General features: G+C 33.4%; 17 protein-coding genes, 1 non-coding gene and 3 pseudogenes across 28 annotated transcripts; 14 read left to right on the top strand and 7 right to left on the bottom strand.

The window, feature by feature from the left end:
• Positions 1-5,755: 5,755 nt before the first annotated feature.
• On the bottom strand, positions 5,756-10,265 carry LOC105122721 (protein cornichon homolog 1-like). Of its 4 annotated transcripts, XM_011021991.1 has the most exons (5): positions 9,996-10,258; positions 9,495-9,676; positions 7,921-8,043; positions 6,335-6,428; positions 5,756-5,987 (listed from the first exon to the last, which is right to left on the bottom strand). In XM_011021991.1, exons 1-4 carry the CDS (start codon positions 10,068-10,070, stop codon positions 6,365-6,367), a joined length of 444 nt encoding a protein of 147 aa, XP_011020293.1. In that variant the 5' UTR covers positions 10,071-10,258; the 3' UTR covers positions 5,756-5,987; positions 6,335-6,364. The 4 variants fall into 4 exon arrangements, with proteins under 4 accessions (XP_011020293.1, XP_011020292.1, XP_011020291.1 ...); XM_011021990.1 differs by lacking the exon at positions 5,756-5,987 and having other exon boundaries at positions 6,106-6,428; positions 9,996-10,155; XM_011021989.1 differs by lacking the exons at positions 5,756-5,987; positions 6,335-6,428 and adding an exon at positions 6,435-7,818 and having other exon boundaries at positions 9,996-10,264.
• A 3,852-nt stretch (positions 10,266-14,117) lies between these two features.
• LOC105122720 (OTU domain-containing protein At3g57810-like) lies at positions 14,118-17,799 on the top strand (annotated as a pseudogene).
• A 2,390-nt stretch (positions 17,800-20,189) lies between these two features.
• LOC105122719 (probable inactive leucine-rich repeat receptor-like protein kinase At1g66830) lies at positions 20,190-29,326 on the top strand. Its single transcript, XM_011021986.1, has 2 exons — positions 20,190-21,710; positions 28,457-29,326. Exons 1-2 carry the CDS (start codon positions 20,384-20,386, stop codon positions 29,092-29,094), a joined length of 1,965 nt encoding a protein of 654 aa, XP_011020288.1. The 5' UTR covers positions 20,190-20,383; the 3' UTR covers positions 29,095-29,326.
• LOC105122718 (uncharacterized) lies at positions 22,423-24,138 on the top strand. 2 transcript variants are annotated; one of them, XM_011021985.1, is made up of 3 exons: positions 22,423-22,926; positions 22,999-23,460; positions 23,502-24,138. In XM_011021985.1, the coding sequence occupies exons 1-3, from the start codon at positions 22,425-22,427 to the stop codon at positions 23,822-23,824; spliced, it is 1,287 nt and encodes a 428-aa protein (XP_011020287.1). In that variant the 5' UTR covers positions 22,423-22,424; the 3' UTR covers positions 23,825-24,138. The 2 variants fall into 2 exon arrangements, with proteins under 2 accessions (XP_011020287.1, XP_011020286.1); XM_011021984.1 differs by having other exon boundaries at positions 22,423-23,460.
• A 5,776-nt stretch (positions 29,327-35,102) lies between the features above and the next one.
• LOC105122715 (transcription factor bHLH130-like) lies at positions 35,103-37,935 on the top strand. The gene is made up of 6 exons (XM_011021980.1): positions 35,103-36,010; positions 36,694-36,902; positions 36,982-37,152; positions 37,312-37,377; positions 37,453-37,521; positions 37,602-37,935. Exons 1-6 carry the CDS (start codon positions 35,629-35,631, stop codon positions 37,671-37,673), a joined length of 969 nt encoding a protein of 322 aa, XP_011020282.1. The 5' UTR covers positions 35,103-35,628; the 3' UTR covers positions 37,674-37,935.
• A 6,864-nt stretch (positions 37,936-44,799) lies between these two features.
• Positions 44,800-47,446, top strand: LOC105122716 (ras-related protein RABA4d-like). Its single transcript, XM_011021982.1, has 2 exons — positions 44,800-45,337; positions 46,891-47,446. The coding sequence occupies exons 1-2, from the start codon at positions 45,114-45,116 to the stop codon at positions 47,321-47,323; spliced, it is 657 nt and encodes a 218-aa protein (XP_011020284.1). The 5' UTR covers positions 44,800-45,113; the 3' UTR covers positions 47,324-47,446.
• A 3,207-nt stretch (positions 47,447-50,653) lies between these two features.
• LOC105122717 (protein POLYCHOME-like) lies at positions 50,654-53,534 on the top strand. Its single transcript, XM_011021983.1, has 3 exons — positions 50,654-50,784; positions 51,558-51,923; positions 52,642-53,534. Exons 2-3 carry the CDS (start codon positions 51,564-51,566, stop codon positions 53,026-53,028), a joined length of 747 nt encoding a protein of 248 aa, XP_011020285.1. The 5' UTR covers positions 50,654-50,784; positions 51,558-51,563; the 3' UTR covers positions 53,029-53,534.
• Positions 53,535-54,632: 1,098 nt separating this feature from the next.
• Positions 54,633-56,531, top strand: CYP712A1 (cytochrome P450, family 712, subfamily A, polypeptide 1). Its single transcript, XM_011021979.1, has 2 exons — positions 54,633-55,604; positions 55,708-56,531. Exons 1-2 carry the CDS (start codon positions 54,693-54,695, stop codon positions 56,335-56,337), a joined length of 1,542 nt encoding a protein of 513 aa, XP_011020281.1. The 5' UTR covers positions 54,633-54,692; the 3' UTR covers positions 56,338-56,531.
• A 2,368-nt stretch (positions 56,532-58,899) lies between these two features.
• LOC105122713 (3,9-dihydroxypterocarpan 6A-monooxygenase) lies at positions 58,900-61,175 on the top strand. The gene is made up of 2 exons (XM_011021978.1): positions 58,900-59,832; positions 60,446-61,175. The coding sequence occupies exons 1-2, from the start codon at positions 58,900-58,902 to the stop codon at positions 61,088-61,090; spliced, it is 1,578 nt and encodes a 525-aa protein (XP_011020280.1). The 3' UTR covers positions 61,091-61,175.
• Positions 61,176-63,628: 2,453 nt separating this feature from the next.
• On the top strand, positions 63,629-65,567 carry LOC105122712 (3,9-dihydroxypterocarpan 6A-monooxygenase). Its single transcript, XM_011021977.1, has 2 exons — positions 63,629-64,627; positions 64,822-65,567. Exons 1-2 carry the CDS (start codon positions 63,713-63,715, stop codon positions 65,461-65,463), a joined length of 1,557 nt encoding a protein of 518 aa, XP_011020279.1. The 5' UTR covers positions 63,629-63,712; the 3' UTR covers positions 65,464-65,567.
• A 2,619-nt stretch (positions 65,568-68,186) lies between these two features.
• Positions 68,187-71,109, top strand: LOC105122775 (cytochrome P450 93A3-like; annotated as a pseudogene).
• LOC105122711 (uncharacterized protein C4orf29 homolog) lies at positions 70,796-73,801 on the top strand. The gene is made up of 5 exons (XM_011021976.1): positions 70,796-71,795; positions 72,146-72,230; positions 72,336-72,505; positions 72,685-72,959; positions 73,381-73,801. Exons 1-5 carry the CDS (start codon positions 71,420-71,422, stop codon positions 73,570-73,572), a joined length of 1,098 nt encoding a protein of 365 aa, XP_011020278.1. The 5' UTR covers positions 70,796-71,419; the 3' UTR covers positions 73,573-73,801.
• A 72-nt stretch (positions 73,802-73,873) lies between these two features.
• LOC105122710 (polygalacturonase inhibitor-like) lies at positions 73,874-74,667 on the bottom strand (annotated as a pseudogene).
• A 1,313-nt stretch (positions 74,668-75,980) lies between these two features.
• On the bottom strand, positions 75,981-77,240 carry LOC105122709 (polygalacturonase inhibitor-like). Its single transcript, XM_011021975.1, has one exon. It carries the CDS (start codon positions 77,140-77,142, stop codon positions 76,156-76,158), a length of 987 nt encoding a protein of 328 aa, XP_011020277.1. The 5' UTR covers positions 77,143-77,240; the 3' UTR covers positions 75,981-76,155.
• Positions 77,241-81,638: 4,398 nt separating this feature from the next.
• LOC105122708 (multiple C2 and transmembrane domain-containing protein 1-like) lies at positions 81,639-84,692 on the top strand. The gene is made up of 2 exons (XM_011021973.1): positions 81,639-81,935; positions 82,036-84,692. The coding sequence occupies exon 2, from the start codon at positions 82,202-82,204 to the stop codon at positions 84,590-84,592; it is 2,391 nt and encodes a 796-aa protein (XP_011020275.1). The 5' UTR covers positions 81,639-81,935; positions 82,036-82,201; the 3' UTR covers positions 84,593-84,692.
• Positions 84,693-91,241: 6,549 nt separating this feature from the next.
• On the top strand, positions 91,242-91,313 carry TRNAC-GCA (transfer RNA cysteine (anticodon GCA)). Its single transcript has one exon. It is a non-coding gene; the product is annotated as a tRNA-Cys (tRNA).
• A 758-nt stretch (positions 91,314-92,071) lies between these two features.
• On the bottom strand, positions 92,072-98,053 carry LOC105122707 (transcription factor TGA2-like). Of its 2 annotated transcripts, XM_011021972.1 has the most exons (12): positions 97,894-98,053; positions 97,381-97,729; positions 97,112-97,212; positions 96,408-96,481; positions 96,132-96,266; positions 95,914-95,985; positions 95,750-95,809; positions 95,549-95,626; positions 95,395-95,458; positions 95,032-95,303; positions 94,036-94,275; positions 92,072-92,436 (listed from the first exon to the last, which is right to left on the bottom strand). In XM_011021972.1, the coding sequence occupies exons 2-12, from the start codon at positions 97,686-97,688 to the stop codon at positions 92,287-92,289; spliced, it is 1,554 nt and encodes a 517-aa protein (XP_011020274.1). In that variant the 5' UTR covers positions 97,689-97,729; positions 97,894-98,053; the 3' UTR covers positions 92,072-92,286. The 2 variants fall into 2 exon arrangements, with proteins under 2 accessions (XP_011020274.1, XP_011020273.1); XM_011021971.1 differs by lacking the exon at positions 97,894-98,053 and having other exon boundaries at positions 97,381-97,880.
• Positions 98,054-114,491: 16,438 nt separating this feature from the next.
• LOC105122705 (multiple C2 and transmembrane domain-containing protein 1-like) lies at positions 114,492-119,252 on the bottom strand. Of its 4 annotated transcripts, none has more exons than XR_841737.1 (4): positions 118,997-119,252; positions 118,457-118,493; positions 115,629-118,186; positions 114,492-114,598 (listed from the first exon to the last, which is right to left on the bottom strand). XR_841737.1 is itself a non-coding variant. In XM_011021968.1 (3 exons), exon 3 carries the CDS (start codon positions 118,053-118,055, stop codon positions 115,728-115,730), a length of 2,328 nt encoding a protein of 775 aa, XP_011020270.1. In that variant the 5' UTR covers positions 118,056-118,186; positions 118,457-118,493; positions 118,997-119,252; the 3' UTR covers positions 115,372-115,727. The 4 variants fall into 4 exon arrangements, 2 of the variants coding, with proteins under 2 accessions (XP_011020270.1, XP_011020271.1); XR_841736.1 differs by lacking the exon at positions 114,492-114,598 and adding an exon at positions 115,372-115,520; XM_011021968.1 differs by lacking the exon at positions 114,492-114,598 and having other exon boundaries at positions 115,372-118,186.
• Positions 119,253-123,604: 4,352 nt separating this feature from the next.
• On the top strand, positions 123,605-130,059 carry LOC105122704 (TBCC domain-containing protein 1). Of its 3 annotated transcripts, none has more exons than XM_011021967.1 (10): positions 123,605-124,258; positions 125,091-125,211; positions 125,271-125,296; positions 125,559-125,942; positions 126,487-126,591; positions 127,083-127,223; positions 127,763-127,966; positions 128,359-128,451; positions 128,647-128,758; positions 129,655-130,059. In XM_011021967.1, exons 1-10 carry the CDS (start codon positions 123,755-123,757, stop codon positions 129,696-129,698), a joined length of 1,734 nt encoding a protein of 577 aa, XP_011020269.1. In that variant the 5' UTR covers positions 123,605-123,754; the 3' UTR covers positions 129,699-130,059. The 3 variants fall into 3 exon arrangements, with proteins under 3 accessions (XP_011020269.1, XP_011020268.1, XP_011020267.1); XM_011021966.1 differs by having other exon boundaries at positions 125,265-125,296; XM_011021965.1 differs by having other exon boundaries at positions 123,606-124,258; positions 125,259-125,296.
• Positions 130,060-130,699: 640 nt separating this feature from the next.
• Positions 130,700-133,526, bottom strand: LOC105122703 (Rhodanese/Cell cycle control phosphatase superfamily protein). The gene is made up of 6 exons (XM_011021964.1): positions 133,307-133,526; positions 132,433-132,683; positions 132,204-132,354; positions 131,336-131,421; positions 131,135-131,239; positions 130,700-131,047 (listed from the first exon to the last, which is right to left on the bottom strand). The coding sequence occupies exons 1-6, from the start codon at positions 133,348-133,350 to the stop codon at positions 130,977-130,979; spliced, it is 708 nt and encodes a 235-aa protein (XP_011020266.1). The 5' UTR covers positions 133,351-133,526; the 3' UTR covers positions 130,700-130,976.
• A 2,623-nt stretch (positions 133,527-136,149) lies between these two features.
• On the bottom strand, positions 136,150-140,318 carry OEP16-3 (Mitochondrial import inner membrane translocase subunit Tim17/Tim22/Tim23 family protein). The gene is made up of 3 exons (XM_011021963.1): positions 140,219-140,318; positions 139,582-139,928; positions 136,150-136,604 (listed from the first exon to the last, which is right to left on the bottom strand). The coding sequence occupies exons 2-3, from the start codon at positions 139,910-139,912 to the stop codon at positions 136,456-136,458; spliced, it is 480 nt and encodes a 159-aa protein (XP_011020265.1). The 5' UTR covers positions 139,913-139,928; positions 140,219-140,318; the 3' UTR covers positions 136,150-136,455.
• Between the last annotated feature and the right edge of the window lie 1,039 nt (positions 140,319-141,357).

Raw genomic sequence — 141,357 nt, 5'->3', positions numbered from 1 at the left:
CAAGTAAATTTAATTCACTCTGATATAGTTTTTTGAGAAAAAAAAAATTGTTTACGTGAGGAGAATGAATCTAATTCATTACACTAGTATTTTTTTAAAAAATATTATTCACTTTAAAAAATAAACAGTATAGAGTTTAGATCACTACACAGAAGAAGAAAAGCAGCCGAGATTTGTTTTGATTTTACCTGCATTTTAAATAATAAATGCACTGAGCTCCATAAATTATAAATTGTATTTTTTACTTTACCAAACAATTATTTTTCATGGTTTGCTTTAAAAGCAAAAGCAAAAGCAACCACGTAAATAAACAGCCTCCACACCATCAATAATTGTCCAATTCAGAGTTGATGGCCTACCCTAAAGATGTCATTTTCATCCCTAAGTTGTTGAAGTAACTTCGCCATCAAAAAGCATATTTAAAAGTAAGCAGGGTTGCATAAATAGGTTGCTCATGTATGATTTGTGAGTAATGGTTGTGGCATTTGACGATAAGATTTGCTAATATCATAAATATAACTAATTTATCTTGCTATACTATTTTTATGAGCCCAACAAAATAGAAAAAGATGTGAGAATGTGAGGTTGGTGGTAGTGGTTATAGACCTACAGTGATGCATATGGAGATAAAGGAAAAGATCATGGCAGTGGAAACATTGATGGTAAGAGTAGAAGAAAATAATGTGGCTTTAGCCGTCAATGCTTTATGAGTGTGCTCATAGTTAGTGGTGATTGCCAACTATATATATGTTTTTGGTGTTGATGTATATAGTGTTGCTATTTTAATAATTATTGGATTTATGTGTCAGTTTTCGTATAACAAAACTAAATCCATTCCTAATTAGGTTTTATAAGTTATCAACAACTGAATAAATGCATTCATGATAATTTTCTTCTTCTTACAATCTTCATCTAAAGTTGAAATATAGATAACAACCCACAAGTGAATTCACTTGCTAACTAAGGTAAGTAAACCTCCTAAATTGTTATTAATTAAAGGTGGTAAATGGTAAGCAATGTCTTGACACCATCAATTTAGTTAATAAATGGAAGATTATAAGTGAGCTTTGTTAATAAAGTGAGGTATATATTAGACTAAAGATCACAATTGTTTAATATATATATATAGATAGCATGTAATTTATATAATTAAAGAAACTTGTAATAAGGATAAAAATAGAAACCTAGCATGTATTCAAAGATGTAAAGAACAATACCACAAAATTGGTAAATAAAAAAAGAAATCAATGAAATTTTTTTATTGGCAGATTGTGGTGAGTTTTACCGACATAATATTTCTTCGTTGTATCCATTGGTAAATACCGATGAAAATATTATCTCGATATATACCAAGAAAATTACAGTGAAAATTGAAGGAATTAAAAAAACCAAGAACTTTAATGACGTATTATTTTTACAGATAAAATTACCGATGAAATTAATCAATCAGTAAATCTGTTTATAATATTTAATTTATAACCTGATGAGCAATCCTCCTCTCTCTCCTATTTCTTCTTCTTCCTCTATTTTTCTTTACAATAAACAACAGACACCCCTCCATATTATCATAAATCAACCTCCCATTACAAATATAGTCACTCAAACACTCAATTTGTCAGCATCTATATTCTGATTCAAATTCTATTGAGAATTTTCCACTTCAAGTAAGAAAAACTATCCTTTTTTTATTTGAACTCAATTTAAAATGTTAGTTTTTTTATTATATATTTTTATAGTGTATGTATTTTCGTTAAGTGTTTACTTGTTTTATAGCTTTTTTCTATAAAAATTTATTGTATGGACATAATATTTATACATATTAGTGGAGGGGAAGTCTTTTTGTTTTTTTATTGGATCGGATAAATCAATACCGAATATTTTCTTCTATTTTGCTGTTATTTTCTCTTCCTCCTTTTTTTTTTTTTACTTTTTAGGTTTTGTCTTTTTTTTTTATTATTCTCTCAATGTGTATTCTTCTCTTTTTGTTTTTCTGTTTTACTTTTTAGGTTTTGTCTTTTTTTTTATTCTCTCAGTGTGTATTCTTCTCTTTTTGTTTTTCTAGTTTCTTCAGGTTTGTATTTGGTTGGTTGGATCAACAACCTGCGGTGAAGGGAAGTTGAAGTTCACTTTTGGTGGAGAAAGGTCATAAGTCTCTCTATCTTCTTTGTGGCTATATCCTCCACCAATATATTTGTGTGTTGTGGTCTTTATAAAGCAAGAGAATGCCCTTTCATCTTTCCTCGGATAATGTGGAGATTAGCATGGTTTAATCATGCTTAAGAAAAAAAAAAAAAAAAGGTACCCATTAGTGGACTATTAATGGCACATTGTGGGAAAGAAATATTGGATAAAGACGTGACCATGATTTATTGTCGTTTTTGATGAATCAGTAGGATAAAGGAGATAAATAGTTTGTTTTGAAATGACGTCATTTTCACTTGAAATGGTTATTTCCAATTAATTTGTAATGCTATAAATTATAATGTAATATTTATGTATAAAATAACTTTAATTTAATGACAATTATATTAATTTGTTATTAAATGAAAAGAAAATATTTATTTTATATGATTTATTATTATACACAAAATTGATGTTATTGTACTGAGTGTGCTGCTATAATTTAAAGTATTTATAGAATGGATATATAAGAAATACATATATAATTTGGCAACATAAATTGTTTTACATTGATGAAAACACTAATAGAGTGTAGAATGTAAACAGATACATCGACAGAATAAATCTATCAATATATTCTAGATAAAATTGGAACTATTCCCTTCTCTATGGTACTATTAATTATGTTAAATACAGGAGGTATCACCGATGGAGTAAGTTTACCGTATTTTTCCAAGAGCTTTTGAAATTGTTCACTTCTTAATTGTATTGTTCATGTTGTTCATTACATACAGTATCATAAATGATTAATATATATATCAGTATTTTTCCAAAAGCTTAAGAACCATTCACTTATCAATTGTTCTGTTAATTACTGTTCCTTTCAGATAAAATCATCAATGAATAAAAAAATCATTGGTAGTATTTGGTGGATTTTTGAAAAAAATTTATTAAATTAAAAGTTTCAAATTGATATTACAGACAAAAACACTAATAAAAATATTAATAAATTTAAAAGTCATACTTGTTTCTCTTCTCTCCTCAAATCTTTATAATAAACTCAAATTCAAGTTTAAAATACATTAATAAATTAAAAACTCATACTTATGGCCCAAGCTTGTGCTCGAGCCGAGCACGTATAGCAGTTAAACTCATACTACTTTATTTATGCTCATTTATGCCGAGCACGCATAGTAGTTAAACTCATACTACTTTGTTTATGCTCATTTATGATCCTATAACTTCCTACCATACAAGTTACAAGATAATCTTCTTCTTTTTTCCTATACATGGGATGGTGTTTTGGGTTTAAAAAAAAAATCAAATAAAAGTTTCTTAAAAATAATTTCTTATTTATGCATAATTTATTTTAATCATGTTAACAAACTTACATTAAAGAACATTTGTTTAACAAAGTTAGTTTTAACCTAAAAAAAAATTGGAATCCACTTTAATTTTAATCTCAAGTGGACCGAATGACCATGGTTTTATAGACCTGAATATTTTTCACAATCAAGAGTTAAAAGAGGTGGGAGTGTGAAGTTTATGGTGCGATACAAGAAATCAACATCAAGTGATGAAAGGTTATGTCTCTAATGATAGTAACACCTAATCTTTGGATAGGGTTCCTCCTCATGAATAATGATTAGGACACCGCTGTAAATCTTCACATTTTGCTGGTTGGAACCAGCTAATTATACATTCGTACTTGATATAATCTTGGGGGCAAATAATTGTAATCCGAGCATTTCCATAGGTTTCAACATCAAAGTCCTTGACGAGGTGAAGCAATATCCAACTTCTTCTTCTTCTTCTTTAATTAATAAATCATTGACTCATTGGCAAGTGATTCGCTGAGATATTATTTATGCTCGAATTTCATGAGTAGATCATGAAACTGTGGACAAGGTCAACGCGTTAGCAACACACTGCAATCTTTAAATGAAAGATACCACAATCTTCACGACAAGATGCTGCGGGTGACATATTGAGAGCAGAGCCTGTGGTGAAACCTTGAGCACAGAAGACATTTTCCCAAACAGCAAAAAACAGAAGGAAATTATTGGGCTCCACCCACTGGTTTCCAGTTTCCCACAAAGCCCGAAAAATTAATTATTACAGATAAGGCTGGTACATTGGATGGTCAGATCTTGTTCCCATTATTGGCCCACTTTGAAAGTAACTCATCTGAAATAAGAAGCCAGTGGTTGTAGCTCAAACAGAGCTTAATCATGCTTGGCCCGCATGGAAGACAACGGCATCAAGTCCAGGGCCTGAAAATTACACCACCAAAGGTCACGGACCAGTTGTTCTGTGATGTTTTGGTGTAGGGTCAACCCATCAAGGTGGTTAAAATTTTCGCATCGGGACTGGGACCCGACTGAGAAAGGGCAGAAAATGGGCCCCATGGGCCTCCATAATGCTCTCATATGGGCCCAATCATCAATTATCAGTATCTATTTTGTTGTATAAAGGGCAAGCAGCTGTCAAGCTGCCTACAGTATGTCGGGGATAATACGCTTATGGAAGGAAAGTGGACCCGTGACGCCATGATCAGTTTCAGACCCACCTTACATGCATTTAAAAATTTAGGATTGATTTTTTTTTTTTAATTGGAACAGAAAATTAAAGATATTGACAGAACAGCATAATCAAAAAAACATATAGTTAAATAAAACTATTTAAAACTGTCGCAATTCAAAAATACAATATTTTATAGATGCCATGGTTAAACGTGAAATTTATCTTATCATAATTGTGAAAATTTATCTTATACAACTTACACCGTCATGATTCAAAATTAAACCTCAACCTCCCTTCTCCCTCGACAATTTTCAACCTGTAAGATTCAGAATTGCAATATTTATTTAATAATGCATCTCTCAATCATAACTTTTTTTAGATGTTGCATTCTGCAACCACAAGTACATTTTGCCAAAAGATTTTATGTGACAGCTGTGTTATTTCTTTAAAATTTTAAAATTTTTGTGCTAATAACCAAATTTTACTGCGTTTTTAATAGCCTCTCCAAGGGCCAGCTCACAACATCCTAAGCCTGGGATTGATATATAGATTAGAAAGGAGCTTCAATTACAAAATCAAGACTCCAGTACTAGTCCCTCGAGCTGGGCTCCATACAGTCTGAAAAAAATCCACTCAAACCTGAAGCTCCACTTGGGTTCGACTAGTTTGCTAGCTGGAGCTTTAAGTTCAACTTAGAGTTATAACTATAGGCTCAGCTCAAACTTGTTCAGCAAACAAACTTGTGCTGGCCTAAAGATGACTGTTCCTAAGGAGTAAAGCCCTATTTGTGGTAAGACTTCAGGGAGCAGCTCTAATTTACATATTACTCTTTAGGCATTGAGATCTCGAATCAATTAATGCCCCACCTAAATGTAGAATAAACCATGGAAATAATTACGTGCTTCCTGAGTAAATCTTAGGATCAACACCGTAATTTATTCTCCTGTACGCACCATACCGATATAGGGTAATTTATTCTCCTGCATGCACCATACCGATGTAAAGATGTGTTCTTAAAAAGGTAACTTCCTCTAGATTAACGCATGAGCTAGCCCGAGAATACTCTTTACCTTAAAAAGGAAAAGAAGAAGAAGAAAGAAAGAAAGAATGGCTTCAAACATGCAAGTGAATGATAGGAAAGGTTTTATAGCGTAATCATGATTTTAGGCCTCGCCCCAACAACATATTTCAACATATCATATGTAGCAGAGTTCTGCCAAATTGGTAAAGGCAGTAAAGGCAAATATAATTTAAAATTTTCACCGCCAACCTAATTCATACACATTTGACTCCCACAACGGCAGCAAAGGGACTGCACACTATCTGTATGTTCGTGCAGGTAACTGTGAAAAATCCACACATGTATATTAATCTGATAAAAGACATTTAAAGAAGGTATTCGATCAAGAAAGACAGAGAACTCAAATGCAGGTCATTATATACTTGAAAACTAAGTGACACATCCATCAATGTTGGCTGATGCCTGTTCATTTCTTTTCTTTTTTTCTTTTCTTTTTATGTGATAGGCTGACACCTTCGTGGGAACTACCTAATTGTAAAGCTCAGCTTAAAATGAATCAATAAGCATATTACACGTTAAAACTAACCAAATTGAAAACAGTTAGATGTTCCTTTTAACATGAAGATTTCCTTGTTTTTTGTATGGATCAGAGATGTAAAACCCACTTACAATGTTCAGCTAAAACCCTTCAAGTACTAATCAAAATGAATCAATGTCATCGTCATCATCATTTAGTATATGGTTGACAGCGAACAACACAACCCTGCAAGAAGAATTTATTGTAAGCATAGGGGGGAGAGAGCCCAAGGTCCTTCAGAAAGGCAGAGAACTACAGTCCATGGTTAAATGGACACAAAATAGTACCCCCCACCCCTTCACAAAGGAAAAGCCTTCCCACAGAATCCACGTGAAATTCAAAATAGTCAGCAAATATCTTGGAACCTAAAGCAAGTAAAAGAGAACCTTGCAAACAGGTTTACTAAGAGAAAAAAAAATGGAAACTGTAGTTAAAGAGAGAACACCCTCTTATTCAAACATAACATGCCAGCTCAGATGCACGCTACACCCCCAAGATGGATCCTGGAGGCCGTATCATATCCTGATTGGCCCTGTTGTACTCACCTTTAAATCCTACACCTTGCAAATACCCCCTCCCTCCTAAAACCTCACCAGAACATGAGGCTTACACCCTATTGCTACAAGTTAAGCCACATCAGACACAAGCAATTTTGAGTTCCTTAATATCGAGTATCTGAATCTGAATGTTTTCAATATTCTTAGATATTCTAAAAAGCTTGGTAATAGGTAAGCCTTTCCAATACATAAAACCTTTGAACATGGTCAGATCCACAACACTCATAGCATTTCACAATGACTGATCAGACCCACTCACATGGCTAATCTTGCCAAACGAGGGCACAAAACCACAGCGTGGTTCATAAATGCCACTTGTAATGGTTTTTTAAATATTCTGATGTGAGGTTAAAATACTCCTTTTTAATCATGTCATCTATTAATATACAATCACGGTTATCTAGTGAAAAATCAAAGCCAAAAACAGATTACCATCAAATGCATATTACATGCCCTTAACATGCTTATGTCCTCTACTGCATATGAGATGTTTATCAATGTATCAATTACAAAACCGTTGATATACAATCCTAGCCTCTTACCAAAGCATGACCAAGGAGAGCTCAAAGGGAAAAGTCTACATAGCAGCATCAAGTGCCCTGAACTATTATGTCAATGTTTTAACAATGATAGTAAGTGATTTGGCTAAAGTAGGAACTTAAGATACTTCACAAATGGAACTGCCTTCTTCATTATATATAGTACATGAACTACTTACTGTACAAGAGGAAAGCTATTATCAATTTTATGCACAATTGTATGTAAAGTGTAGAAAAAGAAATGGTACAGAAAAAAAAATAGAATAAAACACTTTATGCCAGCATTACTTTTTTCTGAAAAAAAGCAAAACTACAAAAACATAAACCTGGGAGCACTCATGATTAATTGCTATCCTATTTCAAAGCACTAAAAAGAATTAACCATCCAAGCATATAATGGTAAGTTTCTAGAACTCAAAAAAAGATGAGCGGATATCTAAGTCTTCAGATTTGAATAGTGCTAAGATTCCTGCACCAATTCTATACCCAAACAGAATAAAAAACCTATATCAGACAAAGAAATAAGAGAAATACATACTTGATGAGAAACTAGGATAGTTATGTACTGAGGTCAGAACAAACCTAAATATAAAAATTGTGAAGAAGATCATGTATACACCAAGCTTGATCATCCTACGCTTCTTGTCAGTGTTGAGATTTCGGAAAACTTCAGTGACATCAATAAGATGTTGCCGTCTAATAAACCTGCAGTATTGTGGAAGAATACATATATTTTACACACAAGCATGGAGAGCATATACCAAACACATTTGTAATTAATATGGGTAGGAACCTCAATGGGGACCTTTCACTTTCTTTTTGCCAATCATTGCATTTGAACAGCAAGAATCATAATATTTACAAATTTTGACATGACTAAACAAATATAATTGGCTCCACCAAGGTTGATATATCATTTTTTTTTCAAATGCAAGAGTGGTAACACGTCTTTTTTTTTAATGAACAATATTCCCATTGGTTTATTTTCTAGCAGTAACACATATCATGTTGCTAGATATCTAATGTGCGATCAGAAGACAAAATTGATAATTAAGATTTTTCAAAGCTGCTAATTATTCTTTCAGGAAAAAAAAACACTAGAGAAAGTAAAATGATACGAAAACAACTCTTCTTCTTTTTTACCAATTAATTGATTGCAAATAGGTTGTTCTAATTTTGAAGGAGTCACTATGATGAAATTGGTAGACACACTGCTCTTATAAATCAGTGCTCGAGCACTTCAGGAGGACACATTAAATAAAAGTAGCTGATTCTTTTGAGAGGTTGATGATTCTCTGACGGCAAAGGAGCTTTGCTGTTTTCTCTTAATATTTAAAAAGGTTAAATACAACCATAAAGATTTTGGATAACACGCACTCTGATAGTTGGCAAACAGAAAAGGATTAATAGATTTGGAAGAACCAAAATCTTTGATCCAAAGAGCCAGATCTAAGATAAGGACATTTACGAGGCAGAATCAGATGTGCAGAGCGGGTGCAGGGTACAAGAGGACTATCTTTTAATCATCATTATCAAACAATCAACAAACTCTGTGTGAAACAATAAAAGAAATGTCTTCGGGGTAATGGTTTATGTTAGGCATCTGGTGATCCAGGAACATGAATTCCTACTACTTGAACAGCGCAAAGCAACAATGAAAATATAGTCATTACAAATCGCATATTAAAACTTATGGAAACAGGAAAGGCCTAGCCTTCATTTTACAAGGTTTACTAATTACTAGGAGAAGTCAGGAAAAGAAGTTCAAATGCATTATTAAGGGCAAGATGTTATGCCATAGTTCAAATGGCATTTTCAAGTTACATCCCGGGTATAAAAAAGATTTTAAGCTTTTTACTTTTCATCAATATTTTTGGTTTAGTGCATTTGGTATATGTATTATCTACTTTTAAAATTCACCGGCATATCACAGGGAAGCTGCTGCTTCCATAACATATCCCCAAGCAAAGCAAGAGTACATACCAAATTCTTAGTCAGAACAAAGATGAAGCCGTTTGTTGCAGTTTAACAATGCAAAACAAATGCACGTTGATTGAAACATAGAATTGGATAGAAAGCGACAAACAAATGCTACGGAAGAAAGATCAGCAGCTTGCTAAGGAAACTACAGAGAGTATATTGAGAAGTACACTTACAGCATAGCATGATAGCAGGTAAGAGGAACTGCCAACAAAAACAAGATCCAGTGGCCTGTCAAGAGCAAAAGAAGGCTGAGTACAGCTTGCAAAACAAACTCAGGCAGTATCCACCTGTTGATGTTAGCCGTCGCCACGAACGGATCCATTTGGTCAACCTCCAAGTCCGTTAAGCATAAAAGCTAAAAATCTCAAACACACAAAAAATAAATATAAAAAAAAAATCAAACAAGTTCAATAAATAGTACCATTAGCATCTAAAAAAGGTAATAAATAAATAAATAATATTAGAGAATACTGAAGTATATAATAATAATAATTCAAAATTCAAATTGTGCATAATGTACATGAACTTTAGCATCAATAATAATTACTTTTCGCATGAATTTCTGGCAAGATTAATTATAGCGAACAAATAGAATGGAAAAAAAAAACAGGAAACAAGGAATGAAATGGAGTTAGGGCTTGTTTAGAAGAATAGAAGGAGAGTATAGTGAATACCGCGTAGAAGACGATGGCGAGGAGGCCGAAGTTGATGAGTAAACAGAGGATCCAGAAAATCAAATTCAAAATCATTTTTTGCTTCCTCCTTTCTTCCGCACTTCTTAGTGAGTGAGTGAGAGAGTGGCAAAGAATCCGAGAGAGAGAGAGAGAGCAGCGTGGGGTTTTTCGGTTTGATTTTTATTGTGGGGGACACAAAAAAAAAAAGGCAAGCAAAGGGATGATGGAGGGAGAGTGTAAAGAGAGGGAACTCTGGAGAGCGTTTTTCGGTGCTCTAGTTTGGGCTCGATAGTCAATGGTCAGTGGCCTATAGCGAAAAGGGGGACCCGCTATATGGGCCGTTTTGGGCCCTAGTGAAGTATTTTTCTTGGGGGCAGTTCACTAATATTGAAGTTATGGCGGAGCCCGTTTTAAATAGTGGGATAAAGCTGCCCTTCGGCCGTTGTTGTTACACGTTACGAAATTATTTTTTCTTGATTAATGTTATCTGTGTATTTAATAGATTCGTACCAGTGATGCTTCCCGCAGGTTTTCGCCAGAAGTTTTTTTAAAATATTTTTTTATTTAATTATAGAATAATAAAAAATAATATTTATGGAAAAATAACAGACAAAGTCACGGAGAAGAAATTTTTTTATCAAATTTTTTTTTCTGATTTGTGTAGTTTTTTTAATAACAAGATGATTTTTTTATCATCAGCATAGTACACTGATTGAAAATAAAAGAAATTATAAAAATAATCACAAAATAATATGATAATTTAAAATAAAAAAGGAAAAAACATATATTTTTAATCAAAAATCTGTTTTTTTATTTATGCATTTTTTTACTCTGATAAAAAAAATACTTTCTATGAAAAATATTGTTTCTAAGTAAAGACTTATTATAATAGTAAAAGAAAAATTTGGTTGAAAAATTAAAAAATCATGAATTGATCATTTCTTGGAGCATCTATATGGAAAAAAATATAAAGGATTTAAAAAAATTACCATGGAAATTAAAAATATATACTACAGTCATTAAATATTAATGGGTAAATTAATTTAAAAGCTTTGTATATTAGGCTAATAGATAATAATTTATAAAAATAACCAATAATATAACCATTATAAAACCCTAGAATCCTTAAAAAAAACAATGGCATGATTGATAAATGGCTGGAATATTATTTTAATGAATTGATTTACAAAGATCTTTTTATAAAAATCTAGTATAAAAAATAAATAAAATAAAATTATGAAAAATAAAATTAAAAAATAAAATAAATCAAGAAAGGGATAAAAAAATATAAGTCAAAGGAATGTTTAAATTGAATAGAAAAACCTTGTAGAATATAATGTCAGTAGATAAGATTAAAAAATAAAATCAACTTTAAAAAATACTAAAAGCAAAAAAAAAATAGCAATAAAAAAATTAAAATTAAAATTAATATAAATACATATTGACAAGACATATTTAAATGGTGTTTAAGATTGAGTTTCAACATGTTTTTTTTATCAAATTTTATTTTTTTCTTTATGTTTTTTTAGTATTTTTTTACCATTTTAATATATCGATAACAAAAATAAATTTTAAAAATAAAAAATTTATTTTAATGTATTTTTAAGAGAAAAACACTTTAAAAAATAATTATAATCACACTCCCTTGAAATGTATTTGGTATTATGATAACTAATGTGGTTGTGGCTTGAAAAAAAAAAATTATAAAAAATATTTTTGATCGAGATTGATTTGGTATTTATATATATTTGGTTGAAACTGTGGTTGAAATTGAAGTTGAATAAAAAGTTATTTAATGTGTTTGATTAAATCTGCTTTTCAAATTAAGGTTACAACATAATATATGTATGTATATATGTATGTATGTATGTATATTTTGATGGTTTTTAATTTAAATATTGTAGATTTAACTACCATTATTGCATTATTAAGTAAATAATGTTTTATATTGAATACTTTTTATTATTCCATTAAATTATTTATAATTTTATCACGTAGGAAACTCGTCTAATAAGGACTATAGTTTTCATGATTTTTTGAGTATGTAACAAAATCAGATAAAATATCATCAGGAATAAAATTAGAATTGCAATCAAATTTCACAAATGCTACGTCATCATGCAATGTTCTTCTACTTTATGCAATGTTATTAAATAATATTAAACATTATTTTTTGAATAAAACACAATTTTAATTTTTTTTTTACCAGGTCGGACGCAGTCTAGCAATTTTTACTCAACATGTTTTCATCACATATGAAATTCATCTGATAAGGACTATAGTTCCAATGGTTTTTTGAGTGTGCAACAAAATCAAATAAAATATCATCAGAAACAGAATTGGAATTGCGATCAAATTTCACAAATACTACGTCATCATGCAATATTTTTCTACTTTATATGGTGTTATTAAAAAATATTAAACATTATTTTTTGAATAAAATATAATTTTAAAAAATATTTTTTTACCAGGTTGGACCCGGTCCAATAACTTTTACTCGCGTGAATAATGCCAAAAATTCACCTAGCACTGTTTATGTGAACAATGCCAGGTGAATGCTTCTTACGAATGAATTATAATTCACCCGACATCACTTAGCATGAACACTGTTATGAAACAGTGTCCATGTGAATTACAAGAGAAGCAGTTTCTAGCTGCTTGTGTAAAACGCTGGTTTGATGCAAAAATTTACGAAACCCACCAAACAATAAACTACTATTTACATGTTACCAAATGTGTGATTTACTCGGTTTGCTTTAAAAGTTAAAGCTACCACGTAAACAAACACCCGAGATGAGAAGATAGAGAAAGAGAAAGAGAAAAAGAAGAAAATAGTCTATTTGAGTTGCATTATTGATCTTTCACCAACACACACCCCATAACTTGGAAGAGCTCGATGTGTCACTCCCAACATCATTATGGAATTGAATGTATATTCACAGAGAAATGCTGCATGAAGGTGTGACATATCTCATACTCTATCATGTACCACTTTTAAATTTTAAATGGTATTTTTTATTTTTTAAAATATTAAATTATCTCTTATTCACTTGATTATAATTAAAAAAATAAATTTAAAATACCAATAAAAAACCTAGATCCAGTTCAATCATTTTGCCATATTTCAAAAAGTGATTTTTTTATTAAAAAACCCTAGACATTGTTTTAAGATTGTATTTCTGAGTGTAATTCAATCATTTTTACTATATTTTAAACATATAAAAAGATTGAGCTATCCTAATAAATCCAGCAATTATCAATTGATTACGAGGAAAAAAATATTCTACCCTTAATAGCTAGGCCATTGATTTTTACTCCAAACAAAAAAAATATATCCCAATCCATATTTTTTCGTGTTGGTATTTATAATAAAACCCTAATTCCTTGTTAACATATAAAATGTAATGTACAGATGTTTTCAGGTATTCGAGTTTTAAAACATGTCACGTGATATAATTACACCACCACCGCGATTAAAACTACTATCGTGATTCACAAAAGTAGTCTCTCAATTCAGCTTTAAAGGAAATATACTACCACGCACATTTATAATAATAACAAAATTCATCATATGTTCATCTTATAATTTATTTTTTTCTAGCCTTCTTTATTAAATCATTGAAAAAATGTTGCTGGGTTCTCCTTTTTCTGGTGAACTAGATTCAAACGACACGAGTTGGCTGGTTCTTACTGTCACATATTTTAGAAATGGTCTCTCTGAATTTTTGTTGATAATATAGACTCTACCAGGGCTTATAAAGCCCAGGTTGTGGAGGTAAATAATGGGAAGTGTGGAAGCCTAATCCTATAAGCCCCATAACAGCTGTAATATGCCCATAATATTAAAGCATCGCGGCGGATCCATTCATTTTTTCTTCAGTTTTTTAAGTTGACCCGCGTCAACTTTGCTGACTCGTGACCTGATCAGTGTATCGGGTCGTCTCTTCGTCAAGAGTAAGAAAATAAAAAAGGTGGCCAGCGTCCACATCGCCAGCAGTCATCAAGAAGGAACCTGCAAGCTCCTGAATGAGATACACGTCGTATCAAACACAACCGTACAGCCAGGAAACGGTCACTAAACTTCCAAGTTTCAAACTAAGACAAACGACCTGTCGTTAACCATGTGAACCAGAACGAAAGCAAAGCTGTGGGGCAGCTTGCCTTGTAGTTCACCGAACCAGAAAAAATGGTCAGCCTATTGAACGATACTAAAACCAAACCAAAAACATTGAAGGAACTGCGAAACAGCCACTGGCAAGCTTCTTTTCTGTAGCTTGTTGTTTTCTTGGTTAAAGCAAGTATGCATAATTCTCTGCTCAAAGACCCTTCTCTCCTTACTTTAATGATCCCTTATTTCCTCTAGAATTCACGCCCAAAATATAGCCTTTTTGTTGCTTTCTTTCTGGGTTTTGTTTCATTCGCGAGATACTGTTCTCAATTCCCAAATCCATTCGCTGCTGTTGGATCACTTCTTGAGGTTTTATTTCTTGCCTTTTCTCTTCTACATTTCTCTATAATTGCTTCTAATCATGTTGGTTTTTTCCCTGTTCTGGCAAAATTGACAAAAGGAGCTTTCAACCGTCCAGCAACCCTTTTTTTCTTTTCTTGAAGCGTGAAAATTATAAGAATTTTTACATACTACTATAAAAAAAGAAATGATTTTTATTTTTTCTATTTGGTGCTCATGTTAATTAAAATGGCACGCAAGAATGGTGACCTTTGAGGCTTGTTGACTAGACCGTAGCGTGGTTGATGATCTTGATAGAAAAGAAGGATTCTTGGCAAGACAGAATCTGGGTTTAATTTAGAAGAGAGTGAAGGGAATGTGGAAATTGAGGATTTCTTATTTGTTAATTTGAGCCTGAGCAGTTATATAAACTTTGAGGGAATTGTGAATATCGAGGAAAAATGATCTTACATTAGGCTTTGAAAAGTTAGTTGTTTTATAAAGTTAAATTGTTTGTTGAAATTGAAGTGACTCCAAGAAAGTGAGGGCGAGACCAGATTTTGTTCTTTTTGTTAGTTGTGCAACTTGACATTTGAATGGTTGTTTTGTACTATGAGCTTTGTGTTTCTGCTTCTATATCCTTTACTGAAGTGTTATTATTGATTTGCTTAACTGAAGGGATTGGTTATATTTCTATAGAGTAGATTAAGGAAGAAAACCAGGGCTGTATGATATTACTTGATAATTCAAACTGTCTTGTGTTTTCTTAGTTTCGTCGGTGTAGTCAGGATTTACTTTTCAGGGGCCGGGGCCATAATGAGATTGTAGTGCAAAAAGTCGATAACTCTTAAATCAGTTCAGGTCCAGGCATGAAGTTGAGAACTTGTCGAATCCAAAGCCCCAATCCAATCCATGAGATCTGATAAGTGAACTTTTGAGTATACAGGAATATATAGGCTTGTATTGTGTTATATGTATATTTATTATACGTGTTTTTCGTATGGGAGGGAAACAGTGAGTTATGGTGTATAGCCCTCTAAATAGGTCTTCATTTAGGAGATTCCTATTACTAGTTGGCAACTTATACTATTTGCATTGAGGTGTTTCCAGGCAATGCCAGCATGATTGTTTGCTCTGCTATCAATACATGTGTGAAGAATGTTGTCCACCTTAGTGGCCGTGTTCAACAAATGGGCAGCACTATTTTGAATGTGGTGTCTAGAGGACAATCCACATCCCGCTGTTTTTCTTTGTACCCTAGTCGTTCCAGATCAAATTATTCTCGTTTGTCTGTCTCAAAGACATTCTCTTGTTCATCAATTAGCTTTCACACGTTGCATAGAAACTGTTTTGGATCCAACTCAATCAAGCAAAGGTATAATTTGCTATCATTAACTGTAAAAGGTGTAGTTAAATCTGGAGGTCCTCTGAAGAGACAATTCAATATTTCAACGCCAAGCCAAAACATGGCTCTGAGGTTTTCAGTTTCGAAACGAGGACTGCTCGCCAAAATCAAGGGTAACGTGGGATCTGTTTCTTGGTCACAAAGACATACCACCACCTGTATATTTTTTGTCTTCTGGTTTGTTATTCAAGTTCTGAGCCAACACATGCTGAATCAGCTACTTGGAAGAACAAAGAAGAGGACATTTGCAATTCATCAGATATTAAATTCTCACATGGGAAGAAAGTCTACACTGACTATTCCATTATTGGTGAGCATCAATTTATTGTACAGTTCGTTAGTGGTGCATGCACATTTCATTATTGTCACCAAAATGTATGTATAAAAATTGGTTTCCTGGCAAACCGTTACACTACTTAGTTGTGACTTGAAGTGTCAATGTCCACTCTGTGCAGGAGTACCAGGAGATGGTAGATGTTTGTTCCGTTCCGTGGCTCATGGGGCTTGTTTACGGTCAGGGAAACGAGCTCCAAGCGAAAGCCTTCAGAGAGAATTAGCGGATGACTTGCGTTCTAAAGTATTTTTCTTATGTTTTTTCTTCTTGATAATGGGAAGTGTTACATTTTGTTTCGGCCAAAAGCATAACTTCCTGTTGCCTCATCACCCTATCATTTTATGAATTTGCGTTTTTCTCTCTATCGTCTTTTTGCATATACCGTGCTATTAAGAGAAAAATCAACATTTCTCTTATAAACTGCGAAGTGATAACAATTTGTTTAACAAAAGAAAAATTCCATGATATTGGCCATTACCCTGTCATATTCATAAATTCTCCATCCAGGGCATGTTAATTGCAATATTTTATATTTATACGATTCCTGATTTGTGATGTTTTGTTAAATTGGCCAGGTTGCTGATGAGTTTATCAAGAGAAGGGAAGATACAGAATGGTGAGAATTTTTGGCTATACACCATTTTTTTCACTACATTTATAGCAATAATGGATGCTATATAAGGGGACAAACAATATCCAATTTGTGTGATATTACAGAACCACTGTAATAGAAACTAAAAAAAAGAAAGAAGTTGGGTTCATGTTGGCAAACCATGAGAACTGGTTTCAGATGTATTGATGGAACTTTGCTGCCAATGTTTTCAATGGTTCAATCACGCCCATTAATTTTTCCCACATACTTTTTCAAGCAGTTCATGCCTTTGTAAAGTAAATCGAGTTTACATGGGGATCTGAACTACTTGCACTATTTCTCAGGGCATATGATATCACAGTGAAGAAATATACCTCCAATAATAAAGGTTTATGTATAAATTTGTTTGACAACTCCATGATTCCAACAGGTTTATAGAAGGCAATTTTGACACCTATGTGTCACAAATGAGGAAGCCACATGTGTGGGGTGGTGAGCCTGAGTTGTTAATGGCTTCACATGTTCTCAAGTAAGGACCTCTCTCTCGATGTGTTCATCTCTCATCAGGAAAAACAGAATATGTGCATGGGGCAGTCTTTGAAAATTGTAGTAATTTGCATGCAGCAAACGCGTTTGCGCACATACAACTTAGCATATGATTTTCATTCACTTGTCTTCAACTTTTGAGAAAAAGAGAGAGGAAGATTCATTGAGGGTTAATATTGATGGAAGCCATAAAATAACTGCAGGATGCCAATCACTGTGTACATGTACGACAAGAATGCGAGGGGCTTGATATCCATTGCAGAGTATGGCCAGGATTGTGGGGTGGAAAATCCAATTAGAGTTATATATAATGGATTTGGTCATTATGATGCCTTGCAATTTTCCTGGAACCAGAGGCGGTAAATCAAAACTTTAGCTGTACTTTTTAACTGAAACTGTAAAGAAAATCATGACATATGAATGCAATTGTATCGTTTTATGTTATGTTGCGTACTATAGTAATTTTCTTAATAGATTAAATTCTCTGTTTGATGTTATGATAGTTTTTTAAATTATGATTAAAAAAAATAAGGATTATATATATATATATATTGGAATTGAATATCTAAATTAAGAAGAAATAATTTTTTTATAAAAGAACCAATAACTAAAATTAAAAAAAGAAGAAGTTGAAATAGAAATATAAAAAATCAAGAAGTTTAATCTGTAATTCATAGAAGAAGAGAGAGAAAAATCATTAGGAAGATCGATCAGAGACAAACCAACCATCCATGGGTGGCTCGCATCGATCAGAGACAAACCAACCATCCATGGTTGACTTGTGGCGCAACATGAAAGAAAGGATATAATGGGACATCCAACGACACGATGGAAACAAACTCTACCACTAGAAAGTGTTGCGCACGCCAATCAAAGTGTTTGGGCGCCTTCCATACATGATGCAGGAGCTGAAAACTTATAAAAATTTAATATTAATATGGGTAAAAATACTATAATACCCTCAATAAAACATTAAATAAAAAAATAACTTAAAAGAAAAAAAATAACCCTTCACAGAGAGAAATTTTTTTTGATCTTAAGGCTTTTGATGTAAAAGTGTCCTTTTAAGTTCTGACTGACACTCCCCACAAGGCATCACACTAGCGAGCAATGAATACACTGAAGTACACCTCTTAGCAAATATACTGACATTGATGGCGGTTTAAATAGTATCTTTACTGTAGCATGAACTTATTTTGATGTTAATTAGAATACTACAATCCCTCAGTCAAATAATATTTGGCATGGCTGATGCTGATGGGATGTCTTTTGCTATTTAATAACAATAAAAATATTAAAATACTCTGAAAAATAAAATATATATCTAAGCATCCAGGGGTAGTTGGGTTCTTCAAATTTGAATAAACAATTAGATAAGGGTGTTTGAAATGGTGGTTAACCCAGGGTTTTGTAAGTTTTTAATTTTTTAATTATTTTAATATATTAAATTTATTATATACTCTTTTGTCCACCCAGGCCTGGCCTAGCCTGGCTAGTCGACACCTAAAGAGTTGTACACAAGTCTGGACCCCAAATGGGTGACCACGTAAAACCAGAAAGATGGACTTCCTAGGGCACCTGTCCGTTTCTTCTTTGTTGAAGTCTGGACATTTGTTCCGTGCTCCATTTTCCAGCAGAAACGAGCTCATGCTGGCTTTCAGGCTCGGTTTTTTATTTAATATTAATTAATAATATAAATTATAAAATATAATTTTATTTAATAATTTAAGTTATTAAATTGATATAATTTTTTATATAATATTAAAATTTTAATTGATAAGTAATTATAAATTTGAATTTTATCATCTTATTTATTTAATTAAAACCAAACACAAGGTAATACAGGTGCATATAAATTTTAAATTTAAAATATTTTTATTTTAAAAAATATATTAAAGAATAATATAAATTATATTTTAAAATTATATTTAATTATTTAAGTTATTAAATTAAAATATTGTTTTTTAAAAAATTGGGATAATTAATTTGAAATGTTAGCTGTTAAGTCCGCATCTCGTTCTTGGCCTGTTGTGATCCCTCATGGATTTTTTTTAGCTTCCAGCGGCTAATAATCTATGATTGACGCTCAACTAAGGCTAAGCATGTTCTCTGCAAAGAATCAAAGTAAAGATAAGAGGATTACAAAATTATACTTTTTTCCGATCGTCGTTTCTTATGGAGTTTTTTGAATCTCACAGCCATTGTCGAGTTGACGAGAGTGGTCCTGAGGGGTAGTGGAAACTGAAAAAGGAAGCTCGCCAGCATCGAAGCATGTCTGCAATGTGTCCTTGTTCAAATGATTTTCTGACACCAAACCACAGAGTCTGTAAACAGCACATTTACGATCCCGTCCCTACTTTCCACTTCCAATTTCTGCCCACCTTTTGAGGCTCCGGGTTTAGGCAGCGATGGCACTGTATTGTTTTTTTAAATATTTTTATTTTTTTAAAATTTTTTATGCTATCGAAATCATTAAATAATTTTTTTTATGTTTTTAAATTATTTTAATATGTTAATATAAAAATAAATTAAAAATATTATTTTAATGTATTTTAAATTAAAAACATTTTAAAAACAATAGCAACCTTAATAAAAAAATTACCTTAAAAGTAATTAATTAATTATTAAAAATATATATAATTAATTAATTAAATAAATAAAAAGGCTGTGCATAGACAGTAGAGAAATCAATCATAAACTTTATTATTTATATTTAATATTTATTTTTATATTTTAAAATTGTTTTTTTAATAATTTTTTTATATTGTAAACAAAATTTAAAAATAATAAAATATTATGTCAATTGAATGTATTTTTAAAAATAAAAACACGTTGTGTTAATTCAAATTTGCTTACGTTCCCATGTTGCTCGGTGCTTGCCTGCCTCGGATTTCCCAACTGGAAACCCAATTTCAAGTTCAAAACTTTCAAATCCAAAACCTTCTCCTCTTCTTCTCCCTCACACCTAACCACTATTTCTCTTCAGCAACTCCTCGTTGCAAAATATCCTCTCCAATCTCTTACTCTCCTAAATGGTTGAAACTCAGAGCTCAAACAGCAAAAAATGAAAATGTCACCAATCCCCTTAAAAGTCACAGCCTTTCTCGTTATAATCACCTTAACCAACCTTCGATTTCTCTCCTTGTCTCTTAACACTGATGGTCTCGCTCTCCTAGCCCTCAAAGCCGCAATCACAACTGATCCAACCGACATTCTAGCTTCCTGGACTGAAACTGACCCAACCCCATGTCACTGGCATGGTATCACTTGCATTAACCACAGAGTCACTTCTCTTTCGCTCTCTAACAAAAACCTCACTGGCTACATTCCTTCCGAACTTGGCCTTCTCGACTCACTAACTCGACTCACTCTCTCTCGCAACCACTTCTCTAAACTCATACCTTTACAGCTCTTCAATGCATCAACTCTCCGCTTTCTTGATTTGTCTAACAATTCTCTGTCAGGTCCAATTCCTGCCAAGATTGAATCTTTGCAAGCCTTAACCCACTTGGATTTATCTTCTAATTGTCTTAACGGGTCTCTCCCTGCATCTTTGATTAAGCTAAAAAGCTTAACTGGGACTTTAAATTTGTCTTACAATTCGTTTTCTGGGGAGATTCCAGGGTCTTATGGGTTTTTTCCAGTAATGATGAGTTTAGATTTAAGACACAATAATCTTAGTGGCAAAGTGCCTTTGGTTGGGTCATTAGTGAACCAAGGGCCAACTGCATTTGCTGGAAATCCGAGTCTTTGTGGTTTTCCTCTACGAACTCCATGTCCTGAAGCTGTTACTATCACGATTAGTGATAATCCTGAGAACCCAAAAAACCCAAATCCTGTTTTTATCCCTGGGAGTGTTGAGAACGTGAAAATCAAAACAGAGTCGATAGCAGTTCCCTTAATTTCGGGCGTTTCGGTGGTTATCGGTGTTATTTCGGTATCAGCGTGGCTGTATCGAAAGAAATGGGGGGCTAATGAGGGTAAAGTGGGAAAAGAAAAGATAGAAAAGAGTGGCAATAATGAGGTTACTTTTAAAGAGGAGGGGCAGGACGGTAAATTTATGGTGATCGATGAAGGGTTTAATTTGGAATTAGAGGATTTATTGAGGGCATCTGCTTCTGTGGTGGGGAAAAGTAGGAATGGGATAGTGTACAAGGTGGTCGTGGGTGGTCGTGGGTCTGGTACGGTGGTGCCTATGGTTGTTGCTGTGAGGAGGCTGGGTGAAGATGATGCCACGTGGAAGCTGAAGGAATTTGAGTCCGAGGTTGAAGCAATTGGGAGGGTCCATCATCCTAATATTGTAAGGCTGAGAGCTTATTACTTTGCTCATGATGAGAAGCTGTTGGTCTCTGATTTTATCCGCAATGGAAGTTTATACTCAGCCCTGCATGGTAACATTTCTCTTATTCTCTTAGCCATGTTTATGTCTTTTTGCATCGAATTTAACATCGGTCCCCTTCATTCTTGCAAGTCCAATGTTGCTGTTTTTGTGTCACACAATATTCTAGGAGCATTTATTAGATTTGCTACTCGTTTTAACTTTACAATATACTTAAAGTTTCCACTAACAATACATTCCATGATAAATAATGTCGTTGGTTAAAAAAAACAAAAAACCGATAAATAATGTCTTGATTGCCTTACAATGAAGTGTGGAGTCCAAAGATGGAACCTTTCTGTCCAAAAATAAACCGAGTCTTAAATTCCATGTGATGTTGATCGTTGGCCTTCTTGTCTAATGCTTATTTCCCGAACAAAACAAGTGAATTCAGATCATGTATGAGTAAAATGCTTAGTTGATCATGAAGAGATACAGTTTATCAACCATGATTCTATCCCCATGATTTTATCACTCTGTTTAGTATACGTGATTTCCTTCCATGCACAGCATAATAAGCAGTAATTATGCTTCCATGTATAGCACCATAGACAACCATAATATTCCATGTATAACACAATAGACAGCCATGATATTAGCTATGTATCCGTTACCCATGCCTCTGTAATCTCTATTTAAAAGATGAATAATATCAAAGGAAAGATAAGTTAGTTTTCCTACACAAACCACGGTTTCTTTTCATTATTTATTTTAGGTATCACCAACGATGGAGTCTTCTACCTCTTTGATCCCACCTGTGTCAAATTCTCATTCTTCTGAGTTCTCATCTGTTGTTCCTCATTTGCCTGATATTTCTATTAAGCTAGCTTCGACTAATTATCTTTTGTGGAAAGCACAAGTCATTCCCATTTTGCGTGGCAATGGTCTTCTCAGTTATGTGCAAAATCAGGATTCCTGCCCATCACAAACCATCACTGGTGAAGATGGTGTGTCTCGAACCAATCCAGCAGCAGCTATGTGGCTGCGCACTGATCAATTGATCCTTGGGTGGATCAATAGCTCCTTGTCCGATGGTCCCCTTTCCCAAGTCATCAGTAGTGAAACCTCTCATGATGCTTGGCATGTTTTGCAGACTCTTTATGGTAGTCATACTCGGGATCGCCTTCAACAGATGAAGGGCGAGTTGCAGTCGCTCAACAAAGGCGGTTCTTCTTTAGAAGATTACCTGCACAAGGCCAAATCTCTAGCCTTGTCCCTGAGGGGTGCAGGTAAGCCAATGGATGACGATGAGTTCATCATATGTATTCTTCGAGGCTTAGGATCTGAGTTTGATCCTATAGTGGCAGCCTTAAATGCTAGAGATGTTTTTCCACCTCTTGAAGGAGTCATTGGCAAACTACGTGATTTTGAAATACGTCTTCAAGCAACGCGGGTGACTTCTCCTAATGTTGCATTCTTCACAAACCGTAGCAGAACCAGTACAAAGTTTCGTGGAACTCATGGTTCTCGTGGTCGTAATATTACACACAACCAGACTAATTCTCAATTCCACCAAAAAGATGCTCGTCTTCCACGCTTCACTAAAGGTAATCCTGGAACTCGTACTCAAATATTTACAAATCATGGTGGACACAGCACTGGTCGTGGACGAGGAGGTATAACCTGTTTCAGATGTGGAGGTCCAAATCATAAAGCTGATGGATGTTTTGCCTCTGATGAGGAAGCAGAACAATTTAAAGCTTTTGCTGCACTTCAGGTTGCAGATCCTACAGAAGAAACTTGGTACCCCGACACAGGAGCAATGCACTTTTAAGTACTAATCAGTACCCCGACACAGGAGAAAATAATCATATGACAGCTGATACAAGTGAGGTGCAAGGTATTCATTCTTATCTTGGCAATGATTCTGTTATGGTTGGAAATGGAAATGGATTACAAATATCTGGTATTGGACAAGTCTCACTACCCGCTACTAATATTAAACTCAATAATGTTCTTGTTGTCCCTGACATTAAAAAGAAATTGCTATCTGTCTCTCAACTTACAAAGGAGCATAACTGTTATTTCATATTTTATTCTTGGGGCTTTCTTTTTAAGGACATGAGGACGAAACAAGTGCTACTTAAGGGCTACATGGTTGATGGCTTGTATCCAATCCAGCTATGACAACATACAAAATCTCCAGTTGGCCTATTATCAACAAAAGTATCTAGCAGCTTGTGGCATGCTCGGCTGGGACATCCTCAATCTCGAATTCTTCAGCTTTTATGTTTATCATCTTTGAATAATACTGTTGGTTTTTGTGAAAGTTGTGTCTTGGGTAAATCAACAAAGTTACCATTTTGCTCTCGAAAGACATATGCTACTACTTTTTTGCACACTCTTCATACCGATGTGTGGGGACCTGCCTCAATTCCATCCTATGATGGATTTCGATTTTATTTAATCATCGTCGATGAATATTCTCGATACATATGGCACTTTCCTATGGCTCGTAAATCTGATGTTATTACTATATTTCCAGCATTTCTACAGCAAATGGCTAACCAGTTCAATACTACTGTAAAAATAATTCAAAGTGATGGTGGAGGAGAATTTGTAAACCAACGTTTACAAGACTGTTTTGCTTCCAATGGTATTATTCACAGATTATCTTGTCCTGGCACACCAGAGCAAAATGGATTGGCTGAACGTCGGCATCGGCATATTGTGGACACTGGTTTAACATTAATGGCTCATGCATCCATCCCGCCACGATTCTGGACAGCTGCATTCACAACTGCAGTATTCCTTATCAATCGGCTTCCAACTCCTAATCTTAGAAATAAGTCTCCTTGTGAGCTTGTTTTTGGATCACCACCCTCTTATACTCTTCTACGAGTTTTCGGGTGTGCATGTTATCCATTACTTACCCCTTTTGGGCGATCAAAATTGGACTATAAATCTGTCCGTTGTGTGTTCTTGGGCTACTCTACACATCACAAAGGATATCAATGTTTAGACATGCAAACAGGTCGCATATATATTTCTCGGCATGTAAAATTTGATGAATTAACCTTTCCCTTCAGGTCTACACAAAAATGCACTAAATCTGACTTTCATGAGTTCAAAGTTCGTGCTTTTCCCAGGTCTCTTCAAATTGCTACTATGCAATCAATACCAACGGATTCCTTACCTGCAGTTGTTAATCCTGTTGGCCATGAGCAGTCTTCATCTCCTCCTGTTCAAAACTCTGCATTAATGCCTCAATCTCCTCCATGCCAGGAGCCTTCTCCTCCTCACACTGTTCTTCAAGCTGCACCAGAATTATCTTCTTTGCCAACTGGGATCATCTCACATTCTGCTCCACGTCGCCGTCATTCTATGATCACACGGGCTCAAACAGGTTCACTAAAGCCTAAGACTTTCTTTTCTTCTAGACATCCAATACCTGCATGCTTTCTCGCTGATTTTGAAAATCACCCACAAGAGCCCCAGACGTATAAGCAAGCTCTCATTGATCCAAAGTGGCAGCAAGCCATGCAAGCTGAAATTACTGCCCTTGCCAGCAACAACACGTGGACTTTGGTGCCTCGACGATCAGATATGAACCTCGTCAGCAGCAAATGGGTGTTTAAAATTGAAACACGATCTGATGGCTCAATTGAACGCTATAAAGCCCGACTAGTTGCCCATGGCTTCACACAACTCCCTGGCTTGGACTATGATGAAACCTTTAGTCTAGTGGTTAAACATTGTACCATCAGATTAATTCTCACACTTGGTTTGTCTCACGGCTGGTCCATTAAACAACTTGATGTCAGTAATGCTTTCCTCCATGGTGATCTACAAGAGCAGGTCTATTTATCTCAACCACCTGGCTTTGAAGACTCGTCTCATCCTCATCATGTTTGTCACTTGCATAAAGCTCTTTACGGTTTAAAACAGGCTCCAAGAGCGTGGTACATGAAGTTCAGTGCTTATATTCAGCAAATGGGTTTTCATCGGTGTCCCTATGATCAATCCTTGTTTACTCATCGTCAAGGTTCAGATATCATTATGCTTTTAATTTATGTCGATGACATTCTTATAACCGGGAGCTCTCCTTCCAGCATTAGGAGCTTTATTTCTCATCTATCTGCTGCTTTTCACATGAAGGATCTTGGAGATGCTCATTTTTTTTTAGGACTCCAAATCACACGCAGTGAGTCGACCATCACTGTCACTCAGACTCGCTATCTTCTTTCTCTGCTTCAGAAGTTTGGACTGTCTGGTGCAAAACCAGTCTCCACCCCTATGGCTTCTGGTACGTCGTTGACTGCTGATGAGGGCACTCTCCTATCTGATTCAACTTATTATCGTCGACTTGTTGGATCGCTTCAATATCTCACCTTGACACGCCCCGATATCTCCTATGCGGTCCATAATGTCTGCCAATTTATGCAACATCCTCGTGACTCTCATCTCATTGCTGTTAAGCGTGTATTTCGATACCTCAAAGGTACTCTTAATATTGGTCTTCACTTTGTCAAAACTCCTCAAATTGCTCTTCGTGGTTTTTGTGATGCGGATTGGGCCGGCTCCAGGGATGATCGTCGTTCTACGACTGGTTTTGCTATCTATATGGGTGATAACTTATTGTCCTGGGGAGCTAAAAAGCAAGCTACAATGTCTCGTTCCACAGCTGAGGCTGAATATCGTGCTTTAGCATCCACCACTGCTGAACTTATGTGGTTTATACATCTTTTGAAAAGCATCGGTTATTTACTTCCTGCTCCCATATTATATTGTGACAACCTAAGTGCTATCAACATGGCTAAGAATCCTGTTTTCCATCATCGCACGAAACATATTGAGATTGATGTTCATTTTGTTCGGGAACAAGTTGCTCGTGGTAGTCTTTCTTTGCAACATATCTCTGGTCCAGCTCAAATCGCTGATATCTTTACAAAACCTTTATGCGCTGCCAAATTTGTACCAAATAGAACCAAGCTCTTCATCAGTCCAATACCGCCTTGAGCTTGAGGGGGGATGAAGAGATACAGTTTATCATTCATGATTTTATCCCCATGATTTTATCACTCTGTTTAGTATACGTGATTTCCTTCCATGCACAGCATAATAAGCAGTAATTATGCTTCCATGTATAGCACCATAGACAGCCATAATATTCCATGTATAGCACAATAGACAGCCATGATATTAGCTATGTATCCGTTACCCATGCCTCTGTAATCTTTATTTAAAAGATGAATAATATCAAAGAAAAGATAAGTTAGTTTTCCTACAGATCAACCATAGACGACAAAGAAATTTAAAATTAACAAACCCGAGATGACCGGACCCTGACCCTGACCCTAGCTCTAACCGGTTTTTATTTTGAACCAGTTTGGAGGTATGCTCGGTCATACCAGGGTGAGAGACCCAGCTCGGTCACCTCCAAGGATTTTTCTTTTAATTTTTATTTAAAATGATATCGTTTCATTTTAACAACCAACTCGAAGCTTGATTTGATAACTATGCTTTAAAATGCGAAAATTCAAACTGTTAATTGCATCTGTGAGATGTTTTATGCTTTTATCTGCTGTAACTTCTCGAGATATTGATTTTGCATTCGATTTTTAATGCTATATCTGGATATCATTACTTTGCGTACACACTTCAGAGTCGTAAATCTCCATGAAGAAAATGTTTTTCTTAGTCTTTTAAGTTGGGTGGTGAGATTGGAATAGTGAAGCCTGTTGAAGCTAGTAAATTGTGTCAAATGTTGTTTTCCTCGGTTTTAAGAGATGCTTGATGGATGCTTTAAGAAGAGCACATATTCAACAATGGGTCAAATTCGCTGGCAACTGAAAAGGACCTGCGGCAATGCTTGACCCTAAATATTAGAAATTGAAATACTTAGTTTTTTTTTTTGGGGGGGGGGGGCAATTTGATGTTATGTTCCAGTTGTGGAACGTGTTGATGTCACATTCCCAGTTTTGAATATGTTTCAACCACAAAAATATACTCAGGGATGTACGCTGGAATTATCCTAGCAGTTAGCACTAGCAACTTTGGAATATTTCAAGTTTGCAATGCCTTCCTTTTCTTTGAAGCGGTAAAAACTCCTGCTCTGATGCACCTGGGGCATCATTCTCGTCGTTTTCTTCCCTTCAAATATTCAAATTATTTGTCTTCTTGATTTCCCATAAATGGTAATTGGCTTCTGGACGTATTCTTGATGCTGTGGCCCTCTCAATCTACCACGCTTGCTTATGCTCAGTATTGTGTGGTCCTCACAAACTACCATAGCTTGTGTCTATAAATACAAGATCTAACGTCTTTTAACAGCCCTCAAGGGTGAATGCTGAGGTCGATATCTTTCTCACTATTGATATTTCTCTGTGACATGTATCCAAATCATGGACTGCTGGGCAGGCTTTTTGTTTGTACTGCTGTGATTCATCATGCATCATAGGTGCTATTTGACTTTAAAATATGGAACTTTGTTCTTTTATATATTGGTGTTTGGCGTTTAAGTTATCTGATTTTTCTCAGTACACTGAATAATGTTCTCCTGTTAACTGATACTCTTGACACATGCATGTTAAGTTCCTTTTTGCATCTTAAAATATGAAAGAGAATATGCTCTGCAGCACTGGTATTATCGTGCTTGCAATGATCATTTGTTGCTATTATTTCACTCAGAACCTTATGACAGGCTCTGAATGTTTCAATTAGTGATGTTAATGAGTCTCCATATGGTGTTAAAGACAGCCCCTGAAGGTTTCAATTATCAATGTAATGAATCTCCATATGGTGTTAAAAATTTTGCAGGAGGACCTTCTAATACTTTGCCAGCGCTATCATGGGCGGCTAGGTTGAAAATTGCTCAAGGAACTGCTAGGGGTTTAATGTACATACATGAGCACAGCCCTCGAAAGCATGTTCATGGCAACTTAAAATCTACAAAAATCCTGCTGGACGATGAACTCCAGCCTTACATCTCCAGTTTTGGGCTTGCACGTCTTGCATCGAGTGGCTCAAAATTCACTACTCCAGCATCAAAAAAACAGTATTTGAACCAAACCATTTCCTCTGCTACGGGCTTGAAAATTTCAGCTCCCTCTAATGTTTACTTGGCACCAGAAGCTCGAGTCTCTGGCCGCAAGTTCACTCAGAAATGCGATGTGTACTCTTTTGGAATTGTACTGATGGAGCTTTTAACTGGATGGCTACCAGATTCAAGACCAGAAAATGATGGTAAGGGACTAGATATCCTTGTGAGGAACATGTTTCGAGAGGCGCGCCCCTTGTCTGAGATTATAGACCCTGCATTATTAAGTGAGGTTCACGCAGAGAGACAAGTTGTTGCAGTGTTTCATATCGCACTCAATTGCACCGAACTGGATCCTGAATTGCGTCCTAGGATGAGAACTGTGTCTGAGAATCTTGACTGCATCAAATTGCATTGAAGAGAGGAAGACGGCTGATAGAGTTTTGTTTCCAGTTGCGACTGATGCTGATGCTGAAGCTTGCTTTGCTTCTGAAATCTGTGTACTGTTCTTTGGATGTATTCTGTATGTCTTATGTAATATTCCAATTGTATTTGATGTCCCCTCCAAGCTCTGGAGAGGACTGGATGTCTTGTTAGATAGATTATTCCAGGCAACTTTTCTCTTTGAATGTGATCGCTGTCCATCGTGACCTGCTGTGGTTCTTTTGCATGCAGATATTTGAAACTGCTGAGATGGAAAACTTGATTACGTTTATCAGTAGTCAAATGTCTATAGCAAATCTAGATGAAGCACGAGATTATCAACTTAGAGGGAAAACAAGGAAAAAAATAGGATGAGGGTATTTCCACACTGGTATGTTGTCGTGCAAGTTTACAGCTTGCACCTTCTGTCAAGAGGCAAAAGGTAGGGAAAAAATCTAGTTGCGTTTTATGGTGAAGCTGGCAATTGGCATTGTTCTGCAGGAAGTTGTTGTGTTAGGTTTATTGAATGGCTTCCAGGGATAGCTAATTATGTTGTTAATCTCTTAATTACATGTGGCAATGATTTTACTTATGTATAATGTATTATTATTAATAAAAAATTGTATTTAATTAATGGATATAATGTTTGATGAATGAATTTGAAGTTTACATAACAAAATCTTTTGTATAGAAAATTATATATATATTATTTAAAAAAAAAATTGATATTTTACTATTTATATAGTTTTTAGATTTCTCTTATAAATAAAATATTATACCTTTTATTTTTTAATACAAGATAGTATAACAAATACAATAATAAAATATCTAAATACAAAAGAAAATAGGTAACGTTTAAAGATATAACAATCTTTCTTATAAAAAGATGAATAAAAAGGTGAATGAGATTTTTTATTTGTAATTAATATGGATTATTATTAAAGATCAGATACCTGAACGGTTTATAATTTATAACAACTCAAGTTTGAAGCAATTATTTAAAATTGAGAAGAATATTTGATCTTAAATTGATTTTTATATAAATTCTAAACAACTCTAAATTTATTTAACAAGATATTTAAGATTCTTAAAACATTTTAAATTTATTATTTTTGTTACGTTTATATGAATTGAGAGATTTAATAAGTTAAGCCTTGCAAAATGAGGAGCCTATTAAAACTAAATACTTTAATACAATGAAATTAATGATTTTATTGAAAAATCCCTTATTCAAAAGTTGAAGTCAAGAATGCACAGTAAAGTCTCTATCCTGGATTGCCGATGTTATGGATTGACTGAGATGAACATGACTTTTTTTTTTCTTTGGACTTATTCAGTGAACAAGTTCACTCGTGATAATTCAGTTTAATTTAAACTTTGGGTTAAATAAAGATTTGGTTCAGGATTTTTCAAGTTTGAATTATTATATCAAGTTTAATAATAATACCAAAAAATCTCTAATAATTTGAATATTATTCTTTAAAATTCATAAAAAATTGTAATTAATTAAAGACAGAGCATGATCAAGAAAGTAGTGTATAAATATAGAAATAGATAGTCACTCTATAATTGCCCACCTGAATTTTTGTTGAACATAAAAAAAGAAAGATATCTAGGTGTTGTTGACATGTTTTTCAATAGAAAAAATAATAATTATATAGAGGTTGACTTGATGTAATATATTTGACTTTGCAAATTAAAAAACAATCTAAAATGATCGTTAAAAATATATTTTGAATAGAAAAATTAAGATAACATTCTTTTTAAAATATTGAGAAGACAACTCATTAGATCTATTTAGATTTACTTAGATCAACCCAGATTAACTTTCAGGATCTCTAACTCGGTTCATAAGACTATAATAATTATGTAAAAAGCAAATAAAAAAATATTATTCCATATTCTCAATTGATTTAATATTAAAAGATAAAATTAAAAATATAAATGAAGTTAACTCAAGTTAACCTGTCGTACTTGATTCATGAGATCTAGATAATCATATATAAAGCAAATTAAAATAAATTATGAAACTTAATTTCTAATAAACTTAATATTGGAACATGAAATTGAAGAAAAATAAATTAAAAAAGACATAAAAGAACCATTCGAGTACACCCAAGTTAACCGACCAAACCCATGACTTGAGTCATAAGGCCAAGACATTTTCATAAAAAGTAAATCAAAATAAATTATAAATTTTAATTCACAACCAAACCAATATTGAAGAATAAAATTTAAAAAAAAAGTTAAAAAAAGACAAAAAACTTGAGGCAATTAGGCTAACTCGTAATCCAAGTCATAAAACTGTGATAATTCTAAAGAAATAAGATAAAAAATAAAATACAATCCCCAATCAACCTTGTGTTGAATTATTAAATTAAAAAAATCAATTAAAAACAAAAAAAACCCTGAGTCAACCTTAGTTAATTTATCAAATTCGGATAATGAGACCAAGATAACTTCATGAAAATAAAAAAATAAAGGTAAGTTTTTTATTAATCTAATATTAAAGAATAAATTTTTTTAAAAAATACTCAATTAAAAAAGGCATAAAAAACCCTAGTTAACCAATCAAATTCACTATTCGGGTCATAATACCATGATAACCTTATGAAAAACAAATAAAAAAATTAAAACCAATTTTTCAATCAATCCAATATTAAAGGATACATTTAAAAAAAATAAAAATAAAACAAAAAAAAACCCAATTTAACCTACCAAAACCAAAATCATAAATTCTAAATAACTTTATAAAAATTACATTAAAATAAATTAAAAAAATCCATAACTCAATCATACCAACAACATGGAAGGAAAAAAATCCTTGACGAAAAAATTGAAAAAGTTCAAAGCATTTCACTAAATGCAAATGCTTTCAAGGATATGATAATTAATAGTTAATTTGTCTTTGACACTTGGAATCTTCATTCGTGATATCAATTCCTAACACTTGAAAGACATGTAACTAACAATATAATGGGCCTGTTCTCTTTCGAAAGGAGCACCTAAAATCCAAAACACAGGCTTAGAATTGTTCTAGCCCAGCCAAATCTGTCTAAGATATATAAGACATATGCTAATCAAGGCCGAGCCTATCACAAATGATAATTTTAGCATAAACTCTTAAAAAATCTTCACTGCACTGCACTTAGCTTGCCTCAGAGGAAAAATCAGTATAATCCAACGCGAATTTATTCTTTAGGACCATTGGAATCTGTTTAATGTTTCAGATAAAAACACTTAAATCCTTGAAGAGAGTATAAAATTCTGTATGGCGTTGAAGGGAGTAGCAGCCATTGACATGCAAGTGGTTATTGAGGAAATAGACAAATACAAGGAGGATGTAAAAATTTAAATTCATCATCTATAAAAAATAATTAAAATATATTTACTCGGATTTGTTTTTTCTATACCCGAATTCTAAGAAGCAGCTAATAGAATCACTACAAAATTTATTTAGGTTTTGGGTTATTTTATGTGGATATTTTAGAGTACGGTAACTATTGTGTTTTAAAATATTTTTTTGTTTAGAAATATATTAAAATATTTATGATATTAACACATCAAATCAATTTATAAATATATAAAAAAAGATTTGAAGTGAAAAAATTATTTTTTTTAAAAAAAATACCTTAAGATGTAAAAATAAACAATTTATTATTATTCCCCACATCCAACTCTCTCTCCCCCTCTCAAGAGCAATTGGGATTTATTTAATATTTCAGATAAAAACATTTAAATCCTTGAAAAATAATAGAAAATTCTATAACACTAAAAAAAAAGTAATCAGTGACATATAAGTAATTACCAAATAAATAGAAAAATACAATCAGGATTTACAGATTTATATTTATGATCCATAAAAAATAATAAAAATATATTTACTTAGAATTTTTCTACAATAAGTGAATTTTAAATAAAATTTATCTAGTTTTCAGGTTATTTTATTCCCCACATCGAACTCTTTCTCACCCCCTCTCAAGAACATGGAAAGAGATGTCTAGCACCTTGCCTAAGAGATCCTTATACTAACCTCCTCCTTTATTTTCTTGATTTTTTTTTTTTAAATTTAGATGATGTTTGAAAACATGGTACAAATTATATTTTATTATATTTTAATTTTTTAATATGTAAATATTAAAAATAAATTTTATAAAATAATTTTTTTGATGTATCTTTAAATAAAAAATACTTTAAATTATAACCTTAATTACTTCAATCTCAAATATTCTCAAACTCCTGAAAACCCCAGCAGGACCACTGTTCCATTCATTAACGTAAGCATAGAAGAGAATGCTCTCTCACGTGGACTTGTTACCCACCACACACACACAACCTTACTTTAATATTGTGGTCGCATTGTCTTCTATCCCTCGCTCATTTTGGTTTTGACTTTTTTCTTTCCCCTTTTTGGGTCCTTCCATGGCAGGCACGATGAGCGGAGGACCACAAGGGACAAATGAGGGTCATTGAGTTAAAGGGGATCTCTTCATGTATCTAGCAATTAACAATAAGCTAGTACTAGTACCAACAATATATAAATAAATAAATAAATAAATCATGCACTCTCCGATCCCAGATTCTCCTCTCCTTTGTTTTCCTATTTTTCTTTTTGTTTTTTTTTCTATTCCTGGGATGCGTAAAAACAACTGATTCCCTGGTAAGATGAGGACTTGATTATTTCGAAGAATGAGGAATTATTCCTATTTATTTCTCCCCACACAAAGATTCTCAAGCTTCAATACCAACTTGTTTTTATTTGAAAAATACTTTTAAAAAAATTTAAATTTTTTTATTTAACTTAAATTAATATATTTTTAATGTTTTTAAATTATTTTAATATACTAATATTAAAAATAATTTTTAAAATTAAAAAATAACATTAATATAATAAATTATTTGAAAATCAATCATAACCGCGTTACAACCACCCTCAAAAAATAAAAGCATTCGAGGGGAAGGGGAAAAAAAGAAAAAAAGCATGCGGAAACGGGCTCTCGGAGTCTGTAAATGTGAGGAGCGGTGGTGTAGACGAAATGGAAAGGCGGCGCCTGCGATAGTTATCACAGCCACGCGCGGAGGGAAAGTGACAAGACGGAATGCGCGAATCAGATGCGGCATGAATCTTGTTCTCAAAGGATCTAACAGTGACGACGAGGCATTTAATCAGCCAATAATCTTGTAGCCTCCTGCCCCTTGTGTTTTTTCCTAAGATGCCTTATCCATGGGTATCGGTTCCACTATTCTCGAGGCTTAACGCCGTCAGCGTCCTTTGATCCTCCCCGTCTCTCTCTCACTGTGAAGATCTTCCTTGTCTTTCAATTAATATGGAACAGTAAAATTAATTCATGGACGAGATGATGGTAATAACATTATCTTAATTAAAAAAAATATTGATCTCGACTGACCTGACAGCTCGTAAATTAATTAATTCAATTATTCAATTATTCAAAACCTTTTCAAATCAGTTTTCAAGCGGTATCTTTAAACTATGATGATTTCTTTACTTTACTATTAGTTTTATTTTTTTTTATTTTACAATTGGATATTATTTTCTCAAACAAATTTTATGTATTGAAATTAATTCAATATGTTATAATTAACTATAATATAAAATAAAGTAGACATGAATCTCAACAGCATGGGTTAAAAATAATAATGTTGGTTCTTCTCTGTGTGGTACGCCTGTCATTCTTGCAGTGATTTATTTGTTTACTGGGCTTGCAGGATGATCAGTAAACCGTAAGATTAGTCGTGGTGCGCGTAAACTGACTCGGACATCCATGTTAATAAAAAAAAAATAATAATGCTGGATACTCTCGAACTTTGTTGTCTCATGATTACCGTATATATGGGAAGTTCGAAATGTACCTTTACCATTTTACCATAATTTTAAAAAACAATTTTAAATATGTATTTGTATTATTTTGGGAAACAGCAAGGGCATTTTGGTAAGGTAGGAAAAGAAACAAAAGCATGGTAGAGAAATTAGATCGATCGCTTTCCGTACTTCATGGCCTTTTCTCGCAAACAAAGAAGAAAGATAAGCCTTTGCCTCTCTCTTGCCCTTTTCGGTCTTCTCTCTCGACTGCTCTCATCATTAAGCTCAAGATCTTCCTTGCTTTCGGTGCTTTCACTTCTTTCACAAAAACTCACCTTCCCTTCTCTCTCTCTCTCTCTCTCGCTTTCAATCTTTTCACTTGACAATATATGCATACAATCAGTAAAACCTTTTCTAGAGGTTTTTCATTCTTCTCATTAAGCTTTAATGCTTCTCTTGAAAGGGTTTAAACCTTTTCTTTTCTTGATTGCTTCCTCTTCACGATCTTATCTTTACTCTGCTTAAAAAATAAGCTGACAGAAAATTTTATCAAGAAAGCGATGCTAAAATATTCCCAGAATTTTCTTCCAGCTTTAATAAGGTAGTTACTACTAAGGTATTTGTAAATGGTTCTTCAGCATCAAATCTGTTAACTTGAGCCCACAATATTAAGAAGAAACAGGAGTAATTAAATCAGAGCATTTGTTAATGGATTCGAGTAGTAGTCACAATTCCAGTTCAGGGTCGTTGAGATTTCGCTCGGCTCCGAGTTCACTTCTCGCAAATTTCACTGATAATGGAGTCGACAATGATTCTGTTTTGAATTTCCAACAGTTTGAGGATAAATCCGCTGCAAGAGTGAGAGAGGAAGCTGTTAATTATTCAAGTTTGCCGCGGAGTTATCCAGGTTTGCCTCCTCATTATCCAAGGCAGAGTTCAGCTACAAGTTCCTCAGCTATGGATAGTTCATATGGTTTGATTGGTTCAATATCAATGGGTCGTCATGAGCAAGTTGAAAAGGTTGATTCAAATCCTGCTAGGCAGAATAGCTCTCCCGCTGGACTTTACGGGAACCTTCCTGTTCAAAATGGTATTTTTTTTATTCTCATTTCTAAATGATGTGTTTTTGAGCGATTTGTATTGTTGGTAGTTTCTTTTACTATGGAGGTTGATTTCTTGAAATGAATTTACATGTTTGCTTCTGATACCCGTGTTCAACGTATTGTTTTTAGAAGCTCATTTGCTCCGAAGATAGAGTATATGTAGCAAACCATCAATTGCTATTAATTTAGAATCTGTATTTTAGTACAAGATGCTTGTATTATGGAAATTGATCCGAGGTAATGAGTTTTGAAGATAGTTGAAATAATCTCAAATGTTTCATCAGATTCGTAGAAAGGTTGATCTAAAGATAACATTTTATTGAAGCAACTAAATGGTTTGTGTGTGTGTTTTTTTTTTTCCTTTCTGTTGAACAAGTATGGTTTTTCGGCATTAGGAATTACTAATTCCGAATTAGTATGACCAGAAAGGTTCCATTATCCCTAAATGATTGAAGAATCTTCAAGAGTGCAATTCGAGTGTTTATATATATATATATATATTATTGTGGTAGATGGTAGAAAGATTTATAGAAAACCTCTCAGTAAATTGCTGGCTATCCCACCATAAAAGGAGTGGGAAACTATTCTGGGTTGAATGGTACTAATGGAGAAGCAAGTCGGAGATTGCATAGTCAACTTAGCTTCTCATCAAGAGTACCTTCTTCCTTAGGCTTGCTGTCACAGATTTCTGAAATTGGGAGCGAAAGCATGGAGGCAGGCAGCCCTGACAGTGGAAAACTCACAAGTGTCAGTGTTGACGGTCGATTTTATAGCAGTCACGGGTTTCCGTATGGTTCTTGGAATGATTCGCATTTGTCAGAGAACTTTAGCAGCATGAAAAGAGAGCAAGAAAATGGAAACTTGTTTTCTAATGCTCAGGTAATTTGTGTATTAGGTGTTAAGTTATCCATTACTGTTGATTCCTCAATTTCTAATCCAAGTGATTGCTTAAATTTAGAACGGAGACCTTGGAAATCGGGCTCATGTATTATCCCACCGCTTGAGTTTGCCAAAGACTGCAATAGAAATGGTTGCCATGGAAAAGTTTCTCCATTTCCAAGATTCTGTTCCTTGTAAAATTAGAGCAAAGCGTGGTTGTGCCACTCATCCTCGAAGTATCGCGGAAAGAGTATGTGATCTATCTAAATCCCATGCCATAAACTTTCCCTTTTTTAGTATCCAGATAGTGAGCCTCTTATCACATATAACCATATTTGCAGTCACCTTCACCTTCATTTGCCCAATCAGTGATCGTAGTTATAATTAGATGGCACAAACTATTTTTCAGGTGAGAAGAACTCGGATCAGTGAAAGAATGAGGAAACTACAAGAGCTTGTTCCGAACATGGACAAGGTAGGATATTTCCACGTACGGTTTAGCTTCAAAGTTGTCTTGGAAATCTTATTCGTTCATTTTTCTCTTTGGCAGCAAACGAGCACAGCAGACATGTTGGATTTGGCTGTAGTGTACATTAAAGACCTTCAGAAACAGTACAAGGTATGGAGGAGAAAAACAAAAACCATGGAATTATTTCCTAATAAATCATCCGTCATTCACGAATCTATGTTCCTTTGCAGACACTAAGTGACAACCGAGCCAATTGCAAGTGTTTAAGCAAGCAGAAGCCAGTGCAAAACAGAATTGTTTGAGGTGCTTCTGTACAGAAATCCAAGGGGCTGTACGACCAGATCTTGTTGATCTTTAGCATCAGTAAGCGAAGATAAATATATATATATATATTTTTATGTAGAAAGTTTGGTAGGAATTTCCACCCTCATGTTCTGATCCTGAAGCTAACAATGCTTTCAATTACAAAATACCTGAAAAAAAGCCATAAATGTACAGAACATGTTGTAACGCATCAATTCCTTGTTATGAAAAGATAAATGCATTAATTCCTTATGCTGTCTTGTTACATCTTTATTGATATTCAAGGAAAGTAATGCCAATCATTGTATCTTGATTCTTGGTCTATCACACACAAGGTGAGATGAAGAGGGGATTATAGTTGTCTGTACAAATCCTCTCAATTTTTCAATTCTTACATGGAGGAGTGGATTAACAAGGCAAGTTGAATCTTTCTTCTTTGGTGTATAGCCTGAACTGAACTGATTCAATGCCCTTTGTTGTTTTGGTGCTTTTCCAATTTAATGGAAACTCATATATGTCAACCGATAACAGTGACTGAATGGAGGCAAAGTTGCCTTGTTGGTGTGGGATTCATGTTTGTCCAAATATGATCTCTGTGTTAAAATCATACGACATCAAACTATTCAAGCAAGCCAAAGATTCCATGCATCAATTTTTATTCGAGCACTTCTTCATCTCATCACGAAAGAAATTATCTTAAACTAATCATATGATGTTGATGAGGTGTTTATATTTGATTCGAACAATGCTATCATTGTACTTATATATATATATATATATATATATATATTTAGTTTCATGTAGAGTAATTATTGAAGCTTTTATGAAAGGTGTGGATATATAATAAATGTTTTGCTAGTCACTCTCAAAACTTGTTAAAAAAACTTCTCTTAATAATGAAAATTTAAGAAGAAAAATGAAGTGAGAATTGAGAAGAAAAGAAAGAGAGAAATGCAGTGATATGAAACTGAATTTCTTATTATTTGTCTCTCACGATTTATACAATTTCTGTAACTTCTTTACGTGTGGTTATGCAATGTAATATTGAGTTTTAAGGATATAACTTATAGGCGCAAGTATTTTAGTGTGTAGAAGTATATTGTTCATCCTTTACAAAAAAAATTATTTTTTTAATTTGATGTTCAAATTTTTTTTAGCAATTTAATTTTAATTAAAAATCAATTAATTTTAATTTCTTATAAAAAAATAGAATTGAAAGATAAGAAGTTGAAATAAAAAAATGCCAAATATAGATAGTGTATTACAAGTTTTGCAAAAGATATACTTTGGTCCTTAAACTTTAAAAATAATACAGATTATACAATTTCTAGCCTTAGAAATTTTGGAATACTTAAAGGACCCTATTGAAACAAAAAATTCTTTGAATACTCAATTAAGATGGAGGTTATAATTTAATAGCTCATTTGAACCTATCTTCAATTGATAACGCAAAATTACACTGTTAACAAACAATTAAATTATAAATTAGTTTTTTTTAGTTTTTCAAAACAAATTAAATAATCATTGAGATATAAAAATAATTAATTATATTTTATTTTTTAAGCTGAGGAACTAATTTGGGACTCTCTCTCTTTTATTTGTTAATTTTTGTGCAATTTTTTTTAGTGTGTTACTATATTACAAAATTGTGTCATTATACCTTATATTTTGTCTTGCATTACTATATTACATTAAATTGTTAATTCCAATTTGAAGTTTTAACTCTCAAAAGATTTTGATTTTATTTTCTAAAAAAAATATCATTTTACTAATTTATGTTATATTCTATTTTTCTGTGTAATTTAATATCAAATTCATAGGAGAATCTTTATGCATGAATTCAGAATCTTAGAAAAATTAGCAATCTGATAATCAATGCGCATCAATACAAATTTTCAAAAATTTTGGTTTCTCCCCCTTTAAAAAATGGTCGAGTTTCGCCTCTAATTAGTTAATATACACTAAAACAATTTTTTTTTCCCATGGCATAAATACTATTAATTATCTTATAAACTGAAACAATTATTTAAAAAGAAATTCAATTTAATCTTTAAAATTTTACTTTGCATGATTTAACTCTTTTGAGTCTAAATGAGAATCTAATTGTGTATTTTTTAAGAGGAATGATTAAATTGAAAAATAGGTGATTGAAGTAAAGAAAAGCAGGTTAAATAGGTGGTGACTTTAAAATTTATTTTAAATATTCATTTTCACCCACCATCCTTTTTTGCTTTTAGGTTACTAGTCCTTTTAATTTTTTAAAATTTCATTTCAGTATCAAATTTTATTTTATTTTATTTTCTAGTCCCTTTTTTAAGGAAAAGAAAGAGCTCATTAGATTTCGATATAGAAAAAAAACTCATCACTAACACCTTTCTAACCAAAAAACAGGATACAATTAATATCAACGGGTTCAATTAGATAAGAAGAGTCTTATGGTAGTTATATCAAGTTAATGTAGCCTAAAAAACTAAATCTAGATCGTGAATGAAATATTTTTCTTGTTCAATTTTGTGTTTTGATCCCTTTCTTTGCAGTCTATTATGTTGATAAGTTGTTTTCTTGGTTTTTTGGATGTTTTGTGGTTGAAATGAGTTGAAAAATAAGTTTTTTGAGTAAAAATCTCATAATCCTGATTTTCTAGCCACTACAAGAATAACTAAAATATGGATTAGTAGACAACATATTATTTACCACAGTAAGCAACATGTCAGCTACCTATTATTATTTTTTAAATAGTCATTTGTCTCTTTAAATAATACAAAAAATAACAGGCTCAGGTGCATGTCCGTGGACTAGGCATTTCTTAATGCTTTTTTTAATTAATTTCTTTTTTATATGTTCTTTTAAATAATTCTTAATTTTATTTTTTAATTAATACCCATTTTTTGTGATTTATGTTTTACTTATTTAGTTTTTTTTGAATAATGATTATTTTTTAAATTATATTGGTTGTGTTTAATTTTTGATGAGATTAATATGATTTATCTTAATTTTTTTTATATATTTTGTATAGATTAAATTTATTTTAAAATATTAAATTTTTTATTTTTTATTTTTTATAATATTTTTAACTTGTTCAACCTTACATGGCAAATTTTTTTCCTTTAATTTTTTTCAATAAATTTTATATATATCAATTTCTATTACAAATTAATTTTAGTTAATAAATTTATCAAATATAACCACGTAAATGACCCATGTTATGTTGTTAAATATATTGATTTACACTTATTTCTTAATTTTTCATATTTTATGTTTTTTATTAATTATTTTTTTATTAAATTATCCTAGTTTTATAATATGAAATACAAAATTGATATTTAATGTCGATATATTTCATGTCAAAGTCATAAATTTTACATGTTAATCTAGCTTTGTTAATGACAATATTTTTTAAAATTTATTTTTTGTTGTTATTACTTTAATTTTTTATCATTTCATCAAGTTAATTCATCAAGTTAATCAAAATTTAATCTGGTATTCAATTTTTTTTCAGGTTAAAAAAATTTAGTCCAGCCCTCATCATGGGTAACCAATCTAATTCATCCTAAAAAGCAAAAAAGAATACACCCACCAAAAACAAGAAAAAATTCGAAGACGGTCGCATCTGTCACTAAAAAATCTACCGCAAGGAAGGATCCAAGGAACAGGGCAGCAGCTGGCTGCAATTGCAATACTGAAAAACAACCAAGCAGGTTGTGGCAGTGGTGTAGGTGCTGTTTTCCTTCATTTAAATTTCAGTTCGAGTTTTAGTGATTGGAGAGTGGTTTTCTTTGTGTTTCTACTGGGTCTTCTCTATATGGTATATATGTCATCCTTGTGGTGCCTTACCTGTTCACTGGGCTTGCAGGATTTTCAGTGGACCGTGGGATTAGTCGTGGTGCACGTAAACTGACCCGGACACCCACATTAATAAAATAAAAAAAAAATACTGAAAAACAAGAGAACAGTTCGACCCTTATATATTTTCTATCCAAAGAGGGTAATGGGATCACTTGATTTCGTTGCCGTTGCTTGGATTTGGCAAAAGAAACCTCCCATACCCGTTGGCAGTTCCATGGATCACAGTAGACGACCACATGCTGATCCTTTAATCAACAATATTCTACCTCGATTGACAATGAGGGAAGCAACGCGAACCGTGTTTGAAGTATTACATATGTTTGTCTCGCAGTGTTTGGGGAAGCTGAAAATTTGAGGCTATAATGCCTAGAGTCAAGAGGAAAATGACATCAAAAGTCTGGGGATATCTGCAAGAAACCTTGTCTCCTATAAGCATCATGTGGACGAGACAACAGCCCCGTCTTGCTGCAGTATATGTTAGGGGGCTTTTTGCCTTCAGTTATTAATTAGAAGGTAATCTTTCTGATCTTTCAAGCTGTCTTTCTCAATGGCAGACTATCACATTAAAGCCTAAATGGCTGACACTTTTATACGGTAGCGTCCTAAATTTCCAGAAATTACCTAATTGCAAGAAGATGCAGATGTCGGTGAAAACATTTGATAATGATGACACTCCTCTACACTATATATCATGTCTTTGATAGAAGCTTCTCCTTCATTACATCCCTTATCTTTACGTTCGTCGATTTTGGGCGGTGATTGTGGATTGTATGCTTTGTCTCCATCATGGAGTTTATTAGCGGCCCAGAACATCAACAGCTTAAGATAGTCAGGTTTAATGTGTTTGCTTTTAATAAAGAATCCATCATGTGCTTTGCAGAGTGTGCTGAGATCCTTCTGTTGAATCCTAACCTCGTGAAGTGTGGCATGTGGTAGACTCGTCGGGGAAGCTGAAATCTTGTGTCCAATCTCCGAGGCTATATTTCCTCGAGTTGAAGGACAATCTCATGGAAAGTATTATGAGGAATAAACGACCATGTCTCCAGCGAGTATTATGAGGACAGGATAACTGTGATCTTTTAGGGACGTCGCTAGTCTTGCTGCAGTAGCTTTGAGTGGGCAACATCAATGCTGTCATCTTTTTGAAGATTATCTTTCTGGTCTTTGAACCTTCCTTTCTCAATTAGAGACACTTTGTACTCTGCTATATTCTTTTATGTTTAATATCTCCTTTGTAGCAGTTTATTCTGGGTGAAATTGGATACTCTAAACGCTATTTTAACATATTGGATTACATGGTTAATGAAACAAATAAAGTGTTTGTAATGCCCATATTAATCTTAAAGAATCAGCAAGTGTTCGTATCAGTAAATAGAATGTTCACTGTGATTCTGACAGGGAAGGTTGCTTACCATTTTTTGGTAGTTCTGAATGATGGTCTCGTCTGCTGAAAACCATTATTTGTACAAGGTTATCAAGCATCAAAGCTGTAATCTGAGCTCATAGTTTAGAGAACAGACAGAGGAAAACAGAACAGACAGAGCATTTGTTAATAATGAATTCATGTAGGAATCACAACTATCATCACAACAGCCAGTCCTTATAAGGTTGGTTAGCTCCAAGTTCACATGCTGTTAATGGATCGAGTCGAGGATAAGTCTGTTTTGAATTTTCTAGTGTTTGAAGAGAAAACTTGCTGCAAGAGTAAGAGAGGATGGTGTTAATCTTGTAAATTGTCCACAGAGGCATTCAGATTTGCCTCCTCATTATCCAAGGCAGAGTTCTGCAGCAAGTTCTTCCCCTATGGATAGCTCATATTATGATTGGTTCAGTAACAATGGATCATCATGAACAAGTACAAGGGAGATAGATCAACAATTTATTAAAGGTCAAAACCCTTGAAACGAGAGATAATAATTGCTAAATTAAAATTTATTGCCTAAAATATAAAATATACTAGTGAATTTAAAAGTTTAAATTATTAGTTAAATATTATGTTAATAGGAATATCAAATAAATTTCAAACAGATTTTAAGACGTGAAAATCATCATTTTTAAGGTATTAATTATACTTATTATATTTATTGTAGGGTTAAAACAACAAACTTAACAAACTTTTCAGATACAACAAAAACTGAAATTTATAAATAATAACTTCTATAAGTTTTATAAAAATTTCAATTTTGTTTATAATAAGCGTAAACATAGAGTTTATAGAGAAACAAATAGGGATAAAAAAAATATTGTTTTCTAATTGATTTTTACCAATATTGATATTTATAAGGCACAACTTTTCATATTAATATGTCCACAAAAATAACTTAGTAGAAGGTGTCATGTATAAATAATTAATTAACTAATTTGAATATATATTCTCTCAAGTATATAAATTTATGGATTTAGTGTCTCTATTATAAAGTACAATAAAATCACTTATTTTTTTAATGTGAAATAATTTTTTTTATTTATATACCTAATATATAAACTATTTAATAATAATAATATCATAATATATAATTTATATTATTTTTTAACATTAATTTATTTTATGTGCATAAAAATTTAATATATTATAATTATAAACCAGTAGTCGAATACATATGCATATGAAGATTCTGTTGTAATTTTATTGATGTGAATGTTATTGATAAATTATTCTACAAATTTTTGTAGTCACTTAAAATAATAATAAAAAAGTAGTATAACTCAAGCAAATATAATAATTTGTATAAATTCCAAATAAGGTGACATTTGAAATCAAATCTGACCTATATTAAAATATAATACTTCTCAAATATTAGAAGGTTATTTAAACAACACGACAATTCTTTCTTTCTTTATTTCTTTCATGCAATATAGAGAATCTTGAAATTTTTATTTTATTTATCCTTTTAACTGTTTTTTAGTATGATAATTCTTTTTAGTAACTATAATAGAAAAAATCTCCTCCATTTTTTTTTAAATAGTTTCATGAGTGATAGGGTTTTTATTTTGGTTTTCTCTTTCCTTTATCTCCAAGTTTAAATTAAAAATATTAAATTTCTTTGACTTCATAAATAATATATTATTCTTTGTGTACTGCTGGTTAATTGCCAAAACACCCTAAGAAAATGGCATGGCTGACCCTATCAACTTCATCACAATGGACGGCCCAGATCTACCCACTTGATTTATCTGTGTATCCTATAATGCACCAAGAACCTTTACCATAACAAACCGTTAATGGGCCCCGCACTGGCCGTTGGTCTTTCCCTCCATCTCTCCCTCATCCTTACTCACACGCTTGTCCCTCCCGCAAGCCATTTCACAATCAAAACCAACCATTTCCAAACTCCATTTTTTACCCTCTCAAACCCTAACCCTAACCCTCAATTCCAATTTCCATTTCTGCTTCATCATCCACCTATCATTCCCATTTTACCCTTTTGCTAGCCATGATTTGATCTTTTTTTAAAGCTTCCTATTGATTTTAATGCATGGACAAATAATGATGTTTTGACAACAGATCACAACAAGTTCTATCTTTTTTTTGCTGCATGGTTTTATATATTTTTGAGGAGGGAATCTAGTGGGATTTAATTTTGGATTTGAAAATGTCGAATTATATAGATTACAATCAAAAGATTGATTATGTTTTCAAAATTGTGCTAATTGGAGATTCAGCAGTTGGAAAATCACAGTTTCTTGCAAGGTTTGCAAGAAATGAATTCAATGCTGATTCTAAAGCCACCATTGGGGTTGAATTTCAGACAAAAACGCTTGCTATGGATAACAAGACGGTCAAAGCACAGATTTGGGACACTGCTGGCCAAGAAAGGTATGCTTTTACTTTTCGGACACTTTCTTTCGAAATTTTGTTGTTGTGATTCATATGAGGTCACTTGCGATACGTGCTTGAGTATTATATATTTGAAGATAAAAAATCATATTGGAAAATATATATGTGCTTCAATATGTTCCAGTCTAACATAGATAATGCTATGGTGGATCGAGTGAATGAGCTTACAATTGAAGAAATAAAAAACGAGGGATTTCATGAATTCCTGTTTCTGATAGTCTGAAAATGAAGAGCATGCATACGGTTTGGTTGGAGACAAAGAACCGACACAAATATTCATTAAGATTCAAATGGTTGCTTTATATGAACAAGAATCACCTTTTCTCTTTCTCAAATTTTGACATTCATTCTTTTGGGGATCGGTTCCTTCTACTATTTTCACTATCAAAACTCGAAGCAAATTCCTTTTCCTTTCGATTTCACATGTAAACACAGGAACATATGTGGGTGATGCTGCTTAATGAGGGAAGCTTGTTAGAGGATGACCATTTCACCATTCCCTTTTCTGTTTTAAACCCTTTTTCTTTTTGTTATGCCACCTTTCTCCTTACTGTGTCCTGCTTCTATTTAGTTTGCACCTGCATGAAGGCTGGTTTGGAATCAAATGCAGTACCATTCTTCCGTTTTCTTCCTCTTATAGTAATCCAAACTCAGAAGCCATTAGGCTACAGATTCAAGATGCAGATAAATGAAGTGTCATGGAGGAGCATGCGGCTCGCCCCCTCAACAAACGACACTCAATTCTTACTTCACAAGTTGCTAAGCTTGAAAATTTATGATCTGGCTTTCGCATGGGAAAAAAAATATAGATCTTACATTTCAGATTTCTTGAACACTTGCTGTTATGGCAATATGGAACTCGCATTGGCATGACTTCTGTGGATGTATAAGTTCAACTGTCTGAAGTTTTCTACATCTCTGTCATTATTTCTCAGGACCTGTTTTTGTTATTCCTTCTGTATTGTGCCTTGTTTAACAGAATCTAATCATGCACACACGACATTCTACGCGACTCTCCAAATATCTTCACCAACACAGCCTTGATAAACATCTTAGTTCTTCTGTTTCTGTCCTTTTCACTTGAATCTCTTTAACCCAACTTTCTGGAAACAATTGATGCTTTAAAAGTTCCTAATCTTGAAACAAAGTCTGATATTTTTATTTGTATGGTATTGACACTGAACCCACTTGTTAAACAGTAAGAAATCAACAGTTCTGCAAGATCTATGGCCTTGTTTATTACATATCGAGGCACTTTCTCTCATTTAATTTGAAGCAATCCGGAATCCCGTTATCTGAGCATGGTTTGTTATGCCCACTAATACTAAAAGTGAAAAGCTTGACTGCCTGCTTTAACTGTTTGTTTGCTTCTGATTGTGTATCCATGTCTCTATTGACCTCGACCTTAACCCTGATTTAGGCCTAACACTGGCAGTTTGCTAACTGAGAGCTCTTCCATTATGTTCGTTGAAAGTTAAGACGATGTACGCTTAAATCTGAATTTGTGTGTGAACTATTTCTTCTCCTGTCAGTTACAGGGCAGTGACGAGTGCATACTACAGGGGAGCAGTTGGTGCGATGCTAGTTTACGACATGACCAAGCGTCAGTCATTCGATCACTTGGCCAGATGGCTGGAGGAACTGAGGGGTCATGCTGATAAGAGCATTATCATCATGCTCATTGGCAACAAGTGTGACCTGGGGAGTCTCCGAGCGGTTCCGGCAGAAGATGCTAAGGAGTTTGCTCAAAGAGAGAATCTCTTCTTTATGGAGACATCAGCACTGGAGGCCACCAATGTTGAAACTGCCTTTTGGACAGTGCTGACAGAAATATATAGGATAATCAGCAAGAAAACTCTTGCAGGCAATGATGAGTCGGGTGGAAATCCAGGTGTCTTCAAGGGAACTAGGATTTTGGTTCCTTCACAAGCGCAGAATTCTGAAAAGAAGGGTTGTTGCATGTAATTCTAGTCTCCAACTTCGAAACTTGTTTGATTTTTAGAATGCTGTCTATTTTAGTCTCCATTTATCGGAACAATGCTACCTGTACTCTTCGGAAAGTGATATCCTAATTACAACAAAAGTTAAATGATATAAAGAAATTATTGTAAATTGAGAGATATTTTATTATGAATTATAATAGTAGTTTTATTTTTATTTTTATTTTTTATAATTTTATGAGATGTTTTTTTTTTGTTACTTGTGTTTTTATTTTATTTTCTTTGTTTTAGTAATTAAAATATATAATTATCCTATATTTATTTATTTCAAACATATTAGATCAGGCAAGAATTGCTACACCTAAAGTTTTTGGGTATAGCTCAATTAAATTTAAGAAACTTAGGTATGACACAACTGAATCCCATTAGCTAGGGCTTTATAAGGGTGTTAAATCTAAATTATTTGGGTTTAGAAAATGATGTCATTCTCAAGAAACATTGGTCTTGTTATTATTATTATTATTAAATTTAAAAAAAAATTATTATTAAAAAAAACAACATATTTGATTTGAAAGGTAAAACTATAAGAATTTGGATCAAACATGTTTATTATTATTAATATTATTATTTTTATTATTAATAATATTATTAATAAATTTTTTAAAAAATATTATTATTATTGAAAAAAATCATAGATTTGATTTGAATGGTAAAATTAAAAATTATTGTTGTTGTTGTTGTTATTCTTTTCATTATTGTTAATATAATGTATATCATTATTAATAAATTTTTAAAAAAATATTGTTACCATTAAAAAAATAAAAATAAGGTTATATTTGGATTTGACACAATTATACCCCAGAAATTAGGGTTTAACAGGGATGTCAGACCTAGGTGACTTCGATCTGGAAGAGAACGTTAGACTAAGGAAGGGACGCCAACTCAAGTAATTAGGGTCTGACATAGTCACCAAACTCATGTTTTTTGGGCTTGGCATAACCGTTAGACCTAGATAATTTGGGTTTGTTATAGCTATCAGATTCAAAGGGTTTAAAACATTCTTTAAACTTTTAATATTTTTTTAAAATTTTTATTAATCCGCTGTAGAATGCGAGCCAATAAACTAGTAGTATTTAAAGTCTATTTTTTTTAAAATTACGAAAGAGATGCTCAAGTAATGATAGTGTTTTTTTTTTAAAAAATGATACATGATTTATGAACTTGAATTGATTCAATAACATCTGTTAATCTGATTTAAATAGTAGGTAATGATAGCGGATGAATTAGAAAAAACCATTTGGCAGCAATTAAATAAAAAAGACCATTAATATCATACTCATAATAAGAACAAAAAAAAAAAGAACATTGAAGATTCAACGTCACTCCACTATGAACATCTTTTACCATCGAAAGATTTTATTGAGAAAAATCAAACAACACTATAAAAAGTTGCATAATAACATAAAAAGAAGTTGCATGAAAAAAATATTATTTTAATAAAAATTTAACAAATAAAAAATAAATTAAAAGACTTGAGATAACTCAATTAAATAAATAAAATAAATGACATAGAAAGCAGAAAAAAATATATCATAGTCTTCAATTAAATAAATATTAAAAGATAAAACTGGAAAAAATATTAACTAGAAAAAAAAAAACAATCCAAGATGAACATCCTAAAGCTAGGTTAATTTTAAAAAATTATAACTTGTGAAATCTTAGATAGGGGTTTAATAAAGAAACTCAAATCCAAACTAATTAAATGTTGAAGGATAAAATTGAGTTAAAAAAAGCCATATAAAAACTTTTGCAAAAAAAATAATAATGAAAAGAATGAGAATAAAATCTAATAGAAAAAAAAATTGAGGGTGAAATGGCAAACAAAAGAAATTCAACTCTAAAAATTATCTCAGATTACATAAATAGAAATTAAAATAATAATTTTTTTTAATAAAATACAAAATTAAGCAAGAATGAAATTGAAACAAAACTCTATTTTAATAAATTATTTTAAATAAAAAAAATAGAGATCAAATAATAAAAAAAGAGAAATTTAACAGTTGATTTGAAAAATTTAAAGATACAACAGAATTATTGAGTAGTACAAAGAAATTAAAGAAAAAAAAAACAAGATTATTTACACCAAATAGAAGGTCTTTTCAATGCGCATGTTGTTGGGTTATAGAAAAAATATCGAGATGAATCAAATATCATCTTAAACTAATCTTTTTTTGCTATTAAAATGAGTTTCGTACACCACTTAAAAACAATGGAATGATTGACATATATATCAACAAGTTTTTTCTAGATACTTTTTATTTATTGAAGAACTAAATTATCTCTAATTTAACCAACTAATAAATAGAAAACTAGCAGCACAATGATATATATATCCTCTAACCTAAGGTAAATGATTTAAATTTTACAGGCAATTATGTTTTTTTTATTGTGCTTATCAAAAGAAAAAAAATAAAACACCCCTAATTCCAGTTAATTTTTTTATAAGGATAAATAAGTTATTTTACTATACATTTTGATATGAAAATAAATAAAAAAACAACCTTTTATGACAGCATAGCAATTTCTTACTTTCAAAAAGTATTTATGTTATTGTACTATGTAATTAGGAAGTAAAATGCCCGCTTGTTCCTAAATTAATTTTAAAATACCAAAATGGTTCTATTACAAATATAATTTGGCATATAAGTGTGTTTTTTTTTTAAATAAAATGATAAAAACACTATTTTATCCACAATACAACATGTTTGAGAGAAATATTTGTAAAATGTTTTATAACAATATACAATACCATACCCGCAAGGTCATTATTTGAAGTGTTTGAGATGCATGCTATTTTTTAAAATAATTTTTTTATTTAAAAATATATTAAAATAAAATATTTTTAGATTTTTTTATATCAACACATTAAAAATATTATAACACAATAAAAAATATAAATTTAATAAATCTTCACATTTAAAAGTATTTAAAAGCATCTTTATGGAATATATGTTTATGTAACATATAAATTATGAAAAATCATTAGATATGTAAAGATTTTTTTTTCTAATAAAAAATACGATCTATTATAAAAATAATTCATATATCGTATATTTTTGTAAAAGTAATGTATTATTTGATCACGAGTTTCACATTTGTGTGGGCTCACAATTTAGTTTGACCATCCCTTCAGTCATGGCCCAATAACGAAGCCCAACTTTAGGGGCAGAAACGTAACTGCAAGTATCCCGCCGGTGGGCTAATTTCAAAATTTGAGGAACACCTGCCTGAAAAGTTTTAGAAGCAGAAAAATTTCACCAGCTATAAGACCGCCTATATTTCATTTCAAAAGAATTTGCCAATATCTCTTCTCTCGCTAACGAAGCTCTCTCTCTTCTTCTTTACACTTGCAGAGATACCTAACACAGCCCCTCTTCCCTCATAAAAAAGAAGCACCGAAACCCTAGTGTTTCTTGTCTATCAAAGGTGACAACCAAGCAAAGAAGAAACTCTTCTCATTTCTCTGTTCTTTCATTTGGGTTCCATTGAAATGTTATTTTGTTATCTGGGTTGTTGGAGATTTATCATTTTATAGCAGAAAAAAATCTGGTTCTCGTTTTGTTCTTTTACATGTTAATTTCTTTTATCCTGGTTTCTTTGGATTCTTATTCTTCTTTTAAAATCAGGGGTATGGATTTTAAGACAATGTTATTTCCTCGAGTGTGTCGCTGGAGCTTTCTTGTTTCATAAAATAAATTGAATTTGGGTCTGAATGATGATAAACTGGGAGCTCTCTTAGGAAATGGGAGGTTTACCGGGAAAATGTGGGAGATCTCTGTTTCTTTTATTTTTTGTTTCGTTTGCGGTGAAAGAATCCCTAATTTTCATGGAAAGTTTTATTTTCTGAGAATAGGAGAGGGGGTTTTATAGTTACCCCAGATTATTCATTTTCTTGAAATGATAAATGTAAACCTTAGGCTTAGGTTCTTTATTGTATCCAGTAAATGATTTTGCATCTCTCTTCAATGATCAATGTAACAAAACCGTGTTTGATTATTCTCTTGTTATTTTTCCAAGAAAACCTACATTTTCTCGTGTATCTTTACATTTTCATGGAAAGTAAGTGGGTTCTCTATGCACAAATCCGAGATCTCTGTTTTCTTTGAAGAACCAAACTCCGTTTCTCTTTTGTAAATTAAACTTGTGTAATCTTCTATTTTACTAGTCAATCTAACAGAAGCTTTGTCAAATTTTCTCAGTTAAAAATGCCGCTATCAAGAGATAGATTGTCAAGCCCAGTAGACATAGCTGCAATCTTTGCTGCTCGAAGACAATCAAGGATTCTTGGTGTCTATCAAGACCAGCCAGAGCTTGACATGGCGCTGTTTGGTTCTCCTAGACCAAACGCAGCAACAAGAACTCAAACAGTGGGTGCGGGTACCATTACTGTGCGTGGAAGAGGTGGTTTGGGCACTCCAAGGGGCCGAGGTGGCCGGACTTCATTGGGCAGAGAAAATATTCCTCCACCTGGGAGTGCCCGAAGAGGAAGGGGTCGTGGATCAAATAGTGTGTTACCTGCCTGGTACCCTAGGACTCCTCTTCGTGATGTCACTGCTGTTGTTAGGGTAATTATTTTTTTTTTCGTGTTGATTGGTTATAATTTAATTGTGAAAGTTTGGTTTCAAAAGAGCAGCGATGTTGAAGTGCATGGATCATTCTTGACAATATTGCTACTATGGATTTGCCTTTCTAGTTTTGATTCCGAGAAATATAAAATATATGGCTTTCATGTAATTGAGTTTTCAAGAAACCTTGGTCATTGCATGAAATGGAGAAAAAGATTTGTGCCGGTTTTCTTTCAAAACAATCAATGCTATGATATCTGGTGTGTATTGAGTACTGAGTGGAACATACTGCTGGATAAGCTTCTGCATGTTCTACATGGTTTCATTTCAGTCTGCAGAGTGAAGTGAAATGTGTGTGGGGGTCTCTATTCCCCCTGTCACTTCGAGGGGATGGGCTGCTCTCAAGTCTGTGTCCTAGGTTCTTAGATCAATTCGCATGCGTGTTGTGTCACATTGGTCAAAGAACAGAATCTTACTGGTTTTGAATAAAAATCCCCATTGTCCAACTCGAGTGCCCACGTTAAATGGGGTGTCAAATAATTCATTGCCTTGTTGACAAAAGGCCAATTCATTCTCTAATCTCAGAGGCTTCAACGGGGAACCTTTACTGACCTGTTATGGTTCAAGTAAGGTGGGAATGTTGCTGAAACAGAGTTCATGGTTTTTGGTTTTTGCTTATTTTCCTGTTCAACTAATGTTGGGGAAATTCTTTGACCAGGCCATTGAAAGGAGAAGGGAACGCTTGGAAGGAAGTGATGGCCTAGAAATCAGGAGCCCAATGCCTCAAGTTCGAATGAATCATAACTCTTCTGAGGCAACACCAGTTGCTCATCTCGAGCACAGAAACAGGATTATGTCCCCAAAACCAACTACTGAAGTCAAGGGCTGTTCTTCTACCATTGGTAAAGTGCCGGAAATTTTGCAGCATATTACAAACCAAGCCTCTGGTGATCCAGACTCTCTAACACCCCAGAAGAAACTCCTGAACTCAATTGACACAGTTGAGAAAGTAGTGATGGAGGAGTTGCGAAAAATGAAGAGGACTCCTAGTGCTAGGAAGGCTGAGAGAGAGAAAAGAGTTCGAACTCTTATGTCAATGCGGTGACTGTTCATCTTCTGATGATATTTCCACAGTATTCTATGGTAAACCAACAGGAGGAATACAGTCACTACCTTCGGTGACAACCTGTGCAGTGACTTTGATCATCGTCTGGTTATATCATTGTGCATCGAGATTGACCATCTTCTGGTGATATCCTTGTGCATCAAGATTGATCATCTTCTTGTGATATCTTTTCAGGGAGTCTTAGATTTCAATTTTGCTAGTGAAAGATTGCTGCTGGGCAATCTTTCACCAGCGTTCCCTTCATTCTCATGAAGGTTTTACTGTTGTTCCTTCATTCGTTTGAAGGTATGTAGGACAAGGGCTACGTATTTGTTTTGACTGATGTACATAGGTTAGAATACCAGGTATAGCACTCCTGTCTTTTGCCTATGATCTGTTACTTCCTATTGTCATATTGAAACAGTTCTGACCAGTTGAAAATTCTATCATTTTGTGGTAATTTGTAGATGGATAAAGTACAATAAATGTGGTTTTGCCTTGTTCTAGTTACATGTTATGTTAAGCTCGTATAGTGGGCTGCTTCTAGGGCCATTCTTTACGGGCCTCTATCGACAAGAGACCCGACATCTCCGATTGACATTCCAGAGTTGAGAAAGAGTCCAGGTATAAAAGTAGGTTGGAAATAAGTTTTTGAAGAGAAGAATCATTGCCCAAACTTTTCAGTCAGCTCTCTAATTTTCGAAATCTGCTCTGACAAATGAAGTGTTGTCTAAATTATTTTTTCATTAACCGGCCAACCATTAAGAGAATAATCAAGATTTAATTAGTGGCCAGTCATCGTGGAGGATAATCACACAAATGAAGTGTTGTCTAAATTATTTTTTCGATTAACTGGCCAACCATTAAGAGAATGATCAAGATTTAATAAGTGGCCAGTCATCGTGGAGGATAATCACCGAAGATAATGTCAAAGATTAATGTCCATAATAAGAAAAGCGGACCACAAATTGTCCTTACGATGGGAAACTGGACCACAAAATGTATCAGGGTAATCATGCCACCCTCAATAATGTGCAAAGGGCAACGAATTCCATATAAAGATTTCGCAATCAGATTTTGGTATAACAAATCCCATATTTTTATCAAAACCCGAGATAGCGATCTCATATTTAATTTTCAAGCCATCCCATCCTTCCCCTCTCCTGAAAATGACATTTATGGAGTTATTATTGACATGATGGAGTTAGTATTGGCATGGTATATTCCTTTTAAACACCGTGTTCGAAAACGGTGTAATTATACTTCTTAAAAATCTTGATATTTTTTTGTTTTAAATTAATTTTTTAATGTTTTTGGATAATTTTAATGTATTGACTTTAAAGATAATAAAAAATATTATTTTGATAATTTTTTTTTCTAAAACTTCTTTTACCCATCACAAAAAAAATAAAAAGTTGAAACAATCTATGCTATTTATCCCCAGTACAAATCATTTTTCTAAAACTTCTTTTACCCATCACAATAAAAATAAGAAGTTGAAACAATCTATGCTATTATAAAGAGTAAAGTGCATGCAATTTACTTACAAGTGTAATTTCTCTATATAAGAGTAAAGTGCAAGCAATTTCTCTATAAAAGCACATCATAAACTTTCATTACTTACAAGTGTAAAACCCAAGAGAAAACCTCAATCCAAACTAGCTATGGCTACAACTGATATGTTCTACTACCACCTTTTCCTTCTTTGGTTTGTCACTGCGCTACTAGCACACTTCTTCATCAAAACATTCTTAAGGTCCCGTAGTCAAAACAACCTCCCACCGAGCCCGCCAGCTCTACCTTTCATTGGCCACCTCCACCTAATTGGGTCCGTCCTTGCAAAATCTTTCCAAACCCTTGCCGTTCGCTATGGTCCACTAATGCAGATCCGTCTAGGGGCATCAACATGTGTTGTTGCTTCTAATGCTGTGGTGGCCAAAGAAATATTTAAGACCCAAGATCTCAATTTTTCCTCTAGACCTGAATTTGGCTCCTCCGAATACTTCATTTATAGAGGATCAAGATTCGTCACTGCCCAATATGGTGATTATTGGCGGTTCATGAAAAAACTATGCATGACAAGGCTACTTTCTGTCCCTCAACTTAAGAAATTCACCGACATCCTTGATGAAGAGAAGGTCAAGCTTGTCGAATCGGTGACGGGGTGTGCTAGGGAAGGGAAATTGTGTGATTTGAGTAGTGAGTTTACAGTCTTCACAAACAATACTATATGTAGGATGACAATGAGCACGCGATGCTCAGGCAGTAATAGTGATGCTGATCAGATTGAGCGGTTGGTTAAGACATGTTTACATCTTGCAGGGAAGTTAAGTTTAGGGGATGTTTTGGGTCCTTTCAGGATTTTTGACTTCTCTGGGAATGGGAAAAAGCTAGTTGGTGCACTACAAGCCTATGATAGGATAGTGGAGAGGATACTCAAGGAGCATGAAGAGAAGGAAAATAAAGGTGTCGAGGAAGGGGAGAGGGAGGATTTGATGGACATATTGTTGGAGATATACAATGATCCAACTGCTGAAATTAAATTATCTAAAAATGACATAAAGTCCTTCTTGCTTGTAAGTTCCTTCTCTTTACCTTCTACAAATTAATACATGTGAATCTCTTGCATATTTCTTCAATTACTGGCATCGCTAACATCTATAATATGTGCTTAATTAGGACTTATTCTTTGCCGGGACAGACACATCAGCAGCAGCCATGCAATGGGCCATGGCAGAGCTCATCAACAATCCCAAGGCATTCAAGAGGCTTAGAGATGAGATCAATACAGTTGTTGGGCCTAATAGACTTGTTAAGGATTCAGATGTCCCAAACCTCCCTTACCTTAAAGCAGTCATTAGAGAAACACTAAGACTTCACCCTTCAGCACCCTTAATCATCAGAGAATGCGCTGAAGATTGTAAGGTCAACGACTTTGTCATTAAGGCCAAGACAAGAGTTCTTGTCAACGTCTATGCAGTCATGAGGGACCAGGAATCATGGGCTAATCCTGAAGAATTCATGCCTGAAAGGTTTTTGGAGAGCTCCGAGGAGAAAATTGGCGAGCATCAGATGGAATTCAAGGGTCAAAATTTCCGGTTCCTTCCATTTGGGAGTGGAAGAAGAGGATGCCCTGGTGCATCCCTTGCTATGATGATCATGCATGCTGCAGTAGGGTCCTTGGTTCAGTGCTTTGATTGGAAAATCAAGGATGGGAAGGAGGTGGATTTAACCCTAGGACCTGGTTTTGCAGCAGAAATGGCTCATCCACTCGTGTGCTACCCTATCAAGCGCATGAACGCATATTAGGAGAGCCACCATGGAACTCTCATCGATCGATCTTTTACTTCTTTGTTTAGTAAGGTGTGCCTATATATGTTCTTTGAAAGTCCTTAGGTTTGGTTGTTTTAGGAACATGCAACCACTTCCCTCAATCAGTACCTGGGACAAAGTTATGATTTGAAATATGTATTGAAATAAATTAATGTATGTGTATTATACCTTAGGCACACCTTCATTTGTCTTATATCCGTCTTCTTCTTCTTTTTCTTCCCTTTTTTTTTTGTTATTGTTGTTGTAAAATTTAATGATATTGAAACTCTACCTACCAATACTTAATCAATAAGATCGAGATAGATATCAGAAAAATAATTATATATAATTCCACAGAAAATGTATTTTCACATATTAATTTTTATTCTCTCCTGTTTTTCTTTCTTTGTTTCTCATGTTGATATCCATAATGCTTGGTACAATTCCAAATCAATATATAATTACTGCAAAGTATTTTTTTCTATAAATTCAAAAATAAAATGAGGAAAAAAACTCAATTTTATGAATTATTTTAAATAAAACAAATAATAATAAAAAACTAAATTTAAAAGAAACCAAAAAAACTAAATTTTATAAGAATTTACAGGAGAGAGAAAGCAAGAAAAAAAAAGGACACCGGAGCCAAATGTTGTTTAGGAATAAAAAGGGTTATTAATATGATTCAAATGTTGTCTTTAATGTTGGTGTTTAGCTGGTGAACACGTGGTTCGAAAAACATAATAACCACCCATACCTTGACGTGTGCAATTAATATACTAATTATTTTTTTTAAATAATATTTATATTTCTAAAATTATAAAATTTCCTCTCTATCAAACTGACAAAATACCCAAATGAGAATACAACAACGCCCCTAAATGTAAGCTAAAGAAAAAATTACTTTTAAAATCATTTTACTATGTTTAAAAAATTAAAAATATAAGGGTAGAATAACCATTTTACTGTGCATTATAAGCAATACAGAATTGCCTCCTTTAAATGTAACGGGGCCCGATGGAATCCTGTAAAATTATAAAAATACCCCTCATTTTATTTTGTTTCTGAAGGGTGATTTTCCGTGGATTGCCACGTTAAAATATCCATGCCTTTTAGAGTCTTTTAAATTATATTGATAATACAATTGAGGATAGTTTCGTCATTTTGAGAGAATAAAAATAAGGATGTGCCAGCAACACTTCCGTTGATGATTTAATTGATGATTAAATAAATAAATATTACACTAATACAGCATAATTGATGATTTAATTGCTGATTACGTTGACCTGATCTCATTGTTAAGAATATTGTATTAAGAACTCCTTTTTGCAAGCAAAATTATTGAATCGGCAGTTTAATTATCAACCCATGCTATATGGCTTTGGCAAATTAACCTGGTCAAGCAAATCCATAAGGCTAGCTACAGTTCACAAACACTGCGAGTCAATGGCGTTGATGTAAAGTCAAAGCTAGCTACAAGCCTGGCTTGTATCTAGCTAGTCAACGCCTATTCGAATCTCGATGACTATAAGAAACCATTAACACGTGGATTTTTGAGTTTTCTAAGTTGCGTTTATATCTTGATTATTTTTGCATTTTAAAAATATATTTTTTAAAAATTTATTATTTATTATTTATTTAAATTAATTTTATTTGGTGTTTTCAAATTTTTTTAATGTACTAATATCAAAAATAATTTTTTTAAAATAAAAAAATATTATTTTGATGTATTTCCAAACAAAAAACACTTTAAAAAATAATCATTAACACACTCTTATATGTCTAAATTTAAATTTATTATATAATAATGAAGGATCTTCATGCTAAATATAAAATAATGAAAATGCATCAACTATATCACATTGCTTTATATAAAAGAATCAATTTAACGCAATAACTTAAATTATTAGATGAGATTTCAAGATATGATTTATATTATTCTCTAATATACTTTTCAAGTGAAAGCCCTTTAAGCTTTAAATTTGCACAGGTCCACTTTATTTTATTCTTAATTTTTATTAAATAAATAGAGATGACGAGATTTAAACTCGTGATCGCTTAGATATCAAGACTCTAATACTATATTAAAGAACCAATTTAATGTAATAACTTAAACTGTTAAGTGATATTTTAGGATATAATTTATATTATTCTTTAATATTTTATATAAAGATATTAATCTATCAAATTTATATATATGCTAGAAACACTTTATATTTGGTTGATCAATGCTTGATTGTAAAGTAAATAATGGGCAACCTACTAGGAAAAAAATGTAATGATATTGGCAAAATTATAGTTGATAAGTGTTTGCTTCTTGAAGTGTGTTAAGGCATGTGAGCATGTGCTGCACTTGCAAGTAATTAGTAATTTAATTAATATAATAATGTAAGTTTATCAATATTATAAATAGTAAAAGTTCAATGGTTTGAATTGGGGGTTCGCAGACGAAAGAATTCATGCAAGCAATTGTATATGTTCCCAAGCCTACAATCTTAAGCACTAGATTGAAAATCACTATAAAAACCTCTTCCATTTGTGTAAATGTAAAACTTGCTGCACATGGCCACTGATGATCGTGGTTTTGCATATTATTGCTACCTTGGCGGCAGTTGGATCGCCATTGTCCTTCTGGTGCAACTCTTCATCAAAACATGCACCAGCTTTTGCACCAAGATTCGCCACCCACCAAGCCCTCCAGCCCTACCCATCATTGGCCATCTTCACCTTTTAAGCTCAAGGCTACCAAGCTCGCTCAAAACACTTGCTAGCCAATATGGATCCCTCATGCTAATACGTTTTGGATTAACACCTATTTTTGTTGTGTCCGATGCCAAAACAGCCAAGGAGATATTGAAAATCCATGATGTTGATTTTGCCTCTAAGTATACACTCGCTTTTGGCCTCTCAAGATTTGACATTTATGATGGATATACTTTCTTCAATGCCGAGTATGGCACATATTGGCGGTTCATGAAGAAGCTATGCATGACCAAACTATTCGCTGGCACGCAACTGGATCGATTCATCCATATCCGAGAGCAAGAGACGTTGAAGCTTCTAAAATCACTGGTGGAAAAGTCAAGAGAGGGGAAGCCATGTGATTTAGGCGAGGAGCTTTCAGTCTTCTCGAGTAATATAATTTGTAGAATGGCAATTGGCAAGAGATGCATGGAAAACCCTAATTTACCTAGAGAAATAAGGAAGGTGGTAGGGGATATAATGAAAAATGCAGCAAAGTTTAGTTTCAATGAAGTTTTTGGTCCTTTAAGCAGATTTGACTTTTTAGGAAAAGGGAAAGAGCTCGTTTCAGCGACTTGGAAGTATGACCAGCTAATGGAGCAGCTGATGAAGAAATATGAAGAGAAGGTTGAGATGATCAACGGTACTGGTGACGAAGGGGAGAAAGACGTGATGGACATTTTAATGGAGACTTATAAAGACACAAATTCTGAATTGAAGTTAACAAGGAGGCATATAAAAAAATTCTTCCTGGTGAGTTCTTTAATCTTAATGGTTTCGCTGAGTGCAGAGTTTTGTTATTATTAGTTTTTTTTTTTTTTTTGCACTTTCCTATCTAATTTTTATTCCGAATATTTTTTTCATACGCTAGTCAGTAATAGTCTCCTGCAAGGAGCATGATTTCAAGTTATGAGTTAATTTGTGATTCTTAAGTGCATAGATGTGTTTGGTTAATGTATTATAATAAAAATAATAAATATAGAAGAACTTAAAATATGTTTAATTGGAGATCGTTTTTGAGTGATTTTTTCGTTTTATTTTTGAAAACAAAAAAGACAACGGAACATATCTTCCTTGTCTTAAATATCCCATCTTTTTTTTTAATCATAAAAAAATAATTAAATGCTAATTAAATAGAAGACATGAGTACATGTACTCTCTGTCGTAACTATCTTAGATATTATTGATCATCAAATTAATGTAACTATCAATATTCATATGAAAATCAATATATAAAACTTTTCTCTAAAATCAAGGAAGTCTAAAATAAGAAATAAACAACCAATCACGCGAGTACTAATGAAGTTCACTTGTATAGTAATTCAAAACGTATTAACTCTAGCTATGAATTATTTTCTTTGTACAGGAAATATTTTTTGCGGGCGTGGAAACTACTGCAACAGCTATGCAATCTGCCATTACAGAGTTAATACAGAACCCCACTGTGTATACGAAGCTCAGGGAGGAAATTCACTTGAATGTAGGGTCTGATAACAGGCTAGTCAAGGAATCAGACGTCCCAAATCTTCCTTTCTTACAAGCAGTTGTGAAGGAAACCCTAAGGTTAAGTCCTATAGGAACGTTGCGGGCAAGGCAATGCAACGTAGATACTAAGATCAATGGTTATGACATTAAAGCTGGTAGTAGAATCCTCATCAATGCGTATGCCATAATGCGTGACTCAAATTCGTGGGACAAGCCAGATGAGTTCATGCCGGAGAGGTTCTTATCGGCCAAATCGACGGACGGTGTTGATAATCATCCAACGTTGGACTTCAAGGGTGATCAAGATTTTCATTACCTTCCATTTGGGAGTGGAAGGAGAGCATGTGTTGGTGCCTCTCATGGGTTGGTTGTCACTCTCTCAACGATAGGAATGCTAGTGCAATGCTTCGATTGGGAATTGAAAGATGCTGACAAAATTGATACCAAAATGACAGGATATTCAGGATCAAGGGCACTGCCTCTTGCTTGCTACCCCACAACACGCTTTGATCCCACTAGGGCTTGATGCCATGTATTGAAGCCTCGTGGGCGTGTGTTCGTTTCTCACACGTTCGATTGAGTTTTGGAAACACCCTTCAAACTAGCCCTTGTGTTTCTGTCGATTTGGCAAATAAATCTCTGTAACAAAGGAATAAAAATATTGTCAACTTTTATACTATGTTTGCAAGATTTATCCAATAATATTAAACTTATTTAGTAAGATGACTATCAATTAGATTTTTTTGGAAATGTTTAATAAATAAAAAAAATATTTTTTTCATAAGAAAATCTCTGAAATATTTTATGAATAAATAAATATTATTAAAAAATAAAATTTTCAAAAAAGCTCTGTTATTGGTTTTCTTTTTAAATTTAAAAAAATGTAAAAATTATTTTTTTTAAATATTAACATATAAATATATTTCGAATTTTATGAACAATTAAAATTTTAGAAAGTGTTTCAAAAAATAAAATGTTTTTAATCTTTTTATAAAGAAATTAAGAAATAAAATATTTCTTAAACATTTTGAACTTTTAAACTATAATAATTTATTTCTTAATTAGAACTTTTAGTAAATATGTATTTTCAGAATTTTGCCTATATCTTAGAATTTTATTTTTCAAATATATTATTTTTCACATTTTCATTTTTTTGAAAACTCAAGTCTTTTATTTCTTAATTAATTTTTTTTTAAATCTAACCAATACTCATTTTATAGTAAAATGCAATTTATTTAAATAAGATTGAATTTACTAAATTATGCAAATGTAGGGTGTCGGTTGACCAAATCTTTTTCAAGGGACCTATCGATTTTGGGGGATCTTTTCCTTGATTCTTCACACAGCTTGTTTGATTTACCCATACAAGAAATTATTTTCTTGCTGTTGTCCCTAACACTCAAAGTTCAAACCCTTAAATGATTATAATTAAAATAACAATAAAAATAATTATGTTAATTAGATATGCATGTCGCTCTCAGTCATACATTTACATTTCCACGGACCACAACGAAATATTTTACTAAATATCAGCCATCCAAATCATCTGATTAAGAGAAAATGAAATGAAGTTAATTTAGCAATTACCATGTAAAACGTAAGATGCTATCTGCAAATTGTCATTGATTAATTGTATAATTCTAATCTTAACCTGATTTTGGAATTGTTTATGCCGAAGATCACATTTCGATGAGATGGACGGGCAGACCAAAACTTTACTATGCGTTATCACTTATCACAGCAATCCTGGTTGATGTATCTGGCCACACCATGATTCCTGTGCCACATCGTAGGAAGAATAAAATTAATATTTTGGTGAGTAATAATGCGTTACCTAAAAGTAAAAATAATGGGGGTAAGTGGAGATATATTTTTAAACATGATTGTGCTCGATTATGGTATCCAAATTTAAATAACTTACAATGATAAAAATATATTTAATTAAAAAGATAAATATAATAAAATTGATATAAGTTGAGATAAATATAGCAATATAAAATATAAATATAGATATTTAACAATACATAATTCAAAAGCTAATAAAAATATTTTTTATCATCATTGTTATTATCAGTAGAATAGGTATAGGCATAAAATTTGAGATTTTTCTAGATAGAAGAGAAGGATTCTATTTTTAACCATTCGAAGTAAGACTTCAATAAAAAGAAAAAGAAAAAAAGTTGGTGATGTGATGTATAAATGGACTTCCAACTACTTGTATTTTCGTGACAACACAAAAATGATTCGCTAGTTTTGGACGTAGTATTTAGAATCATATTGAGCTAGTGATTAAAACAAAAAGGCGGAATCATTAGGGCCATGATAGCTCTCCTTGCATGCATTAAACAATATTTCCAAGGACCACATCAATATATTAAGGGCACTACATATGAATTTTTGTCTAGCTAGCACCACCAACCCAGAAATATTAGGTTAATACATGAGATATGTAGCTCTCATCTCATCATATAATTAAATGGAGATAATTAATTCCTTGGACCACATGCAGCAATTAGGATTAAGGACCACTGCAAATTAATGAACTTTGTTATTTTGGCCATCCAAATCGACTGATTTAGAGAGAATGAAATGAAGCACATAAGTTTTACAGCTGACGGGATCCCAAGATCGCTATAGCCAAATATGTCATTTGAATTTTGGATTTGTGGTTCCAACACCACAGAAAAATAAAAAATGAATTACACTGATGAAATATCCCATTGATGGAAAAATTATTTATCTATCTATATATATAAAGCATATCCGATAGAATCATGTCATTAATTAGTTAAAATTAAATGGGTGATTTTGCATTTGTCATTAATTTTGTTATTGATTTAATTACCAATGATTAGCTTTATAGAAATCAATTTTTATTAGTATATCAGTTGGTAAATATTACTGATGGTGTGACGATAATGCTGATCATATTTTATATTTCGCCATTTTCATAGTTGTCGCCTAGACTCGTATTAATATGAAGTGGTTGAGGAGCATTATCAATCAAGCATAGGCAAAACCGTCTTCTTGTATCAGCCAATTACATCACTTTAAGCGGTACCATATTGTCACTAACAAGCACCTCTCTTTAATCTCCACCTTAATCCCACTAGTCCATTATCACTTAATCCCACACAATTGATCATCCATGGCCGCTGATATTCAAGACTATGCAATACCATTCCTTATCTTCCTAGCTTCCATCCTGCTGGTGCAAATCATGTTGGCCAAGATCCGTCGCAACGCTGGCCTCCCTCCAAGCCCCAGAGCCCTGCCAATCATTGGACATATGCACCTCCTTAGTCGTATCCCTCACCAAGCCTTCCACAAGCTCTCAGCCCGCTATGGACCTTTGGTTTACTTCTTCATTGGCTCAAAACCTTGTCTTCTTGCTTCTACCCCAGAGGTAGCAAAAGAAATCCTCAAAATCAATGAAGCTAATTTCTTGAACCGTCCTAAAGTAGCCAACCTTGATTACCTTACATATGGCTCAGCTGATTTTGCTACCATATATTATGGACCTCATTGGAAGTTCATGAAGAAACTTTGCATGACTGAAATTCTAGGGAGTAGAACATTAAACCAGTTCCTTCCGATTAGATGCGAAGAGAGAGAACGGTTCTTGAAGTTAGTGTTAAAGAGAGCTGAGGCCAAAGAAGCAGTTGATGTTGGGGGAGAGTTGATGAGATTGACAAATAACATCATATCAAGAATGTTACTACGAACAAGGTGTTCTGATACTGAAAATGAAGCTGACGATGTAAGAGAGTTGGTGAAAGAGTTAAATAATCTAGGTGCCAAGTTTAATCTTTCAGATTCAATTTGGTTCTGCAAGAACTTCGATTTGCAGGGATTTGAGAAAAGGCTTAAGGATGCTCGGGACCGGTATGATGCCATGATGGAGAGGATCATGAAGGAGCATCAAGATGCAAGGAAAAGAAAGAAAGAGACAGGTGATGAAGGTGATACCGTGAAGGATATGCTTGATATTTTACTTGACATATATGAAGATGAGAATGCAGAGAAGAGATTAACCAGAGAGAACATTAAGGCCTTCATCATGGTAAGAAGCCTAATTTATGCAAACATCTGCACACACAATTGAATCACCATAATTTACAGGATCATAAATGAGTAGAGTTCAAAGTGTGAGTAAAATTTATTTATGACCGACAAAAATGTTTGTGCAGCAATTAACATACTAGTGAATTGTGTGAACTAGCTAGGAATTGACATGTGAGTTAATGCATTGTTCAGAACATATTTGGTGCTGGGACAGACACATCTTCCATTACAGTAGAATGGGGACTAGCAGAGCTCATTAACCACCCGATTATGATGGAGAAAGTTAGACAAGAAATTGACTCTGTTGTGGGAAGGAGCAGGCTAGTACAGGAATCAGACATAGCAAGCCTTCCATACCTCCAGGCTATCGTAAAAGAAACACTAAGGCTCCACCCTACTGGCCCCTTAATAGTCAGAGAATCTTTAGAAGACTGCACCATTGCTGGCTACAGAATTCCAGCGAAGACCAGACTGTTTGTTAATATCTGGTCACTTGGGAGGGACCCAAATCACTGGGAAAATCCACTTGAATTTAGGCCAGAGAGATTTACCAGTGAAGAGTGGAGTGCAAACAGTAACATGATGGATGTGAGAGGACAACATTTTCATCTATTGCCATTTGGGTCTGGAAGAAGAAGCTGCCCTGGAGCTTCATTTGCACTGCAGTTTGTTCCAACAACTCTTGCTGCTTTGATCCAGTGCTTTGAGTGGAAGGTTGGTGATGGAGAGAATGGTACTGTTGACATGGACGAGGGACCTGGGCTAACCCTTCCTAGGGCTCATTCCCTGGTGTGTATTCCAGTGTCTAGGCCCTGTCCATTTTTAGCAATCTGAATGTAGATTTTCAGACAGCTATGATCTTGTTTCATTTGATGTAAAATGCTGCCCCTGGTGATGGCATAGTTGGTTGTGTTCATGCATGAATGTAAGTTTTCTTCTGGTACTATCCAACCCCTTCTGCAATTACATAAATATGAATCTAATTGTTTTTCGTAAATTGATTCCTGTTGAAGTTCCGAGTGGCAGACAGAAAATTAACATTTAATAATCGATTAAAGATTCTCACCCTGCTGATTGATCATGATTCATGATAATGAATTTAAAATAGTAACAAAAATTGACTGAAGCTTGTAACTTAATTAAAAGAAAAAATAGCCCTTTAATTTTCAAACCAACCTTTTATCAATTATCATCACTAGCTTAAAAATTATGTTAAGTTGTAAAATATCTTTTTGAACTTTGACGAAACAAGATAATAGATATACTTCACTGAATTTTTCCCTAAGCAATATGATTTTCAAAATACATGATGAAATGACAAGTTTGGCTATTAGATAACAAGTTTGGCTATTAGATAACACCACATCGTACGTGCTGCATAAAAAATATAGATATCATTTATACACTAATATATAATGTACATACATCAATATTTTTTTAAATAAAACATTATTTTTTCAATTAAAAATACTCCGGAAATGATAAAAAATTTTTGTAAAAAAATAAAAAAATACTTCTAGATATGTGTGTGGCTTATGTCTTTTTTAAGAGTAAAATAGTGTTTTTAATGTATTTTAGGAAGCAAAAAACATAAAAACCCTCCGTAAATAAGTAATTATATTTTTAAATTTTTTTAAAATAGATTTAATAATCATTCATCAACAATTTTAAATTTTATTGATGTTAAGAGTAAATATATTTTTATTATGTAAAAAAAAAAGAAACTAAAAAAAAACTAACTCACTCCTGGCTTTTATTTTTTTCTATCTAAAAATAAAATAATAATTTTATTATAATAAAGCATACAAGTGCCCCGTTGAAATTTATATTTTGTGGTAATGATATGGTCCGTCTAACGCGGTGGACCCATATACACCACCATATCAAAGGCCAGCTTCAATTCTCAGCTCATAAACAAAGCCTCAGTAAGGCAATCAGTCTGTGCATTTGGGCCCCACCCCAGTTTACTCTCCTTCCAATTTTTTTTCTCCGCCCTATGACAGTTGATTCGTATTTCATGGTACTTACCGCACCGTCTTCTCTCTATCTTTTATTGTCTAAACGTCTCTTTGTTTCTCTCAAGGACTGACTTCCAATGTCTTTAATTTATTGGATCTGATTATGTCTTCTTTATCTTTCCCATATTTTAATATGTTAATTTTCAACAATTTTTTATTTTTTATGATATGATTTTGATAAAAATCTAACCTTTTTATGCTTGTTCATTGAATTTTTCTTCGGCTTTACAAATAAATTTGACCAATACTTGGAGAGGGAGTGTTGGGAATAATAACTTGTGGGATTGTTTAAAAACCAATCCAATTCCAATCACATTGTAATCGCAATTTTTCTCTTCTAAATTATCATATATGTACTGTGAGGAGTAAAGAAGCCCAGAGATCGTTCAGGTACAGGAGGAAGAGCAACCAGAGTCATGAGTTATGATAATTTTAACATTAGTCGAGAAGGAGAAGAACCTGATCTAACCAAAATAAAAATCGTATCAATCATGGATTCCAAGAAATAAAAATTTATATGTAATATTAACATTATGTTTCTATAAAAAAAACAGAAAGATAATAAATAGTAAAATTAGCTAGAAGTCGTTGGATTTCCTTTTCTAATATTTCACGCTCAATATGGTGATGCAAGGTTTGGTTGATGTTCATTTTCAAACTTATTGAGCCTGGCCTGGAATTAAAATCTGGGTTTGGTTCATACTTGAACATATATGCTTGGTTGATGTTCAGTTTTGACCTGGCCAACTGCTTGCAGGAAAGATCAAAAGCCACTATCCAAAACTTTGAATGATCATCTAAGAATAGAACAACTGAAATAAACCCATAAACATCAGTATACAAACAATTTGGAAAAACAATGAAATCAAAATATTATTTTGTTGTTATCATACAATTATAGAATGCTTGTAGACGCTCTTTCAATCTTGGGGCTCATCTTTGCTGTGTGCCTGCCCCATTACTGGGTGGCAGGGGAAAAATATGAAAAAAGTTGCTCTGTCAAAGGCTACTCTTTCGGAATAAAACTTTTGATAATTAAGAAAATCGACGAGCTTTTTCTGAAGTAGAATTAATTGTGGCCTTATTTGTGTTTATGATTGTGTTAATTCTAAAAAACGGCTCTGGTTTTCTCTATGATGATTTTTATGTTATGCCATCTTTGAAGTTTTCATTTTTTTTTTGTTAAAAAATTATTTTATCTAGAAGTTTGAGTGGTTAAGTGAGATTTCAAGATATAATTTATATTATTTTTAATATATTTTTTAAATAAAAATATTTTAAATTTGAAATTTATACAAATTCACGTGATATTGTATTTAATTTTTTTATTAAATAACTAAAAATAATAAGATTCGAGCTTGATATCGTTTGATAATAAGGTTATAATATAATATAAAAAATTATTTTATCTAAAAATTTAAATTATTAAATAAAATTTTAAAATATAATTTATATTATTACGTAAGAGCTCCCTTCTCCTTAACCAAGTGAAAATTCTCCTTAACCAAGTGAAAATTCTAGTTCGAAAAACAGAGAAAAGACAATGTCTCCCTTATAAATAAGTCTCTAGAAACTTTAATCTCAAATAATAAGGTTTCGATCATGGCTGATATCCAAGGCTATATCATAGTTTTCCTAATATGGCTAGTCTCCACCATTTTGGTAAGAGGAATACTCGATAAAAAACGAACCAGACCTCGTCTTCCACCGAGCCCATTTGCCCTACCAATCATTGGACACCTCCATCTCCTTGCTCCAATACCTCAACAAGCTCTTCACAAGCTCTCGCTATGGACCGTTGATTCATAGATTCCTTGGTTCTGTCCCTTGTGCTGTTGCCACGACACCTGAAACTGCGAAAGAGTTCCTCAAAACTCACGAAACTTCTCTCTGCGATCGTCCTAAGTCAGCTGCTGTTGATTTCCTAACATATGGATCGACTGATTTCTCATTTGCCCCTTACGTACCTTATTGGAAGTTCGTGAAGAAAATTTGTATGACTGAACTTCTTGGAAGTCGAATGTTAGACCAGCTGCTTCCAGCTAGGCATGAAGAGACAGGGCAGTTTTTACAGTTCTTGCTAAAGAAAGCAAATGCCAGAGTGTCAATTAATGTTGGAAGTCAACTTATGAGGCTAACTGATAATGTTATATCGAGAATAACAATGAACCAAAGGTGTTCAGCTAATGATGATGAAGCTGATGAGGTTAGGAAGTTGGTGCACGATGTGGCTGAGCTTACAGGAAAGTTCAATTTATCAGATTTTATTGGGTTTTGCAAGAACTTGGATCTGCAGGGGTTTGGAAAAAGGCTGAAGGAACTCCACAAAAAGCTCGATGCAGTGATGGAAAGGATCATAAAGGAGCATGAAGAGGTGAGGAAGATAAAGAAAGAAACTGATGAAGGTGATTCAGTGAAGGATTTACTTGATATATCAGAAGATGATAGCTCATAAATGAAACCGACCAGAGAAGAATCCAAGGCATTCATCCTGGTAAAGTCTATCAGACACAAAACTTCTATGATTTCATACAAGTCCCCTTATAGTCGTGGTTCATCTTACATGAAATGCTGCCCTGTTCTCTCTATTTTATTTTTCAATTTTATTTGCTTGTTCCAAAAATTTTAAAATAATTATTAATATTAATCTATCATTTTTTATACTTGAATAAAAATATAAAATATTAAGTTACAACCATTTATTTTTTCTAAAAAAAACATTAACATAATCATCCTTCTCCTAATATTTTTTTTAATCAAATCGAAACAATTAACCTTTAATTGATTAAGAAAGAAATTAGAAATTAATTGATTCGAGATTTTCAATTGATCAAAACTAGCTCTCCTCCTCCTCCCCCAAATAAAATCCACGTGTGTCCAGCGTGTCGAGATAGGTATCCTGTTCATGTCCAAGTGTAATGGTCCCGTAAGCAAAGCTAGATTGTTTTACAAATAATCTATTTTAAGTTTGAACCTTATCCTCTCGTGTCTTTACCAACCTAAAAAATTATAAACAAACAATAATAAATAAATAGCTTAAATTTCTATTCATATAATGAAACAAATTTTTAAAGCTACAAGGCAGATAATAAAAATAAAAGATATAAGATATAACATGAAATAAAAATAAAATTATGTTTAGTAGAATTATAAAAAATAAAATAATTATTTATATATATATATCATATTTAATTGATGGTATATAAAATATATATAAAAAAATCTATTTTATCTTCGATGTATATCATATTATCTTATGAATTAAAAAAACAATTACTTATTGTTTTTTTTTACATTAATTTATGTTAAAACCCAAGTAAATGATGAATTGATTTTTTTTAAATAGTTAAAATAATAGTGTTTTAATTATTTTATTAAAAACAATTTGATATTAATTTTATAAATTTATGACTTGAGTTTTGTTTTATGTCGAGTTTCAGATTAAATGTTAAAATTATAATAATAATTATTTTTATTATTATATATTTTTATTAGATAACTTTAGAATTAATTTTTTTATAATGATATTTTAAAATTAAAAAATAATAAAATTTTTAGTAATGCATACCTTATGTTTTGGAATTTTTGAAATTCATTGTGAATTGTCTCAATGATATATTTATTTTTAAATTTTTATCTTTAATTAAATAAATTGTTTATAGTAACAAAATACTATCTAAAATACTTATGTATTTTTATTTTTTATTATATTTTTATATAGTATTTAATTATTCAATATATTATTCTATTAAGTTTTCCATCCAAATTGATATTTTTTTTTAAATTATATTAAAAGTATAATATAAAAAAACAAATCTCTTAAAATACTTTAAAAAATTAAAAGTTTCAAATCACTATACCATCACAATTTTATAAATTAAAGATTTTGTTATTTTTTAAAATCAAAATTATATTCTTGTCCAGCTTAAGAGTATTTTTAAATTAAAAATATGTTTTTTTGAATTTGAATAAAAAAACTTAATAAAAAGACATTTCAAAAAATAAATATTATAAAAAATATAACAGACATAAAAATATAAGAATAAATTGATCATTTAGTCTAAAAAATAGAATAAAAAAACACAAAATAATATTGCCACATCCCCCACCATTTCATCGACAATCTTTACTTCTCTCTCGGTCTGTGATTTCTCCCTCTCTCCCCCTCTCCCTCTCTCCCCATGTTTTTAGTCCCTCGATTCGATTATCTAACAATAGTCTCAGTTAGGCAATCAGTCTGTCCATCTGGGCTTGGCCACATTCTATCTTCTTATTCTCTCCTGCCTTCCCTTTTTTAAGCCTCTCCTTCTCAATGACAGTCGAGTCATTCATAGTACAGACTGTCTTCTCTCTATCTTTTCTTGTATTAACATCACGTACATTGTCTTTCTGATTTGTGGGAACTGATTATGTTTCCTTTATTTATTCTTTCCCATGTTTTAATTCGTTTTACCAGATCTAAATTTTGTTACACAATTTTTAATTTTTATGATGTTTTGTTTATAAAAATCTAATATTTTTTATGTTTGTTCATTGACTTTTTTTTTTCCTGCTTTACATTCCAAATTAACCAATACTTGAGAGATTGTTGTGCGTAATAAGTCGTGGGATTGTTTTTAATCAATCCAGCTCTAATTACATTGAAATCTCAATATTTCTCCAAAATTATCATATACTGTGAAAAATATTTTCTGGGTTTCTTTTAAATTAATTCAATTTCTCATAAAGTTCATTCCTTTTCAGTGATTGCAATTCTGGGTTTCTCTCAAAAAATGGTAACAGTCAATATAGGAATGCTTCATTATGTGATAGATCATATTTATGGAGCATTTATGCACAGAACCAAAATAAGCCCACCATTCTTTTCTAGAGGATGGGGTGGTTCAAAGCTTGAGCTTTTAGAGAGAATGATTAAGGACTTATTCCCTGAGGTTGAAGGCCAAAATTGGCCTCCAACTTTGATACAACCTATTTGGAGAACAGTTTGGGAAACCAGAACTGCTTGTTTAAGAGAAGGGGTTTTTAGGACTACTTGTGATGAGCAATTGATTAGTGCGTTGCCTCCTGAGAGTCACACTGCAAGGGTTGCTTTTCTTGCACCCAAATGTGTCCCGCCACAGAAGACGGCCTGTGTGGTTCATCTTGCAGGTAACACGGTATATCCTTAACTCTGCTTGAATTTGAATAGTAGCTATAGTTGTAGATTAATTTTTTTAATTATAATTTGTGAGTGTTTGTACAGAAGTTTAGATGATATTTTATGTTGATTGGAGAAATTGTGAATGAAATGTTTTTATTTGGTTCACGGATTGTCGTAGAAGTTGGTTAAATGCTTGTTTGATAGTTTTCAATCCAGTTTAATACTTGTCGGAATCTTAGGGTGATTGCAAAGTGAGTATGGGGTTGCCTCTGTTGGCAGTGTGATGAATGCGTGCAGCCTCATTTCCGCCTTAATTTGATGGTTACTAAGGACTAGATTCTAAACCTTCATTTTGCAGGCACTGGGGACCATACATTTGATCGTAGATTGCGTCTTGGTGGACCATTATTGAAGCAAAATATTGCTACCATGGTGCTAGAGAGGTTAGAGTTAATCTTGACTTATTAGTCAATCTAGTAGGTGAAATCTCTTTGATTGTATCTCGTATACTACAAGTGCTGGGTTTGATTTGAAAATACAAATTGCAGCCCTTTCTATGGACGAAGACGACCCATGCTGCAGCGTGGTGCAAAGCTATTGTGTGTTAGTGACTTGCTTTTATTAGGTAGAGCAACCATTGAAGAGACACGCAGTCTCTTACATTGGTTAGACTCTGAGGGAGGGTTTGGAAAGATGGGTGTTTGTGGACTTAGCATGGGTAAGAACATTTTGGTTTTAAAATTCTAGGTTGCACTTACCTTTCCTGGTGACCATTCAAAAGTAGACTGATTTTCTTAAAATCAACATGCTAGTTCAGAGTTCTGAAGAACATCCAACAATGTCCAAGATTTTGGTCCATTTTCCTCTTAAAAACCTTGATGCTCTTATTGAATCTAGGTGGAGTACATGCTGCAATGGTTGGATCACTGCATCCCACACCTGTTGCAACCCTTCCTTTTCTCTCTCCACACTCTGCTGTTGTGGCATTCTGTGATGGGATACTAAGGTATGGCACTGCCTGGGAGGCACTGAGAGAGGATCTTGCGGTGCAGAAGACTGTGATGACTCTTGAGGAGGTGAGACAACGGATGCGAAATGTGCTGTCTCTCACGGATGTCACGCGCTTTCCAATTCCTAAAAATCCCAATGCTGTCATATTTGTCGCTGCCACTGTAAGTATCATATATCTGTATCACCAGATGATGCTATTTTAAGAAAATGTGAGGAATTTGTGATTCTTTACTCCTTCAGTCAACCATTACTATATTTCTAGATTGGTTGATGATTATTTAATCCACTTAGCATCAACATGTTTATCAAGTTTATGTTTTTTCCATTAAAACTGCAAGTTACCATGCCAATATATGCTAGTTTGGACAGCCAAACAGTTAATGCGAACATTGAACCTACTGATAAGCACTTCGACTATCTAGCAAATTAGTCCCCATGGGCTCTAGGAATTATTGTTACTTAAAGATACATGCATTATGCCATTTTCATTTTAGGCTGCTTCTACTGTTTACAGTTTTCAACTTCCTTCCAGCGAATTCTAATATTGGTTCATATCTTAATCAACTGTAATTGTGTTTTTAGGATGATGGTTACATACCAAAACATTCTGTTTCAGAGCTTCAAAAGGCTTGGCCAGGTTCAGAGGTGAGATGGGTTACTGGAGGACATGTCTCGTCCTTCCTTCTACACAATGATGAATTTCGAAGAGCGATTGTTGATGGGCTTAACAGATTAGAGTGGAAGGAGCCTCCTTGTGAGATGGATCACATATGAAGAAGGCAACAATTGTTCTCTTTGGTTATATTCTTCACCCAGTAATTCTTGCTAAACGTGTACAATGTTTTACATCTGATTTTTAGGAGCTCCCTTCAGATAGAAGGGAAAATGGGGTGTTTTTTGAATTATTTGTTCTCTTGACTGTAAAAGGAACAACACTGATTGAGTGTATAATGTATTTGACTTAATTGGAATTAACAATAAAAATTCTGAAATAATCATGAAAGGTCTTTCTTTTTTTTTTGGTTGTGGAGTTCTGATTATGTTCAGCTACAAAATTAGTGGCAACTGCTATCGATGCTTCGCAAACTTGTAGTGAATTTTCAATCCCAGCGCTTGCATGTTTAGGAAAGCGTTAAATACACGTCATGAAAAAAAACATGGCATCAATATGGACACGCAGTTTTTGAGTCTATATACTCCAGGTTCCAGGATTTTGTTTAGTTTATCTGGAGCTTGCTTTGCAGGATGAAATCAGAAAGAACTAATCCTACCTGGAGTACTTCACGTAGAACCTGCTCTTATAAATCAGCTTGTTCCTGTCCAAGCCAAGAACATCAATTTCTGGCAGTAAAGCGAGTGAGCTTGGTATTGATCCTGGAAGGCTGTTGAAAGACAGGTCCAATACTCTCAGATTCTTGAGGCTGCTAAGGGAGTCAGGTACTGGGCCAGTGAGGTTGAGCTGGCCAAGTGTGAGTGAAATGAGGTGTATGAGCTTGGAAATGGAGGTTGGTATGGGGCCGGTAATATTTGTCAACTTGTGGAGCTCAAGGGTTCTGAGATAGGGCAAGTCCCGATTTCAGCAAGGATTTCACCAGAAAGGTTGCCAGAAAAAATGCCTAGGGAAATGACGCGGTTGATGGTGGGGTCACACTCCACCTGGTTCCAAGCTGTGCAGCATTCAGTGCCTGGCAGCCATGAGGCTAGGTGGCAAGGATCACCAAAATGTTTTTTAATTGAGAACTTTTTTATCACTGGAATTGCAAAGTTCTTCTGAAAGGGAGAGCGAAAGAAGATTGAAAATAAGTAGGGAAATGAAGAGGGATTTCATGTTTGGGATTGTGACATGTGATATGCTAGCGTTTCTATTTATAGGGAAGAGGGTTTTCATGTTTGGGATTGTGACATATGATATGCTAGCGTTTCTATTTATAGGGATAGAGGTGCCATGTGAGCCCTTATTCAGAGCTCAACTTGATGTCATCTTTTGACTTGGGTGATCAGGAAATAGATCGAGTATAGAGTGCAGCAGCCATCAAGCAGCCAGAGAATAATTTTTGCTTGGATTTTACCTATCTGTCCATGGATGGACTAGGGATTGAAGACACTGAAAAGGTGTTTTGGTATCTGACTTCCCTCGTTAATGTTTCGAAAGTGAGGAAACTTTTAGACAGAATAATACAGCTATAGAAAAATGCTATGGTAGTGTAGTGGGAATTTTTTTTTTTGAACAGATATGAATGGATATTGCTGTGTCGGTTTGCCTCTTTACATGGCTATATTCAGCAGACTTGGAATGGTCAACTGGTCAATTATGATGGCCTCGGTTTTTTTTTTTGTTTTATCTCACATGAGCTGCTGGATCTCAAATTCTAGATATTTGTTAAATGGAATAGTTGAACAGGCCAAAACTGCCCTGCTCCAATAAGGATGTGTTGAGGGGAGACAGTTGTTGCAGCATGCCATGCAACCAGATGTCGATACGAGTTCCGGTACTTCATTAGTTTGCCATTTTGGCTGTAGATTCCAGACAATATGAGAAGATTTTGAAGTTGATGATCTCAAAGAACGTTCCAGCTGTGGGTGATTATACAGGTTTGCAACTCCACTTAAACAATGATGTATGCTTGGCCGACTTTGGTTTTTTGACGTCTAAGTTCACCATAGAGGCTCCTTAGCTGCTATTTAGATGGTTATTGTAAAAACAGATCGTTTAACGAGTCAATAATGACGCCTTTCTTAATCTGATATGAGATGGATCTAAATTTCTGTGTCTTCGAAAGAGAATATAAACCTTCACTTCTGGAAGTCTTTTGATACCACCACCATAAACAACTTCACCAAAGTGATCCCTAGCAGGTACTGTCAATGAAAACGACATTTATCAAGATGTGATAAAGACTAAAATGGGCAAAATCTTGGTGCTTTGACACTTCTTATGGGACAAGTGATACTGTTGTCTTTTTTCCCAGTTATTAACACAAATGTAACTTACTAATACAGACATTATAAATCAAGATTTGTTTTCTTCTATGAGAGGCACTTCAGTGTCTGTCCTACTGCTTTTTGCAGCAGGTCCAAGTGGAGAACTGCTAAAAACTAGTCTATGGCTCTGAGCCTCGGACAGTTTTGTTATATTGTCAAATGTAGTCTGTAAAGTAAGATAGCCTAATGCAAGATTCAAATACCATCAAAGTTCTGTGAATTCAATGGACTTGAATAAGTACAAGGAGGAATAATTGAAAACAAAGATAATAATAGATATTTCTTATCTTTGACTAATCTTATTTTCTCAATACATGTGCTTTCAGAAATATTGCAAATCCTTATTACACTGGAAATGCTTCTTTATCCGCTGAACTATTTGCAGTTTCCAAGTGGGGCTCCGCACAAGCACCTGTTATGGAAATAACTGGAGTAATCAAAGCTCTGCAACTTACCACCTACCGGAATCTGGCCACACAGCCTATTGTAACTCACGTTCAGGGACTGCAAAGGTAGCTGAGTCATTTGTGGAGGAATGCTACCGAAAATCTTGTTGTGGTTAATGTCCAGATTTTCCATGGTACTTGGAAATATCACATTTGACAAATTGAATTCGAATAGATTCCTGGAGAGATACACATTATTAGTAGTTTTGTTTAGCCCAAATAACATGGAAGCATCACCAACAAGTTTGTTGCGTGATAAATCAATGACGCTGAAGTCCATGTTCCCTAATGATGCAGGGATTTCACCAGTAAGTTGGTTGTGAGACAAGTAAAGATCCGGTACGCTGCCTTTAAAGGTACCAAATGATTCTGGGATTGAACCTGTAAGCTTGTTCCTGTCCAAGTGAAGAGCACCAAGATTTGGCAGCAAAGCTAGTGAGCTTGGTATTGATCCAGAAAAGCCGTTAAAAGACAGGTCCAAGTATGTGAGATTCTTGAGCTGGCCGAGAAAGTCAGGTACTGTCCCTGTGAGATTTAGCCAGTCAAGTCTGAGAGACGTTAGGTGTACGAGCTTGGCAATGGCGGGCTGTACGGGGCCTGTAATATCAGTCAGCTTGCGAAACACAAGGTTCTGGAGATAGGGCAAGTCCCCAACTGCAGCCGGGATTTGGCCAGAAAGGTTGCCAGCAAAAACGGTGAGAGAAATGATGCGGTTGGTTGTGGAGTCGCACTCAACCTGGTACCAGTCTGTGCAGCAATCAGTATCTGACTTCCATGAGGCTAAGAGGTAAGGATCGCCAAAATCTTTTTTGATTTGGAGGAGAACCTGTTTATCTTGGGGATTGCAAAGTTCTTTTGAGAGGGAGTGTGAAAGAAGGGTAGTGGAAATGATTAGGGAAAGGAAAAGGGTATTCATGTTTGCTTCTGCTCTGGTAGATCTCTTCTTCCTTTCCTCACCTTGTTCTTTGAGAAATGGAGCGCAAATGCTCTATTTAAAGGGTTCTGGCATTGATATGTTCGTATGGTATGACGAAAGACTACAGGCACCTCAAAGCTGGATTTATCGAGGGAAAGTCCAAGCAAATCTTGGCCAAAATGTTTGACTAAACTATGCCATAAATGTGTCAGATTTCAATTCGTTTCTGCTCACGTGAGTAGTTTGTGTTCGTCCTCTTGACTACTTTTATTAAATTCTATCTGTCTTCAATTGTTGGCCAAGTGTTCAAGTTATAATTCTTACTGGCGGTGTATTATATATTTATTATGGATACCATCACATATTCTTCCCTCTTGTCCTGCCTTGTTATCTACTCGAGGGCTGGAAAATTCAGTCGAAAAAACTCTCTGGAAAATAAACTAAATACAATATAATTTCAACCATAAAACACTTTATACAGAACAAAGGCTTCCTCTTAATCATCTTTACACGACTACACGAAACCAAACTAGTTTGCACCAGTCAATGACGAGGGTCATGTTCGTTGCTTCGTTTCGGTGTGCGTTTGATTGGTCCTGTATGGAATCAAAATGTGATAAGGTTGCAATTGCCTTAGTGATTTGATTGGTTTGGACTACAAGGAACTCAAGTGTCCATTAAGAAAAGATTGAGAAAGGGGATAGCAACTAAAATATAATAAACTTTCTCGATGGAACCTACAAAAATATTATAATTTATTATTGTTTATATGATTTTTTACGGATAGTTTTATGCGAATTTTACTTTATGTATAGATCTCATTTTGAAATTTGGTAGGGATTAATTTGCTTTCCACCTTCGAAACCATCTGCTCTTTTCTGTTTATATTATAAATAAGATTTTACAGAATATATTTGGATGAGAATACGGTCCATATATAATCACAATGTTAAGATATCATTATCATATCTTTTTTTTTTTCTTAAGTGAAAGGTTAAATGGGTTGCCCTTCATTCTAAAAAATCTCATCTCGATCTTATAAAAAATTCGAGGATAGAGTTTTTATTTTTATTTTTTGGTCCAATCTATAAAAAAACTACGACGGGTTTGACTTTTCTCTTACAAGTATGATGAGAGTTTGTTAGGCCAAAGTTTTGTTTGACCCGCGTAATATTCACTTAAGATGAAGTCCAAGTGAACTTGTCTTGCTTCAAAGGTTGTAATTAAAGACTCTTTTGTGTTCAAGTTTAGTAGAATTAAGAAATCCTTTATTTTTTAACTCACAATTATTGGGTAAGCACGTGCCGTTTTTTTCTTCTCTCCCTCTCTTAATTTTCTATCTATTTATATTCTTCTTCTTCTTTTGTTTATTAAAGACTCGAAATTGAAATTGAAATTGGGTTGTGATGTTCTTTTTCATCGCTTCCTCTATTTGACGGATATAACTAAGAAAAATTAAGGTAATGATGTGTTTAGTTATTTTAATTTTGTTTTTAATTTAGTGCATGAAATTCTAGCATTGTTTTAAATACTAGAGGGATTCGAGCATTGATATTTTTGTATTATGTGGACATTATGATTCTTATAAGGGGCATATTTGTTCTTTAGTGTGTTTTTGAATTTTTAAAAATGATTTTTTAATTGAATATGTATTAAAATAATATATTTTTGATTTTTTTATTTTTAATAATGACAAATTAAAATTATTGAAAAACACCTTAAAAACACATTAAATTAATACTTCTACAAAAAAAAAAACCTGAGAAGCATTTAAAATTTTAAAAAATAAACCGTATTATTAAACACACCTGGCTCTTTATAGTCCTGTTTTTAATTTCGAGATGGTTTGGAAGGATATAGTTTAGGAGTTGAAATCTCAAAAAGAAGATACAGCGTAGAACTACACTTAAAAACACCTCCATCACAAACAATTTAATTTTTTTATTTTATTTCAAAAATGTTTTTGAAAATAATTAAATTTTTTATGTTTTCATATAATTTTAAAATACTGATATTAATAATAATTTTTTTAAATAATTTTTTTAATAAATTTCTAAAAAAAATACTTCAAAAAATAACTATTACAACACCCCACCCCCAAGTACTCTTTTATCCAATTGACTTAACCCCAATCTCAAGAAGAAGATATTTTTGTATTACGTGGACATTACGATTCTTACATGCATAATATTGTTTGGATACATGTATTAAAAAAAGAAGATTTGAAAGAGTCGACATTGACAAAACCCCACAACGTATTTAAAAAATGAAACCGTAAGTGTATGGAGTAATTGTGAATTTAAAAAGCATAAAGGTCATATATATATATATATATATATATATATATATATATATATATATGTATGTATGTATGTATGTATGTATGTAGGATGGATAGCTAGATCTTGCATGAATATTGTTGCCTCCCAATTTTCTTTAAATTGATCATGTTTTGTGTTAATTTAACACTTCAGTTTCTTCGAATCTCTTCATGGATTTCTCCTCTTGAGACCACCACGATTAGCGCTTGTCATCTAGTTTTTTTTTCGACGCCAGCCCCATATTTCCAGCTTCCAGTCAAATAGGTTAAATTCAGTTATTGTTTGACTTGAATGTATTTTATCGTTTTCCCACGTAACAATTTAGGCAATTTACTCTTGGGAACGCGGTTTCAACTAAATTGTTTTTTGAAAAAATAAAAATTAATTTTTTTAAAATAATTTTAGATGCGTACCATGTCAAAAATAATTTTAAAAAATAAAAAAATAATATTTTTATAAATTTTGCCATCTAAAATATTGCAAACTACAATTGTTATTACACTCCTAATTACCTAAAATTACAAAGCTATTATTGATCTCCATCGTATGCTCATTGCTATTTTATAGTGAATAATAATTTTTTTAATTTATAAAATCATTAATCATTTGGGATATACTAATTATTTCATCATTGTCCAGCTATGTTTTTGTAGTAAAACAAATGAGATATAAATTAATGAAAAAAATCATTAATAATAATTAAAAAAATTCAGAGATGTAGATTAAGATATGATAGGAAAATATAATGAAATTATGATAGTAAAATAGATAGTTGGCTCGTGTTTTATTGTATACCGACGTGATGATTTTTTTTTTTTAATGTGAAAAACAATGTTCATCAATCACTGAAATCTTGGAGTATCGGAGGATGGATTTAACCATTTCTTCCTCATAATTTCTAATATTTCGTTGAAAATAATTATACTGCTAATTAGGTTCATTGTGGGAAGAATGCCAGCTCGCGCAGGAGGTATTTGGAACATGTTCCGCCACGAGAACATCTTATAAATAATTCTTTGAAGTACGAGTTTGGCATCAATCATTGCATAATAATTATCAGACAAATGAATCGCATAAATTTCATCTTCCAGATGGCCGTAGTGATCAAGCAATGATCATGATGGTCGACTGAGAAGCATCTAAATAAAAATAAGACTACTCTACTTTACAGTCTGCTTTTCTCCTCGCAAAGGCACCAAGTGTGCCATTCTGCTAACAACGATTTGCATATCAACAGAAATATTCTTTAGCGTACGTAGCCATCATTAATTATTCAGAGAGTTCTCTAAAGCAAAAGATGCTCAATCTGTAAATGGGATATTTATTCTTGGTCCAAGAAACTTAGCAAAATAGAATCCATCAACGAGGGAGGAGCCTAGTCTGTCAATGCCTAAGCTACGTACCAAAACCAAGTACAAAGAGTTTGAAGCACAACAGCTCTGGTGCTTTGGCTACTGATGACCTTTTTGCCTATATTAAGGGAATCGGTTTATATGAAGGAAACAGAATTTCTATCCCTTCTATGAAGAAAGTCATACTGACAGCAAGAAATTAAACTAAGGAAGAATAAAGATAGAGAGAATACTGGATAAAGCGTCTTTATGTGCAACAAACAGATTTCTATGCTGCTTTTTTCCTTCTTTAAGCTCACCACGGTATTTTTAACTCATAAAAATTTCCAAAGTTAACAGTTTTTGCTTCCTTTTCCTCGCATTAGCTTTGCTTCAGAACCCAGAAAGAAGAGAGGAGCGAGCTGTCCTCACTAAGTGATGCAGCTCAAATAAAGTAACCAGAATTGCCATGCCTTGAGTGATAAGATTTTCTGGACTGGAGATTGAAGGGTAATGTGGGTAGTTTAATTTTTCAGTTGACAATTTTATAAAGCTACGATAGCTGAAAGAATCTAGGATAGTGAACATGCACTGAATCACTTTATTTTAAAAACTAAAAAGATTATCTTTGTCCTTTCAAGTGGGGAGGCAATCGCCTTTTCCTAATCTGAGACTCATTATGGACGATTCCAACCTTGCATTTATTCTTGTAAGCAAAACACAAGCCTTCCCCATTACACTTCATCTAGTGGAACTCGTAGCATTGCAGCAGTTCTTAGTAATTCTCTCTTACCTTTTCCTTCCAAAATTAAGATTCTTTTTTCCTGCCCAAAGCAAAAGCGGAGTTGGTACATGCTCTCAAGTTAAGCCTCAGCAGGAGGTTTATATAAACTTGGTTCTTGGTTTTAGCAGATAGCTTTTAAAACCTAAACTCCTACTGCACTTGAGACTCCTTGTAATCAGTGCTTCCTCATCACCCTCAAAGATTCCAAATGCCTAAAAAGTCATAACATTCGGAGAACAGATCATTTGCTAATCGCGGCTTTCTTGGGAGGGTAAGAGTTCCTGGCAGTGATATGAGTCAGAGAAAGGAGGTGAAGATGAGCAACTCTGGCTGCCAAAATTCTTATTGCATGTGAAGGTGAGAAATTAAATCTCTATGACATCTAGATGAACATTCCTTTCCATCCATACCGCATCCGTTCTTCTAATCAATATTGCTTTTGCTGTTTCCACTTCAGGCACTGAAACTACTCGAGCAACTAAAGATACTTAAACTTCCACAAGTCTTGCGGACTGAGTTAATTGGAGTCAATCCTGTGCATCAATACACAAGCAGCAAGCTTTGCTGCTGCAGGAAGTTCTTAGGAAAAAACACTGGAAAAGGGCTCCCTTGATTTTGCACCGATGAATCCATTAGCTGCTCCTGACCACAAAGATGACTTCAAATTGAAGGACACAAAGCCTCAGCTTGGGGAACGTTGGCCTCATGGAGGACCACGCGGTGGAGGTGGGTGGATTAGCAGTGAAAGAGCAACAAGCACGTATGATCTTGTGGAGCAGATGTTTTATCTGTATGTCCGAGTTGTGAAAGCCAAAGATCTTCCCACAAACCCAGTAACTGGAAGCTGCGACCCCTACATAGAAGTTAAGGTCGGGAATTATAAAGGAGAAACACGGCATTTTGAGAAGAAGACCAACCCTGAATGGAAACAGGTTTTTGCATTCTCAAAGGAGAAAATTCAGTCTTCGGTAGTTGAAGTACTACTAAGAGATAGAGAGAAAGTGAAAAGAGATGATCACGTAGGAAAGGTGGTCTTTGACGTGCATGAAGTGCCTACAAGGGTTCCACCAGACAGCCCCTTAGCCCCTCAATGGTATAGATTAGAGGCTCTCCATGGAGATAACAAGGTGAAAGGAGAGGTGATGCTTGCAGTTTGGATGGGTACACAGGCTGATGAAGCATTTCCGGAGGCCTGGCACTCAGATGCTGCTTCAGTTCATAGGGAGGGTGTTCTCAATATCCGATCAAAGGTTTATGTTTCACCGAAACTTTGGTATCTTAGGGTAAATGTGATTGAAGCTCAGGATGTAGAACCGCTTGACCGAAGTCAGTTACCACAAGTTTTTGTGAAAGCTCAAGTTGGAAACCAGATACTCAAAACTAAGCTATGCCCAACCCGAACAACAAACCCTATGTGGAATGAAGATCTGATATTTGTAGCAGCAGAGCCTTTTGAGGAGCAGTTGACACTTACTGTCGAAAATAAAGCAAGTCCTGCAAAAGATGAAGTTGTGGGGAGAGTAGATTTGCCACTCCAAATCTTTGAGAGGCGCCTGGATTACCGGCCAGTTCACTCCAAGTGGTTCAACCTTGAAAGATTTGGGTTCGGTGCTCTGGAGGGAGACAAGGGGCACGAACTCAAATTTTCAGTTAGGCTTCATCTCAGAGTTTGCCTTGAGGGTGCTTACCATGTACTAGACGAATCAACAATGTATATAAGCGACCAACGACCAACAGCGCGGCAGCTCTGGAGGCAGCCTGTAGGAATCCTGGAAGTCGGTATCCTAAGTGCGCAAGGGCTTCTTCCAATGAAAACGAAGGAAGGGAGAGGAACTACTGATGCCTATTGTGTAGCCAAGTATGGGCTGAAGTGGGTACGGACCAGAACGATCATCGAAAACTTCAATCCAAAGTGGAATGAGCAGTATACATGGGAGGTGTATGACCCTTCCACGGTGATTACCTTGGGAGTTTTTGACAATTGCCACTTGGGTGGGGGTGAAAAACCGTCGACTGGTGGTGGAGCTCGAATTGACTCGAGAATTGGAAAGGTAAGAATTCGACTATCTACCTTGGAAACAGATCGAATATACACGAACTCCTATCCACTTCTAGTCCTACAACCATCTGGACTGAAAAAGATGGGAGAACTCCAACTAGCAGTTCGATTCACCTGTCTATCACTAGCAAATATGATTTACCTATACGGGCACCCCTTGTTGCCGAAAATGCATTATTTGCATCCTTTTACTGTAAATCAGCTAGACAGTTTGAGGTATCAGGCCATGAATATTGTAGCAGTTAGGCTTGGCAGAGCTGAGCCACCACTAAGGAAAGAGATTGTGGAGTATATGCTGGATGTGGATTCTCACATGTGGAGCATGAGAAGAAGCAAAGCTAACTTCTTCCGTATTGTGTCGCTTTTTTCTGGTGTGATCTCAATAAGCAAGTGGCTTGGTGAAGTGTGTAAATGGAAGAACCCACTCACAACAGTCTTAGTTCATGTTTTATTTTTCATATTGGTCTGCTACCCGGAACTAATTCTGCCTACTATTTTTCTTTATATGTTCCTGATCGGAATAGGGAATTACCGTCTCCGCCCAAGGCACCCCCCTCACATGGATACCAAACTTTCATGGGCAGAAGCAGTTCAGCCAGATGAACTGGATGAAGAGTTTGACACTTTTCCCACATCAAAGCAACAAGATGTGGCGCGAATGAGGTATGACAGACTTAGGAGTGTTGCGGGAAGGATCCAGACCGTGATGGGAGACATGGCCACACAAGGGGAACGTTTTCAGGCTCTGCTCAGCTGGAGAGACCCAAGAGCAACCAGCCTATTCGTAATTTTCTGCCTTATTGCAGCTGTGGTGCTCTATATAACACCTTTTAAAATAATTACCTTGGTTACAGGCTTATTCTGGCTGCGACATCCTAGATTTCGCAGCAAGCAACCATCAGTTCCCAGCAATTTCTTCAGGAGGTTGCCATCTCGTGCTGATAGCATGCTCTGAACAAAAGGAAAAGACTCTGTATCTTGTTCTGCTTTCAGTTTTTTGTTGTGTTGGTTGGAAATGTTTCTTAATTAAAAAAAAATCTTTGGATTTCCTGGTGTCTCATTTTCCTTCTTCATGCTAGGATCTTAATCTCTGTGTTGCTTTGAAGAAAATTATGTAATAAAGCAGTTTTATTAAGAACCGGTTTAATGTTTTGATAACACAAACATAAAATTGATTAGATTTATTTAACAGCCTTCGCATTTGGTTTTTCATTTTCCTCACTCTTTTCGGCAAACACGTACCCTAATCATGCTCTGGATGTAGAATGTTTTGTCATAAACAGCATTGCCATAAAGAACAATCATAGGTTAATTCCTTGATTTAGTAAATAGAATAAACAATTTTAATAAAATATTTGACATTAATAGACAGAAAAGAACAAAACAATACCATGGGAAAACCAAAAAATATTCATGTGCAAAAAACTGGAATCTTTGCCATAACTATCAAATCATACAACCATTGATTATTAGTGTGAGAGAACTAAATCAGTTTTACCTAGAAGACAGGCTCGCGACGTTTAATGCCTGACTTCAGAGAGAATCTTGCACCCAAGTATGACTTCGAATCTGCGATTCCTTCAATGGCCTTCATCAAAGGAGCATCCACTGCTTTTTGATCTTCCTTCTTATCCGATGAGAACATAAATGAACAACAAAAATGGGATTGGGTTTATATTGATCATAACGAAGGTCACCCTCAAGCAGAAATGGAGATTACTGTGTAAACTAATCATACCAACTTACATACTTCAGCTATATCCATATCAGATAACCTCCTTTCCAACATACAACGCAATCAAGTTCAAAGTCGTGAAGACATTCTTGACACTATAAATTAGGGTCAAAACTTCTAGTTTATTCTGATTTTTACTTAAAAATAACTAATCTAATTTTTTTTAAAAAAAATTAAAATTAAAATCAATTCAAATCGATCAGTTTCGATTCCATTTGATTCGATTAATTAAAAAAAAATCAGAAAAAAAAAACCAATTTACTAAGTTATGCTGCCATGAAACCATCCAATAAGTGTTGTTTGGTGGTGAACATTTGATTATCTCTAAAATCTCAACGTTCCTTTACCTTCAAGCTAGCTCTCCTCCAGAAAATCAAAGGAAGTGCATGAAGACGGTTGGCAAGGATCAGAGCATTCCTTTCCTTTCAAGCTAACTCTCCTTCGAAAGTAAGAGGAAGTGCATGAAAACTATTTATATTACCAAAAAAAGGTTTTTCTAGATTCTGATAGAGAGATGAATAAGATGGAGTAGGTTAGGGTAAGGGGGTTAGAAAAAGAAAATAAAAGTAGATGGATCTAAAAGCTATTTATATTATCACACTATTTTTTTTTATTTGAATCGTTTCGGATTGGTTTATTCTGTTTCAACCTTTTAAAACTGAAATTAGACTAAACAAAATTATTTTTTTAATTTTTTTTTTACGGTTCGGTTTTTTCAGTTATATTTTTTTCGATTATCTCAGTTTAATCGATTTTTTAGTTTTTTTACTCACCCATATTATAAATGAGGTAACATCTCCTGACCTTTTTATTTCACATGATCTTATGAAGTACAATTTACCTCATAGGCATAATTAAGGGATACCCCCAAACCAGTAATCACTAGAAACAAAGAAAATCCAAATACACAATTGCAAATTTTGTCTCGACCAATAACATGTCTAATGTAATAAAAGTTTTTATGATAAAACTATCCTTAGAATAGGTCTATACAACATTAAAAAATTCATGTTACGTAAACACTAAAAGATGGCTATTTATGATAAAATGATAATGAACAATACCTGGAAGTTAACTATACTGCCAATTAAAAAAAGATAGTTAGATATAAATAGGTGTTTATTATGAAGTATCAAATGAAATACTAGAGTGATATAAGACGAGATTGATGGCTAAAAGATACACACAATTATATGGTATAGACTACTAGGGAACTTTTTTATCGATAGCTAAACTAAACATAATCTGAATACTATTATCACTACCAATAAATTTGGATTGGCCTTTACATCAATTTGATGTAAAGTATGCATTTTTTTTTAATAGAGATTTAAAGGAGGAAGTTTACATGAATGTCCTCTCTGGTTTTACTAGAAGAAGAGCAGAAAATATGGTATGCAGGCATACAAAATTACTTTATGGACTGAAATAATCTTCCTGAGTATGGTTTAGAAGATTCAGTCTAGCAATGTGGAAGCATTGATTTAGCTAAAAAGATTCAAACCATATATTATTTATAAAATGAAATTGAGGGAAACAATGGATTTGATTATCTATGTTGATGACATGATAATTACAGGTAATGACGAAGAAGTCTTAAAATTATAAAAGTAGCTAGCAAGTGAATTTGAAATAAATATCTTAGTGGGTTAAAGTATTTTTTGGGCATTAAAGTATACAAATTAAGACAAGGCATATTCATATCATAAAGGAAGTATACATTGAATTTATTAGCTGAAACATGTATGTTGGACTACAAACTTATGAATATAACAATCATAAAAAAGCATCTTATTGTAACCCAATTTTGGTCCATTGACTTTTAATTTAATTTTACAGGATTTAAAATGTAAAATTAAAATATCAGAGATTTATTTTGATAAAAAGTGTGATTTGTCAACTTACATGAAAACTAGAAACTACAATTTGCCTTTGTCATTATATCCTTATCCTTAAGATAATCTTTATTCTCAAGATAATTTTTATCCTCAAGATAATTCTTATCTTCTTCAAGATAATTCTTACCTTCTTAAAGATAATCCTTATCTTGAAGGTACTTGAAGGTAATCCTTACCTTCAAGATAATGATAGTTGTTTGCTTTCAAATTCGAGTCTAATTTAAACTTCAAAAAAAAAGAATGAGTTTGATTGAGACTTTACTTCTTACACGTGAAATGACTCTGACACTATAAATACAGACCTCAGTGTATGCAAAAAAAAGAGAAAGAGGATGGACAATTAGAGAGAAACCTTGAAAGAAAAGACCCCAAAAGAAGGCCATTAGCAGACACCCTAAAAGAGAGAAACATAAAAAAAAAAAAAGAGCGGCGAACCTTATACTAGCCGCCACCCCCTCAACCCCTCTATTGTTTAGCCCGATCTCCCTCAACTTTTCCTCTAGCTGCTGCACGCCTAGGTAAGTTTCCTTCTTTCCTTGTTAAAATAATTAACTAGTCACTATTGCATATATGCATGAACTTTTCACGCATGGCTAGGCTCAACATAAAAAGAGAAAAAAAGAGTTGGCCGGGTTTAGGCTTTAGGCCTAGCCGACCCACACTGTGTTTGTTAAAGGTGTGTTTGGCAGAACACACCCTTATGCCTTGGTCATAATTTTTATGCCCATTTTAGTTAGATATTTGGTCGAACGAGCCCTTTTTAGATATTAGAAAATTCAAAAATATTTGGGAATCTTCATTGATTTATTTATAGGTCTCTTACATTTTGTTTTATTTTTTTTCTTGTGTTTATATTTCTTGTAAATATGCTCAATTTGTGGACTATTACTGTTAAATGTAAATATATCATGCAATGTTTTTTTATACTTCCGTTTAAAAAGGGAAAATAATAATAAAGGATAAACAAGAAAAAAAGGACATAAAAAGTTTCTTCTTCAAATTCATTTTTGCAAAAATATTCACTAACACCAGAGTCAAGAGTATCGTATTTTTTATTTTGTGTGATATTTACCAACGTCAGAGGTTGAAATATTCGTAAGAATTGTTCACTGACGCTAGAGTTAGGAACATGAAAGGAAGAATAAAAAGAAACAAAAAAGAAAACAAATTCTTAGCAATTTTAGACAAAACCAGCAATGCAGCCTGCCTTAGGTAGGACGCTTAAAGGGTGATAGCGTCTTCCCTTTTGTGTAACCAGTTCTGTATCATAGAATTTTTGTTGAACAGTTAGGGTTTCTAGTGACCATAATACAAGGTGGCAACACTTTGAACAAGACATTTTCCCCTAAAAAAACAAAATACCAGATATCTGTTCTTTTTCCAATCGAGATAATTTTTAATCGATCGCGGCAATGTTCGAGTGTGACACATCTTTTAGAAAAACACCTTAATTAGGTTCTTACAAACAAAGAAAGATATTAAAAATTGGTGGGAAAACTCATTTACCTATCAGATACAGTCCTGATATCACATATGCAATCAGTCTAATTAGTCAATTCATGCACAACCCAAATGAAGTACATATAAAAGCAGCATTGCGAGTGTTTAAATGCTTAAAGTCTTTTATAGGACGAGAAGATCTCTTCTTAAAGAATCATCACTTTAACATCATTGGTTATACTAATGCAAACTAAACCGAGAATCTGATTGACATAAAATATACTCATGATACTTTAACTTTGTAGGGGAAACTTGGTAACTTTGAAAAGTAATAAGCAAAAGATTGTTGCTTTATCTACTGCTCAAGCAAAATTTAAATGAATGACTAAAGGATTATATGAAGTACTATAGATAGAGGGGTTGTTTAAGAAGCTAAGATATCCTATAGATATTAAAATTAAGATGTATTGTGACAACAAAGCTACAAATACCATAAACAATAACCTAATTCAATATGATCAAACTAAATACGTGGATGTAAATAGACATTTCATTAAGCAAAATCTCAACGAGAAAACTGTGATTAACCTAATTCAATATGTAAAGGTTAATTGCATGATATACTTACTAAAGCAATATCAAATAAAATATTTCATTTCTCTCAAAAAAAGTTAGACATATAAGATATCTTTGTACCAATTTGAGGGGAAGTGTTGATAGAAATCAATTTAGTGATTAAAAAGATACAAATCAAAAAAACTAGAAATCAATAATATGTTTAGGAAAGACTTTGTATATTTATTTTTTTAGTATTTATATCCTTAATAGAACTATTATTATACATGTATAAATGTATATTATATATAATAAAATACAAGACACAAAATTATACATATATCATTATCTTTATTAGTCTTGATAAGTTCATCTCTATGCAATATGTTATCCATGACATTGAGAGTGAGGTTTTTATCAACTCATTTAAATCAAAGTATATATTCATGCATAACATAAATTTCAAATAGCAAACATTTCCAATCAAAATAATTTATATCGTGAACATCTACTCAATACAATTTTCTTGGCAAACAAAATTTCATAAGAAAAAAAATAAAAATCAACAACTTAGATAATAGATATAAAATATAACAAAATCAAAATTAAAGGATAAAACAGTTAAGATTCAATAAAAATACAATCAACAAACAAGCAGTATTATGAACCAATATCATCTTACAATGAGTGGCTACTCAAATGGTCATTATTTTTAATCATATTTTCTTAGCAGATGTAACAACTTAAATCAAAAGGATTATCAAGTGAATAGAAAGATAAAAAAATTGATGTGGTTTAACAGCTGTAATGTCTAGATTATTTTATGAAGGGAAATAAAGCATAGGAGATGAAAAGTCTTAATGGCTAGTTTTTCTTTAAAAATAATTGATGATAAAGTTGTATTGTTTAATATAAAGATTTTTTTAGTTATTAATTGAAAAATAATGATAATTTTGTAAATAATCTAATATTTTTTATTATTTTTTCTTGGGGCTCCATAATGAGTAAAACTTATAAACTTCAATATATAAATTGTGATTTTTGAAAGAATAAAAGCAAAATGAAAAGAAAAGAAAACTGTGTGAAGTTTTTTTTTTTAAATTATCTCATAAATTAATTTCAAGGAATTATTTTTAAAGGGGCAAAAATATGGACTTTTCCATTGCATTTCTTAGTATTGGAATTAATGAGTTATTGCATAGCATTTTTGCAAATATCTTATTTCACCAAGCTATAAGCTGTAAAACATGTACTAATATTATTTTTTTCAAAAAAACAGGTTATACAAATAAAATAGCTCTTTTCCTTTTTTAAATGTGAAAAATCTTCGTTCTAATCATCGGATGTGTGTATGTTATATTAATATATAGATTTGTGTTATGATGCCAATCAAATTTAAAAAACCTTTGATCATAAAAAAATGATTAGATTAAATAAAAATAATTATTTAATATTATTATTAAACCTGATCAACTATATTAATCTTAAAATATTTTGAATCCACTCTTTATCTAGTTTGAAATTAAAATTAAATCGTGTAAATTTTTTTTTGACAATGCAATCAACTTAACGGATGTAAAACTAACCTAAAAATAAATTAATAAAATATGGTTTGGTTTTGAATAAAAACCAAGATTATATTGATGTGTTGTGTGATAAAAATAATGTTAAAAAAGTTGAATAAGGTTATGTACATATCTAAAGATTATGAAATAGAATTATATAATGTATTTAAAAAATAGTGGAGGAAGTTGTTGTTAACAATGTTATTGGTTAAAAACAAGAGTACTTGTTTTGCTTTAAAAGCAAACTATTTTTCTAAGTGATAATTGCTATAAAATATTGTATGCAATCCAAAAGCAGTTGTGTTTTAAAAGCACAGCAATATTAAACAAAAACCAAGTCACATCGAACAACAAATATGCACTTGGGAAATAATATAGTTAGTATATTAATGAACAGCGTAATTCCAATTCGGGTCCTTAGCTCAGTGGTAGAGCATTTGACTGCAGATCAAGAGGTCACCGGTTCGAACCCGGTAGGGCCCTCTAAATATTTCTTAATTTTTAAATTTAGATGAAGCCCACTAAGATGGCTAGATCCAGCACCCTGAACAGAGAACGATTTCAGATGCCGTCAAATTTCTCTTTTTCTTTTCAACATTTCATGAACTTCCATAGTTTCAATAAAAAAACGAGAGAGAGAGCGAAAGATCTCTTCTTCGGCCTGGACGAGAGAAGGTCACTGTTTCTTTCATGGTCCGTGAACACAAGCAGGACCCCATTTTCCATGGTATCCTATACGACTGCTTTCAAATGAAGCTTTTTGGAAGGTGTTTGACGTCACAGTTGGATTCTGTTTCTGAAAAAAATCGATATTTTTTTAGTTTTAAATTATTTTAATATATTAATATAAAAAAACAACATTATTTTTATCCATGTTAATACAAAAAAATATGTTAAAAGATAACCTCTATTATTCTTCCGAATACACTATCATATACAATGTAAACGTTGGCTTGTCAGTTTCAAATTCATGATCTCAGGCCACGGGATAAACGCAAGGATGCATCAACACCTAGGCCGGATGGACTTTCTTGTTTCAACTTTCAGCACTTTTCTTTCTCTCTGGAACCAAATACTTTTGTCTTTTCTAACACAAATATAAATAAAAAGGCCCTAATGTCCTTGATCATCTTCTAATTCAAACCCCTCTCTAGTTAGCACTAACTATCTTCTTTTCCATCTTCATCAATTCTCCTTCCTGACCATCTATGCATTCATGGTCAAAGATGGCTGCCAAATCATTACTTCAAATAATCTCTCAAAGAAGAAATATTGATCAACTGAGAAATTGAGAGTTCTACCACTTGAAATTTTTTTAATCCACTATTTGGTCTATCTATACATCTCTCTGTAGAAGACAAGGAAAAGAAATATTGAAGACATATTTGATAATTAAGGGGGAGTGATACTAAGAGATATAAAAGTGGTGCTAAGGATCTAGGGTTTCTATCATTCATTATTCTCGCCGGGGACGAGCCAACCAGAGGGAGCTGAGAGCTCGAAGACGATGGAAGTACTCGGCAATAGCAAGCAAACACCTTGCGGCTTGACGGGTTGTCAGTAATTGATGCAGCCGGTGAATTGTTTGGTGCCTCAAATTATCTGCCTGTATGTGAAAAAAACCTTAGTTAATTCATATCAAAAGAATAGTTTACATCAAAGAAATTCCAAATAGAAAAAATAAATCAAAATCCATGCATGTCGTCATTTAGAATATGGTGTGATTAGGCTTGACCATAAAAACAACATTAAAAATTAAGTTATCTTCTTAGGTTCTATACTATATAATTATATCGACTCCTGACTTTGTGGTAGTTGGGGTCTTGATTGTCATGCGAGTTACAAGAAGAAAATTTGAGAATGGAAAATGTAGCCTGTGTAACTTGTGTTAGTCTTGGTAAATATTCTTACTATCACACATGTCTAGAAGCTTGATAAATTAAAAAAAGAAAAAAAATGCAGTCACAAAAGAAAGTTTAACCTAGAAATTAATTACAAAGGCATCAATCTCAAACAATTAATCTTTGTACGCTAACTAGTGCCCTCCTCTGATCTGATTATAATGTATTTAGGCCAGAACAGGAAATTAATTAATTAAGTCAACTGATGGCAATTAAAGAAGTGGTCCAACTATTTATTGCTCTTACATATATTGTGAACGCCTGTGATGGTTATTATGAATTTCTACATCTTGACTGGCATATAACTTGAATTAGAATCCCAATTGAAACGTGATTGACAATTCTAAACAATCTTTTGTTTATATTCTTCCCTAAGGCGATATTTTTCAAAGAACTGGCCTAGCATTCAAACTTGGGGCCACCTAACCCTAAATCTCCAAAGAAAAGCTTAGAGACCTCGTTTGCTAAGTGAAAACGAGGGTGTAGGGTCTAGAATGGAGCTCATGCTGATGAGCAGCTCAAGTGGAATGGTAATTTCATTGAAGATTTAACGAGTCAACTCAAGGTACACCCACCGAGTGAGGTTATGATCAGCTGATCAGGCTGGGTTTTTTCAGCAGTCAAAAAGAGAGTTATGAAGAATGGACTTAGGTTGTCTTCAAGTCAAACAGTTACGACCATGACATCATACAAACATGGGCTTATCAGATCACTTATAACATGTCGATATTTATCTCCGTGGGACCACCAGTTCTTGCCACATGTGAGACCTTTGATGCTGGTAATGATCAATTTACCACCATATGATCATGTGTGGTAGCTCAAGCATAGGCTTGTGTGTGTGTGTGTGTGTGTGTGTGTTTGTAGCGTGGCTGGCCGGACAAGCAAACAAACCTTTAATATATAGGTTGATTTGTGCCTACCAATGTACTAAGAATCCTGTATTGTCTGTTGCTTTCATTCAAAAAATTGATGTACGTTCAGATATATAATCCACATAAAATCATGGCATAACATACTGCACGCATAGAAACCATGGATATATGTGTGTGTGTGCAACCACCACCCAACCTCACGAGGGTGAGACATGGAGCAGTTTCGTGGTTTGGGGTAGGTTTCCCAACCCAAACAGGACCGGATTCCTTTACCGGACCACACTATATAGGGGCCCGCCAGCAAATTTAACGTTACTCACCGAACAAAAGCTGCATTATATACTTGACACCAAAACACACACACACACACACACATATATACACATACCAGCTTAAAGAGAGCTAGAGATCATTATCATACGTACGTACCTGTCTAACAAACCCTTCAAGAGTGGAGAGCTTGTTCATTGCTACAGCCATTTGGCCCATGTAGTTGGCCATATTAGGAGGGTAGCTCAATGATTCAGAAGCTATGGTATCTGAAAGAGATTGATAGAGAGCTTCAAGCCCTTGAGAGAGAGCATCTTCATTTTCTTGAGTTGATTGTTGCAAACCACATATTCCCAAGATTTGTTGCTCCGTTAATGGTTCGATTTGACCTACTATTATCTGCATCGTTAGCATACAGTTAGCAATATAAACAAGAAAAAAAAAACAATCTAAACAAGAATGGGGTTAATTACTAATTCATGACATGTTACCATTTTGAGGACTTTGCTAATTAATTCAATAGAGACCAAAGGAAAAGATGAACATGAAAACAAGACCTATGATTGTATCTGCAAACGAAAAACGAATATAAAGACAGGGAGTGGATAGCCGTGTGATTGTTTCTCATTCTCTTTTGTGTGAATGAAACCACAAGTTGTAGTAACAAACATGGGCTTAGTTATTAGATTGACACCTAAATCTGCCCATTAGTAGAAACCTTCAAGATCTGTTTCGTCATTCATTGATACTCATAATTTCTTAGTGTTTTAGGCCATCCTCTTTGCCACTCCCACCGGCAAAAGTTGTGCACCATGCATTAATTATAACGTCCAATATTCCTCGTGCAAAATCTAATAATATCCTGACACATCATTTCACCGTTCTTATTTATGAGCGCGCGCGCACATGTGTGTGCGCGTAAAACAGATATTTCCAGAAAACCAAACTAATTTAAAAGTTTTAAATTAGATTAAATATTGCTAGTTCTCGACCTACCTTTTTTCTTGGCAATCTTTTTTGTTAATTTCTTGTCACATATGATGTTATATATATGCCTTTGCAATGTCTAAGTTCTTGAATAAGAACCAGAAAAAAGAAAGAAAGAAAGAAAATTAACCAAATACTTTTAGTTGAGAAGGGTAGGTTGTTCGGTACCTTGATGAGCTCAGATGGGCGGAAACCTCCCATCCACATGCAGCACCGCTCGGCCGGAGTCTTCCACATGCCGGAAACTAGATGGAAGACATCGGTCTTGGCAACCATGATTTTGAGATTCATCATCTCATCATAATGTGCCAAACAGTTGTCAACAAAGAGCCTGAGCTCATTTTCGGGTATATGCTCTTGTACTGCTGCTCGAAGCTCGCACATCAGGCGATGGTGCTCCTCAAGCCATCTTGCATACTCCATATCAAAAAACGCAGCATCTAGAAATCATAAGATGGAAAAGAGGTCATTACTTTGATGCCCTAAAAAATAAAAAGAGTAATGTGTGTGTGTGTGTGTGTGTGTAAATACCTGCGTTAATATTGGCAATACCAACAGGAAGGCCTTGTTCTCCACCTCCACATAGTAATATGCCCTAGCAGGAACAGTAGAAAAAACCTTGATACATGCTAAGATAACACTACAAATAAACAATAAATTAAAGCAGGTTAAGCATTTAACTCACTTGAGCTCGGGCTCTTTGTAGTTCTTGTTCCAATTGGGTAAGCTTAATCCTACTTGACTCTAGCTGCTGAACGTAAGCCTGTAATAATGAACCAAGAAAGGAAACAAGCCTTATGATTTTATGAGTTGAACGTAATGGTTTGGGAACAATGATATTTGGCAATCAAATCAAATAAAAAACAATAATTTTCAAAGTACTGACTTTTTTTCTTAGCCTGCTTTTCCTTGCTGCCTCTCTATTCTGAGCAAGTCTCCTCAATGTCTGCATAAAAATCGATCGTGACAAACATTCAAAGCTCTTACCTTACACGAAAGTTAAACAAATGTGAAAATATATGCCATAAAAAGTGAACCAAAAGAAGTCACCTTAGGATCTGGTGTCTTGGGTCCTTCCTGCTCCGAACTTGATGTTGTTGGACCTTTACGTTTCCCTTCGCGCTGCCATAAAGAACAAAAAAATCAAACTTTTTAAATACAAATTCGAATCACAGAATCTCAGTTATATATGTAGACTCTAATTTTTTTAATTATTTAAATATTATAAATGCTCTATTTTATAAGTACAAGTAGTAGTCCTAATCTACCTTGATGGCTTTAGCTGGATCACGGCCAGGTGCAGAAACGTTTCTTGTACTGGCCAATTCCATGGACGGTTCTGATGATTTCTTTGAACCACCAGTTGCTGAAGAAACTAATCCAGTAGCACTAGTAGTATTAGCCTACCAAATCCAAAACAAACCCATCACAAAAAAATTCGGTACTATAATATATAATTAATAAGGTTTAACTTAACCAGCAAGAAAGAAAGTATATATACCACTAAATTAATTAAGTTATTAACGGTTTTGATTTTGTTATACCTTTGATGGCTCTACGTGCATAGGCTGAGATGGGAAAATATTCAAAGTTGGAGGTCTCATTCCTGCACCACTCTCTGCACGCACACACAAATCAACATAAATTCTCTTGAGCATTACTTCTCTTTATAGCTATAAATTTGAGAGAGAGAGAGAGTAATTAAAGGACCCGAGAGAGAGGGAAGGGATACAAAGAAAGAGAGGTATGAACATGAATGTGAAGTATAGGGATCGTCATGCAATTGTAGCTCTACGGTATCAAAACAGAAAAAGAAGGAATCGAAGAGAGAGAAAGGTTGAAATAACCCATACCCTACCCGTATCCTTTCCATTACATGGAGAAATGAGTGAGGAACTGATCATGATATTTGCGTAGGGTTGTTATATGTCATGGTCTAATGCTTGAAACAACAAGCAACAAAAATAAATTCAAAAAGGGTTGGGAAAATAACGAGAGAAAACATTTTTTTTCTTGAAATTTGAAAAAAAAAATATCTTTCTTGCAGCTGCAAAGCACAGGATCTGGTCAAAGAAAGTACTATTGGCAGAGAGGCAGATTTGCAATCTGCTGCTGAACATGTTTTCCCTGTGACCCTCAAACAGCCCTTTCCAAAGAGAATCTTCCCAGCAGAAACAGAAAAGTGGAAAGGAGAAAGAATACTGTAAAAAAATGAGAGAGAGGGGGGGGGATGCGGGGGAAGGCTCACGTCTTTGGTCTTGATTAACAGTGGAGGGGTCTTGTCCATCTAGATAGAGAAAAAGGGCTTGATCCAATTCTCCCAAGTCATAAGCTCCAGCGTCTTTGCTCCTGACACCAAAAGCACACATGTAAAAACAAGAGAAACCACAGAGAAACAAATGATTAATTTGCAGGGTCAAACCTTCTTAATTATTAATAATTAGGCTTCTAAAAATGATAATAAAAATAGACTCTAAAATGGGTTCTTGATACTTTCTTTAGTACTGTAAAAATTACATGAAGTTCCCAGGGATTGAGGATGATGATGATGACTGCATGATTCCATAAGGAATTTGATGATGATGTTGCTCTTGTAAATGACGAGGATCATGTTGTTGCTGCTGCTGCTGCTGATGGTTTTGCTGTTGTTGATGATGGTTTTGTAGTTGCTGCTGCTGTTCAAATAGATGAGTTGAGTGATTGATGACTTTATTGTTAGTAGCAGTAGTAGCCATGAAAGAACCCTCAAAAAGCTTGCTTTCTAATTGTTGTTGTTCTTCCACTATTCCTCCTCCAAGAGCTCTTGAAAACCCCATAAATGGCATAAACTACCTTCTTTTTCCTCCTTTAAAGCTCAACACCATATCTTTTTAGTTCTCACACATACAAACAAACAAACCAAAAAAGAGAGTTTTGGTAAAGATGAAACTGAAAAGAAAGAAAAAAGAGGAAAAGGATCGAGTTATACTAATAAGATTGAATGAATGAGGGGAGAAAATATGGAGTTGATTGCAGGGAAACAAGACAAACCTTATTTTCAGCTTTCTTTATCTACAAAACAAAAAGACTGACTTCGTATGAAAAGAAAAAAAAATCTTATAAAATGGTCTTAAAATACCCTGTTCATTTTTTTGTCTCTCTTCAGACAGAGAGAGAGAATTAAAAACCAGAGAAGACCTGAAGAAAAACCACTTTGGCTTGTTTGGAGAGAACAAGGAAACCGCTTAAGGCATTTCATAGTCCAAGTTTCTTCGTATTCTTAGGACTTGTAATGACAAGAAAGCCCTAAGGAGTTCCTATTGACATTTTCATGCAACCTTACACGTATAGATAGGTGAGGCGGCAGCGTTTCTTCATGTCCCTAACCCTTTGGCCGTTTTCTTTCTTTTAATCTCTACCTGTCCACTAGATTATTTTCTTCTTCTTTTTCATTTTATTTTTTTTGTCCTCCAAATTATAGGGTATATAGAGGAAGTGGTGCCATCCCATTTTAATTTTGTAGGAATTGTCAAAAGAACCTAAAAGTAATGGGATCGATACACCCAATAAATTAAATTCACCTCAAGTCAAAAATAAATTTTGACGATAAAAAAAATTCAATGCAAAACTTGATTTTCTAAGTTCAATTTGATTAGGATATGAATTATTATTCTATGTAAAGTTGGGTTAAAATTTTAGAAATAGCGTTAATTTTTGCAAGATTTTGAGACATTGGAAAAATCTGGAAATGGAATGGGACTAGATTCTGGATTTAATTTTAATTATATTTAACTTGTAGTGCTAATAAAAAAACACAATTAAACTTGGCTTGATTTATGATTGAATTAAAGCTCAAGTTATAAGTTGAAAATGCTAATCCAGTTCAAACTAAAATAATATTATTTTAATATTTAAAAATATAAAATAATATTATTTTAAATTTTTTAATTTAAGTTTTGACCAGGTTATAAATTGACTAGTTTAAAATTTATTTCCATTTAAAATTTGATTTAATTAAATTTTAAATTTATTGAATACTCAATTTACTTATTAATTCAGATTTAATAACAATGTTGATATCAATATGTTATAATTATCTTAGATCATGTAAGCTGAATCATGTAAGCTTCTTAACTTATTATATTGGTGAATAAAGAGACTACATTTGAGTATTAGGTGAATGAAATTCGCCATGTTGAAAATCTTTAGTGGTTTTTCTTTTGTGCATTGGAATAGAAAAAAAAATATCATTACTATACCGAAGTCTATCTTTTCTATTTATTTCAATTAAACCATGTTGAAAATCTATTTTAATTTTTTAAAATATATTATACCAATAGCATTTAAATAAAACTATTTTATCTTGTGATTTATTATATTGCAATTCAATAATTCTTGTAACTTGTTATAATAATCAACTTCAAACTCAATAAAAGTAAAATAATTTACACCAACCTCAATCTTATAGGTTTTTCTACCCTCGTCATATTGTTTAGTATGAAAAACTTATCCATTGATGAAATATTCATGATACTACTAGATTTTTTTCAGGATCTAAATATAGAAATTTCAATCTACCAGTATTGGCTCCCTTTCTAAACACCTGGTTAAAGTTAAAAACCCTTCACAATAAAACAAAAATATAGTTAAATATGAACTTAGGAGTTATGAATAATTAAATGTTTACATGTATCGAGATAACAATAATTGATAATATTGTTTACAAGAAAGTTAACTAAAGTTAACATAGATAACAATTATTAAATACTTACATATAAAAAACATATAATTATATGTTTATCCCAATTGAATGCAATTCATTATCATTATTATTTATTGAAATATGGTTAATTCTTGTTCTCAAGTGAGGCTTAAATAATATCAGGTAAATATTGAAATATCTTTAATAATATAAGTCTCATATATCAAAGCTTCAACATGTATTTTATTTTTAATTTTTTTTTAAGGTTAAACAAGTATCTGAATATAAGTAATTAGAGTTGAATAATTAAATGTTTAGAATAAAAAAATGAATACATCTATCTATACAACACAAGACCTTTAAATTCATATGCTAAATAAATGGGTAATGCTCCATGAAGTCAAAGAATAAAGAAGGGAAGATAATTTTTAATATTTGGATTGTAAACACAAGAATGACCATAAATAAGAGCATTTGTAAGCTGATAGTATAACCAGTCAACAAAAATAAGATGCAATAAAGAATCAAAATAGATTAAATCCATCAACACACAAGCAAGGATGTACATTTTATAATTCCATTAAAAACTCTGGATATACCTTATTGAAATGCTTCCAAGTTTTATCATTGGGAGAGTGCACCATGCTTCATCCATTTTATTAAGTAAATAGTATCATATTATATGCTCAATAGTTTTTAAAGATATAAATAACTTTTATAGTTTAGAAATGATTGAAAAATATCTCAATTTTCTAATGCAATAACTGACATTCATCTACCAATATTGAGTTTATTCATTAAAGTACAATTTGTAAAAGTTTAGACATACCTAATTTTTTTTGGTATTCTATGCTAAGAAATTTTATCATGAATTTTACATATGAAAGTTAAATTTCATCAAATTAAGAACCCAAGACAAAAAAAAAGATATATTTAAAAAAAACATATTAATAAAAAAAATTATGCTACAAATATTTTTCCAATAGAGTTCAAATTACTTATGTTTTAACAAAAAATAATTCAATAATTGCTTAATTATAACATGAGATTAAATATCTTAATAGGAATATTTATCCCAGCTTCCCTTCTTAATATTTTATTTAAACTAATAAATTTATTATAATTTATTAATAAATATAATATTTTTTTATTGAACATACATATCTGCTTTTCAATTTACAATTATTATTTTATACTGTAGAAAAAACATTAACACCGCTCATGTGTTTTTGCGTTGAAGAATACCCACTCTGAAGCTTAGCCCGGAAAATCAAAGTAGTAATTTAGAAAAGGGAAGAGTCATGTCTTGTACTCCGTGCAATTTTTTAAGGTCCATGTTTTGATCACATTGTGAAACAAAATAAAAATAAAAATAAAAATAAAAACAAAAAAACCATTGTTCTTGAGTAATATGTGATACGAATCCAGAAAGTAACTCCTTTTGCTTGCAATGGATGCAACGACCAAATTCACATTAGTGATTGTACAAATTTGCTTGTGGCTGCCTACTTATTTTATTTCTATTTATAGTTTAAGTTTATCAAATCAATTAGGTGATCACTTTCAATGAGTTAATTATAAATATATTGTGCGATTAAAATTAATCAAATTCCATGAGGAGGAAGTTAGAATCGCTACGTGCGTACAGAATGCCTCAGCGTACTACATATGTCATTGAAAGATTAGGTGAACCATAGTTTAGCAAAGTTGTCCTTCGCTATCTCAAGGGATGTTGATGGCCTAGCAATCCATAATTTAATTTAATTAGCCCTTTGGCAACCATTTTACTGACCAGCCTTTGTTAGTTTCTCTAGACGTCCTTGCTTCGAGGGCAAGGCTAAGACGCTTTCCATAAGAACCTCAAACCCTTGCACTGGAAATTAATTCCATCCTTGCAACGGTGCGAGATCTACGCCATAAATCGGAATTAATCGTTATTGGGAAATGAAAAAAAAAATTCAATCTCGAATTGAGAAAGATGGAATTGTGAAGAAGGCTAAGAGCTCTATACGTCTCCTGCCCTCCCAAATTAAGAAATTGATCCAAGAATTCCAATTTAAATCAATATTTTATGGTGTCGACAATCTATACACACAAGATAATTATAAAATTTAGTAAAAAATTTAGTTGTTTTTTCTAAATTATATATATAAAAAAAAACTCAAAGGGTAAGCTGTGTCCTCGGGTCCAATTTTTGTTAATTACTTTATAATTATAATCTAACAAGTTGCTGGAAGTAAAACAAAATGAGGATGTCATTAAAATTCTTTAGTGAAGTTTTTGTAGTCACATGAGGAAGCAATCTTCATGGCCAAGTTCATTTCAAGATGACACCAGCTCTACAGAGCTAAGGGACAGAATCGTCAATAGAAAAAAAAAAAAAAAACTCCCTCCATGATATTTTCTTGGGCAGAACTTGAGACCGTTGACTAAAAACACGTGTCAAGTTAGAATACCCATTTCTAATTTAAGGGGCAGGATGGGGGGCCCATCAGATCATCAATAGGATCTGACGGCTGGCTGCAAATTTCAGTGTGAGAAAACAGAAGTCGTTGTCGGAGAGATGATGGGACCCACTGGAACCGGCCCCGTCCTTTCCCGCTACATTTTATAATTCCAACCACTCCCAGAAATAAGAACTGTCTGCTAACTACAAAGAAAAGGATATCCGAAAAGAAAAAAAAATTATAATATAAATATATGGATGTTTTGTTACGTGTGGGCACTCACATTTTTTTTCTAGAGGCCCACCTCCTATTTATTTTTTATTTTTTATTTTTTTATTGGAAATTAGGAATAGACCCCACTGCCTCAAATTGATCCCGTTACAAAATGTTACTAATCACTTGGTTCACACCTAATCCTGATCTTTGATCATGTTTATTAATGTTAATTAATGTAGTAGACTTTATGATTTTGATCTCTCTCTAATTTCCACATGGGTGCTTCAAATTAAGGTGATTAAATTGTAATGAAATTTAAAAAAAAAAGATTATTTCACAACTGTGAAACCTTATTTTTTATGTTGTGCAATTAGAGGGTTCTTGGGATTTTTCTTTCGGGTATTGTCAAACCCATATCATAGCACTAATTATACCTAGCTAGGGCCAATGTTTTCAATTCCAACATTTGACGTTTGGAAGTTACCATGGGAGCAAGTCATTAATTGTACGATGTATTAAATTGCTTGTCAAATCAAAAGACATTCGGTGTTTGACTTGAACTGAAAATTACTCAAGAACATGAGAGTTTTCCTTTCCAGAATATTTGTTTTTGTATTTTGTTTTTGAAAAAAAATTAATTTTTTTTTTAAATTAATTATTTTGATATTTTTTATGGTGTTAATGTATTAACATCAAAAGTAATTTTTAAAAATAAAAAATTAATATTTTAATAAAAAAATTGGAACCGAAATATATAATGATGCGGGCTCTAACTAGTTTCTCAAACACAATCAAGTTTTGCACATTAATTCATTAAAAAAAATTCTTAAGGCTTTCCTCACAATAGCTAAGTTACTTTAGTAGAAGAATATAATTATATTTGTGGAGGACAGAAATGAGAGACCGTCCAGAGTGGTGGAGGATGCTTCTTTCCTGATGTATCACAAGTAAAAAATCTCTCACTAGCATGAGCAACACATGATATGGTCGGTCGCCTCAACGGTACTATCATGTTCTGTGAGAGCCTAAAACTTTAGACTTTCAGCAAAGCGGTCGCCTGTATAAACTTTTTTTGGCATATCACAACCTGATGTTAGAAAGAAGCTGGAAAATTTGATGTTGCTGATGACAGTTCTTCTGTAAAAATCATTGGATTTGTTTCATCCATGGAAGAGTGCGCGCAAGAAAAAACCTCGCGCAGCAAAAACTTAAAACCTTTGATTGCATTACATGCATGTGAGGAAATGCTTATAATTTCTGAAACTTTCATCTTCATTAATATATTTTTTGGTAAAGTTGTGTCTTTTTAATATAAAATAAAAATAATAAAAATAATTTATAAACTTTATTTTTACAACATGCATGTGATAATTATGCATTTATTTAATTATATATGTATGCTCCCAAGGTGTGTGCAAATGAGAAATATTTTTCTTCATTGCCATTAATTCAATTTTGGCATACACGAGCAGTTACCTTTCGGCTATACCATTTATATCCAATTGACTTAAAATGTTCGCAAATAATTTCTTGTGAACATATAGTTCCAAATCTTAACCTGACAAAGTTCAACAACAACATCTGAAGCATTGGATTAAGTTATATATATAAAAAAAAGAGGACTATGTGTTCGAGTGGTTTGATAAAAGAAGAAAACTATATATGTGTTAGCCATCATAGGAAAAATCCAGCCTCTGCTAGTCGAAAATCTACTTCAACATCTTCTTCTTGTTTATTGTTAACGACTACCTCGACATGTTCAAGTTGAGATAAAAGCTGATTCTTTTTCCATGCATAGAAAATCAACAGTTACATATAAAGCAAATTGGCCCCTTGGAGTCGCATCCCAAGGTAAAGTCTTCTTGTTTTATACATATCGAATACCCCAAGGTAATGTCTGTGGGTGGGTTTTTTTCAGAAAAACTGCATAAATGTTGTGCTGATTTGGACAATCTAGCTAATTGTGTGTTTGTGTGTTGTGGTAGGCCCACCACGTTTTTATAATAGACTGGAGATCTGTAGTAAAATCCTCTTTAGTTCCAATCGGTTTTTTATACGAGGGAGTTTGTGACCCTTCGTTTTTCTTTATTTGGATGACGAGTGTTGGATTTGAGTTCAAAACCTCGTTACGCCTTGTCTTTTAAAAGAGAGATATTATTGTGGTAAATATTTGATTAATAATCATTCATAGCAACACCAAATTAAAATTATTTTTTCAATTAGCTAATGCTCACGATAATAATTTGCAGCAATCAAGGTCCTTTGTAGAACGGGATCAGCAAGCACATCGACCCCCAAAATTTGATTTTTTTCTTAACAACCCTCGTCTCATCTCTGTAACTCTTCAAAGAAGCTCACAAGAATTGACGCCCGTTTAGGTAAATATGCTTTTTAAGGGATCAAGAGAACCTTTTATTATAATACGACACTTTTATAGTAAGAAATAGTCCCTGACCTGCGTGGGCTAGAAAAATAGATACGGCCATCAAGAAAAAATGTCAAAAAACCACAATTGTGTTTTCAAAAAACAAGAATTTATGATTTAGGTCATAGACTTGACCAATTAAATAAGTTTATTTTATATAATAACATCAAATTAAGAAAAAAAAATGAGTAATCATAATGGAAAAAATATTTTTTGAAAAGAAAAAATCAATGAAGATACATTTCAATCTAATTGGGAAAGTCACAATGAAATTTAAAATTAAAAAAAAAATGACCCAAATGAACATGAGCATGCCTGTTGGCACGCAACTCATGCCTAAGGCTGTGATAATTTTTCAATAAACTAGAAAAAAAAAAAGAAGATAAAATGTAAATTGTTGAATGATAAAAAAAAAAAATCAATTATAAAGAATAAAAAAAAATCAATATCACTCATAACTTTTCAAACTTGTTATCTTAGTCATTAGTTTGGTGCAACCTAACCATTTCTTAACCAATTCAATGTTAGATGATGAAATTAAAAATAAAAAATTGATAAAAAAGCTCTAATAGTAATATAAAAGAATAAGGACCAAATATATATATATATATATATATATGAAGTTAAAAAAATTCATAAATTCTTGAAAAAACAAATAATTTTAATAAAAGGCCCTAAAGAAAAAAAAAACATGGTAACATAAAGGAACAAGGATCAAATGTCGAACAAAAAATAAGGAAAAAATAACATTGATTGATTTAAGGGTAAAGTTAAAAAAAAATCAAACATTTTACAAAAAAATCAAAACAAAAACCCAAAATCAAAAGGAAAAATGATCAAATTTGAAACCAAAATAAAAGAAAAGAAAAAAAACATTTTAATGTTAGAGGGTGAAATAAGAAAAGAAACTAATTTGATAAAAGGCCCCAAAATTTATAAAAAAAAAAGGACTAAATGCTAAAAAATTAAGTGGAAAAAAACATTTATTGATTCAATGGTGAAATTAAAAATATTCAAACATTCTACCAAAAAAACAAAATAAAATTTAAAATCAAACTAAAAAAAATCAAATATGAAACTAAAACAAAATAAGAGGGTATATAGCATTTCAATCAAGAGCACAATATGGTTTTTTGCTTGGGTAACATGTTTTTTAAGGCAAAAGGAGAGAAAAAAATAGTTATCGGAGCTAAACCAGCGAACACACCACCATACACGCTACCTCATCTAAATAGAAATGCCATGAACTTTTGAACACTACTGTGATTGTAAAATTTCCACCTCCTAACACCGCTATATGCACTATTTTAAGTGTGCAAAGCAGTCTTAAATGTTAATACATACATTGTATATCCTAGCAATTTTTCTATCAAAAATATTAATTATTTATTTTAAAATACAAAATTGCACATGTTTTAACCTCATAATTACAAAAAAAAAAATCATAATGGAAGACAAATAAGCCCTTTAAATCAAGCTTAAAAAATTATGATTCCAGAGGTAACCAAATAAATTCATTCTACATTTATTTCTAAAATATTAAATGCTCTTTTTAAAATACAAAATTGCCCATGTATTTATCCCATAATTACAAGTTTAAAAATTTTTGATTAAAAAGGTAACTAAGTAAATTTGATTGTATATTTTTAAATAAAAAGACAAACTCGTCCCTCAAGCAAAGGTAGATTCATTTTGATTTCAAGGGTATTAGAGCCATTACATTATGCAATTTAAAAGGTAAAAAGATTTCTTTGACCTCAATAAATATTATAGTGATCAATTGGTCCTTATGCAAATATAACACTACCCTAAAAGCTTAGCAAATGAGGTTTTTAGGAAGGATAAAATAGTTATTATATTATTCTCTTTTATTGTACACTGAGTCTATGTGCACAGTGAAATTACCACCCTATTCGTTTTTTTTCAATGTATTAGGCTTAAAATTTGAGCTTTTCAATTTATATTATTATGTTAAAATTTTATTTCACAATAATAGTTTTTTTTAATATCCAAATACATAATTGCTTAAAAAAAACCCATCGAGCTTGAATTTAGGAAATTAAATTAACATGAGAAATATTAAGAATTATTGTAAATAAATATAAACTCCTAATCATTTGGTTAACCATGCCTTAATACCATTTGAAAGTTGAATAGTTTTTCAATATTGTTAGATCAAAATATATTGATGTAATATATAGCAATGGAATGCATATTATTGATAAAAAAAATTGACAATATTGATAAATATTCTACTTGTTATAAAACTCAAATTTAACTAGTTAAGAAGGCATTGTAAAACCTAAGATTGGTTTAGTGGATAAACCAATACAATCCACGACTCAATCATCACGTAGAATGATTTTCTAATATTCCAATTAATCAAAATAAAATTCAATAATTAACCATGTACACCAAATAATCGTTTGGATAGCTTTTGGAACTTGAAGGTGTGATTCCTAGTAAGTTGCAAGAAATTAAATAGGTTGGTATGTATCCCTTAACAAACCTAATGAGGTTCACATTCTCCCTTAACCTAATGAGGTTCACATTCTCCCTTTTAATTATTAGAAATCAAATTCTGAAAAGTAAAATTGGTTGAATTTTCTAGTTTCAATTGGCAGGAATCAGTACTTTTATATCACCGTTGATCATAACGAAAAAATAAACTTAGCCTTGATGTACAAAAACTAGGTAGCCTGATAATACATGCACATACCGATCAATTTACAGTAAAAAAACATTTTTTTTATAAAAAAAAAGTCCCTTAAGCTTTGTTGGTAAGTTTCAAATGATAAACATATAGTTAATTTATCATTATTTATGAAACCTTGTTTTTAGTATAATAATAATAATAATAATAATAAAAGCAATTTACAGCTCTATGAATTATATATATATATATATATAAAATATTATATGGCGTGTGGATGTTGATTTAAACTGTGCATATTTTGTTTATTTATACGCTTACAGTAAAAATGACTTCTTATAGCAATGATTATATGAACCTTAGTTAGTTAAAAATGTTAATTAATTTCTTAATCGAACTGTTATTGTCAAAGCAGTTTTTCCGTTTTATATTATGAATAAAGAAGAGAGAGAAACAGTACCCTTATTACATAAAGCAGTAAGATTTGAATTTTATTTATTTATAGTTTTTAGCTCGTCCCGAACCCCACTTCAATCCCTTGTCCTGAGAAAGACAAACTATTGGATTAGGTATATCACACATCTACAACGTAAAATAATTTATTATAGTCTACCATTCAAATGGCTAGGATTTTCACCAACTCTTATCTTCGGCACAGTCGACATTTCCAGCCTGAAAATGACAACGTGTACCAAAGGAAACCCTAATTAAGTTCTAGTTGGAAAAGTACACTTGATCAGCTTACATGTATGCGTATGTGTGTGTGTGTGTGTGTGTGTGTGTGTGTTGATTAGAGAAATTTGCTTCCCAAAACATACAAGATTCTTGACAGGACACGGATGGCATTGACTCGCATTAATTTTTATCACGAATAAGAGTATATTCGTGATAAAAAAATCCATATATGTGTGATCCTCAAACCTACCGGATATTAATATAAATCATATGAACACCAGGATGTCAAACAAATTTACTTGTAATGCTGGCTGTTGTGAAAGTATACTTATATCCATAATTATATATAGATGATTAATCTCGTTCATACTTAATCACACGTTTCTTGGGATATTTGGTTAAAAGATTTTATCTCTAATTCGCTAGTGTAGAACCTCTATCAAAACTTTTTGCTATGCTGATATCAATCTTCTTTTGCAGTCTACCTGGCATGGTGTTTTTTTATATCTAAATAAGAATACCATTAATTTGTAATGATTGATGTAGATTTAGGTCACTCGATCGATGCAATCATGGTATTCTAGTTTCTGTCAAGTATAACATAGAGAAAAATAAATTAAATATTTTTTCTTCATTCGTTTTGAGTTCACGATCGAAGGAAACAGCAATGAGTTGCAGCAACTTCATGGTCGACACAAACATGGGAAGATTGAAGTATTGTGTGTCGGCTTGATGTTGTCTGCTACAGCTTATTTTCATGCATGCTCCCTTCTTTACTCGTCGTTCAAAAATCATCTTGTTGCAATTATTAATATGCATACCGTTTTTTTTTAAGCTGGAGCTAGCCAGCCATATGCATTTTGTATGGGGAATAATTTGACTTTATCATGCACGGAGCTTGCTAGGAAATGCATCAGCATGCAATAAGACTTTTCATTACTGAAAGGCTTAGGCTCTAATAACGTTGTTGTTGTTTCATGAGCTTTGTGTTTCAGTCTAGTCAATATAAAAAGTCATCTTCATCTTCTACCCGAAAAAAAAAAGATTATATATATGTTCAGTTTCTTCTTCTTGTGGGAAAGAAGGCGTGGGAAATGCAGTTTAATTTATTTGGAAAATGTTTTGAATGTGCTGTGTGTTTAAATTAAATTTAATTATCATTTAACAAATTGTTTTCTGAGAAATAGATGATTTCGATATAATTATTCTAGAAATAAATTGTGATTTCCTTATTATGATGATAATGATTGAGGACCAACAGCATCACATTCATTGCATCTTCTCTGCATTGAAAAGTTTTTTCCTCATTAATTTGAACCATCCAATATATAAAACCCATTGCATTATTTTTGGGTTGACTTTTTTAAATTAAGCCTTTGGTCAACTAACTTGAAGGTGTACAAGCTAGAATATGAAGTGTTAGCTAAGCCAATGTATATATATACTTGCTGTAGGCTTGGAAATTGTTGCGGTTAATTAGGTTAGGAGATCATAAGTCAATTTAATTATCCCTTGAAGTTTGCAGCAGACTCTTGACAAATTCAGGGGGAGAAGGGGTGGCGAGGGTTGCCACTTCCCCCCTGTACTATTTGTTTATGCTTTAATTCCTGCTTAAATTAGGGTTTGACTCTTCTAAATGACTCGGGTTGCTTAACAGTACCATACCCAATGCTATATTGTGTGCCTAATTTTGCTTCCCTTAAAGGGTATATGTTTTTATCGGGATTGCGTAACAGTGCTGGATACACTTTGATGTTACAAAGCACAATTTCGCTATCATTGTTTTCAGTGTATCGCCTAGGAATTCAACACTATTTCACGAAAAAGCTCATTGTCAACTATAGTATATCAATTATGGATTCAGAGAACCGCTAGCAGGGGCTATATATGGCCTTCCAAAGTTTATAATTTGTTCAAGATCACCCTCATCCATGTATTTTTCTTGAAGAATGTGTATAAATCTCCCCTTGGAAGTAAAATTATGCCTTTTGTGTAACGTAAGATTTACTTTTCTCTAAGATCATGTCCCCTGAAGCTCTGTTGATTAAGCCAGTTAAGACCTGCCATTCAAAGCCACGTTAATCAGGCGAGCGTCTCTTTAACATAAAAGGAAAATCGTGTTGTGCTACGCACTTTGAAACTTCCAAGTAAGAGATCAAAACTTGAAGGGGATGTATCTTCTTATCTTGAAGGGATGGGAATGGGCACCATTGATAAGGTGGACACATCCAACGCCATTTATGTCTTGTACGGAACACAGGGCTTTGTCAGCCGAAAATAGTAGAAGGCTTTGGTTGAGAATCTCATGAAGCATCTTTGTAGTTAAGAGATCGAAGTTCATTGAATTTCTTGATAAATGGGATGGTGGGGATAAAGATTTGCTATCTATAGCACTGGTTTTTTTTTTTGCAATATTTGAGGGAGGGGGACCATTATAGACCTTAATAATTCCCAAAGCCATCATGAAAGTCCAAAATTTCATGTGGGGTCCTTTTACAGTTTCTAAATATAGCATAGATTGCACAGGAGGGGGAACTCTTTCCTAGGGTTATCTGTTTTAGCTGGCAACCACATTGAATGGGGTTTTTCTCTGTTATGGCCTGATCGCAAACTTCCATGTTTTCATTTAACCCAGACGCCCACTTCCTTCCTGCTCCTTGGCCATGCAGGAGGGCAGCTGTGTATAATTATCCATAGCCAAATTGTTGATCCAACAGGCAAATATATATACAGGTTGATGGTTTACTTCAGATTATTTTCTTCTTCTTTTTTTCATCTCTTTAAATTGTAAATTGATATCCCTGTTGACAAGGCATTCAAATTAATAGCGTGATTAATTCTATTTCTACCTTGTATTTAGTCTTCTTTGACTTGGCTTCACTTGAAATTAAAACTAGCAAAAGATGAATTGAATTTTATTGAAAAGGACAATAGAAACAAATTATTAAGCCATTTTTCAAAGGTTTCACACACCAATGAATTCTGTGCATGCACACCAGCTCCCTCCTAGTCTTATTTTCCTTAATTTCTACTGTCTGAATTCTTGCCCACAAGAACGATAGCTGAGTTTATGTTGTCTCCTTTTCAAACCTAATGCCTTGCTTTTGTACGTGCACCTTCATATGAAACTCGTTTCACACGAGAGAGAGATTCAAAAGAAAAAAAAAATAAATTAAAATGGTAAGCCTAACAAAAAAATAAATTAAAATGGTAAGCCTAACAAGTGCTAATTAAATAATTACTTTCAATAAAACCCAACACACTACCCAAAAAAAATAAAGAATCCCCATATGAAATAAAACATAACTATTACAGCCAAAATTAATGATAATTACTCAATCAATTAATTCTTCAAACAGAAAGTTAGAAATGACAACCTCCTCCTGAAGAGTGGTATTGCAGATTTACTCGCTAGCTAGCTTTTGCTTTTATTGAAATATAAGCATGGCCGCATGCAATACATTGGATGTTATTGCCAGATTTGATTGCACAATCTTGCCTTTATATTTTGGATTGACAGTTAGAACACGACTCGACATTGTTAAGGGAATGCACGTAGATCAATTGCTATTACCATGTCCCCTGAATTTATAGTAAAAACAATCTATCAACTCTTTATGAATATATAGGCAAGTATGGGTGGCATAAAGCAAGAAAGGTGCATATCCTTGTATAATTTGAAGCCCACTACACGAAAAACAAACATAATAAATTAAATTGAAATCTTTACTCCACTAGTTAACATCTTAAATATTTAACGCGGCAACCAAAATAATTAATCGTTAAGGATATGAGATGACGCTGGAGGCTTTTATATATATATATATAAAAGCTTACGAGGAGGGTCAGCCTATAACTAGCCAACTAGATTAGGTTTTAGAAAAATCAATCTAAAAATGATTTTATTTCACGTGGTTAACTCAATAAATAATTTTATAGGCTGATTAATCTAGTTAAAATACAATTTGATTTTTTAAAAACAATATTCAAAATAACATATTTTTTGAACTTTTATAAAAATTAAAAATATTATTTTAAATATGTAATCATGTCACTAATCTCACAAATGACAGGAGACGAGGGGATTAGTTGATTTTAAGCACGAAAGGCATCTATCTTCCCAAGAGATGTCTTCTAAAAAATCAAAATACACCATGTGTGCATTCTAGTGGGATTATACTTTTCAGGGGCTTATTATGTACATGTGAGCACACATCATTACTGATACTTTTTATGAAAACATCAATCATGTGGGGCTATTCAAGCTCCTCTCATGATGGCTATGATGATGTCACCCGCTAACAAAATATTGGAAAAAATAAATGGAAGTTTTTTTTAAAAAATTAATTATTAATAAATTATAATAATACTAACAATGTAATATTTTTTTTATTGAATCCCGAAATAATTTCATTGATTTATATTAATAAAATAATTTTATCTGTATATATTGACAATCTATGGAACAATTTTATCATATTTAGATATTGATACACATTATTATAATTGTTACAAATATAAAATGGTTTTAAAAGATCTTTTTAATTTTTATACAGTTAAATCAAGTTTATTTCGAGTTAAGTATTTAGTGATTCATACATCTTAATAATATATTTTTAAAATCTTAAGTTGCTGTAATTGTTTTTAGATTCAAATAAATTCAATTATTGGATGATATATTTTTAGTGACCTAATACTGCACCAATTTCTTTATAATTGTTCTTTATTTATATTAATGGAAAGAAAACATTTCATTCTAGCACAGGTTAAATTAAAAAGTTAAGAATCTCATTTTGGGTTCCATAAGCAATCTTCAAATATGTTCAACTAGAGAAATCAAATATCAGCTCTAAAGTAGGAGTGGAAATCAAAACGTGGGATTGACCACTCAACTCTTTCGTCAGGCTCTGCAAATGATGATGGTGGGAAACGACAAGCCATTCGTTGAGAAACGCCAAGGGGGCTGATGGGTTTGTAGTTTTACAGACATGTTACCTAGTTCTATGTGTGAACGAAAGTATTCAAGTACTCGTTGCTTCCTCTAACATTTGGAAATATTATTACACATGAATTACATGAGTCAACAGTCAACATTCATAAAACCAACAGTTTCCAATATTATTTCAGGACAACGGAAGCTGGGCCTGAGATTCAGATTTTCTAAATAAAAAATACAAAATCATCACAGGTCTAATGTACGATCCACTGTGCATTGGTCCATCCAATTTATTACAAGCCTGGATTACACCTTAACATCTCCGCTAGGCCTAATTCCATCACGGTGCTTGTCGGCCTGGGACCCCAATAGGTCAATTCCATAGTTTAAAAAAAAATTAATTTGGTGTTGAACTAGTTTAAGAAGTTATTCAAAACGATATTTTTTTATTGATTAAATTAATTTTGATTAACTTGTATAATCAATAACCTAATTCCAAGACTATATCATAAAATTGAGTTTAATAACTTAATTTGGGTTCTTGTTTTTTTTTGGATTTTGTGACTTACAATTCATAATTTAGATGCGAGATTATACACACACACACACACATGAAGATCAACAAAACTGTCCCTCTCTTCTTCTTTTCTCGGTAGAATGGGACACCAAGTAATGCATAGATTCTCGTTCAAATTCCACCCACAACAAAAATTAAATCAACATGAACATTTGCATGATGAAAGTCAAAAATCTTAAATTTTATTTTTGGACGGTAACCCTGGCACATTATTAATAAGAGCACTCCTCCATGAGTTAGAAACTCGTTTTCCCCATGTCTAGTTTATCTGGATTCCTGGGTCTCGAAGCGGCATGATGTGCTCCCGTCATGGGGCACCGAGATAATAAAGATGGTGCCTTACTCTTCATTAAAGAATATCACCACCTTGTCAATTGCAAGCATGGTCCCTAATGGAGTGAGCCAGGGAGTCAACCTGCCTTACCATGTTTCGGTCCATCTCTTGAACCATAGCTTTCTCTCGAAAGCCTAATAATAATAATAGCAATAATGTCTGTAGGGCACGATCGAATCACGATGGACAGCTTATCCTATTCAGGACCATAGTATATATTTATTATCGCACAACAATAAGTTCATGCCCTCTTAAAACCAACTCGGAACTTTCATTTTCTAGCATATCCTTGTCTGTTGTTTATCTATTCCATTTTTATTTGGTGAGTCAGATCCCATGCGTTGTTCCATCCATTGCGTGAAATTATTAAAAAAAAAAAGAAAAAAAAAAAAAGAAATCAAAAAAAAAAGATCCCTTGGTGATATTTTACGTAGACATGAGCATAGAGTAAAAATATAAAACTTAACCTTAGTGAGATTTGTCGCCATGGCTTACCCATCTAGCCATCTTCTCCTATCTGGTTTTCGGCCGAGTTGCGGCGGGGCTTCAAAATTAGCCCATTTTGAAATTAGAGACAAATTAACAACAGGACTGCTTCGATGTATGCATAATGGACAACATTTCGAATTCAATTTAGATGTTTTTTATAATATTTATATTATATTAATTACTAATCAAATAAAATAACTATCTAAGAAAAATCTATTTATTCAAACCGGATCATTGTCATTTCTGCTTCTCTTTTCTCGCCCCCACACACAAACCACTAGAGGAAGAGAACTTGATAACAGCTGTGAAGGATAAAAAAATAATAATAAGAAGAAGAAAAAAATAGTAATAAGAAGAAGAAAAGTTTTTTTTTTTAATTTTTCATTCCATTTTAACATGGAAACATCAAACATAAAATTTAAAAAATATAAAATATATTATTTCAACACATTTCTAAACAAATAAATATTTTTAAAAGTATCCATTAACTCAATACCGCTGCATAAAAAATTGTAAGAATCAATGGATGAACATATTCAATATTTCGTAACACAGTCAAATAATGCTACAACACCCCGCTATAGAAGCCGCTACAACCAATCTACTGTGGACTGCAAAATATTTATTCAATATATCATTAAACCGCTGCTTCTTCACCACATCCTGGTAAGTGTCACAACACACAGCTTAGATACAGAATATTTAGGCAAATCTAAAATATAATAGAAAACAGAATGCACATGTAGATCTAGTCTTTGCTCAGTAATAGCATTTATAATATGCTTTAGTTTAATAGAAAAACACAATAATTACTAAGGCAATCTTTGTCTTTCCACGTACCTTTGAATAATTTATCAAGTAAAATAAACACAGATTAACATGAACAAAGTCTGCTCAAGTTAGACAGGAAGGCAGGAAGTGGATATTAATTTTTCTCGCTGGCCATACAGGACGTCCTGGGAATGATAGGACACCTAACAAGCTAGAGAACATTACAATATAGAAAAGAACAAGTTGGTGCGCATTAATATAATCTAAACGGGCAGTTCTTTTTTAGTGGAAAAAAGAAGAGAGCAGGACAGGTGAAATAGGCTGTGTTTTAGTAAAAAATGACAAAGGAAAAAGAAGCCATTCCATTGCAGGAATATAACAAGGTTGAGATCAGAAATCCCAGTGGACACGATCTACTAGAAGGTTCACCAAAGGTTAAATTCCAACCAAAACCTACAAAATTACAAATGAAGATGGATTGATTACCATAAATCTCGAAAGTTGAAACAGAAATACTATTAAATATCTTTAAATAACCCGCAAATCCACAAAACCTACAACCTTCAGAGGAAGGCTACACGATGTGCCAGAACCACCATCTTCTTCTCTGACTTGACAAGATCAGATGCAAAATGCAATTGCAGATAAAACTGGCTTTGCTCACAGCATGGAATCGGTTCTTGCTGGCAACCGCCGGAAGAAATTGAGTGGAACTGAAGGAAGTTTGTGGCGGAACCTGGGATGTCTCAGCACATACAATCCAATGAGAAGTGCCACAACTTGGAAAGGAGTAACATATAGAACAATGGCAGCAATCAGACAAAAAAGCACAAACAGAGCTGTGGCCCTTGGGTCTCGCCAGCTCAGTAAAGATTGCAGCCTCTCCCCTTGAGTAGCTAAATCACCAACAACAGTCTGAATCCTCCCTGCAATACTTCTCAAACGATCATATCTCATCCTAACAATATCAGCTGTCTGTGAAGTTGGGAACGTGTCAAATTCCTCATCCAATTCATCGGGATGAGCAGACTCCGCATGAGAGAGACGAGTGTCCATGTGAGGAGGATGCCTTGGCCTCAATCTATAATACCAGACACCAATCAGGAAGAGATACAGGAAGATTGTGGGCAAGATAAGTTCTGGATAGAGGACTAGGATTATAAACAAAATGTGAATCAGCACCGTGGTGATTGAGTTTTTCCAATTGCATATCTGATCAAACCATTTCCCCATAGCAATTAGCCCACCGAAAACGTTCATGATTCTGAAAAAGTTGGCTTTACTTCTTCTCATACTCCACATGTGAGACCCCACATCCAGCATATATTCAACAATCTCCTTTCTTAATGGTGGCTCTGACCGGCTCAGCCTTGCTGACACAATCATAGTGGCCTGATGCCTCAAGCTCTCTAGCTGGCTGACAGTCAGTGGATGGATATAGTGCATCTTTGGCAGCAAAGGATGTGAGTACATGTGCATCATATTGAGCAACGATGAGCATGTAAAACGAACTGCCAACTGAATTTCACCCATCTTTTTGACACCATTACGATGCAGGACCAACAGTGGATAGGAGTGTGTGTAAACCCTTTCAGTTTCAAGTGTGGAAAGACGGATTCGTACCTTTCCAATCCTTGAATCCCTTGACCCACCAGGCTTGTCCCCTCCATGCAAATGACAATTATCAAAGACCCCAATTGTTATGACAGTACAGGGATCGAAAACCTCCCAAGTATATTGCTCGTTCCACTTGGGCGTGAAACTGTCAATGATGGTTCTGGTACGAACCCACTTCTGTCCATATTTTGCCACACAGTATGCATCAGTTGTTCCCCGACCATCCTTTGCCTTCATGGGCATCAATCCCTGAGCATTGAGAATACCCAATTCAAGTACCCCTATGCTGTGCTTCCACAGCTGTTTAGCTGTCGGACGAAGATCACTACTATAGTGTGTTGATTCATCCAGAACATGATAACCACCCTCCAAGCAGATCCTCATGTGAATCCTGCTGGCAAACTTTATTTCTTTCTTCTTTTCCCCTTCTACAACAACATGTTTCTCCAGATTAAACCACCTAGTGTTCACAGGTTTATGGTCCAACCTTCTGTCTACATAGTGCATTGAAATTGGGCATCTCCCCAACACTTCATCCTTGTTGGGCGCAATTCTATCTTCCACACTCAAAATCAAGGGCTCCTCAAAAGGTTCTGATGCGACAAACATAAGGTCCTCATTCCACATAGGATTAATACTCCTGCTAGGAGAAACTCTTGTTCTCAGGACTTGATTTCCCAGGATAGCTTTAACATATACTTCTGGATACCTGCCTTTATCACTCGGTACCAGGTCCTGTGCTTCAATCACATTGACCCTCAAATACCATAATTTCGGGGAGAGATATACCTTGGACCGAATATTAGCAAGACTATCTGTTCCACTAATAGTAGCAGCATCTGAATGCCATGCTTCTGGAAAAGCTTCATCAGCCTGTGTTCCCATCCATACCGCTAGCATCAATTCCCCCCTAGATTTATCTCCTTTCCTATCCTCCAACCGATACCACTGTGGTGCCAGAGGACTATCAGGAGGGACACGCTTTGGTATCTCATTCATATCAAATAAAACCCGGCCAATAAAATCATCCTTCACGAGATCCTTATCCTTAACAGTAACCTCAAGCATCGATGCCTGAATCCGCTCCTTTGAAAATGCAAACACCTGGTTCCACTCCGGGTTCGACTTCTTCTCAAAATGCCGAGTGGTGCCCTTATAGTTTCCAAGTCTAACTTCCACGTAAGGATCACAACTACCTGTAACATCCTTCGCAGGCAAGTCCTTGGCCTTAACGACCCGGACATAAAGATAGTGCATCTGCTCCACGAGATCATAGGTGCTCGTAAGCTTGTCACCAGTGATCTTTCCCCCTCCAAGATGGGGATAGGTCTCTTTCAATAGAAAATCATCCTGCGGTGGCTTCTGCATCATGTTGGCTCAATCAAGAGACACCCGAAAAAACAACCCCAATAGTCCTTTTGAAGTTGAAGTTTAGGAGCTTGTCTTCTAAGGAACCAAAATCAAAACAAGCTTTGATTTCTAAGTCTTTCAATTCGAAAACCCTGAAATATAGGAATAAAATATTGCAATCAGCCGTTACTAATTACCAAACTAAGAGTAATTTAAATAGTCAAGGAGACTTCATATTAGGAAAGAAAACAAAAATCCAAACATTCAAAGAACCAACAATAACCTTAACAGATAAATATGAAACAGAATACCAAAAGAAAATTGAAACACAGAACTCAAAACGACATATTACACAAGTATAAGGAAAAACTACACAATGATCTTTAATATTTCATCGGATCCTTTAAATGACTGTTACTTACAAAAAAATCCTTAAATCTTCAGATCTGAAACCGAACACTGTCAACAAAAAAAAAAAAAGACACGGCAAAATTATAATTCAAAACATCAAATGATATATTGATTCAAATTTTTTTAAAAAAAAAACCTCACAAACTGCACCGTAAACTTTCTTTTTTCGCTTGGTTGCTCAGAAAATGTAGAAATATCCAAGAAAATAAACCGTTTACTATCACTGATTTTTTTAAAAAAAAATTCCTTTTCATCAACTTAATAAAAAAGCACACTCAAAAACTCTTGTTTGGTTTCTCAGAAAGTTAACAAGAAGAAAATGGGTTCTAACACAGCTTGAATAGAGTTAAGATTTTTCAGGCTGTCCTTCACTTTTTTATCTTATTTTCACAGAAAATAAAAGTAATGAATAAGCAAAGTAGGTCACGGAATTTTATTTTTTTTTTACCACTACAACTTTGAAAACCAGGCTAACAACATAAACCAGAGCAAAATAAAATAAAAAATTGTAAGAAACTAAAATGCGAAAAAAAGGATTGCTCCTAGCATACCTCGAAAAACATGAGGAAGAAGATCTAGAAAAAGATCCCTAGCGCTCCCTCATCTACATAAACCGGGAAGAGATAAGAATGAAGAAGAGAAGATAACTCTAGAGAGAGCGGAGGAGTCTCAATAGTGCTTTTGCCTTTTGTTTTATTTTATTTTAGTTTTAATTTTAGCAGGAGTATTTGCTTTTTCTCTTTAATGAATCTGCGAGAATACACACAGAACATACTCTCTCTCTCTCTTTTGCCCTCTCTCTCGTTTCGGCTCTCTGTTGCCTTGTCTCTGTTTGCGAACAGAGAGGGGGGGCGTGTAAATAACAGCGGTAGGGGCTCGCGCGTGTAGTGACCGTTCTTCTTAGGAGCGTTGTGGTGTGTTTTTTTTTGGTGGGTGAATCTGATAGTAGCGGCATGGAAACCTGGTAGGCAAAGAGTCTTTTCTGTTTTGTCATTGGATTCTTTTCATGTTGGTTGAGGTGGTGAAAATGATATTTCGGGAGGGTGCGGCTTTCTTTTGGTATTTTTAGTGTTAGTTCGTTAAGCGTGGATTAGAGTTAGGATTACAAGTAATTGCGTGGACTTGGGCCTTTTTTTAATTGGGTTTTTTAACTTGTCCAGGGAGGCTTGGCTCGGTGATAAAAATTAAAAAAACAATTTTAAGTGTTAGAAAACGACAATACATCTACTTCCATTACGTTTCGACAAGGTCTCAGTCAAATAATCTTGGACTCGATTTTAAGATAATGATAGGTGTCGGTTTTATAATGCTATAGCAACAGCACTAGATTGTTGCCCTGCTCCTACGTTGTGGTTTTTCAATGTAAGAAAAAATCGAGATTATTAAAAATACATGTGTAGCCTGAATTTATTTTATTTATCAAAAAAATTTAGAGAGTTAATTGCTAGACAACATGTTAAATTCAGAAACTCAAATTGTTTAATAAAATTCCAAGTTGTTATTTATATTAGTTTTTAATATTAAATGTGAAATACTGTGTTCTAATCATGGAACAAAAAAAAAGGTATTTTCAAAAGTTAACTTGCGTCTGAAGTAAGATACAGACATCCCCGACGTGTGTTCTAAGGTCACAGTACAGCACTGTAATTTCAAAGAATGTCCAGGGTTTACGTGTCCTTCATTGAGGTAGGTTTCATGGTAAACACGTGCGGTTGAAGGTGTTAGCAATATATTAAAGCCGTACGAGGGCAAAAGGACGAGTAATGCAGTGGTTGGCTTGTGCTTTTTATTCACAGGTGTCTTTCATGCTCACCAAGAGAGAGATTCCGTTGCTCGAAGGATCACCGCAGCCGGCATTACAAGCAAGAGCATCTCTCTAAAATGTCCATTTGTCACAGGGGATGATGGTACAGAGAGTACAGTTGGCTTTGCAAGAACGCAAGACAAATTAAAGCTTCCCTACAGCGGAGCCATGGTTTTGGAGTTTTGCCTGGTGTGTTTTCTTAGATCTGTGAGCTAGGTATTTTATACTGCTGAGAGGACGTTGTTAGTTCGGCTGGTTTCTTGGCGGGATCCAGTTGCACCCTGGCTCGGCTGGTTTCTTGGCGGGATCCCGTTGCACCCTGGCTGCTAACGGGAATGGGGGTCCCCGCCACGCAGCAGGGTTCCGGCCACTTACTTTCTAACGTAAAAAAAAATGATGAGCAAAACATTGAGATTTAAATAATTAACTGTGTTTAATAAACTTAATTAAATGAATAATATGATTAAAAAATCAACAATAAATAAATTGAACCTATCAAATATTCATTCTTATGCATAACATCCAAATAATTTTATGGAAAAGAAAGTAAAAAAATTTAAAGAAAAAATAATTTATAAAAAAAATCCTACATTTATTATGAAATTGACCAAAGATAAAGTATTTAACATAAATAATAATATTTTATAGGATCAGACTTAGATTAATTTTTAATATATGAAAATAAACTAGAACAAGATAAATTCCTGTGAGCTGTAAAAAACTCTCCCGAAACTCTAAGACAAAAAAAGATTAAAAAAAAACGTTAAAACTTATTAAAAAGCAATGAAACTTAATCCAATGCAAAACAAAGAAAACAGTATATGTTTTTTTTTCCGGTAGCTGCATGATTTTATAATAATGGTTGTTTTTAAAATGGTTTTTATTTAAAAATATATTAGAGTAATATTTTTTTAAAAAATTAATTTTAATATTAGCACATCAAAATAATTTAAAAAAATATATATAAAAAATTAATTTAAAATAAACAATATCTTAAGATAAAAAAAATATTAACAATATTACAGGAGTAAAGTTTTGTACGCGGAGTAAAAAATCACGAACGCAGTCGGTCCGCTTATCCTCTGACACTCCCGGCACCAAAAACTTCAAAATGCAGTGAGATAGATGGAGACTTGCATGGAAAGTGGCGTTAAAAATACTCGACGATGATGCCCTTTCCATGATTGACTCACAGAAACCACCATATTTTGTCGAGACATATCTGTAATGGAAGGCAGATACAAAGGCGTGGTGTGCTCAACAACCAATTAATATTAATATATTAAAATAAAATAAAAATATATCAATTTAAAATTAATAAAAAAAAATATTTTTTTAAATACCTTTAAAATACAAAAATAAACATTCCTAAATTATTCCATTAATTTCTTTCCCTGTCAATAATTGACCTTTCCGACCATCTAAATGGAGATTTGCTCTATTTATAATTTTATATTCGAGTTTTTAGTTGCTTACATGATGATCGTTGTTTTTAATTGTTTATATGATAATTATTAAAAACTTATATAATTATTAATTTTAAAACTCGTAGAATTAATTATAATATACGATAACTGATGTAAATATCCAGGTTAACCTAAAAAATAATTTAACTCTCTCCATATCGATAATTGACAATCATCTCTCTCCTTATCAATAATTCAATAATTGACAATCTTCTCTCTCCTTATCAATAATTCAATAATTGACAATCTTCTCTCTCCTTATCAATAATTCAATAATTGACAATCTTCTCTCTCCTTATCAATAATTCAATAATTGACAATCTTCTCTCTCCTTATCAATAATTCAATAATTGACGATCTTTGTTACAGAGTCTTTTTCATGAGTTTTCTTTTCTTTTTTCCATGTTAATTTGATATCGAATAGTGACCTTAGCAAGAACTTGACCTATGTCTGCAGGTCATTGGTCTATTGCTGAGATGTTAACTGGTCACCGCGGGCCATGTTCATTTTATTGTTTTATAGTGCTCGCAAGCCCACACATGCATTGCCATCTATTTTATTATTATTTTAATATCATATTTGTATATTGTATTTTCATTTTCATTGTATCATTTTTATCAACTGATGCACTGATATCGTTCAGAATTAACATGTGTTATATTTCCATAACATAAAATCTTTGTTGATATACATTTTGATCCCTAATCTTTTTAATTGTTTTTACCCTAGTTCATATATCTTAGTTTTTTCCTTCAAAAAAAGTCTTAATTGATTTTTTTCTCGTTGTATTTTACAGCAAATATAATCTAGCTCTTGACATTATCTCTCAGTCAAGTTCTTACATGTTAAATTATAGACCTTGTCAAAAAATTAATTATAGATACATCATATTATAAAAAATAAAAATTCAATAAATTGTAATAATATGAATCATGATAAAAAATTAAATTGAATGCAATGAAACAAAGTTATTATAAAGTTTTGAGACTGATATATTAATTTGAGATATAATTCATTCCTGTAATATTATATATTCTTATAATTTTTTAATTTTTTTTACTTTTTTTGACTCAATTTTTTCAGGTTAAAAGAAGGGAAATTATTTTTTAAAATAAATAAGAAAAAAATAATATATCATATTTTATTTTTTTAAGAAATATAAGACACAGGGACCAAATTGATTTTTTAAAAAAATAAAAGGACTAAAATGTACATGTCATGTGAAATTTTTTAATGTTATTAATAAAAAATAACATATATAAATGATATTAAGATAAAAAATAGTGAAGGAATCTCTTAAAAAAAATAGAGGGATGTAAAAAAGCATTAATATGAAATTGAGCGTATTTAAGGCACGTATTGTATAGTCTCGTTGGTGGGTATGGTTAGGCCTAGAAGTCACAAACCGATCATAAGTTCTCACTTGGACTTGACCCAGAAGTTCTAAAAACCCATGGATGTGCGCAAAGGCTCTGGAGCCTCTATGGGCATGGAACCATAGCCAGCTAGAGATCCTTGATGTTGTCAGACCCGAGGCTTTAGTTTTAGGTCTAACATCACAGGACTGGCCTGGATTTGGGTCCAAATAATTTATGGGAAGTGCTAGAGACAATAGCTCCATAGTCAAAAGATGGCTTAGAAATTGGTAACTCGTTATAACCTTTTTATCTTCAGCAATTTAAAAGGAGTCACTGATAAAACTTTTCCATTGCATAAAAAAATGGCCACTTTTATTTATTATAACAATTTAAAAAGAGTCACTAATAAAAAAAAATTCTGAAAAAACTAAATGCTCAATAAAGACTAAATAAATAACAACTCTTAGACATGTCACAATCTGATTGTCTTAGCGTCAGATTGATCAAATAAAATCTCGCCACGCAGCTTTTCCTCATGCATGTACCCGCACTGAACCGCAACCCTCACTCTCCTTCTTTCCCTCACAGGACCACCATCCATCGTTACTCAAAGATCTCCAAACACACAGAAGGTACTAATCTCTCTCTCTCTCTCTCTCTCTCTAACTCTCTTGAAAACCATGACAACAGAGACAACGTCAACGCCCGACCCGAATACAAATCCTGCTCCTGCTCCTGCTCCAACTCCAACTCCAAACCCGAATCCAAGCTCCCTAATCCACCCACGCCGGGAGCCATTCGAGCACGGACTCTTACCAATCCCCAAACTAATCTTCCCTGACCCGACCCCAACCCTAATACAGCTCAAACAACAGCTCTCTACTCACAACCGAGTCAACTCTTCCTTACTCGCTGACTCTCTCCAGATCTCCACCGACCACGCGAGGCTGATTCTCGACACGCTCGCTTCGGTTCTGCACTCTGATTCCGACCCGCTTGTAAAAGCCCGGTCCGATGAGGTTGATTCGGCTGGTGCCGATTTGCGTGATCTGATATTGTTTCTATACATTCAGTCTTACAAGAAATTGTTGCCGAGAACGCATAAAGATGCCGCTTCTGTTGCTGATGTTTGGCCGTCGACTTCAGCTTTTGATGGTTACCTGTCGGCTTTATCGCCGCTTCAGGTATTGTTTTTGAAATTAGAGGGATTGATTTGGTTAATTTTATAAATGCTGGTGTTTTTTAAGATTATTATGTTTATTAGGAGTATAATTGTCGTGTCTATGAACAATTGGATGGAAATCTTTTTCAATTATATAATGTGATAACATTTAGGAAGGGTTAATGCGTTTCATATCATAATGATCATTGCAATCAAGAATGTGTTTTTAAAATTTTGTGTAGGATACAGTCCGGACCTCACTTACTGCCACGGGTTCATGTAACAAGTTATGAATTTATGTTGATTCCATTCTTGACCCTTTTATCTCGGATTCTACAAAAAATGATCTTGTTTTTTGAATTTCTGGTTTGAGAGATTAGATGATAGGTTTTGTACACTATCTGGTATACAGCCTCATTCTGTAGAACTATACGGTTAACAAATGCTCTTAGTATTCGCTTTTTATGGTGGGTTGACTAGACTTTATATGTTGTTGGGGCCATGTGTTTATTTGTACTAAATTAGATAGTTGAGTTTGAGTTCCATCCAAAAGACTCAAGCCTTGTGGCATTCTCAGCTTTATATATTAATCATCTATTGTTTATTTATTCGATTTGGGATAGGTTCTCTAATAGTTTGCAATCTTAGATTCGTCAACTTTTGCTAATGCCTTTGATGTTTAGAATGCTGCAAACCAATCCTAGTTTGAAAAATCTCCAAATTGTATGGATTAAATTTTGTTTTGTTTGCATGAATCTAATTTAGTCTACTTCAACCAAAATCTGAAATTGGTGTTTAAATTTTGATTGTATCTTGTTTATGTTGATTTTTAATTGTTGTTTCTTTGATTGCAGCTTGTGCGTAGCAACAACCGCCGGTTTATGCCATCGCAGGCAGATGAAGAGGCTCATCAGTTGTCCTACCTGCAAAAGCACATGGCTAACATTCTCTCTCTTTTGGCAGAGCCTGTGGAAGGTAGCACATGGCTAACATTCTCTCTCTTTTGGGAGAGCCTATGGAAGGAGAAGGGGAAGGGGAAGGAGAAGGAGAAGAGTCTCTGGTTTGTAAAAATATTTCTCAGTAGTTGGTTAAATAGGAACATTTATATGTTTTGCACGCATGCTCTAGGCATTATAACTTTCTCCTCATGAAAGTAGATTTCCAGAATAAATATGATTTGGTAAATGTTTTAAGGCAAAGTTGTGAAATTTTATTGACACATATTAATGCTTGGATCTCTTGGTGTCTTCATAATTTGTTTTCTGCTTGTTGGTTTCTTTTTCATCTGGTTTTAATTTGCTACTTTAACTGCGCTTTATTAGGTTTTGTCTATGGAAGGATTCGAGCACCTTGGATTTCTTCTTCAATTTGGTGACAAAGGATCTGAAGTAGTTACCTTAAGCCAAGCTGCCCCATTTTTTGCCAATTCAGATCCAGACATGCCTGCCGTTCCTGCTCCTGCTACACAAGTCCATGACTGGATTTCACAGAATATAGCATCTGCTTTGGAACATATTACTGAAAGAATTTCTGCAAAAGAAAATGGGCCAGCCAATTCATCTGATTCTGATGTAGCCATGACTGATGCCTGTACAAGTTCTATCAAGACCCCACCTAGTGCTAGGGGTTCATGTTTTATCGAGGGGATCTCCAAGTCATCATTTGTAAAGCAAGCATCAGATCTTAAAGGTTCTTCTTCTGTAAAGGTTAGCATTGTAATGGATATTCATCGTCCCATCTCTGTTCCTTCATGAAAATAACCAGATAGCATTTTTGTGAACTTATCATTTCTCAATTTGAAGCTATTGCTTCTAACAGGGATTGTTAAGGATATGTGGTGGATTTTTGAGCCTAGTTCAATACAATTCTGCTTGACTTAAAAGCATGTATTTTTCCCTTAAAATGCATGGCAGGTTTAATCCTTGGTATGTTAACATGCAAATCGCGTCATTAAAACTTAGATTAGCTTGTAATGCTGATGGGATTTGACTTTATGAATTTGCTTATGAAGTTTGGTCATGGATATGCCTGGCTTCTCTGAGATTTATGTGTTGTCTGAACCAATTTGCACCATACAATGTTGATATGCTATCATGTGTTACGATCTCATGAAGAGAAAAGAGCCCTTCCTTGACCATTGTTTTGGTGAACATTTCTTTGCTTGCTTTGTCCATGCAGCATAGTTTAAAATTTTTATGCTTCAAGTTTGTATTGTTTTTTGGCCATTTTGACACTGTTGTGTGTTTGCAGGTTCTGAATTGCCATGATTCCATCCTTTACATCTTAGCACCTTTGAGATATGCTACCATTTATGGATGCTCTGATGCTACTATAGTCCTTGGAGCTGTTGGCAAGGTAGTAACAAACACTTGGTTTTTGTGAGTACTGACTGTTTCAGTCACCTAGTGTTCATATCTGCTGGAAATCTTTCTCTTGCGGTTTAGTGACCAAATGTACCTCCTTTGTTAAATGAGAAATCGAATGGTATAAATTTCTTAACAATTGATTTTTCACCACATTGCTGTCTATGAGTGTATGTGCAAGTGTGTATGGCATTATCATCTATTGCGTTTAGCATCTGTAGTTCTTATTAACTCTTCATGTGTTGATGTACCACTTGATATTTATGTGAATAATATTTAACAAGGAATCTGTAGTTGTCAATATTCTATATGGAGAGTGTACCTTTCCACATTCCTTCAACTGCTGTATCTTTTCCTAGTAGCCATTACTCTTGGTGAGTGATTAGCCTTGTAGCGTGTGCCTTCATCAACTCATGTTGAGGGTTATGGGTTATTTCTAGGTACAAAAATGATGATGTGTTTGTCTTTCAATGTCTTTTACAGGCTGTAAGGATTGAACATTGTGAGCGAGTTCATGTTATTACAGCAGCTAAACGAGTCTGCATTGCCAATTGTCGTGAATGTGTGTTCTTTCTTGGGGTAAATCAACGACCACTAATTGTTGGTGATAACCATAAGCTACAGGTGAGCTTTTGACCATCCTCTTTTTGTGCCGTAAACTGTTAGCTGTCATGGCTGTTATAATATTCTGCGTTGTAAATTACAGACTTACAGAGGAGAGAAGTTTCTTGGTGATGCAAGTGTCCACATACCTCTCATGTCTGGTTTTGAATATAAAGAAAATTTACTCATGATTGGACCTCAATGTGGTTTTCTAGATTCTTTTTAAGTTTGGTGATTAAATTAATTTAGTTCTGGAGCCTTTTGCAATTTGCTGGTATATTATTGTATTGGTTATTGCTAGATGTGGGCCTGCAAAAGGGAGATGTGCACAAGCTGAACTCTTTAACCGTACTCTTGAACACATGCGTACTGCTATGATGTGATTTGTTTATTGAAAAAAATGAAACCTCTGTACTTTTGCATCCTATTAAGCAGTTTGCTCTGTACTTTTGCATCCTATTAAGCAGTTCGTTGGCTATAATTGAACATCCTTTCTGCCTTATATTTTTCAAGTACTAATGAAGATTGACACTATAAGCATTCTGTTAAATTTTAATTAGGTGGCACCGTATAATACATTTTATTCAGAGTTGGAGGAGCACATGGCTGATGCAGGCATTGACGCAACCATCAACAGATGGGATGAAACTTTGGCCTTGGGAGTGGTTGATCCCCATGATTCATTATCCCACCCTGCTGGTGTCTCTGATTTTCAAGCTGAACCAGCTGCGCGGGTAGACCCTGACCAATTCACGAACTTTCTGGTATAATTTATACATTCTCTTTTTAATTTACTGAAAATTGGTGTGTTTGTTTGTTTAAACACCTTTGTTGATTTCACTATTTATTTTCTGTTGAATCTCACATTTTTTAATTTGATCTTCTGCAAGTATGTGAAGTTTGATTTCCAGATTATTTGAAATTATCATTTATTGTTTTTACTTCTTTTGCATTCTATGTTGTTACCTGTACTTCTTTTCTTTTTCTTTCTTTTTTTTTGCCCCTTGGGTTTTTGGGGATGGAGGTTGGGTATTATTGACTGGGGTCACTTTCTCTTCCTTTTTGAACATCCATCACATGGAATTTCATGTTTCTTTTTGGGTTAATTTTACTTTTGAAAACATTCACATGCATTTTCCCCGTCCTGATTTAACAGATTCCCAATTGGTTTGGAGCTGAATCTCCAGGGTCAACCAAAGACAATCCATTTCAATTACCCGAGGCTTACATGGCATCTCAGCAGAGAAATGTACGTGGACTAGCACTCAAACTGATTATAACAAGATGATCTTTCCTGGAGAATCATTTATAATAAGATGATAGGAGAGCTATACAATTTTATTTTTTTTAGAGCTGCTTATAGTCCATGAGTTCCCTTGCCAGCATATTAAAATTGCTAGTTTTTGGTGTTCGATTATGTGTAACGCCTCTTTATCTTTTCCAGCAAAAGAATTTGGCAGAGACAAAGAAATTATTGAGGGAAGCTCCTCTTGAAGAAAATCAAAAGCGAGAATTGTCAAGTGCACTCCACCTGTTATTTAAAGACTGGTTATATGGTAATAATTACCTTAGTTCTTGTTATTTCCTCATTAATATAGTAATATGCTAGAAATGTAGATGTTTGATTCAACCATCATAAACTTCTCAAATATTCTGAAATCAAAAGTTGACATATACAAATAGACCTACACGTATAGTCGTATAGATAGATGGAGACACGCGCGCGCGCACACACACAAATATGTGTAAAATATTCTGAAATCAAAAGTTGACATATACGAATAGACCTACACGTACAGATAGATGGAGACACACGCCCGCGCACACACACACAAATATGTGTAGGTGTATGCAAGTATATAAGCATCTTGTTTCCTTCATTTAGTTTTATTCATGAATATGATTTTTTACACATCTATGCTAACAGTCTTTGTAACATGATGCAAAGATATTCTAATCATTTGCATATCCGTGTTCATTGATACTGATCATAAAACATAATAGAATATTATTTTTCAGTATTCATAGTGTTATAGCTTACACGGTTTATTAGTTTTTGAGGAAATGTATTAGCTTTGATCATGGGGTCTACTTTTCAATCAAGTTTGTTTGCTGAATGGAATATCCGCTGTTCGAGGGATCTAGGATAAGATTATGATGTTATTGAAGTTCAAATTAGGTTTATGTGAAATTTCATCAAAAGGTTTGAAAAGTAGAATTGGAAGTATCTCATCCTGGGTTTAAGTGGGGAAGTGCTTGTCCCAGACCTAACAATACTTGTCTGTACTCACTTCATCCTTTATAGATTATAAACCTAACAATACTTAGCAACTCTGCATTTGTTACTGTATGTTATTGAATGTGAAACTGTGTGTATAGTAAAACAAACCTATAAGATGTTTCTGCTAACAATTGTAAAATATTGAGTTGTCATCGCTTTATTATGCTACAGCTTCAGGAAATGTCAGACAGCTTTACTGCCTACAAGGCGATTGATGTCAAATGATGGATGATTATGTGGTGCCATCGAGGATGACTTCGGGTGCAATCAAGGATGGTTTTGGAAGCTTTTTCGTGTTGTTTCTGTTTCAATGGTATCGTAGACAGAGGCAGCAGAGAATCAACCCTATTTACTTTGATAATTCGGAGTGGACATCTATCCTTATTTGGTAGTAGATAGAGGTATCAGAGAATCAACCCTGTGCGCTTTGATTCTTTGCAGTGGACATTTATCCGGTAACATTGGTGCCTAAAATGCGCTGTCTATGCTAATCTAATTGTAATAATTTTTGGAAAGGAAATTTGACTGTAATAGTTGTTGATTTAGGTTCACAATCATGCTTAGTTGGTTCTAATATATGTACTGTCAGAAGTTATTTTGCAGAGTGATTTTTACTTGAAAAAAATATGAAAATAATTTTTTTTTTAACATGAATATCTCAATATAATAAAAAAACACTAAAAAATATTAAGTAATTTGTTTTTGGTAAATGGACTGCGATGTTAAATGAAATATGAAATCAGAGTTATTTCTTGGTACGAGGGTCTTGTGTTTGCTGCTGAGTAAGAGACGGGATCTTGGACACTGTTGATATGGCAACATTGGCGGGTTAAAAATTGTAACTTTCATAGAAAGTGAAAGCATGCCTTCAATTTTGTTCTGGTTCTCAGCTATACATTTTTACTGCGTGGTATGTTTTTCACTGGGCAGAAGTAGGAAATGTACAATAGTTTTTGATGGATTTAATGATCTTCAATTTATAGATGATTTGTTAGAGTATGCATTTTACTCTGCCCTTCTTAATTTTTAATGTGCTTGTTTTTTGTTATAACATGTCTATTTAATATTTTTTTTGAAAAAATATCAAATTAATGCTTTAAGTGTTTTTTCAATGGTTTTGATGTAGCATGTTATATATATATATTAAAAAACACTTTTAAAAACATTCTACATCACAATTATTTTTCCTTTTCAAATAATAAAGAACAATCTGTAATTTGTGAAGACTGTCCAGCGTTCTAATTTTCATATCAAAGCTGTTCATGAATGGTAGACGAACGAATCCGCGAGGTTTGGAAATTCATTGTTGGTTCTTAATTTCCGATGTGCTTAATCTTAAAAAAATTTACATGACCACCGACCTGAATCAACGTCCTTAACTTCTCTCTCTTGTTCATTAGGATATTGTGCTGCTGGAATTGAGCACCTACATTCCCTGGATCATGTCACCGTTTACACTTGCAAAACTTGAGATTATCAAAAGGACTAGCTAACTAGCTCGACGGGGCTAGTTGAAGCAGCTTTTCTGCTTGCTCTGGGAAGAAGGTGATGAACAGATATGCACCTATACGCATTAGATAGTCAGAAAGGAGGAATTGCTGTAAGGGCTCAACAACATCATCATGTAAGCTCTACAAGTTGTTGGACTTACAGATAAGTACAGTTCCAAGTACTGCTGAGATCTTGCCTTGAATTGTGATCAAACCAGCTTTGCCAGCATCTTGCAACTCAGTAGAACCTTCAGAATCAAATGTTCCTGAACAAAAAGAAAAATAAAACCCTCGTTTCCCTTGCTTTGCATACATTACAACTGCTTTGCTTGACAAAGAAGGGTTGGCACCAGAGTTTTAACCTGGTTTTACAGATTGAAGCCCTGATGTCACACATGCTACATTCTTGAAACCAGCTGCCTCTAATTTGTTGGCTGCAGCAGTAGACCTTGACATTAAAAGGAAACTGAGTCGTGTCATATAGTTTCCAGGCAAGGCAAGTTCAGAACAGTGAAACCATGAAAAACTTAAGTGATAAGAGAGGAGATATGGTGCTGCAAGTTACACTGGAAAACCGCGATACTATCTCTCAATAGAAAATGATTGGATAAGAACTTAGGAAGCACAAGGAGAGATAAAATTATGAGTAAAAACTAATTTCTACGCCATGATGGATCTTCAGACCCCAAGATAGGTAACCAGGAAAACATTTTGTCATCTCTCTATTCCCCGTTACTAATTTCTTATCGAATGCCCCTCTTCTAGAGCAACTTCAATCAAACATCTCCTCACCTGTGCTATCAATGGTTTTGCTTGAAGATTTTGAACTACAGGAGACCTAACTGTGGTATGGAATCTTGAACTTCATCTTCCAGACTTTCTAAGAAATTAAGTTCACTCTAAAACATTTCTGGGCTCTTAACATATAAACAATCTATATATTAAAGACATATATTCTTGACATATCACCGAATTAAACTCCTTGATAGAATTTACACCTTTCTATTTATCTACACTGCTGCATTCCACGAAAATCTATATCATAAAAAGGGACACCAAATAACAGAACTCCAAACGAAACACAATTGCGGCTTCTCTGAATCTCTTAATTCAAGGACCCTCAAACTGGTACTATAAAAATATGCACAGCAAAATTCCTAGAGCAAATACCAATTGAAAAATACTTCTGCGTTATTTGGTCATGCCATCAGTGGCAGAACAATAACTGACCTTAATCCTTCCTGACATACAATTAACAGTTTACTTTGAGGTGAAAGCTGACTCTGCACAGAGTCCACAAATTTATCATTGAGCTTAGTAAATGGCAAGCCGAAGAACAAACCGGAGAAATTGTTGTGCACAGTTCTTTTTATTATTGTACCTGCAGAAAATTATTCTAAGGGAATGAACAAACAAGAACATAAATCAGCAATGGAAACTACAAAGGAAGAGGTTTTACCAAAGTCATTGTCTTGGTTCTCGATAAAAAGAGGAACATGATAGCATGATTTTATATGAGCTCGTTCATATTGAGTTTTGTCTCGTACGTCAAGCACAGCATATCCCTCATCCGTTACAAGTTTCTTTGCTTCATCTGGATTCACAAAATTCACTTCTGCTCTAATTCCAAAATTTCTCCAACGTTTTGGTTTTCCCCGGATGGTTCTTCTATGATGAGTGTCAAATTCCAACCAAGATGTCCCGAAATTACTGAAATCACACCCACAATCCCTTATTCCCGTGTTCATAATTATCTATTTCACTTCTATAAATGTCGAATAATTTTTTTTTCATCTACTCGTGCATTCACTTATTTCAGGCAATTTTTTTGTAGCTACAAAATACAAGAAAAGGTCCAAAATCTCCTTCGGCTCTTGAGAAAAATATACTATAAACAGACAGACTATTAGTCTTCCTCTATATTTAGTCTCCAAGAGCGACATGATCATTTGAATAGTTGGGCTGCAATAGTGTTGAAACTCGGAAACCCAAAGGAGGAGGACAAAAAAAAAAAAAACTTTGGATTAATCAATGTTTTTCCAAAATCCCATGAATCTTCAAAACCAAAGTGGGAAATAGGAGTAGTGAAACATAAGAAAGGTTGGGATTGTTTTGTAATGTTCTACACATCAAGGCAACATCTAGAATTCAACAATAAACTTCTTAATCTTAAGCTTTCAAACCAAAACATCTTCTTTTTGAAAACTTTTATTGGAAAAGTGAACCATATTAGCATGCATGCTGCCTATTCTTAAAGAAATTATAAATAAAAAGGCTGTGGATTTGCATAGTAGAAAAAAGTGCTAAAAAAAAGTGAGAACAATTTATATTACCTTCTTGAGGAGAGAGTTAAAGCACAAGTAGCTATTCCCGCCATTCTTGGTTTGCAGTTCTACTGCTTGATTATCTCCAACTCTCTTTCGCTGTCTCTGTTTCTGTCTTGGCAACTTCGAGTATCAGTTGATTTGCTGGCATGGCCTCATGAAATTGGGAGAGGCAATGGGTCTCTGCCACGTGGCACCGCAGAAGGGATATATTTCCAGATCTCCCGGCTCTTTTAGTTAATTCGGTTCATTTTTCCTTTGTATAAGAAAAAATGTGCATTCAACATTGGGCCTAGCCCAAAGAATATAAGCCTAAGAAGTGATCCAGTAGAGAATCCAATCACGGGCCATTAATACACCACACTCCATTGCAGTTTAATTAATTAGCCAGCTCCATAAATGTTGGAAAACGAGAGTGGGGACTATATAACAATGAATCCCCAAAGAAATATGAGAGTAGGCACAATAATTTTTATTGCAGTGTGTTTGCCATAACATTTATAATTTTTTATAACTGTCATTTTTACTTGGAATTTTTTTAGTATTACAATAGTGAAGATTTTTTATCATATTTTTTACTTAAAAATATATGAAAATAATATATTTTTATTTTTTAAAATTTATTTTTAATATTAACACGTGAAAATAAAATAAAAATATAAAAAATATTAATTTAAATCAAATAAAATATAAAATTTTTAATTTTTTTATAATACTTTTAAAATATAAAAACAAACAAACATTCATAAAAATCTACACACACAAAGGAGGTGAGCAGCTCTTTAATCAAGCAAAGACAGTCGAAGGAAAAAACCATCACCCCCAAGTTCACATCAGAAAAAGGCCTTGTTTTGAAGTGGAAAAATGGCTAGACACGTAGATAAAGGCTTTGCTTGACGAGATCAAGGAGACGGCTTCAAAGACAAAACAATTAGAAATATTCATGGTTCTATGGTAACATTGGATTTTACTGATGATACATACAATTATAGGAGCCCAATTAATGACTTCTTTTCAATCTTCGAAGAGCAAAGACGGAGCAGCAATCCCAGCATTCTTAACAAGATGATCCACTGTTGCATAGAACCTAAAATCCATGATTAATTATGCAGCTTAAAAGCTTATTGCTGTCATCGCAAAAAGTCTTGTGAAGCCACAACACAGCTAAATTCTTACTACTCCAGTTAGTTATGCTCAGGCTTTAATATTTGTGCACACCATCATGTGAAATTCAAACATGCAGAAATCTAAACGAAAATGTATCGAGAATTCTTGCTGCACTGCTAATTCTTCAAAACAAATGAGAAACATTCAGTTTACTCAAACAGGCTAGCTCAAGGATACTTTCTGTTTAACAAGAAAATCTAGTTTATGCATGCATGCTTACGTTGGCCAAAGTGGTTCCATGTCTCCTCAACAATTCGTTTGCAGTCTTCAACCTTGGCAACATCCGCACAAACCACAAAAAGAATCCGGTGATCCCTGTTTTCGGGCTTTATCAGCCACTAATCCAAGATTGTCTAGCCTCTCTTCTTGCAGCAAGGGCTAAACGAGCTCCTCTACTCGCGTACTCATAAACTAGATGCTAATCATGGCCACCAGACGACGACGACAACTATATCAACACCGCAAAACCTTACTAGGAAAAATCCCTCAAACTCTAGAGATATTTATGAGATTAATACCGACCTCACCAATGCTAGAAGATACTCCAGTGATGAGTGCAAATTTTCCTGCCAAGTTTTCACTGAATACGGATCTTTTTATTTAACTTCTCTTAATTTGCATTCTTCACTTATCTTTCTGATTGACTGGTAGGTTTAGGTTCCGACGAACTTGTTAAAAACAATTATCAACAACGATAGACCAAAAGGAGTTATTACAAATAGTTCAAAGTTGTGATTTGACTGATGAGAATTTTGGATGTTTAAAACTGAGGTAATAGTTGTTTTTTAATTACTTTTTATAAAAAATATATATTAAAATAATATTTTTTTTATTTTTAAAATTTATTTTTAACATCAACATATTAAAATAATTTAAAAACACAAAATAAATATTAATTTTAAATAATTTGTTTTAAACACAAAATAAATATTAATTTTAAATAATTTTTTTTTTTAAAAAAACATTTTAGTCAACCTCCATTCCAGTCATTCATGTCGCAATTCTAAAAGTGTAGTCACTGACACGAGTTCTTGACTAATAGAACTTATGGATAAGAATGGTTGTTTGCTTTAAGCACCAGTCATGTAAGTTCAACGAAAAGTTTGTGAAATCAAATTACTTGCATCACTCGCAGAGGGAAGGTCGAAATGGGGTTCTTCTCGTCCATCTGTTGCTGCTTTTATCGGCCTACTCGCGTAGCCAGTGATGGAGTGCTTGGAGCGGCGAGGCAGCCTCTCAGGTCAAATTTCATTGAATCAGATGTTCGAGCACCAATTCTAGTTCCACACTTCCCTGTGAATTCGAAGTTCTCTCGTTTGTAAGCAGCAGTCTTGTTCACTCTCAGCGTCTTGCCATCTTGCACAACGTTCATGGAGTAAGATGATAAGTTTGCACTCTCTATTTTGAATCATGTAAATTGTAAGATTCTGCTGCTTGTTTAAAAAAGCTATGTACCGATGATTCAGGTTGTTTGAATCTGGAATCAACGAAAAACTCTAGATAGGATCAATTAAAAGATACAAGCTCGCCTTTTGTATCCAACTATCCATCATGTACTGTTTTGATGGCTCTCAGACAAAATTATGAATATCGAGTAGGATGGAAACTGTACTCCATAAGAAATCACATAATTTGAATAAAAAAACTCCCAGGTTTTTGCTACGTTTGCATAATGGGAAAGATGATTATGTAAATCACACCTCTACCACTTTTCAGAAGTAGCTTAACCATTATTGTTGTATCTGTTTCGATTTGGTTAATGACAAAAGCAGTTGTCTCAAACTGGGAAAAAAATAATCATGTAACAGTGACTAAACTGCCGAAACATGTTTATTCAAATCATCCATCCAGACCTCAAGGTAAAATTCAAGAAAAGAAGATCCACGAGTATGATTTCATCTCCAAAAACATACAGGCAATTCAGCATACATCTATAACCACTCTCCCATCAACCTGCCAATATCTTCATTTTTGCCAACAGTGTTGAAAAACTATCCCTCAACCGCAGATCTTTTCTTGGTAGTGTAAGGATAATACTCCTTGCCAGTGTCCATTCTCGTGGTCTGACCTCCAGCATCAATGACTGCAGAAGTAACAGCAAGCGCTGCTCCAGCAGCAATAGCATTTTTTATGTTTCTTCCTGCAAACGGGTAAGGAATCAATTGAATCATGTAGCAACCATAACAGTTCAACACAACAGGAGGGCAGAACAGACATGGCTAGCATGCAGCAGAAAATCAATCATGTGCTAAAAAAGACCAGACCATGAACAGGTAACTTGTATGCTCTTTGAAATCGTCTAATTTAAGACCAAGAAATGGGAGGGAAAAAAAACATCATTCAGACATAAGTTCATAATATAAGACCACAAGAAGAGAGATTGCAAAATTTAACATGAACTTTGAAAATTTAAAATTATGATCTCTCCCAGCCCCTCCCATTTCTCGAAGGAACATGCATGTGCATGGAATATACATGCCAGCCTTCAAAATCTCTAGGGTTGGAAGTAATGAGGGGGCTGCCAAAGATTAACTAATATCTTTTATCACGGACTCACGATAAACAAAACAAAAAAAAATGTTAGTAGATTTGAAGGATCAACTGCTTCTGATGTTTGAAGATAAGACTTTTACAAGTGTTTTTTTCTTCAGATCAGATATTTTCTCTCTGACATGAACCACGAAACCTGGGAATTCTGAGCCACTAACCTATTAGCCTCATATCCATTTCCCTAACACAGTCTTCCATCCCATCTAGAATTTATCAGCATTATTGTTTCACCTTTTATTTTCCAAAATTCTGAGGAAAGATAGAAAATCAATTTCTTTTCTCAAGCACATGAATTCAGGAAGGATAACCGTACCAATGATGATTGAAAATAAGCTAATTTGTGCAAATCTAGAGATGGTATAAATAATGGAAAAGAAAAACATTAAAATTTCGTTACTGCTGTCTCCAGTTTACTTATTGCCACCATTGACAAATTCACAAGGTTAAAAGGCCAATATTGAGTATGTATGACCACCACAAAAAATTTCTTGTAATAAACTGAATCAATAAAAAGATTAAGGTTGATTAATAACTAGATTTGTCAAGTTCATAAGAGGTTAAAAAGCATCAAACAAATACACAAAACTTCAATACTAAGATCTAGTTTTTAATATCCAACTCTTGGTTATTCCATTTTAAATCCCCATCGGATTAATGCAGTCCAGAATAAATCCACCCACATCCACTCCACAAATATGAGATTCTATAGGATATATATGGTCATTTATAATGGCTCACACTATAAACTCAAGGATTAAGCAAGTGACAAACAAGGAAACCTCATAACCAATTAACTGTTTTCTCTTAAACATAAAAGTTCTTCTTTATACAGTACTTGGAAACTGAAACATAAAAGTACTTTATCCAGTACATGGGAATAAATGCCTCAAAAGGATAATATCTACCAATAACGCAGAAACAAAGGTGAAACACCACCAGAAAAGAAGAGAGAAGAGTCAAGAGTGAAAACTGATGAACAACAGAGGCATTCCTTGAACGTTTTTTCTTCTGCCATCTCATCTTTTTGTTTCTTAATTTCTCTCTTCTTCACTTTTTTGAGTGAAGACTTAAGAACAACTGACTCTCCATGTTATTCCTTCTCTCTTTTCTGTTATGCTGCCGAGATTTCTACTAAGTTATATCATATATAAATTTGTATATCATAGAGGTTGAGAGCTTTGGCTCATTTGGGCATGCACCTCAAGCATCTTTCAGGCTTGGCGCTTTTTAGCATCTTTTGCCTTTGCAACACTGACTAGGATACACAGCATACAACCAGCACAAAATTCCAGAATGAAATAGCTTGCCTAACAAATCAAAGACATGTTCAAGCTGCTTAGGAAACATATTTTTCAGTCACCAAACTTTTAATAGCAGCCTTTTCATCCACTAATTACATCATATAAGATTTTTATAGAGCCCTTTTATCTCCTTTGACAGTAGATAGTAGAATTACAAATATGACTCTCTCACCACTCTCAAAATAAAAGAAAGCTCTTGATAAATAAATAAATAAAGCAAGCTTAGAAACTTTGAAGAGTTAGTTTTGCTACCCAACAAGTTGGACTGAAATATTGATCAAATATATCAATATGCAATTGAATTTCCTAAGCAATACTTTCCTCAGGAAGCTCTTGCAACCAAGCTCAATGGCGCTAACAAAGACAGATAAAAATAACACACAATAACCCTCACCTTTGAAGCCCTGTACAGGAGCTCTTGCGAACAAACCACCCACAGCTCCATTATGTCAACTCTCAAACCAAAATCACAGAACCTCAACTCTAGACCAGTTTACAGCATCCTATACTATATTTAGTTCCCTTTCAGATCCCCTCTAGATAGATGAAGCTTCAGATCCACCAATTTGCATCCTCTGTAAGTACTAGGTCCTATATGCAGGCATTTCTAATTGGTTGCACTATAAACACCAGATTATGCAAGTGACAAAAAAAGAAACCATAGCTCAGGAAAACAAATGCTTTTCCTCTGGAAAATAAAAGTTCACAATTATCCAGTATGCGAAATGAAAACACCTCAAAAAGATACAATGGGGCAATGATGCATGAAGTTACTAGTGTACCAGGATGCCCATATGTTCATTCTAATCAACTTAAGTTCCATTCTGTAGCAGTTTCCCCATCAGCTAATCAAAGGCATTTTCCAGCTTAAAACCCACTACACTTGATATGTCTTCTACCACTCACCACACGTGAAGCAAAATTATGTCTTCTACCACTCACCAGTCATGAAGCAAAACAATATCTGTTACCACTCATTTGCTTCATTAACAAAGATGGCCAGTAGGATCAAGGCACATATATAATTTTACCGTGTCCATTAAAGAAACAGTAAATCTCTCAAGAAAGAAAGCAAGTTTTCAAAATTTGAAAAGTTAGTTTTGCTTCAGGGTAAGTTAAAAGAAACGTCAATAGAATACATCTACATAAGATCAAATTTCTCAATGCACTGCTTTCCACACCAAGCCACACACTGTCATGCTTGATAACTCTAACAATGAAACAACATAAAAAAAAGCATCAATACAAAGTAACAATAATCCTTACCTTTAAATCCTAGAATGGTAGATCCAGCAACGAAACCACCAACAGCTCCATTAATAAAATCTCTCTTCATCCTATAATGCTGCACAAGCTGCTCAACACCAATGTAAACACCACCAATAGCAGCAAAAGTCACGCCATGGTTACCCATCATCTTGATTGTTCTTATCAATCCAGGAAGCGCAACACTTTTCTCAACACGAGGCACATCATGCCAAGTTGCAACAATAGTCCCCCATATAGTTCCGGAGACCAAACCCATAGTCGCACCCTTGATAGTTTTCATCATCGGAGTATCATCATCCTCCAAATACCTCTTTTCTGATGGATCCATCACTAATATATTCTAACTGCGTCCCACCCCAAAATCACAAACAGAACCAAAAGTTAGCATTTCCCACCACATTATAAAAAAAAATTGATCTTTCAAGAGAAATTGATGGGCCAGTTGAAATCACTTATTAGTTAGAAGAAAATGAGAAGCAGATGATATAGAGACTGCTTGATAAGTGAAATCAGGCAAGGCAAAATCAGATTTGAGAAACTATAGTAAACCCTAGAGAAATTAATAATTGATGGATAAAAGCGAATTGGAGAGCTAATTGATTTGCTAATTAGATCTCAAAAAATTGAAACTTACTTTTCTGATTGCTGTTCTATTCGAGGAAGCAAAGGAGAGGGAGAACTGCACAGAAGAGTGGAGATTTTGGGGGAGTCGGAATCATCATCTATTGCTTGTGTCCCTACGTCAGCTAGCTTAGTCCATATTTACCAGATTACCCTCCCTCTTGTCAAATATTTGCTTTTAACGGTTCATTTTATTTGAAGATTATTTATTTATTTATGTAATTGTTTGTTTAATAGATATCTTATATTCTAGCATAAAATTTAAAACTTAAAGAGATGATGTGTTTACGCCTGATTTTGTTTGTTTACGGAGATATCTTAACATTCCAGCAAGTATACAATTTAAAGATGAGTATCGTTAATGTTGAAATAATATATTTTGTAAAATGTATGATAAACTTATATATAACAGAAAAAGGATAAGCAATAACGAGAGCATTGTTACTTGTTATTATGTTATTTTATTTGATAAAATATTTGTTTTTACAATTGATAATTGTTAATATTAATTTATAGGACACATTAGGCTACGAATTGGATAAAAAAATATATAAATATAATAAAAATTATTTAAATCATAAAAATTATTTTATATTATTATTAAATGCAACACATCAAATTAACCCTGCAACTTTTAACTTTATTTTTTATCTAACATGATTTTACAATTCAGTTATATGGAATTTATTTAATATTACTCAATCAACTTTAATTGATATAAAAATAATCTAGTTGACTGGTAAAACAAATTAAAGATAAAATAAGAAAAAAATAATAAAATTAACTTGAAAAATATATCTCAACTCTTTACCTGATATAGATTTAAAATTTAACTATAAAAAAATTATTTTGATATAATATAATTGATTTGTGTGGTCCAATAATAACTCGCTTGATTAGTTAAAAAAAATTAAATACTAAATTAAAATAATGAAATTACTATAAAAAATCATTGAGTTTAAAATTAAATTATATAAAAAAAATTTTAATAGAAACAAGTTGATCTAAAAATAACTTGAATGATTATTAAAAAATATTCAAGGATAAAACTTAGAAAAAAATAAAATTAAAAAAATCAAAATAAAAAAATCAAAAAAATAACTTTTTATGTAAGAACAAAAGTAGAGATCCATAAAAAAACTTAATTCTTTT

The sequence above is a fragment of the Populus euphratica genome, unplaced genomic scaffold (assembly GCF_000495115.2).
Source record: "Populus euphratica unplaced genomic scaffold, PopEup_1.0 scaffold20.1, whole genome shotgun sequence".
Classification (NCBI taxonomy): domain Eukaryota; kingdom Viridiplantae; phylum Streptophyta; class Magnoliopsida; order Malpighiales; family Salicaceae; genus Populus; species Populus euphratica.
Note: the sequence above shows the minus strand (reverse complement) of the source record. Positions and strands in the feature narration are given on the sequence as shown.

Excerpts from the sequence above, each read along its gene's own strand:
- LOC105122711 (XM_011021976.1), top strand. The coding sequence starts at position 71,420 with ATGGTAACAGTCAATATAGGAATGCTTCATTATGTGATAGATCATATT. Across the intron at positions 71,796-72,145 it reads CTGTGTGGTTCATCTTGCAG|GCACTGGGGACCATACATTT; the intron begins GTAACACGGTAT and ends TTCATTTTGCAG. Across the intron at positions 72,960-73,380 it reads TCATATTTGTCGCTGCCACT|GATGATGGTTACATACCAAA; the intron begins GTAAGTATCATA and ends TTGTGTTTTTAG.
- LOC105122704 (XM_011021965.1), top strand. The coding sequence starts at position 123,755 with ATGACAACAGAGACAACGTCAACGCCCGACCCGAATACAAATCCTGCT. Across the intron at positions 125,212-125,258 it reads TTTGGCAGAGCCTGTGGAAG|GAGAAGGGGAAGGGGAAGGA; the intron begins GTAGCACATGGC and ends AGCCTATGGAAG. Across the intron at positions 125,943-126,486 it reads AAGGTTCTTCTTCTGTAAAG|GTTCTGAATTGCCATGATTC; the intron begins GTTAGCATTGTA and ends GTGTGTTTGCAG.
- LOC105122712 (XM_011021977.1), top strand. The coding sequence starts at position 63,713 with ATGGCCGCTGATATTCAAGACTATGCAATACCATTCCTTATCTTCCTA. Across the intron at positions 64,628-64,821 it reads ACATTAAGGCCTTCATCATG|AACATATTTGGTGCTGGGAC; the intron begins GTAAGAAGCCTA and ends TGCATTGTTCAG.
- LOC105122717 (XM_011021983.1), top strand. The coding sequence starts at position 51,564 with ATGCCGCTATCAAGAGATAGATTGTCAAGCCCAGTAGACATAGCTGCA. Across the intron at positions 51,924-52,641 it reads ATGTCACTGCTGTTGTTAGG|GCCATTGAAAGGAGAAGGGA; the intron begins GTAATTATTTTT and ends TTCTTTGACCAG.
- LOC105122716 (XM_011021982.1), top strand. The coding sequence starts at position 45,114 with ATGTCGAATTATATAGATTACAATCAAAAGATTGATTATGTTTTCAAA. Across the intron at positions 45,338-46,890 it reads GACACTGCTGGCCAAGAAAG|TTACAGGGCAGTGACGAGTG; the intron begins GTATGCTTTTAC and ends TTCTCCTGTCAG.
- OEP16-3 (XM_011021963.1), bottom strand. The coding sequence starts at position 139,912 with ATGGATCCATCAGAAAAGAGGTATTTGGAGGATGATGATACTCCGATG. Across the intron at positions 136,605-139,581 it reads TACCATTCTAGGATTTAAAG|GAAGAAACATAAAAAATGCT; the intron begins GTAAGGATTATT and ends ACCCGTTTGCAG.
- CYP712A1 (XM_011021979.1), top strand. The coding sequence starts at position 54,693 with ATGGCTACAACTGATATGTTCTACTACCACCTTTTCCTTCTTTGGTTT. Across the intron at positions 55,605-55,707 it reads ACATAAAGTCCTTCTTGCTT|GACTTATTCTTTGCCGGGAC; the intron begins GTAAGTTCCTTC and ends GTGCTTAATTAG.
- LOC105122715 (XM_011021980.1), top strand. The coding sequence starts at position 35,629 with ATGGATTCGAGTAGTAGTCACAATTCCAGTTCAGGGTCGTTGAGATTT. Across the intron at positions 36,903-36,981 it reads ACTTGTTTTCTAATGCTCAG|AACGGAGACCTTGGAAATCG; the intron begins GTAATTTGTGTA and ends GCTTAAATTTAG. Across the intron at positions 37,153-37,311 it reads CTCGAAGTATCGCGGAAAGA|GTGAGAAGAACTCGGATCAG; the intron begins GTATGTGATCTA and ends ACTATTTTTCAG.
- LOC105122707 (XM_011021972.1), bottom strand. The coding sequence starts at position 97,688 with ATGCCATTTATGGGGTTTTCAAGAGCTCTTGGAGGAGGAATAGTGGAA. Across the intron at positions 96,267-96,407 it reads TGCACGTAGAGCCATCAAAG|GCTAATACTACTAGTGCTAC; the intron begins GTATAACAAAAT and ends TGGATTTGGTAG. Across the intron at positions 92,437-94,035 it reads TTGAAGGGTTTGTTAGACAG|GCAGATAATTTGAGGCACCA; the intron begins GTACGTACGTAT and ends TTTCACATACAG.
- LOC105122703 (XM_011021964.1), bottom strand. The coding sequence starts at position 133,350 with ATGGCGGGAATAGCTACTTGTGCTTTAACTCTCTCCTCAAGAAG. Across the intron at positions 131,240-131,335 it reads GCTTCAATCTGTAAAACCAG|GAACATTTGATTCTGAAGGT; the intron begins GTTAAAACTCTG and ends CTTTTTGTTCAG. Across the intron at positions 131,048-131,134 it reads ACTTGGAACTGTACTTATCT|GTGCATATCTGTTCATCACC; the intron begins GTAAGTCCAACA and ends TAATGCGTATAG.
- LOC105122721 (XM_011021987.1), bottom strand. The coding sequence starts at position 10,070 with ATGATTTTGAATTTGATTTTCTGGATCCTCTGTTTACTCATCAACTTC. Across the intron at positions 8,044-9,494 it reads ACCTGCTATCATGCTATGCT|GTTTATTAGACGGCAACATC; the intron begins GTAAGTGTACTT and ends ACAATACTGCAG. Across the intron at positions 6,856-7,876 it reads CTATCCTAGTTTCTCATCAA|GGTGTAAGCCTCATGTTCTG; the intron begins GTATGTATTTCT and ends TTGTAGCAATAG.
- LOC105122709 (XM_011021975.1), bottom strand. The coding sequence starts at position 77,142 with ATGAATACCCTTTTCCTTTCCCTAATCATTTCCACTACCCTTCTTTCA.
- LOC105122708 (XM_011021973.1), top strand. The coding sequence starts at position 82,202 with ATGAATCCATTAGCTGCTCCTGACCACAAAGATGACTTCAAATTGAAG.
- LOC105122713 (XM_011021978.1), top strand. The coding sequence starts at position 58,900 with ATGGCCACTGATGATCGTGGTTTTGCATATTATTGCTACCTTGGCGGC. Across the intron at positions 59,833-60,445 it reads ATATAAAAAAATTCTTCCTG|GAAATATTTTTTGCGGGCGT; the intron begins GTGAGTTCTTTA and ends TTCTTTGTACAG.
- LOC105122718 (XM_011021984.1), top strand. The coding sequence starts at position 22,425 with ATGGAGTCTTCTACCTCTTTGATCCCACCTGTGTCAAATTCTCATTCT. Across the intron at positions 23,461-23,501 it reads GTACCCCGACACAGGAGCAA|ATAATCATATGACAGCTGAT; the intron begins TGCACTTTTAAG and ends ACACAGGAGAAA.
- LOC105122719 (XM_011021986.1), top strand. The coding sequence starts at position 20,384 with ATGAAAATGTCACCAATCCCCTTAAAAGTCACAGCCTTTCTCGTTATA. Across the intron at positions 21,711-28,456 it reads TTTATACTCAGCCCTGCATG|GAGGACCTTCTAATACTTTG; the intron begins GTAACATTTCTC and ends AAAATTTTGCAG.
- LOC105122705 (XM_011021968.1), bottom strand. The coding sequence starts at position 118,055 with ATGATGCAGAAGCCACCGCAGGATGATTTTCTATTGAAAGAGACCTAT.